Source organism: Haliotis rubra, unplaced genomic scaffold (assembly GCF_003918875.1).
Source record: "Haliotis rubra isolate DU_JTF1 unplaced genomic scaffold, ASM391887v1 Scf51, whole genome shotgun sequence".
Lineage (NCBI taxonomy): Eukaryota > Metazoa > Mollusca > Gastropoda > Lepetellida > Haliotidae > Haliotis > Haliotis rubra.
Window position 1 is genome coordinate 2,979,881 of NW_025767202.1, and position 121,896 is coordinate 3,101,776.

General features: G+C 42.4%; 5 protein-coding genes across 16 annotated transcripts in view; 3 read left to right on the forward strand and 2 right to left on the reverse strand.

Annotated features, from left to right (window-relative positions):
- The window catches only part of LOC124292230 (mucin-5AC-like), a 17,594-nt gene extending 9,545 nt beyond the window's left edge, over positions 1–8,049 (forward strand). The window contains exons 2-7 of the mRNA XM_046729283.1: positions 2,823–2,865; positions 4,494–4,671; positions 5,358–5,578; positions 6,067–6,312; positions 6,807–7,391; positions 7,627–8,049. Of these exons, the coding sequence (XP_046585239.1) occupies positions 2,823–2,865; positions 4,494–4,671; positions 5,358–5,578; positions 6,067–6,312; positions 6,807–7,391; positions 7,627–7,931 (1,578 nt within the window). The 3' untranslated portion in view covers positions 7,932–8,049. The remainder of the gene's footprint in view (positions 1–2,822; positions 2,866–4,493; positions 4,672–5,357; positions 5,579–6,066; positions 6,313–6,806; positions 7,392–7,626) is intronic.
- A 12,985-nt stretch (positions 8,050–21,034) lies between these two features.
- LOC124292205 (mucin-5AC-like) lies at positions 21,035–34,929 on the forward strand. Its single transcript, XM_046729257.1, has 7 exons — positions 21,035–21,064; positions 22,815–22,881; positions 26,187–26,376; positions 26,663–26,874; positions 28,299–28,547; positions 32,080–34,005; positions 34,655–34,929. Exons 1-7 carry the CDS (start codon positions 21,035–21,037, stop codon positions 34,927–34,929), a joined length of 2,949 nt encoding a protein of 982 aa, XP_046585213.1.
- Positions 34,930–39,868: 4,939 nt separating this feature from the next.
- Positions 39,869–53,052, reverse strand: LOC124292246 (glutathione S-transferase theta-1-like). The gene is made up of 4 exons (XM_046729313.1): positions 52,319–53,052; positions 45,964–46,094; positions 45,394–45,513; positions 39,869–40,412 (listed from the first exon to the last, which is right to left on the reverse strand). The coding sequence occupies exons 1-4, from the start codon at positions 52,457–52,459 to the stop codon at positions 40,052–40,054; spliced, it is 753 nt and encodes a 250-aa protein (XP_046585269.1). The 5' UTR covers positions 52,460–53,052; the 3' UTR covers positions 39,869–40,051.
- An 8,715-nt stretch (positions 53,053–61,767) lies between these two features.
- On the reverse strand, positions 61,768–121,099 carry LOC124292169 (melanopsin-like). Of its 12 annotated transcripts, none has more exons than XM_046729215.1 (3): positions 120,699–121,071; positions 89,500–89,561; positions 61,768–63,725 (listed from the first exon to the last, which is right to left on the reverse strand). In XM_046729215.1, exon 3 carries the CDS (start codon positions 63,681–63,683, stop codon positions 62,427–62,429), a length of 1,257 nt encoding a protein of 418 aa, XP_046585171.1. In that variant the 5' UTR covers positions 63,684–63,725; positions 89,500–89,561; positions 120,699–121,071; the 3' UTR covers positions 61,768–62,426. The 12 variants fall into 12 exon arrangements, 10 of the variants coding, with proteins under 10 accessions (XP_046585171.1, XP_046585173.1, XP_046585175.1 ...); XM_046729217.1 differs by lacking the exon at positions 120,699–121,071 and adding an exon at positions 105,761–105,901; XM_046729219.1 differs by lacking the exon at positions 120,699–121,071 and adding an exon at positions 99,874–99,922.
- Positions 102,405–104,020, forward strand: LOC124292206 (leucine-rich repeat extensin-like protein 3). Its single transcript, XM_046729258.1, has 2 exons — positions 102,405–103,199; positions 103,868–104,020. Exons 1-2 carry the CDS (start codon positions 102,405–102,407, stop codon positions 104,018–104,020), a joined length of 948 nt encoding a protein of 315 aa, XP_046585214.1.
- Positions 121,100–121,896: the final 797 nt, after the last annotated feature.

Genomic DNA, 121,896 nt, shown 5'->3' on the forward strand with positions numbered 1-121,896 from the left:
GGACACTGACAGCTGCGCTTTGGTTGTCCCAGTGGTCCTGCCCATATCATCACAGGTCCCACCCCCTCCCACCTAAATACCCATCCCCTTAAATCTATCATGCTGTTGACGTTGCACGACGTCCGTTACGACGCGTCCATGTACTTTACTCGCTGCGCAGTAGACAGTAAACTCAAACATGACCATTCTTGAAAATCATTTCTACTTCCAAGAAAGCTGGAATTCGAATTTCTCGACAAAATTGATAAAGCCAAATAGGCACCAGAGTCAGACCCCCGGTGGCTCCTCAACACATGTAGCTGGTATGGAAAGCTGGAGACGAGGGATTGATTAACATGGAACCATTTACTGTCGTTGTCCCGGCTCATGGTAGACGTATCACGCACGCTATTGACGGATAGTTCAGTTTTACACATTCTATGTAACCACTACAATCTCTGACAACTGGGGAGGGGTCGATCGGGCAAGGGACGAAACGGTCGTTTTGTTGTGTAGCCACTCAATAAAAAACCTAATATGAATTAGAAATACATAGCCATGTTCATTGTTTTAGATGATTCTGAAGTACAAGATTGGGAGCCTTTTAGATTGAGAGACAAGGCTAGTCTGAAAATTCTTGGCTTATTCCGGAATAATCCAGTGCAGTCTGTCGACTGATCCAGGGAGTTAGAACAGGTTCTGGAAGCGTTTCATACACCAAGGAGTCATGCCTCAGTCATCTCACATTTCATTAATTTTCATTTTGCAAGAAGACCGCAAGTTGTTCGAAGGTCACAGTTCGACCACAATCCGCTGTCTTTGTCGATTAGGGAAGTGTGATCGCTGGTGCAGCAAGGTGAATATTGCCATCACTGTATTTATTGCTACAACCACGGCTTTCACGTTCTATTGCCATTGGATTTGTTCTGCCATTAAATTTGTATTGCCACTCGTTTTTGTGCTGCTATTGCAGTTTCATTGTTAACACCTGTATTGATCTATAATTTAAACTTAGTTAAATTCAGAAAACAATTGTTAACTAAATCACATTTCACACGGAATTGTTTTACGAACTGATTTCCAATTAAATTATTTGTTTTATTTGTATTAAACACATAACAACAGGAAGTAGTATTACATCGTTCCGGCATCACTGGCTGGATCTTTCTTCTTGCTGAAGGGACGGTGGAGTAGCTTAGTGGCAAAAGCTCTCGTCCGTCACGCTGAAGACCCGGGTTCGATTCCACACATGGGTACAATGTATGAGGCCATTTCTGGTGTCCACCGCCGTGATATTGCAAGATATTGCTAAAACAGGCTGAAAACCATACTCACTCACTCACTCACTCACTCACTCACTCACTCACTCACTCACTCACTCACTCTTCCTGCTGAAACACTGGTGGTAGTGTTTGATTTATCAATCTTTACTTTTGATGCAATGTCTGGATATAATATTGGAAAATACCGAAATGTAATTATATAACAATGGCGTGTAAACTACAAGTTACAAGGGTGTACTTTAGAAAACATTTATACAATAGAACATTGATATTAGCGTGGATCTATTAAAACGCTGCACTACATATAATGCACTAAGCAGCCAAGATTGATGTGGGAGATATCATTGAATTTCAGCAAAGGTTAGCCCCAAATCCGATTCCTATTGCAACAATTTTGACTAAAATCGGAACTTTCAATACATTCACTGGAAAATATTCATCTTTACATGATTTCAGAAACATGTCGTTATTATTACGACGGAATATAAACTTGTCCACCCCAATCGATATTTGAGTACGGTGGTTCAATGCTCCAAACACAATTAATCGTTTTTGATCAATTTTGCAACTGACATATTGGAGATGTTTTGTTGTATTGTTATCGCTGTCGGTGGGAAGTACAGTCAGTTGTTAATGTGTGACCTTCATCTTCAAACTGCTTCACTGTGTCAACGCATGGTATATGGTCGACTGGGGAACCAGCTCATAGTTATACGTACACTCCGTTGACAAAGACGAATGATAGGTTGAGTTCAAACTTAGTTGGTTACACAAGACATGACATAAACAAGTATACATGGATGAGGTGAGCGGAGTTCCGGCTCAACCCCAAGGCGTTTCCTACTAGCGGCATTATCCTGCTCGTGGTCGTCCCTACACAGACAGTCGGAATACCGGACTCCTTGACAATATAGATGTGAGCATATATAGATGGTCAGGCGACGACTCAACAATGGACAGATAGAGAAACAATAGCTCATCCTTGAACCAGTTGATGTGATGCCAGACAAGGTCAAGGGGGATGACCAATTAAGACTATAAATGTCTCATACAGTACGACTCGTAATTAATGAAAGTGGCAGAATGGTACAGGGTGGCTGCACTGCGGTAGTAACAAGGATTAAGAATGCAGATAAAATACTTCCAATTAAGTCTCACGTGGCTTGGCTACACATGTTTGGGTATTTAGAAATATTTGGACGATGGTTGTCCTGAATTAGACGTTATAACAACTGTTTCAGCAGATTTATCAAAACGTTTGACTAGTATCAGCACTGGTTTTCGGATATGTGTTCGTAATGCTATGGCTGTCGCTACCGTTATGACGTTTGCTCTCGGATGGGTCTGTCAGGAAGGAATAGGAGATGGTTTATCAATGGTTTGGGCATTTTCTGTTGAGAGGCTGTGGCAGTATAAACTGCTCCCACTTTGTGTGACGTCTTTGATGGATGAACCTGCATAGAGTTACGTCCCCTTGATCACGCATGCAGTGTTGCTAACTTCTCACATATATTCTTGTCTATGTTTGTATATTTCAGTAAAGATATGTACGTGTTGCAGATGGTGAGGAACACAATAGCCCTGTTCATATCAGCTGTTGCATGTAAGTAGTCTGTATGATGTAAGTGTGAACGGTTTCACGTGTTAATGTCTATTCAAAACCATTTTATGGGTAGATAGTGGTAATTCATAGTGCGAATTATGTTCTGTTAATGCCATTGTATCGTATCCTGTTAAAATCATGCTCGCTGACAGGTTCATTGCCTGTCATATTTCAAATACCGCAGATCAATGCTCATGATATTAATCATTGGACTTCTGCTCCAGAGGCGATTATTTAGGTGGAATATTGCAATGTGCCGTGTTACACAACAACTATGTATGAAGTTGGGACATGAGCTGGGTTTCATTGTAAACTGTAAAACGACACCCACATCGTCTACAACAAATGAAAGCTGCTTATTCCTGCAGGCAGTACAACTTGGAACACTGTTGGATAGATATCAGTGTCTCTCATTCTGCGGTGCCTCACCAGACAACATACACATCTGCCAAATGGTCTTCTCATTTTTCTACCGAATGCCTTCTGGAACAATGTTGCAACACAGAATTACCCCCATAAATATCATATTCCACAATTATGTCCAATTTGTAACGTTTTGTAGCCCCTAAACGTTTACAAACCACATATTTCATTGTATCCATTTATTTACATAATTGAATCACTAGATTCATGTACATAACATATTACGTTATTGAAACCGTAGATGTGTTCTTTTAAATATTGCGAAACTGACGTTTTTAATCGTGAGAAACACAGGCGAGGATGTTCGTGTTTGACTGCATCCTCTTGCACTGAAACCATCACTACGACCCAACCTCGTGAACATAACGAGGAAACCAATTCCTCGCTGAGCTCCAGATTTGTCGTTTGACAGACAATCTATGAATTTAGCTCAGTTCAGGCATCTATTACACATAACCTTTCAAGTTGTGTTGGTTGGGTGTTTAACACCGCCAGACCAGATCAGACAATCCAGTGATTAATATCATGAGCATCGATCTACGCTATTGGTATACGGTGACATGTGTCAACCAAGTCAGCGAGACTGACCATCCGATATCCCGTCAGTCGCCTCTTACGACAAGCAAGAGTTGTTGAAGACCAGTTCTAAGGAATTGGCTAGTTGTTCGTTGATTACTGAACAATTTTAATTGCCATGGTCCATGGGTTTATGGACAACATATCTCCCGCACCGTTTATCGTGTTGGTACGATTTGACGTCCTGTATTTAAGGTAGATATACTAGATTGCGATGACATTGTGACTGACTTGATTAAGTCTGACTGACTGAGTTTGGTTTTACGCCGCTTTTAGCAATATTCCAGCAATATCACGGCGGGGGACACCAGAAATGGGCTTCACACATTGTACCCATGTGGGGATTCGAACCCGGGTCTTCGGCGTGACGAGCCAAAGCTTTAACCACTAGGCTACCCCACAGCCCCTTGATTAAGTATTTGCATATTCGTATTACTGAGGTGTGTCAGAAAACTATGATCGTGTGTTCGAATCCCGCTTATGTGTCTAGGTTTGTCTATACCACCCCCGTGCTCTTCCTTGGTTACAGCCACGTGGTACAAACCTTCACGTCTATAGTAGGCTGACACGCCTTCACATAAAGTACACAGGGGTTTTAAACCTCACTCACTCACTCATTGGAATTTCAGGGGTGCAGAGCGACAGTCTGATGGGCAAACACTACTACATGTATCAGGACTTTAGGACATGGAACGAAGCACGGACAATATGCGAGGACATTGGAGGACGCCTGGCCCAGATAGACAATCAGCAAACACTGGATGGTCTTCTTGCCTATGCTAAGACTAATCAATGGAAGGACGTCGTGTACGACAATTAACCTATTTTTGATAAACTACATGCACACGACTTCTGGTTATGCTTCCAATTTTTTTAATTGCATCACATAGTATATCATTATTATTAATGCAAACTATCTTATTATCAAAATCTTTGAATGTGAAATACATTAGCGATTAATGCTGATTTCTCTGTTGATAAAGTGTTAACTGTTTGTTCCTTGAATCACAGGGGCTTGTAATGCAAAGATATATATAGTGCCACTGACGGGGTTAAAATACTGTATACAAAGGAATGGTTGTGACGAGGTCTCTTAACAAAGGATCATGTGTTACTTGATTACAGAATAAGAAAAATGGGCACTCTAAGTTAGCATCGGTCGGTACAGTACTCTCTCTCTCTCTCTCTCTCTCTCTCTCTCTCTCTCTCTCTCTCTCTCTCTCTCTCTCTCTCTCTCTCTCTCTCTCTCTCTCTCTCTCTCTCTCTCTCTCTCTCTCTCTCTCTCTCTCTCTCTCTCTCTCTCTCTCTCTCTCTCTCTCTCTCTCTCTCTCTCTCTCTCTCTCTCTCTCTCTCTCTCTCTCTCTCTCTCTCTGTAGTTGTCTAGACAATACTTAATGTGTTCATTTATCCATCCACTAGTGAGGTTAGAGCTATTTATCCCGTGCCATCATATCATGATTGTGTACATTGTGTCTGTTCATCTGTGACTCAAGGCTTGGACATTTCTGGATTGGACTGAACCGAGTGGATCAAGAACAAGGTTACCGCTGGGATCACTGTGAGGGTTTGGATCATCCGTCCTTTACATTCTGGGACGCCTCCAATTCCCAGGACGCCACCAAACATTGTGTGTATGCAGAAAGGGACACCTTGAGGTGGTTCAACGAAGTCTGTGACAGTAGCAGCTACCAGTATCTGTGCCAGAAGGAGGGAGGTAAGTAACCGGAAACCAGGGCTTCACGAAGTAAGGTTGTGACCGTACACTAACATTAACCTTAGATAGTGAGTCGCTGGGCCTCATGACAGGAATCTAATTTACATTAACATGGAATAACTTCGTTAGTTTTTGACATCAGCATATTCTTACATTGTAACGCCAAACCGGTTTACATCAACAGTATCGCCAAATCGCTTTTCATCAGCACTGACTGACACAAAATTACTCTTCATCAGCACAGAGTAACGCCAAATCGCTGTACATCAACACTGAGTAACACAAAACCACTTTTCATCAACACTGACTACCACCAAAACGTTTTAACGTATTTACCTACACTGACTTACCTCGAAACCCCTTGGACCAAGTTTTGATCTTTTACGTATAAACTGCTTCGGTTTGTTCTACGTCATACTGAATACTGAAGCATTTCCTCGTGGTAGCTTAAGAAGCACTTGATGCGCCTTTGTGTTTGTTGGTTCCAGGTCCTTGTACATACACAGAGTTCAGTGGGGCGTGTTTGGGGTCCGGCCATGACGAGACTTCTGTCGTTGCTGATGTTGATGTCGCTCAATGTGAAGACTTGTGTAGTAGCACACTAGAAGATGAGCTAGCATGTTGGATGTACAGCTACGAAAGTCCCAACTGTACGCTGTATTTCGACGACAACCCGTGGGCATGTTCAAAACCGCCAACAAACACTACAGCCAAGACACGGGCCTGCTTCACATGTATGTATCATTGCTCACTTTGCTATCTCCATATCATATACTCGTTGGAGAGTGCTGGGTCTCCCCCTTCTGCTCAATCTGAGATATGTCATGTTTTTGTTTTCTTCACAATTCCGAAACAAACGCTTGATTAGTCTGTGAACATGGTCAGGCACCATTGGCGTTCTTGGCGTTGCCTTCGCCCACCCCCATTGCCTTCTGTGGTACACTGTCTGGGCCACAACCTTCCCCAGACGTCTTGGTTTCAGGCGCTCTGTAAGCACGGATGTTAAATTCGCCTTCCCCATATGATAGGGAATTATCTTGATAATCTTGATCGTTCTGCTTGACCTGTGGCGTCAAGGTCGCCATGCAACCCCACTTGGTTGACGGTACTTGTCTAACAATCGAGAAATTACACTTGTTGAATTTGTTAGTTTGTTGATATCCATGCCTCTATGTTATTACTGTGGTGCACTTCAATATCGTCTGTGTATTCTCGTTTCTGTCGACAGTTCAATCATTGACCTCGTCCTCAAGCGTCAGCGACTCCAACTCTAAACCAAATATCAACTGCGACTTATACACAACCCAAGCTTCAGATACTTCAACATCAAGGACAACCTCACCTCCTACCACAGCAACTAGCCCCACTACCCCGGACACTGCGAGCGTCACCATGGCAACTGATGCCACCGCCAAGGACATTGCAAGCATCACCATGGCAACTGACGCCTCCACTAAGGACACTGCAAGTATCACCAAGGCAATTGATCCCACTATTCCGGACTCTGAAAGCGGCTCCATGGCAACGGATGCCACTACCCTGGACACTGCAAGTACCACCATGGCAACTCTTAACACTACCCTAGACTCTGCAAGCGTTACTATGGCAGCTGATGCTACACCCCAAGACACGTTAAATATCACCGTGGCAACTACACCAGCAAGCACGCCTACCACTGTTATTACCACACAAGCGTCGTTGTCCACAGCAACGCTCATCGCACCCTCCACTACACAAAATGTAACAACTTCATCCACGTCATCTTCACAAACGACCATTCGTTCAACAACTGCCACTACGACTTTCGGTGGAAGTAAGTCGAAATTACATCAGCAGATAATCAATATATTCATGTAAATTATACCTAAAATACTTTCATCTTTACGATAATCTGACATCAGAATTCATGTCCTTCAAACCATAAACATCCAGCATGTAACACAGGGGGCTTTCACAACATTTACTTTTGTCTTTTGAAATCCTTTCTATTTTAGTTCTCAGATATGATGATGTGTAAATAGAAATGTGGTATGATCATATGCTTTCAGATTCCTCTGGAAACAGCGACACTTGTCCCTGTTTGGTCTGCGTTGTGGCAAAAAATACGACAGAGATACAGAATATTGTGGACGCAATTTTACGGCTCCTGAAAATGGACAAGTCGAAGCTGTCAGCCACCAGGAGGAAACTGAATTCAGAACCTGACGACAGACCCTCAGCACAGGCCTTTGGCTACTCGGGAATACTCTTCATCGTCATCACAGTCAGTTTCTTTGTCCTTGTTGATCTGATACGACTCTGTCAGTATATCGCTGACACAAAGGTGGGCAAGACTGATGAAGGACAGCGATGAGTGGAGAGTTAAACCGCAAGCTCAACACTTTGTAGATTGAGAGTCGATGATGAGGTAACTGACTAGATGACGTGCCTCCTGAATTTTTTTGCGTCTGCCCTGCAGGGACGGATCGAACGGTTAGGAAAGTCTGACAATTACCAGACATGAAATCTTACCTCATCCTCAATAATCTCCAGGGTATACGTTCCGATAAATCTCCACTAGTACCCCGATACTTGTATTGGTGTCTCCCCATTAGTTGGACACTTGAAAAACGCCAATTACATGGTCGAGTAGACAAACTTGGAAAGGCTGTTACCCATTGGGGAAAAGGACTTATCCAACTGTTACACCATTAGTCAGACATAATGAGACAATTGAGATTTGAGACCAGTTTAATTATCTTATAGCATCTTTTGTCATTTTCATAATATTTGTTACTTTTGCACAATATCACATGCATATAAGTAAAATTGTCACATTTTCTAGCACTACTGGCACAGTATTGAGTTACAAAGTCAAATTCAGTCAAGCTTCACAAGCTTTCCAACAGCATCCAAATACTGCATTGGAGTCTTGCTTCCTTGCTCCAACTGCTCTCTACATCGGCCAAGTCAGTGGTTGATCTCCCTGTAAACCTTCTTCTGTGGTGGAGGAACTGCACCGAAGTCGATCTGGTCAATCTTCAACTTTGTCGGCCTTCTCTATTTTCTTGAGAATCTCGATCAGTCTGACGAGTCGGGTGACGACTCGAGAGGCTGACATTCAGACGGCTGTTAAATCCCTGAGGGCAGTTGTTGGTCCTCGGGCCGAAGGTCTCATGATGGTTCCACAAGGTCAGTCTGCCTCAACAGAGAATCATCATCCATGGTGAGGAACTGTCTCCAACAGTTGTGCACGTCCCTGTATATGTCTTTACAGTGTACGCAAGTCGTCCTCGTCTTGTTTTTGTGGTATACATAGCGATCAAAGAGCACCTGAATCGTGCCTCTCTGCGATGTGATGAACTCTATTTTCTCTAAACCTGCCATTAATGTGCAGTACAGACATTTTGGGAAACACATATACATTGTCAGGTAAACACATATACATTGTCAGGTAAACACATATACATTGTCAGGTAAACACATATACATTGTCAGGTAAACACATATACATTGTCAAGTAAACACATATACATTGTCAAGTAAACACATATACATTGTCAAGTAAACACATATACATTGTCAGGTAAACACATATACATTGTCAGGTAAACACATATACATTGTCAGGTAAACACATATACATTGTCAAGTAAACACATATACATTGTCAGGTAAACACATATACATTGTCAGGTAAACACATATACATTGTCAGGTAAACACATATACATTGTCAGGTAAACACATATACATTGTCAGGTAAACACATATACATTGTTAGGTAAACACATATACATTGTCAGGTAAACACATCCGACCTGAGTTGAGAAGTCAGTCTCAAGTTGCTTTTTATATGTTCTATTGGTTTAGTCACAATAATAATTAAGCCACACTATTAACTATGCACAAGAAGACTCTTAATATACTGAACATCATTGAAAACGCACCACTTATAAAAGTTCATATTATTAAAAGCACGTGTAAGAAACTGATAGTTTTTGAGTGGATAATAACAGATGGACGACTGACAAAAACAACAACACAGAAAAGACGCTCATTCATTGAAATGTCCCACAGTCAGAAAGGATCAAACACACGTTGGGTCAAATCGAAAAGTCAGTATCACGTGTGACCGCCATTTGCATTGACACATGCAGTTCAACGTCTCCTCATTGAGTCAATAAACGTCCGAATAGAGTTCTTGAGGATGGCCTTCCACTTCTGCAGCAGTGCAGCCTCAAGTTCCCGGATTTTTCGCATCTGTTGTCGCCGCGAAAGACTTTGACCAATTTCGTCCAACAAGTGCTCCATGGGAGATACATCTGGCGACTGTGCTGGCCGATGAATAACCTGGATGTGTTGCTGGGCCAGATATTTCATGGAAAGTCTTGTTATGTGTGCCCGTGCGTTATCCTGTTGAAAAGTAGGGACATCTTGTTGGTGATTGAAGACAGATACGATGTGATTCTGAAGAATCTGCTCACGGTAATAAAGGGCATTAACACTCCCAACAGAGCGTCCTGTGATTTAATTTATTCCACCCCTGACCATGACACTCCCACCACCCAAATGTCTGTCTGAACCACACACTCATCAGCATAACGTTCACCACGTCTACGTCAAACACGTAATCGGCCGTCAGCATTACGTAGATGAAGACGTGACTCGTCAGTGACTACCACACCATGCCATTGTTGTAACCTTTACTGAAAATGCCTGCTAGCCCATTGTATACGCTCATGACGGTGTCTGTCAGTCAGAATTGGTCCAACGTAAGGACGTCGAGCATGGAGCCCTGTGGCGTGTAGACGGCGTCGCATGGAGTCAGCGCTGATGACCCCCACGTCAACCTTGAACTAGTGCAGCAGTCCTGGCAGTCGGTAGTGCTCAATCACTGATATGGCCAAGGTCAATATGGCGATCCTGATGAAGCGTCGTAACACGTTGTTGCCAAGGTCATTGAAGGTCACGGCTGCTGCGTGTCTACTGATGTCGTCTATGAAGCCTAACGGTGGTGGAGTGGCCACATCAAAGTTGTCGAGCAATATCCCTGCTGCTGGTGCCAACCTGAATCATGCCTAGTGCACATGCTCTTTCATCTCTGTCCTCGTTTCACAATCGTTAGTGAAGCAATGAGAATCGGTTCTCATACACCAGCTTTTAATGTCACAGTCAGTATGATTTCAGAATGAAATTCGCGCTTTTTTCATGGCGTGGCTGCATGTTGATGCATTTTGGAATTAAGAGTCATACTGTGGACACGAATTTGTTTCTAAACACTTTTTTTTAACTGGCATGCCCTTCGACTTCATGTTAGTTGTATTCATTTATCATTGTCATGCTGAAATCCATCTTGATGAAAACAAATAAAATTTTAGACTGGTGCGTTTTCAATGATGCTCAGTATATTATATGAGTAAATCAATCAAAAGGGATTAAACTTTAACAGTCAAGACTGACCTATGGTCTTATTGTGCAAGAGATAAGCCACTTAGATAAGGCTTATAATGTCATTATTCAAAGCAAACACTGTGTTATGCTAGTCACTTGATCCTAAAAGACAGGGGATATACTAATTAGGACTAATATATTGTTACTGTAGGGGTGAGCCTTCTCCACCTTCACTCAAGTGTCTGACAACTGGGGTGTCTGACTAATGGGGTATCACTCTTGTAGTACCTCCCTTTGCTGGCTTTTTATCCAATCAGGTGTTTTCGCTGGGAAGTTGAGCGAACCAATCACAAGGCTTATAACTCACTCCCGATTCGTCGGTAAACAGTGATGTTGAGAGGTCGAATGAGTTCTTGCACATATGTGTTTTAAGGTTTCGCACAGCGGTCAAACCTTCTCGGCTGCGGCCGCCATCTTGTTGACACTCGCAAGCTCGGTTGTATCGGCTCATCTGATTGGCTACTGTGAGAAGGCGGAGCCAGCAAATGGAGATAACACAATTATCCTAACGTTACCAATTAACGAGTGATATGGTAGACAGGCAACTTGCAGTACTATAGTCTATTTACAGAGTTGTTTGTTTCTGTGTCTGCGTCTGCGTCTGTGTCTGTGCCTGTGTCTGTGTCTGTGTGTGTGTCTCTCTCTTTCTCTCTCCATTCTTTCTCACCGCCTCCGTGGTGAAATGGTTAGAGCGTCCGCCCAGAGAGCGGATGGTCGCGGGTTCTTTCCCGGGCCGCGTCATACCAAATGACGTTAAGATATGGTACTTGTTGCTCTCTGCCTGGCGCTCGACATTAATGGGTAAAACAAGGACTGGTCGGCTCGGAGTCAGTATAATGTGTCTGAGTGGGGTATTCATGCCTAACTGCGGCATGGTATCTCAGTGAGATAGCACTATACAGCCAGCTTAAGTCTGGGCTAGTACAAGCAGCCGGTATAAGGAGCCACACATACACACGCATGCACGTCGTCAAAATATTCTTAAGTCCGACGTTAAACCACATTTCACCTCATCTCTGTGTCTCTGTCTCTCTCAATAGTCAAATTGTTCATTTATTTTTCCACGAATTCAAAGAGAGTGTTGTATTGTATCTTGTTGCCATTTACAGTTAAGGGAAATGAGTGTAGCTTCTTGTGAGTAAATATACCAAATGTGCTGCAACTCAACACTGATTGGTTCCATCATTGGGCTTATGTTTTTGGCAAGTTATGAGGTCGAAGGTCACATAACCACGTGTTTTTTTTATCATACAGTCTCGAAAGGTAGTGTTTTGTCTTTTGTCATGGTTTGTGTTATCTGTTGAGTATTTTCTTGTTTGGGTAACTCTGAAGTCTAGGAATCCTTTTAGGGTCAGGATAAGATCAGGGTTGATAAGGTAGCCTGATCTGTATTGTATGTGGCAACTACAACTGAGGCAACTGTTCGGTGTAGTTGGAGGCAATGGCATTTTATTCATGGTTCACAAATATTTGCAAACATGTCCAGTGTTTATAGCTGATCCTGAATTCTAATTTACCAGCACATCGAAACCTTTTTGAAGACCTGTTATTTATTAGATGGAATATGCTCTTCATGGATATATGCTAGAGATGGACATCCGTCAGTGGGGACACGTATCAGTCACCACCGATCTGGCATCAACATAAATGTTTCCAAATGTGTCTAACATCATTTCAGTTCTGTAAATCACAATCCTTTAGTATACAAGTGAGGATATTAGAGACGCACCTTCCATCTAATAGGCTTACATGCTCCCAACCTTTCGGGGTGTACAGAGTAAATCATTGGATTCGATTCCTAATTATGTATGTGATGATAGCAAAATGGAAGACTTAGGACGTCTTTCTAAACAAAATCCTTTACGTAATCATAACAAATATCTTCAAAAAGCAGGGTTCACTTTACAATTCTCACTTTATACCATTATGTTATTGTCAATTCAGTAAAAGGAAAACAAATTTTAAATGAGTCAATAACGGTATATTACTACGAAAATGTAAATTCAAATGCAATATCCAATAAATGACTATTATGAACATGTTCGTATTTCAGTTGTTCTTTTTGATGACTTTGAGACAGAATGGCAACGTTAAAGACGTGTTTTCTAATATATATCATGTCCATGGAGCTATTAATTATTGGTTTAACTGTAAAACGTCCCCAACAGACTGGAGTAACAAGCAAAATACCAATGAAAACTATCTCTGGAAATCAGTGATGACGCAAGTGATGACGCAAGTGATGACATGAATCATGAATGACAAGGATGAGACCTGAGGACAATGTTTTGTTTCCAGCAATTTCAGGAATGCTCATCCTTCTAAGAAGGAAACAGTAAACCATGATAAGGCCCTTGGTGAAATTTAGAACGTTACATGAATGAGTGATGACACCAGGTGGCCAAGAACAGGATTAGCATGTCCAGCATACCGACGTAAAGTCCAACTCCTCTGACACACATTTTTCTGTGATTCACATCATCCGCCCCTAATTTTCATTCCGACGTGATATACTGTACAGTTTTCTTTTCTCAGTGCTACAGAAGTTTATGCTCTGATTGCCCTTCCACGCTCATTAGGCACCCGTAAAGAGCCACCTCCTCGTGGTGGGTGCTGGGTAACGCTAAGCGCTTTTCAACCCCACGTTGTGGACCCGGGGGTATATTTGGTCCACCAACCCGTTTGCCGAGGGTTGCGCCTGTGTCGGTGGAGGAAGTTAGTCTGGTGGTTGAGGGCACTGGTTCCAGGAACAGTGTTCCTTTGCCCAACTCACCACTTCGCCCCTTACTTCACCTAGACGGGTAGTTGAATGGGCCCGGTTCAATTAATCGTCTGGTCACGCCAGGCCCTGAGCAGTTTATTTGATTTGCACAAATTTGAAATGTTGTATATGTTTGGGCCTTGGTTGCAAAATCATTTGAAATTAAATACGTTTTGACTAAATGTTAAAAATTATTGATTAGAATTATTTGCCTAGAGTCAATAAAGCACAGAAGGCGGTGGCTCATGGGCCAATTTGGTGGACTGATTAATTTTCACTTAGTCTTCTGCTGGAGTATACCATCTCAGTATCCCCGGTGCTGCCAGTCGGAGACTATAGTCGGTATATAGCATTGTCCTTGTGATACTCCGTGGTGGGTGGGGAGCTGGGATGGTGAACATTCTCTTATCAACTATGGCTCAACCCCCCAAAAAAACGTACATTAGAAGATGAATGCTCATTCTCTGATGAGGACACTACCTTGGACAAATCCCCTGATATTTGGTGCAGATTTCTGGTAATATCGTCTACAGATGGTGGACCACTAAAATTAAATCCATTCGCCATGTCCAAAGCAATTTATGGTATTCCTGGAGACGTTCAAACTGTCAAAAAAGATCAGATCTGGCTTTCTTTTGGTAGAATGTAAAACAGCTAAGCAATCTGCCTCCCTTCTCGCTACAAAACACCTTGTGAATACTGAAGTTTCAGTATAACCACACAAGTCCCTCAACAGCAGTAAAGGTATCATTAGAGATAGGGACCGCTGGCTCTATGACATGAGTGAAACGGAAATAGAAACAGAACTTCAAAGTCAAGGCGTTACAAATGTAAACCGTTTCACATCAAAGAGAAATGGAGAAATTATCAAAACAAATACCTACTTGATTACCTTTTCACAACCCAAACATCCAGATCTATCAAAGCTGGATATTGTATCATCGAAGTGGAACAACACATTCCAAATCCACTTCGGTGTTACAAATGCCAAAAGTTTGGCCATGGTGCCCAGTCGTGCCGGAATCACATGACTTGTTACCGGTGAAGCTGCACATGATGGATCTGATTGCCTCACGTCTCCAAAATGTGTGAATTGCCATGGTGTGACACATGTCTTCATCCAAGTCTTGTCCTGTTTGGAAATGCGAGTTCGAAATAATCATAATTAAAGTTCAAAAGAATATTACACCCTCGTGCACGCGACAGAAGTAAGTCGCCTCGGACTGGGAAAAGTAGATCCCCAGTACTTCCACCATCGACATGAGTCATAACTCTTTAATTCGGTGGAATTGCAGAGGACTAAGGACCAATTTTCATGAAATTCAGTTACTGGTACAGGATTTTAGACCAGCAGCAATATGTCTTCAAGAGACATACCTCAAGCAAACAGATCACTGCAATGTACGTCAGTACTGTTCACATAATTCATATTCTCCCCCGGGTGCTAAAGCCACAGGAGGATCTACTATTTTGGTAAGACATGACGTGATGCACAGTCCTGTATCCCTTGATACTAATCTCCAAGCTGTTGCAGTACGACTTACCCTACACATTGCATTCACTCTGTGCTCTGTGTATATTCCTCCCTCCCCTTTCCCACAGCGATCTGCTTTACAGTCTTTATATACTCAGCTTCCTAAACCTTGCATCATAATGGGTGATTTAAATGGCCAAAACCATCTATTGGGAAGTATCAATATTACTCCTAAAGGGAAGCTTATTGAAGAGTTTATCTCTGATAACGACTTGTGTATTTTCAATGATGGTTCCACCACATATTTACACCCTGCTACTGGGACTTACTCTGCTTTAGATCTGTCGATAACAGAGTCTACTTTATTAAGTGAATTTACATGGTCGGTCCACGATGATTTGTGTGGCAGCGACCATTTCCCTACTATTCTGAGCACAAATAATCCCACTGACGTTCAATCCACATCTCGTTGGAATTTTAGTAAGGCTAACTGGTCACTATTTCAAACCCTCTGTACCAGTAACTTACAACTTGACCTTTTCAGGACCGTCCCTGACCCAACTAAGTTGTTCTCTGAACGACTTAATACCAAAGTCCTCTGCAAACCCACACATTAGAAAGCCATGGTTCGACAATACTTGCAAACAAGCTAGAAAGAACCGGCAAAAGGCTGAAAAAATACTTTCGCCGGAACCCTACTGTTCACAATTTGAATACGGGGTAAAATTACAAATGCTAAAGCTCGGCGAACCTTCAAACAGAATAAACGTAAGACATGGAGACATTATGTCTCAAGGAGAAATTCCCGTACACCAATGTCCCAGGTGTGGAATATGGTTCAAAAGATTAAAGGAAAAGGTTCCAAATCTACTGTACACCACCTTAAGGATGGTGATGATTTACTAACAAATAAATCTGATATCGCAAATAAGCTGGCTGAAACACTCGCCAAACATTCTTCGTCATCTAATTATGTTCCAGAATTTCGAAAATACCAGCAACGAGAAGAAAAGAAACATATTAATTTTCAGTCGGACAATGGTGAAGGTAACAATGAAATATTTTCACTTCATGAGCTGCAAAAAGCCTTTGGCCAGGCCTATGATACTGCAACAGGTGATGATAATATTCATTATCAGCTCCTGAAACATTTACCTCAGTCATGTCTCGAGGCACTTTTAGACATATATGATCAGATTTGGATTTCTGGTAACTTTCCTTCATCTTGGCACAATTCCATTGTTGTCCCTATACCCAAACCTGGACGAGATCATTCTGACCCGTCAAATTATCGACCGATATCATTAACTAGCTGCGTTTGCAAAACGATGGAGCGCATGATCAATAATAGACTGGTTTGGTACTTGGAAAGCAACAATTTGATTACGAATATACAATGTGGCTTTCGAAAAAATAGAAGTACTATTGATCATTTAGTGCCCTTAGAGTCATTAATAAACAACATGCGGTCTCTATCTCTTTCGATCTAGAAAAAGCATATGGCACTACATGGAAACATGGTATTCTAAAAGACTTGCATACTATGGGATTACGAGGCCGTTTGCCTCAATTCATTGCCAACTTTCTAACAAACAGACACTTCCAAGTCCGTGTGGGTTCAACCCTGTCTGATCAATATAACCAAGATCAGGGTGTCCCACAGGGCAGTATTTTGTCTGTGACACTTTTCAGTATTAAGATAAATAGCCTTTCAAAAGTTTTAAGCGATTCTGTAGATGGATCGATTTTTGTGGATGATTTTAATATTTCTTGTCGAGGTAAACAAATGCATACTATTGAAAGGCAACTGCAAAAAATTATGTTTAAATAAAATCCACCAATGGTGTCTTGAAAATGGATTTAAATTCTCGAAATCCAAGACCAATTGTATTCATTTTTGCAGAAAGTATAAACCACACAAAGACCCGGAATTAAATTTAGATGGCACCCCTATCAAAGTTGTGAAAGAAGCCAAGTTTCTGGGTGTCTTTTTTTATCAACATCTGACCTTTTTACCTCATATAAAATGCTTAAAAACTAAATGCCTGAAGGCACTTGACATATTAAATGTTGTTCCCAATGCAGAGTGGGGATGAGATCAGAAAACCCTCCTCCAACTATACAGGGCGCTTATCCGATCTAAACTTGATTACGGCTCCATCATTTATGGTGGGGCTTGTAAACGCAATTTAAAATTACTAGACTGTATTCATCATCAAGGCATCAGGATTTGCCTTGGAGCATTTAGAACTTCGCCGATCCATAGTTTATATGTGGAGGCTGATGTGCCCTCACTTAAACAACGTCGCATTCAATAAGCTTTGCAGTATATTACTAAATTACGTTCTGTGGAATCCAATCCAGCGTATGATTGTGTTTTCCATCCTCTTTATAAACAACTGTACACAAAGAAACCTTCTCTTGTCCCACCCCTTGGAATACGTATACAAAGTGATGTTTCTGCAGCTAACATTAATCTGGACAATATAGCCCCTACTCAACTTCTGTCTTCCCCACCATGGCAGCTTGTAAAACCAGAAATGGATTTAACATTAACTAAACAAACAAAATCAGAAACATATCAACTTATGTATCAGCAAGAATATAACCACCTAAGCAAGCCATATGATACTTACAACGCTATATTTACAGACGGATCCAAGGATGGCGGTGCTGTTGCCAGTGCCACTGTCATTGGGATCCAGGATTCTCTCATCCAGAATACCTGCTCACTGTTCCATTTTTACTGCGGAAGCGTATGCCATTTTAAAATATTTAAAAAAGCCAATCACAGACTAACCAGTATATAATATTTTCTGATTCTCTTTCGTGTCTTCAAGCCATAAATAACATGGCATATGAACATCCACTTTTAACTGCAATTATTGAATTGCATAATGAACTTGTTTCTGGCCAACATGATATCGTCTTCTGTTGGATACCAAGCCATGTTGGAATTCATGGTAACACCATGGCAGATACAGCTGCCAAAGCAGCACTCGACAAATCTGAGACACCACTTCAGATCCCATACAGCGATATGAAACCTATCATAAGGTGCTATATCAGAGATATCATGCAAAAGCAGTGGAACACCCAAGTAGGTATCAATAAATTACATGCAATAAAACCAAATATCGGTTACACCTACTTGGGCTGTCAGTGCAGATTTGATGAGGTCATATTACGACGATGTCGTATTGGCCACAGCAGATATACAAATGAATATTTATTGAAAGGGGAAGATCCTCCGTTTTGTATCCCTTGTGATGAGACAATCACGGTCAAGCACGTTTTGCTTGACTGTGTGGAATTTTCTCTCATAAGGGATACATATTACAAAGTTTCACATCTAAAGGGTCTTTTAACACAATCATTTTTAATTTAATTACAGGTTTGTTTAAAGAGATAAGATTGTTCAGTAGTTTTTGAATGGATATGTTTTATACGGAAGGGTAGTAGGGCAACGGTGAAAAAGATTTTTTGTCTTACTATCTCCTACGTAGGACTTAATATCTCCTACGTAGGACTTAGTATCTCCTACGTAGGACTTACTATCTCCTACGTAGGAGTTAGTATCCGCTAAGTGGGTATCTCCTACGTAGGACTTAGTATGTCCTATGTAGGACTTAGTATCTCCTACGTAGGAGTTAGTATCTCCTAAGTGGGTATCTCCTACGTAGGACTTAGTATATCCTACGTAGTACTTAATATTTCCTGTAGGGGATGATCGATATACGTTTATATCGATAAATCTGAAACGGTCGACTTAAAGCCCCAGACACGCACATAATCTCCTGTTTTACTGTTTCAGTCACTGTAAGAGTCTACAGTCATTCGTTTCATTCACTATTAGAGTCTACAGTTATGTGTTTCATTTACTGTTAGCGTCTACTATCATGTGTTTCAATTTACTATTAGAGTCTACTGTTTCCTTCACTATTAGAGTCATGTGTTCAACTAATTGTTGCGCATTAGTACTGTGTTGGACCGACTGTTATACTTTACTGCCTTGCGTTCAGTTTGCTCTACTATTACGCGTTGCAGTTAGTTCACTGTAAATAAGTTGCACTTTGTTACACTTTACTATTATGCATTAGATATTTCAGAGGTCGTTGCACATGAATCATAATCTGCGTGTACAGACGTGTCTTCGACTATCGGTGGCAATCTATGTGTACGTATCCCCTTATATTTATACAAATAACTATAATGACAATTCTTTGCCTTTTTTAATTTCGTATTGTTTTACGCCGCACTCAACACTTGTCCACCCCAGTCAAGTCAACCTGTAAACAATTACGAATAAAACCGCAAACGAGCGTTGCATCCGATCCAACCTAGCCCAATCAAGACAAGCAACAACTTGCGGAGGTCGTGTTATAACCCGGGTTTCATATCACAACCTCACCCCATATTAAGTCCTACGTAGGAGATAGTAAGTCCTACGTAGGAGATAGTAAGTCCTACGTTGGTGATACTAAGTCCTACGTAGGAGATACTAAGTCCTACGTAGGAGATACTAAGTCCTACGTAGGAGATAGTATGTCCTACGTAGGGGATACTAAGTCCTACGTTGGAGATACTAAGTCCTACGCTGGAGATACTAAGTCCTACGTAGGAGATATTAAGTCCTACGTAGGAGATATTAAGTCCTACGTAGGAGATAGTATGTCCTACGTAGGGGATACTAAGTCCTACGTTGGAGATACTAAGTCCTACGCTGGAGATACTAAGTGCTACGTAGGAGATATTAAGTCCTACGTAGGAGATATTAAGTCCTACGTAGGAGATAGTGACCCCAAAAAATATTTTCACCGTGGCCCTACTACGCTTCCGTAGTTTTAACTGAGGTTGATGTAATCAAAAACTGTTATTATATTGCTCTCTATAGGGGTTGAAGTATCGTAAAAAGATTGTCCCCTTATGATTGCATAATAGTATTACAGTACATTGCAGACAACCGGAATTTTATTGCTTCAGTTGTATTGTTTTAATGTCTGGCTAGCATTGTTTATAACTACCAGTGGCTGAAGTGACGGTGTAAATCCTTTGGTGATTCATGCGGGAAGCTGGAGGACTGTAAGTCCCCATGAACCCCAGTAAGGTGGCCTAGCTTTGGTTGTTGGTGGTCCATAGCCCGTGTTTTAATGTTAATAAATGTCACATCGAGTTGCATTTTTAGAATTGGAAATGATTAGTTTTTATACTTGCATTCTGTGATACGTTGCTAACGTTTTACTGTCCTTCGTGACAGATATTTATCATATATACTAAATTTATTCTCGTCACTATATGGCTGAAATATTGCAGGCGTGACGTTAAATTTTAACTCACTCACTCACTCCACACTCATTAATAAACCCATGTAAGCATCATCGTTCGTGATTTACATTTATTTAAAAATCGTTTCCAAAGCAAAGCGATTCCGTCTATATCATAAAATAATGTGCAGACTATTATCAAGTTATCTATGTTATACAAATTGTTTTAAATACGTTATACGTGAAAAACCATTAGCCGCCTGCTCTCGTGTTGGTGGCGGCTGTTGATGATACACAATATACTGATGGCCGAAGAGTTCTTAGCTGGTTTAATGGCACCTTGTGGTCTTGGACAGTCTCTCGTCTGGTATGCCATTAGGGATTCCGATTCCTCATGCCAGAGTGGCTCACATTGTTATTTAAAGAGACAAATCCCTTTCCGTATTCAAAGGAAGTCTGTCCCCCTGAGGCGGAGTCGAAAGTACGGTTATTATCATCAGCATGTGTCTATGAATCACTATAACATGGTAACGAAAACTGGTGTTCGCAAAAAGGTAAGCGTATCCTGCTCCTGCGAAGATTCGTCAGTTGTTCGTCCCAAACACACAGACATATCTGGGAGTTGAACTGGATTTATATTTATCAGACCTGGCATCAATCGTGTGTCAAAACTCGAAATGTCCTCCACGTGTCTACAACATTTGAGCAATTTCTGTGACGCTCTTTGAAATCTTGCTCAAAAGAAAATACTCGAATACACAGAAACAATGTTGAAACCCAAGGCTGGAGCTGCTGCAATACGCCATATTATATATGTGCTATATGATAATTGAGCGAAGCAATTCAAGCATAAGTTATCAGTAGACTAATCACCGTTATATTTGCATGTCTGTGTGCGTGAATCAGTGCGTGCGTGCGTGCGTGCGTGTAATGGGGTACACAATGCATACACCCCTTAAATGTTCATGGATCCCACCAATTACTGCCAAGTATAAAATGGTTTAACAGGATACTCCACCTTCTACAAATAACAGCACTTCCTGGCAGTGATTGATCAGTGCATGCATTTACCAAATATTGACACATGTTTATGGCAAGAGTTCTGGTTATTTTGTCGTGTATTGTACAACATGTATATTCTGCCGTGGCTTACCAAAGATGAGTAGAACATTCCCTGGGTTGCAAAGATACAGAAGTAGGATTCTAATGAGCCTGGGGTTTTGTTGTTGGTCAACATCATCCTTCTTTACTTTCTTTCACAAACATAAAGTCATGAAACATTCTATGTGAAGATACGTGCAATGCGATTATACAAACAGTTTTGTATTATGGATTTGGTATTGACAATCAAAGTAAATTATTTCCTCCTGCCATGATCATCGATTGGCAGAACAAAGCCGGAATAATACAGTTCGTGTACCTACCAGCCTATATTTGAACATCGTAAGGATGCATTTTCTCGTTAAGTACAAAACATAAACACATTAATTGTTATGATTAGGAGGTAAAAGACACACACTGTTTTTATTCCGAGGACATGATTCCGTGAGACCAAACACTTGGTGACGTAGTTGTTGATGATTGTTTGATAGGCATTCTAGAAGTTGTTGAGTCAACAACAAAGTTATAACTTTATACATATCACTTCTTGTTTAGAACTTAGAACGAAGTTTTGGTGTAGATTCAAATCTTGATAACAGTGTAGGAATCTGCACCGAAACGTCGCTCTCATAAACAAGTTGCAATAAACAAAAAATTGTCACCTGTGACGTTGTAGCCTTGTATGTTGTAGTTGTTGATGTATTCATTTGAACCATGCAGCAGCTATGCAGTGTTTGTTTCTGTCATACAAGCTTTTGTCTTGCATTAATGTCATCTTACTTCAATGATTAGGTTCAATTAATTAACTCATTAGCTTCCCTGTCTGTTGATATTACAGTTATAGTGTATCAATTGCCACCACTACCGAAAACACTGGGTGAAAGCATGACATGATTTGTCGGCCACTCACCATGCGTTCTACAGAAATGCATTGGGTATTTGTCCTGATATTGAGACAAGAGTAATGAACTGATCATGACAAAGGTGTCAACATTGCGGGTTGTACGCCTTCTGACCCTAGAAACACTCCAGGTTCGTGACTGACATCGTTCTGAACCAGACATTGTTGCTGTTGGTGAGCACCTTGTGACAATGGCTGCCTTGGTTTCCCAAGAGACAAGCAACGTCTCCTCTTTCTGAAGTCTACTCTATCAGCTGACAAGTTTATGGTTCCAAATGAATCCTACTTGTGGACTATCTTAGGAAAGAACAATAACGGCCAATCTTCGTGAGCATATGGGGGCATGGCATATCGGGAAACTCACAGAAGGTGTGTTATTCCATCAGGGTGTGTACCTGTGCATAGGTGTCGTTCAAAAGCATACCAACCTTCGTATTCACCAGATTCGGCACCGTCAGATTTCCACCTCTTCCCACATTTGAAGACGAAACTGTCTGGCAAGTATTAAGCAAATGATGACGTAATGAAACAGTGTATACCACCCCGATGAAGCTAGTATCAAGACTTGGGAGTGGGTGCTGTAGAGGAATAAGCAACACTGTAAACGTCGGCCATCGGTTTTGGGATCAGATCTTCTGAGCCACCATCGTATGCTCTCAATCAAACACTTTGATGGAATAGACATCGGCTATGCTTCACATAACGTCAACCTGGACATATAATGCCATCCCAGGTTTGTTGAGTCTATCCCCCATGTTCCTCCGGATCTTCACGGAGATGGCAGCAAGTATTCGCCTCGTAAGACGTTATTTTTGGTCATTGTCATACTTACGCGTAAAATATTGATGTGTTCATCGTTGTATGGAATCAAAGCGTTTTATGAAAATATGAGTTTTTCACCAGGTGACAGGTTTGTTTGCTGGTGGACCCTCAATAGTCATCATAGCTAGTGTTCTGTATTGCGACACAATCACTGCTGCAGCTGAGCAAGTTCATTTCTGTAGTTCGGAACAAAGGGCACGTGTTTTTAGCTTTTACCACTGTGTCAGAATACCACCGTGTATTGATTGGGACGAAAACAAGGACAGGCCATCCCAATCATTGTTGACCTTTATGTGCTGTCTGTTAGTCTGTTGATTCAACTCCCAACTGTAATGGATGCATACAAAGGACCAACTTGCTTTTTCATTCTCTATCGATCAGTAAATGAGAATGCTAAGCTGTACCTTCACATCTATGACTGTACTGACACACTTGTATTTACAGTTAATAGTAAAAGGTTTGTAACTTCATCCCTATCAAAGAGCAGGTTCCCGAAGGTTAAACGTTCTTATTCTATTAAACAAAGAGACATACAATGCGGTGTATAACATTACACACACGAGGCACGCTGTCAAACATAGCATTACAGTCACTGGCATTGTGACCCTTCTCATGGTCTTAGTTCACATTAATACGTGTATTGGAAATCTTTAATGTGGCACTAGTAAAGTTAGTTCCTCGTCTGAAATAGCTTCTTGGCAAGGTGCTACTTCGGGTGGACAGACGTATGTTGCTCCTGGCTGTAGTCGCTGTTCTCTCTGGTGAGTCGTTGGAACTGAAAACTGCAATGTTTCTTTGCCGATTAACTGAAATTGAGGTTAATCCCAACAACAGTGTATGATTATGACGATATATAGATGCTTTGAGATACAATATACCTTGTGATAGTGCTGACAATAGGTACTCCACGAAATAGTGTAATTTTAGATATTGTTACTTCGCGACTGAACATGATCATGAAACTCAAACACTGCTTTTTGAAGTACATGATGTAAATGACTAGAGATTATTCATTCTGCTACTGACGTGCTGGTCATATAATCACTAAGCACTTCCCTATTATCGATAATAACAGCTTTCGTTGTTCCGATGGTCCAAAATATTTTAAGCAGCCTGCTGTCAGTTGTGTTGTCATAGCGTTATCATTCTGGATGTCTTCTAAACGGACATACGGACCCTTTTCCCTTTACACCAAACGTAATTTGATTCTGACGATAGTTAAGACTGTTTTTTCTTTAGCACTAACGTTCTATATGTAAGTCAGTGTGTGAAAGTTTAAACTGAAAAATGAGACACAAATATGCATAACTGTCTTATGCAGTTGTCATCTAAAGTATGGTTATCCTACACCACATTGCTTGTGTTTAAAGAAAATATTTTCATTTTGTGAAAGCATCGCTACGTCAATTTGTTTGAACGTAAGGCAGGATGAAATCATCCCCATGGACACACACTGTCCACCTTTGGTGCTGATCTGTGTCTTTATACATATCTATCGGAATTTCTGCACGGATTGGCAACATCAACACGAACAAATATGGCCAAAACGTTTAACGGAAGCTCAAGGTATATTTAATGACTAGATTCAATAATAGTCAAACATCCTATTCCCGTCCGCTGCTTTACCAACCTGAGCTAGAAAGAATGAAAGAGATTCATGATCATCTGTTTCATACGTGGAACGAAATATATACTGTATAAAGATTTATAGTCACCAAATATTTTCTTATTTGCTCAATGTTTTAGGTACAATCGATTATGTAATTTCTAGGAATATTCGAAAGAGCTTTATACTCTCTGACTTAACAATTTTTTGATCAGGGTTATAACCTTCAAGGACATAGGAAAGCTTTCGTTACAGACACATGGATCGATTAGATGCATCAGCGAATGATGCCCCATGAAATGCCCTATTTTTTTCTTGTATCATAGGGCGGTGGGGTAGCCTAGTGGTTAAAGCGTTGGCTCTTCACGCCGAAGACCCGGGTTCGATTCCCCACATGGGCACAATGTGTTAAGCCCATTTCTGGTGTCCCCCGCCGTGATATTACTGGAATATTGCTAAAAGCGGCGTAAAACTAAACTCAGTCAGTCAGTCTTGTATCATAAATATGGTCTCATGATTTTCAAGGTGAACTGTTGAATTGCCTTGCAGGTTACGCTCTCCTTAGTATCTTAGTATCATGATAAATTGATAGTAAATGATGCTTCTGATATAGTGAGTATCGGACATGAAACTACGGGAGGTTTCTCAGTGGAGATTTCCTAAGGTTGTGGAAATGATTCTGTCGCATGTTTAGCATATGTCAGGGTATGATGATTTATTTGTCTTTTTCCATGCACAGACAAAACACTTTAGCTCACACCTCACTATGGAAGTTGTCAGATGTGTTCATATGAATGAGAAATATTCTTTCTGTACTTCGATAACTAAGTAGGTATATGAAAGCAACAAAACGCTTCCATATTTATAATGGCAGTAAATAGCTCTAACTCCCGCTTCTAGAGATTTCTCAAAGCGATTATCTGAACACGAGCAAGTCTTTGACCTGAGCAGAATACAAAGATACAGTACATGATCAGCTCTGTTACGGATATGTTCATACGTGTCTCGTAAAATCGACCTTTTTCACTTTTTTTAGAAATACTTTGTTTGGTGCCCAACACGGGCTGGTGTAGGAAAGCGGTAGGCAAGGTGTGAGATAGTGTTTGATAATGTTGATAACGTTTCCGTAAAGGTTTGCCATTTAAAGTAAGTATTAAAAGGCATTCTGTGACTTGTTTGAACAGATAATATGTAGATATAACTCGGTCTAATTAAAGTTTGACAACTGTATGGATGTTGTGTCCAGCACCAGGTGCCCGTTCCAGGGGCCTGACGGGCAAGGTGTATTCCATCCACAAGCACAGCAGGACATGGAACGAGGCACGGGCTATCTGTGAGGCCGAAGGAGGCCAGTTGGCCAAGTTTAACAGAAATGCCACATTTGATGCACTAATAGCCTACAGATACTCTGAAGGGGACTTGTGGATGGTCAACGTGTACGTTTTTCTTCATATTTGACTTTCTACAGATTCTAAATCTTCATGTGACATTTAAACCATAGTACCTTTTTCACTGGCCAACAGGTCGACCATATGACCGTAAATATAACGTTTACACTTATGTCCACGAGACTGCATCTTTGTAGTGTTCCTCTAAATGTAATATAGAACTGATGGTGGTGGTGTTGATGATGGTGATGGTGATGGTGGTGTCGGTGTTGATGTTGTTGTTGGTGGTGCTGATGGTGTTGTTGTTGGTGATGATGGTGCCTTTGTTTCCCAGAAAAAAAGATATCTGGGTTGGATTACACTCCCCAGCCGCCAATAACAAATACCGATGGGCCAACTGTGAACCGCTGAGCTCTGATCACTGGACATCCCCCGGGAGGGTGGAATCGGGTTCTGAGCTGTGCGTTGTGGCGCGCAGGGACACGTGCACGTGGGAGCCAGAAATGTGTCGGGAGCGACATCAGTATGTATGTGAGGAGAAAACAGGTAAGACATTCAGCAGACACCTCATCCGGCCAGACTCTAGGTAACTGAAGACCTTCCATGTACTACACAGGCATGATATATCACTGTGCGTTGCATGACTGGCCTTGGTTTTGTGTATGAGTGAGTGAGTGAGTGAGTTAGTTTATTTTTACGCCGCTTTATCAATATTCCAGCAATATCAATATTGACACCAGAAATAGGCTTCACACATTGTACCCATGTGGGGAATCGAGCCCGGGCCTTCGGCGTGACGAGCGAACGCTGTAACCATTAGGCTACCCCACCGCCCCTCGTGTTGTGTATGATGTGATTGCAATTAGGCATTTATAATTTTGCTCTTTACTTTCCACATTGAGTGTTTAAACTCTATAAACCTGTTTTATTTAGCATTTTACAACGTGACAGTGAAGTGATTCAGTTTTGTGTCATCTAAATTAGAAACAGGGCGGTGGGTAAAATGCTTGTCAAAGTGTTAGCTCGTCAAACCCGGACTCGATTCCCCTGCTTTGGTACAATGTGTGAAGCCCATATCTGTTGCCCTGTCGTCGTATTGTGGAATATTTAAATACACCGGCGTGAAACTCTCTCACTGATGTGTGGGAACAGTGTGAACAGGGAGGGGAAAAGTGGTCCCCTACCGATGTGGCGGATGTGACGTGATGCGTCGCGTGGCAAACCGGTGAACTTCCACATACCGTGGCATTCTGTCCAGTCGACTTGCTTTAGAAAATGCATCTATATACTAAGTCTTCCAGTTTTGATAATATTGTGTACGAATTCAGCACGCACACATCTACGGAGGGGCGCGAATACCCATGTGGTCAGGTGGGGAACATCCCTTTGTTCCAGCATTTCACCGGTGTTAACATGACGACCTTGACCTCCGTCACTGCAACAGTTTTCCTGATCCATTTACCTATTCAACAAATAATCAATATAAGCTAACATTGACTTTATGGCATTATATTGACTAAATAGGAAATACAGAGTGGTTTATGTTCATGACAGCGGAATAATGTTTGCCTAATGCTCGATAATACAGCGGGTAATATTATTGCTCTTTGGGTTTTTTTTGTTTGTTTATTTAATTATAATACCATTTTCCCTTTTCGAATCGTCCGAGTATGCACTTGTTTTGTTTTGTTTTGTTTGTTTTGGGGGCGGGGGTTGCTTTTTTTTGTTAGTTTGTTTTCTGTTTTGTTTTATATTTTTTTCTGGTTGTTTTACATTTAATTGTTAAGCAAAGAATCGATGAAGTTAGGATTATTATTGTATACCTACCAATCGCCTTCAATGTAGTGTTGCTTTCAACTGAGATACAAACCACATATAGTTATGAACTTTTTGCCCTCGTCTAAAGTGACTATTTAACGTGTCATATACTATCAAGACACGTGACTGTTTCTGCATCCTTGCTTCTCCAGGACCGTGCAGGTACACCCTGACCAATGGTCACTGTGACGACGGAGCTGAAGCCAAGCGCTTTGTCAAGGTTGAGAACCAATCAGAATGTCAGGAAAGATGCGACAGCGAATACACGACTGGGCTGCCATGTTGGATGTTCGTATACGACAGTTCGGATTGTTTGCTGTACTTCGCCAGCATCCCATGGCAGTGTGGGGCATCCACATCCAATACGTCTGCTGCTGTTGGAATCAGGAGCTGCTTCACGTGTAAGTGATGTTTAATATATATACAAGTCACGGTTGTTGTCTAGACCGTGGCTGCTGTGGTACGTCATGGTTGCTGGGTAGGTCATAGTTGAGTTGATGTATAAGTCATGGTTTGCATGCCAATTTTGTTATGTAGTTCATGATAGACTTGTACACCAATCTTGCTAAGCAGGTCGTGGCTGGTTTTACTCCAAGGTTGTAATGGTTGATTTACGTGTCATGGTTGATATGTAGGTCACGATTGCTGTGAAGGTCACAGACCTTTTACATAAATTTTTTTTAGTAAATGATGAATTGGTCACGTTGGACTCGTGGGTCGCTTTATCTATGTCAATCATGATTGATGTCATTTTATACTTGTAGGTCAAGGTCACTATGTAGGTCAATTTTGTACGTCAGTATTAAGAATCCAGAGAGGTATTCAAGGAAACTGATCCTACGAGTTCTCGTTTTCAATACTTTTTAGCTATTGAGTATTGTACGATGAAAGACACCAGGCGCTACCACATATGCGTATTGCTATGGGGGTAGAATAAATACCATTAACTAAACGTACGTATTGAAATGACGCGACTCTGCTTTGTGTTTGGGCGTAGGGGTGTTTTCACGTCTATTATCAATCCGTTATGAACAATACAATGAATTCGTATGCCACTGTGCTCGTATGACGTTGCAATCGAATTTGATTATGATGGTTGACTGTTGCACTACGTTATTAGGCAGTTGCTGACGATGGATATTTCTCATAAGAGAAGGAATATAAATTACACTGGGTAATGGGTGATTGTGTTCACTGTCAATACTCGTGCCTGGTTCGTATATTTCATGAGTGTGTAGTAGTGTTCGTGGTGAGTTATGCCGTGTGTTTAAAACTCCTCAAAACATAATTCTGATACAGGTACTACTTCGGTCTCGATGGTTAGGAATGAGATTTAAAATGTTTTTGTAGAATTGTCAACTCCCCGCTGTTGTCGATAAGCAAACTGTAAGGTGGTCAGTAAATAGGCAATCTCTCTTAGGATAATATGGAACAAGTTTTTATGGATAACAACTTCTTTATTTCGTGAGTGCGACGTTTCGATACAGATTCTTGTACCGTTGTCAAGCAAGAGTGATACATGAAGTGGAGGAGCTGCATATTTATACTGTGTATAACAATGAAACTACATACATTGCAAATGACAAATGAAACAACATAATTGCCATAATTGGTTAAGCAGTAAGCTGATGAAGCCAGTGAGTTCACAAGGGATAGTGAATAGAAGCCAGAGATGTATAAATACAGGGGTGGTACAATAAAGGGGATGTTTATACAATAGGTGCGATGTTTATACAATAGATTGGGCTTGGATGAGGAGTGAATCATAAGCTGATGGAATGAAGTTTCCTTGGTCACGGTTGATGGTGGGCTTATGGCGTTTGATGTGAATGGATTCGGTGAGCTTGCGTTTAGTGAAGTCCGTTTAGTTGTTGGCGAGAATGGTGAAGTCGGACCATTCTATTTGGTGATTGGGGTTCGCTTTGATGTGGTCAGAGATAGCTGATTTGGTGTCGGAGTTAGCAACAGAGGTGCGATGTTCTTTGACTCGGGTGTTGATTGGTCGGGATGTTTCACCTATGTAGCTTTGTCCACAATCACAGTTTATTTTATAAATAACACATTTCGGGTTGTTGTTGTTGACGGTGGGTTGTTTTCTTCCGTTGGCATTGAGGAGGTTGTTGAGGCTGGAGGACGCTGAGAAGGTTGTGTCTTTGCCTGTCTGTTGTTTCAGGAGTCGGCTGATTTGATGTGATGGTTTACCTATGTAGGGAATGGATATCTTGATGGGGGCTGATTCTGGTTTAGATCTTTTGGCAGGAGGTGAAAGCGTTGCTTCGATGGTTCTGTTGACTATTTCAGGTGTGTCTATGCCTGTCTGTTGTTTCAGGAGTCGGCTGATTTGATGTGATGGTTTACCTATGTAGGGAATGGATATCTTGGTGGGAGCTGATTCTGGTTTAGATCTTTTGGCAGGAGGTGAAAGCGTTGCTTCGATGGTTCTGTTGACTATTTCAGGTGGGTAGTGGTTGCGTTCTACAAAGACTTTCCTTAGGTGTTCAATTTCGTCTTGTAGGTTTGTTGAGCAGATGTTTTTGGCTCTTCTGGTCAATGTAGAGATGACTTTAGGTGGGTGGTTGGAGTTGTAGTGGATGTATTGATCCGTATGGGTAGGTTTTCTGTACACGGAGGTCTGGAGTTGGTTGCAGGAGGTGCGGGATACAAGGACATCAAGGAAAGGTAGTTGGTTGTTCTGCTCTGTTCCTATGGTGAATTTGATGCGGGGATGTTGGTTGTTGAGATGGGCGAGGAGCTGCTTTGGATCTTGCTGAGGTTGGAGGATGACTTCAACTGCATCAACTTTGCGGTACCAGCAGGAGGGTTTGAAGGGTGCAGTTTCTAGGGCCTTATCTTCCAGGTCGGTCATGTAAATTTCTGTTAGGATGGGGGATAGTGGGGAGCCCATGGGAAGTCCGTGGATTTGCTCATAGATGGCATCGCCCCAGGTGAAGTAGGTGGAGTTGATGCAGGCGGTGGTGAGGCTGATGATAGAGTCGGTAGAGAGGCTAGTGTTGAGGGGTTGTTGGAGGTTGTCAATTCTGTGGCGTAGTGCTTGAAGGGCTTCTTCCCGAGGTACATTGGTGAATAGGTCCACAACGTCGTAGCTGATGATGGGACCTGGGTTGGTGATGTCACGGATCTTGCAGCAGAAGTCAGTTGAATCATTGATGAAGGAGTTGGCAGATTTACCTAGCGGGGAGAGTACTTGGGTAAGGTATTGGGCAGTACTGTAGAACACAGTGTCACGGGAACAGACTAGTAGACGAGTTTTAACGGGGTATGATCCACTCCTCCACCAAGCCCAATCTATTGTATAAACATCGCACCTATTGTATAAACATCCCCTTTATTGTACCACCCCTGTATTTATACATCTCTGGCTTCTATTCACTATCCCTTGTGAACTCACTGGCTTCATCAGCTTACTGCTTAACCAATTATGGCAATTATGTTGTTTCATTTGTCATTTGCAATGTATGTAGTTTCATTGTTATACACAGTATAAATATGCAGCTCCTCCACTTCATGTATCACTCTTGCTTGACAACGGTACAAGAATCTGTATCGAAACGTCGCACTCACGAAATAAAGAAGTTGTTATCCATAAAAACTTGTTCCATATTGCACGTCTCAACTTCTAAAATGCCACTCAAACAAGTTCGCTTAGGATACTTTAACATGCTTCTAGTTCTGAAAGTAGACTCCGAACGTTCGAAAAAAATAAAGTAGGTAGCGAGGGTATTCTCTGTCTCGCCCCAACTCTGCATGTCATATTTTCCGAGATCCACTGGAATATCCAAGTTAAGGTTACTGGCGTCACTTGGACCTCACATTCAGGAGTTGTGACGGTCATATTGAAGGGCTTGAATGTCGCTTCCCACCATGTCCCTACTGGAGGTTAGTGACGCTCCTCTGAATATTTCTGATTGACAGTTCGTTTCCATGAATCCACGACAACGATCCCTGACGATGACAGCAACTTTCCCATCACCAGCTGTGACGTGAACTCAACTACAGCCACGCCAACGACTCGATCTGGATTAAATGACACACAAAGCGTCCGTCCTGCAGCAGCAACAACATATTCCAGCACACCAGCCACCTCTCAGGCTACAGAGAATAGTAACGCTCTCGGTAAGGCACAAGGAGACGACCCCGACACCATGCAAACCACTACTCAGCCTGCCACGATAACTTCCACTCAGGCTGCGCAGAATAGTAACTCTCTCTTTAATGCACAAGGAGACGACCCCGACACCACGCAAACCACTACTCAGCCTGCCACAATAACTTCCACTCAGGCTGCGCAGAATAGTAACTCTCTCGGTAAGGCACCAGGAGACGACCCCGACACCATGCAAACCACTACTCAGCCTGCGCCGATAACTTCCACTCAGGCTGCGCAGAATAGTAACTCTCTCGGTAATGCACAAGGAGACGACCCCGACACCATGCAAACCACTATTCAGCCTGCCACGATAACTTCCACTCAGGCTGCGCAGAATAGTAACTCTCTCGGTAAGGCACCAGGAGACGACCCCGACACCATGCAAACCACTACTCAGCCTGCCGCGATAACTTCCTCTCAGGCTGCGCAGAATATTAACTCTCTCGGTAAGGCACAAGGAGACGACCCCGACACCATGCAAACCACTACTCAGCCTGCGCCGATAACTTCCACTCAGGCTGCGCAGAATAGTAACTCTCTCGGTAACGCACAAGGAGACGATCCGACTACCACGCAAACCACTACTCAGCCCGCCACGATAACATCCACTCAGGCTGCGCAGAATAGTAACTCTCTCGGTAACGCACAAGGAGACGATCCGACTACCACGCAAACCACTACTCAGCCTGCCCCGATAACTTCCACTCAGGCTGCGCAGAATAGTAACTCTCTCGGTAACGCAAAAGGAGAGGACCCCGACACCACGCAAACCACTACTCAGCCTGCCCCGATAACTTCCACTCAGGCTGCGCAGAATAGTAACTCTCTCGGTAATGCACAAGGAGACGATCCGACTACCACGCAAACCACTACTCAGCCCGCCACAACAGCGACCCCTCAACCTACCACGACAACAACCTCTCAAGCTACCACAACAACGACAACCCAGCCCACTACGACAACGACCTATCAACCTACCACTTCAACAACTCAACCTACCACGACAACGACCGCTCAACCTACCACGACAACGACCCCTCAACATACCACTACAACAACTCAACCTACTACGACAACGACCCTTCCACCTACCACGACAACGACCCTTCCACCTACCACGACAACGACCGCTTTCCCTACCACAACAATGACCCTTCAACCTACCACAACGACCCCACAACCTACCTCGACAACAACAACTCAACCTACCACGACAATGACAACTCAACCTACTACGACAACGACCCCTCAACCTACTACGACAACGACCCCTCAACATACCACTACAACAACTCAACCTACTACGACAACTACCCTTCCACCTACCACGACAACGACCGCTTTCCCTACCACAACAATGACCCTTCAACCTACCACAACGACCCCACAACCTACCTCGACAACAACTCAACCTGCCACGACAACGACCTCTCAACCTACCACGACAACGACCTCTCAACCTACCACGACAACCACCTCTCAACCTACCACGACAACGACCCTCCCATCAACCACGACAACTCAACCTACCACGACAACGACCACTCCATCTACCACGACAACGACCACTCCATCTACCACGACATCGACCCCTCCATTTACCTTGACAACGACCACGCAGCCAAGTGCACCAACTACCACGCACTCCACCGTTGCGCAAGGACCTGCCGCAGCACCCCAGACAGATGTCGGTGAGTTGAACTGTGTTCTGTAATCAACCCGTCTGTGTATACCTTCTAGCACATTTCTCTTGTGAGTTTTGACAGATATAGTCAGTTTTAAAAAGGGAGAAAATATGATTGCATTAATGAAAGAACTCAGACAAATTATCTGGAACGCATCACAGCAAGAGAGAAAAAGTACGATGACATAATATACTGAAAACAAAGAAAAGAGTTTTGTTTTTTGTTTTGCTTCTGTTGTTTTGTTTGTTTTTTGTTGTATTTTTTGGGGGGGGGTTGTCTTTTGTTGCTTTGTTGGGGGGCTTTTTGGTGGGGATGTTGTTGTTTGTTTGTTTGTTTGTTTTTTACAGAAATGTTAATTTTGATTATTGTAATTTAGCCTTCACTATGTTCTTGAGACATTTTGTGTAAAAAGCAATCTGGGACTTTTCCATTTTGTACAGAAAGAAAGACTGGGCTGACAAATGAATTTACGGCCACATGACACCAAACATGTATGAAACATAGATTTATTGTGTATTAAGCGCAATTAAACTTGTTGATTTATTAAAGATTTCAATCAAATTATATTTATAAAAATAAAACAGTGTAAAAGTATTCTCTGAGTGCTGCCAAAGCGCCAGTACAGTCAATTTTTCTGTTTTTCCTTTACGTTCAGACAACACAACATCTGACAACTGCCCATGTGAAATATGTGTCAAGGTTAAAAATAGCACCGAGATCCAAGGCGTCATTGATGAGCTGCGTGTGTGGCTGAAAGTTGACCAATCAACGCTGTCGGCAGTACGAAGGAAGCGGGTATCCCAGACCGATGATCGACCATCAGCAACTATCATTGGCTACTCTGGGGTTGTGTTTATAACTGCTGTACTGAGTGTGTTTATCATATCCGATACACTGACCCTTTGTCAACAGTTGGCGAAGAAGAAATAAATAAAATAGCTACAATTTGATAAAATTTACTTTTATCACAATATTTGTTCTACGAAAGCATTATCTTTCAGAATGACTTCATTTAAGTGCTCCAAATAAGAAAATAAATTTAGTAACTGTGCTTTATATGAAGTTCAGTAAAAAAATCTGGAATTAAATTCGCTTACTTGATACTGAAGATATCTCGACTTTAAGGCAGTATTCACAGTTTGCACGTGTATGTTGACAATTTGGACGTTTGTTGATAGCACGATACTCTTGTAACCGGTTAATGAAGGTTTTGCTTCTTCGTCATCGCAAGCAAGTCTGGCCAGCAGAGGTTCTGATGTTCAGCAAGCACGACTGTGTAATATCATGCTGATGAGTTACGGTATCATTTGAGCAGCTCTAGTGGTAGTGCAACTGTCGACATGCGTCCAGGACAGCATGGTAATTATGTGTGTATTATTCAGCGTTGTGTGTTGGTAGCAAACAGGATCATAACGTCATGTAGCAGCACGATAATGCTCGCAAACTAGTTGCGTGTGTTTTAACCGATGAGGCAGCATGTCATTGCTGTTCTGCCATGCCAGGCTGTTTCCCAGGAACTCCATAGAGTAATTCTGGGATGAGGTGGAAGGACGCCTACGACAGGATCGGAACCAGCCAGTATCGCCTACTCAGTTTGATCAAAATGACATATGTGAACAGATCCAAGTCTAGCTTCAATCAGCTGATGTCAATGAGTCGCCGCTCATGATATTGGCATTGTTAATTGAGTAATTACATATGGGACTTTTGACAATGATTTTGTACTGAAAAGTATGGATCAAACTAATGACCAACTATTATGATATTTTCACTACCTTTACATGAAGCACAATTGCTTTACCCCGTTACATTGTTACATGATATAGTATTGTTCACCTTGATTTCCATGATATATATTGAGTATTGTGTGTATATTTTATAAGTAACGACAAAGGTGTGGTACGGCCTGATTGAAATAAAGATATGTTGAGTCAAACAGTTTACAAGTCGTTGGTTGCTCTGTGAATCCCGGTCAGAAATATATACCTGGAGCTGTGTGATGAAGTAAACCTGACAGAGTGTTGAACGGACTCGAGACTCGGGACTCAAGATGTGGCAACTACAGTCAATGCTGTGACATATGATTATATTCGGGATATTTTGTCACAGTATTATGCATTTAGCATCCCCAGTCAGACTTTCACTTGCAGAACGTCACGGAGGCAAACTAATAGAAACCTAGTGGGTCCCAAGTTCGACAGAACTGAGAAGAATTTTCACTTGATTGGGGCTTGAAAATTCACGTGGAATCAATCGCAATATTTTGCCTGCAAGCATGAAACATTGAAAACAGTGTTCTCTTATACTTACATACATACATTATTGGCCAGTAATATTGTTTTACAGATTTGTTCCAAAAAGTGGCGTGTACTATCGTTAGAGAAACCAGGCGTCATTACTGATTTTAGGTTCTCATTCTAAGCATAAGTTGCCTGACTAATCGGGTTATTGTCTGATAAGGCATTGTGAACTTACACAAAGTGAAATTGGATTATGTAATACATATATAGATTACTAGCTCAGCAAAAGACGAATTGTCACGTAAGTTTCTGTCGATGGTATCAGATTCCTGTGTCACAATCCTTCCTCGGGCCTCGTTCTGTTCCACGAACAGAAACAAACCTGTATTAAAGGACCTAATTAAGTTAAAGCCAATATCACTGTAACATCAACAGTCTAGTGTGTACATATACTTAATTACATTCCAACCTCAAATAATGAGCCGAACGACTTTTTGACAGAAGCCGGTGTAGGTACACCTCAGCTGCTCATTATCGTATACAGTGAGTAAGTTGGGTTTTCCGTCGCTTTCTGCAGTATATACCAGCAATATCACGACCGGGCCGCAAGGAACCAACTTCGCACATTGTAGCCATGCGGGAAATCAAACCCGGTCTTCGGCGTGACGAGCGAACGTTTTAAGTACTAGGCTACCCCACCACCCCCACAGTCGGGTATAGTCACGTGGCCTGGGTAGTAGATGTGCGTCAAGTTAAGATTCTTTCATGAGTAGATGCTTTATCTACGGGTATTTATCAGATGTTTGTCCAACCTAACATCACAGTAAACTTACAAACTAAGAAGGTGTGATAACTAAATACTTTCTAGGCGATTTATTTAGAGACATTCTAAACATCACATTCACCATACCGCTGTATGTTTTTGTGTAAAACGTAGTGGAACGCTATGGTACAGTACAGGAACGCGAAGACTTTTGCGAGGTCAATATTGTTGGAAAGAAACATTTGGCTTCCAAACCAGCCATTAAATTAGTTTCAACGCTACTTCAAAAACATTTCAAGTTATAGTCACCGATACCTTGATGTATATTGACAATGACAGTATTGCATAACAGAAATGCATTTTCTGTGACGTACTGAACCTTTACGGATGGGTCAATATCTAGATTCTCTGTATTCCAATACCTTCACTGTGTACACATTACCGACATGGTTGTCGTGCACGTTCTGTTTATCCCGACGTTGTCCTTGGTGTTGAACAACACATGTCTTGATCGAAGAGCTGGTAGATCAGCCATGCGGACGAACACTTGTGGTTATCGATAGAGATGGATGCACTAATCATTCCAGGAATATGATCCTGTAGGGGTTTTGCCGATGTCGTTGTGAAAACCGATAGATCTATTGTGTAACATAGGAATGACAAATACGTGAAGACAATAGCTGTAGATGTTCGGCAAACAGTCTGCATCACTCTACATGGAGTAAGTGTCAGTGATGGGAAGGATAGATAGGTGCACTCAGTACTAACGAGCATGCGGGCAGGTTTAACATGTACTGATGCATGTCCGGACGTAAACAAGCGAGTTACAAAACGGTTACAAAACACGCCTTTGTTACACATTTGTATTGATTTGAGCTGTCTCGCTAAGATTAAGTGGACAAAGTTATAAGTGTGTGTACTTTTGTAAGGCGACAATTATGCGAGTGTGAAGGCCGTACTGGGAGTTACTGTGTTATTCTAATTCAACTTATTATGTAACACGAGTGTTCTGAATGACATTATTCCTTCATTAACTCCTATTTCGTTTCCTTGTACTGAATCATTTTCCACTCGTCAATCTTGCGAGAACCCTTGCTTAGATTACGGCGATGTTGTTATCGATTACGATGATATATTGGAAGTGGTATAACCGATCTAAACCTGGTATAGGCTGACGTTCGAATGGCCGATTACCACGTTGTGTGAAGGTCAAGGTTATCTTGACGTCACAAATATTTGCTCTATCGCTTCAAGTTTAAAATTGTTATGTGCAGAAGAATAACACTATGATTTATTCATCGTTGTCAGATTTAGTAAGTGTGCACATAATAAACGTGTTTAGTGTGATTATTTGACTTGCTATTCAGTTTGTTGAAGTATAAAAAGGGAACTACTTTTTCTGGCGATGGAGTAAGTTCAAGGACACACTCCGGCACAGCGATGACTAACATAACATCACTGCCACAGGCTTATTTGCATATCACGTGACCGGACTTTTCTCTTGTTTGTAAACAAACTCGCATATTCATTATAAGAAGACACTGGACTCACGAAAGCTTTTCGGCGCTCTCTTCATATTGTTTTACATTGTTACATATATATTCTTCCACAACTGCGACAGTTAGGTCTATGACAGTACATATTTAGATATCAAACTGGCTGCATCGTTTGCTCTCCATCAGCTTCGATGACAGCACGTGGAGCCGTACAACCTGTGTAAACAAAGAATCGCTACGCAAATCGAAATAGTGTTACATGTTTTGGACATTTTCTCAGTGAAACTAAACCATTCTATTAAAGATGTTTAGTTAGATGTGTAGACTCGTCAAAAATAAAAGAGTAAAAGAAATCTGTACATCATATTGAATGGACATTGCAAGATGTGACGAATCGTCACATCTTTCTGGCCTGTGGCAGAGCTACTATGCTGGCTTGCCGCATGGAATTCTGGGTAGGAGAGTGGTTCAAGGAGTGATAATATTGACCTTTGACCTAGAGGAACTTTTCATGACGTGGTTTAAATAATGAATTACTTTCACACAAAAAACAGCGTAAAACGAGTTGAATTAGAATGGGGATAACTGTACTGTGTTCAGTCATCCCCTAGATACCACTCAGTCTACCGCAGTTAGCCTGCAATACAAGATATTGGGGTGTAAAGATTCTGACACGATTCGTCACAGAAAAAAACCAAATGCAATAACAATCCTGTATGAGCGTTATTTAATAAATATATACACCATCCCTCCAACATTATTTCACTTAGGTAAAGCAAGTATGTACTGTGTCGTTTTTTAAATGCACAAAGCATGGTCGTCACAAAAGGATCCATAAAGGCTGGGGAAGACAGTTCACCATTCTTTGGTCCTTCACAATAATAAACATAGGGTCTCCTCCGAAAAAATTCGTGATACCAAATTCCTTGTTGGAGACAATATAAAACTGTTTTATTACTAAAACCTTACCGTATCTTATAGTTATACCGTAAGCATATTACTGTTCGTTCATTGTTATTCCATCCTTTAATTTCCATCAGTCACTATTAGCGGAATACATATTCAAGGCCTCAGCTGTGAGACAGAAGTTTCTCAATACCTGATGCAAGCGAGACAACTCAAACATATTCCGCTTAACATCTTGTTTATCTACAACTATGGTTTGATTGATTGACTTGTAACCATTACAAATAATTGTGCTCATTCATCAATATATACATATATAATTTGCTATGACTTGATATGCTATTTCTCAGAATTCTGTACCAAACTGCAATGGAGTTAACCCTATCAACTTTTGCATTATTATATTGTCAACCTATGATTATTATTGTTCAATTGTACAATGTAATTACTTTATGCCATTCACGCTCTTATGAAAGAGCCACCAAAACAAAATGCGATGTATTGTTTGTACTCTTGGCCTATGACCCCTATTACCGAAATAAATTGAATCGAATTGAATAATTTTACACTTTCATACTCCTGCGAATGCATGAGCTCCTAGATGTATGGCTTGTGTTCACGGTTTGGTCATCGGATCCTGTGATTCGTCAGTCAAATGTGTACCGATTTCTTTCAAGTTCCTCCAGAAATTCCCGATGTGAAACATGCACTATATCCCAGAATTCCACTTGTTTGACACGTGACAACCACGTGTCCACTTTCGGCCAGATCCGGAACTGGAAGTTGGGCCATTGTAGTTGCAGCAGGACGGTGGCGACGAAGACGTCAGCGACGGTGTACCTGTCGCCTGTCAGGTACTTGTGTTTGGCGAGGTACCTGTTCTCCAGGACCTCCAAGTGCCGAGTGATGTAATGGAGACCCTTCTCCACCAGAACCTCCGTCGCCTCCTCGTTAGGCAGGGCATACTTCTCCAGGAACTGTGGGTACACGTACCCGTACCCAACAACCCTGAAACCAATGTAGAAGTTATATTTAAAGGCAGTGCTACATTGAATGGGGGTGGCGGGGTAGCGATTAAAGTGGAATGGGGATAGTGCTTAAAGCGTTCGCTTGTCACACCGAAGACCCGGGTTCGATTTCCCACATGGACACAATGTATGAAGCCCATTTCTGGTGTGCCCAGCTGTGATATTACTGGAATATTGCTAAAAGCGGCGTAAAACTAAACTCATTTACAAATATGTTCATGGCTTCACATCAACGGTCTGCTGCAGGAGGTCCTGGTCAGATGGAGGGTGGAACCAGGGAGGGAGGGGGAGAAGGGACGGGGCCGAGTAATGTAGTTTACCACCTCAATGAATGCTATGAAAAGATTAGCAGGGAGCTACCTACGATATACGTCATCCAAGTATAATTTACATGTGTATTCAAGTACCATGCACACTACTGCTGCCAATACATATTAACTAAGCAAAACTTAGTTTTAACAGTTCATTGCAGACATTATCAAACTCAACTGTCGTTTTCTTGGTGTTGGCAACAGAGTTAACTTGTAAGGCAATGAGATGTTTAATGTGCCAACTTGGGAGGTTGTGTATTCTTCAGTACCACGTTAGGTGATAGTGAGTAGTTTATCTGCTTGATTCCACATTACAGCATGATGAGGAACTGTTTCATCCACGCTCTGGGCTTGGGTATGCCAGACATTTGTAATTAAATGCAGAAAAGGATTATCTACCTACAATTGTTTTTCAGGTTTTAAGATTTTACTGGGCTTGAAAGTAACTAATCTCGACTTATCTGATTGAGTATGTCGGAGATCGCAGTCAATTCTGCTATGTTATATTACCTGGACTCATTTCTGTCACAGCTGCTCTTCAACCCAAATGTCACAAGCAGAGTATCGATTTAAACGGCAATATTTGTGTATGAATTAAAGTATCAATAGACACTCTAGAAAGCCTCATCTTAAAACCCTTCAGTACACATGGTACTAAGGCACGTGTTTCGGTGTTTCCACGTATATTGGGTTACGCATAGCGACGAGTGTCAGTTATTTTACAACCGCTTCATACATTCTCGAATAATTCTGTGTGCGCGTGAGTGGTTTAATTTGGGTTTGATTTGAGTTTTAAGTGACCTTGAAGGATTTCTGTTTGTACGTTGAATCACACATGTTATTATCACGGCTTGATTTCTAGGTTGTGATAAATATGGAGTATGAACTGGCCCCTGATATTCAAACGTCGAACAGAGGCTTTTGCGCACAAACACCACCCCATGTACTTTCTTGATGGAGTGAGTTTGGTTTTATGCCGCTTTTAGCAATATTCCAGTAATATCACGGCGGGGGACACCAGAAATGGGCGTCACACATTGTACCCATGTGAGGAATCGAACTCGGGTCTTCGGCGTGACGAGCGGACGATTTAACCGCTAAGCTACCCCACCGCCCCTTCTTGTTGGAGTTGAATCATATGTTCCAACTGCTTGCTCTGTAGGTTACACTGTGGATCCAAGAGATGATCCGGACCTTATTCTAGGTTACAAATCTCGAAATCTCAAAATGAACAAACAGTTATACGGATACCATCCTTCCACCCTCGGTGCGCCTGTTTGACAAGTGACCTATCAGTTACGACTGTTCGTGCGCCTGTTTGACAAGTGACCTATCAGTTACGACTGTTTGTGCGCCTGTTTGACAAGTGACCTATCAGTTACGACTGTTCGTGCGCCTGTTTGACAAGTGACCTATCAGTTACGACTGTTCGTGCGCCTGTTTGACAAGTGACCTAAAAGTTACGACTGTTCGTGCGCCTGTTTAACAAGTGACCTATCAGTTACGACTGTTTGTGCGCCTGTTTGACAAGTGACCTATCAGTTACGACTGTTTGTGCGCCTGTTTGACAAGTGACCTAAAAGTTACGACTGTTCGTGCGCCTGTTTAACAAGTGACCTATCAGTTACGACTGTTTGTGCGCCTGTTTGACAAGTGACCTATCAGTTACGACTGTTTGTGCGCCTGTTTGACAAGTGACCTAAAAGTTACGACTGTTCGTGCGCCTGTTTAACAAGTGACCTATCAGTTACGACTGTTCGTGCGCCTGTTTGACAAGTGACCTAAAAGTTACGACTGTTCGTGCGCCTGTTTAACAAGTGACCTAAAAGTTACGACTGTTTGTGCGCCTGTTTGGCAAGTGACCTATCAGTTACGACTGTTTGTGCGCCTGTTTAACAAGTGACCTATCAGTTACGACTGTTTGTGCGCCTGTTTGACAAGTGACCTATCAGTTACGACTGTTCGTGCGCCTGTTTGACAAGTGACCTATCAGTTACGACTGTTCGTGCGCCTGTTTAACAACTGAACTAACAGTTACGACTGTTCGTGCGCCTGTTTGACAAGTGACCTATCAGTTACGACTGTTCGTGCGACTGTTTGACAAGTGACCTAAAAGTTACGACTGTTCGTGCGCCTGTTTAACAAGTGACCTAAAAGTTACGACTGTTTGTGCGCCTGTTTGGCAAGTGACCTAACAGTTACGACTGTTCGTGCGCCTGTTTAACAAGTGACCTATCAGTTGCGACTGTTTGTGCGCCTGTTTGACAAGTGACCTATCAGTTACGACTGTTTGTGCGCCTGTTTGACAAGTGACCTATCAGTTACGACTGTTTGTGCGCCTGTTTGACAAGTGACCTAAAAGTTACGACTGTTCGTGCGCCTGTTTAACAAGTGACCTAAAAGTTACGACTGTTTGTGCGCCTGTTTGACAAGTGACCTATCAGTTACGACTGTTTGTGCGCCTGTTTGACAAGTGACCTAAAAGTTACGACTGTTCGTGCGCCTGTTTAACAAGTGACCTATCAGTTACGACTGTTTGTGCGCCTGTTTGACAAGTGACCTATCAGTTACGACTGTTTGTGCGCCTGTTTGACAAGTGACCTAAAAGTTACGACTGTTCGTGCGCCTGTTTAACAAGTGACCTATCAGTTACGACTGTTCGTGCGCCTGTTTGACAAGTGACCTAAAAGTTACGACTGTTCGTGCGCCTGTTTAACAAGTGACCTAAAAGTTACGACTGTTTGTGCGCCTGTTTGGCAAGTGACCTATCAGTTACGACTGTTTGTGCGCCTGTTTAACAAGTGACCTATCAGTTACGACTGTTTGTGCGCCTGTTTGACAAGTGACCTATCAGTTACGACTGTTCGTGCGCCTGTTTGACAAGTGACCTATCAGTTACGACTGTTCGTGCGCCTGTTTAACAACTGAACTAACAGTTACGACTGTTCGTGCGCCTGTTTGACAAGTGACCTATCAGTTACGACTGTTCGTGCGCCTGTTTGATAGGTGACCTAAAATTTACGACTGTTCGTGCGCCTGTTTGACAAGTGACCTAACAGTTACGACTGTTCGTGCGCCTGTTTAACAAGTGACCTAAAAGTTACGACTGTTCGTGCGCCTGTTTAACAAGTGACCTAAAAGTTACGACTGTTTGTGCGCCTGTTTGGCAAGTGACCTATCAGTTACGACTGTTCGTGCGCCTGTTTAACAACTGAACTAACAGTTACGACTGTTTGTGCGCCTGTTTGACAAGTGACCTATCAGTTACGACTGTTTGTGCGCCTGTTTGACAAGTGACCTATCAGTTACGACTGTTTGTGCGCCTGTTTGACAAGTGACCTATCAGTTACGACTGTTCGTGCGCCTGTTTAACAACTGAACTAACAGTTACGACTGTTTGTGCGCCTGTTTGACAAGTGACCTATCAGTTACGACTGTTTGTGCGCCTGTTTGACAAGTGACCTATCAGTTACGACTGTTTGTGCGCCTGTTTGACAAGTGACCTATCAGTTACGACTGTTCGTGCGCCTGTTTAACAACTGAACTAACAGTTACGACTGTTCGTGCGCCTGTTTGACAAGTGACCTATCAGTTACGACTGTTCGTGCGCCTGTTTAACAAGTGACCTATCAGTTACGACTGTTTGTGCGCCTGTTTGACAAGTGACCTATCAGTTACGACTGTTTGTGCGCCTGTTTGACAAGTGACCTATCAGTTACGACTGTTCGTGCGCCTGTTTAACAACTGAACTAACAGTTACGACTGTTCGTGCGCCTGTTTGACAAGTGACCTATCAGTTACGACTGTTCGTGCGCCTGTTTGACAAGTGACCTAACAGTTACGACTGTTCGTGCGCCTGTTTGACAAGTGACCTAACAGTTACGACTGTTCATGCGCCTGTTTGACAAGTGACCTATCAGTTACGACTGTTCATGCGCCTGTTTGACAAGTGACCTATCAGTTACGACTGTTCGTGCGCCTGTTTGACAAGTGACCTAACAGTTACGACTGTTCGTGCGCCTGTTTGACAAGTGACCTAACAGTTACGACTCCAGTTTGTCGACGTGCTGACATCACACCAAGCAGCTGCAGCTATATGATATCAAGCCCCGACGGTGACCATTGCTCATGCGGTTAACCCCTAGGCTGTACACAAAGGTGAGGTGAGGTGAAATTGGGTTTTCACGTCGCACTTGAGAATATTTCGCTCATATGACGACGTGCATGCGTGTGTATGTGTATGTGCGGCTGCTTGTACTAGCCCAGACTTAAGCTGGTTTTATAGTGGTAGCCCCCTGAGATACCATGCCGCAGTGAAGCATGAATATCCCACTCAGACACATTATACTGACTCCGAGCCGACCAGTCCTTGTTGTACCCATTAATGCCGAGCGCCAGGCAGGGACCAACAAGTACCATATTTTAACGTCTTTTGGTATGACGCGGTCGGGGATCGAACCCGCGACCTTCCGCTCTCCGGGCGGACGCTCTAACCACTACACCACAGAGGCGGTGTACATAAAGGTCGTTGACGAGGGAAGTTCCGTGAGTCGTAACAGTCAGTCGGTCTTTGTGGAATGTAACCCAGATTCTCCAGTGGACCCATACGGACACTCCTTCTCCTTCTATGGTAAACCCAAGAATACTGACCTGTGCAGCTCACTGTTGGCCCAGCTGACCAGAGACTCACTCATCATCCGGGTACTGAGGCTGATCCCGAAACCTGCATGGTCAGCAAACTGGGTGGCGAGATAGTGCAGTATAGCGGGGCTGTGAAGTCAGATTGGTCATGTAAGTAAGTGTACTAAATCATGTGTAGTTTGGCCTGTGATAATATAATGATAAAACATTAAAATGTATTGATGCAATTACGTTAGGCCAGTTCTTACAAAATACCCGTTATACGTCTCCACCGTGGTGGTGTCAAAGTTTGCAATACTTGTTTCTTGTTTAATGCCGCACACAGCAATATGTCAGCTATATGGCGGCGGTCTGTAAATAATCAATTCTGGACAATCCCGTGATCAACAGCATGAATGTCAGTCTACGCAATTGGGAAACGATGACATGTGTCAACCAGCGAACCTGACCACCGGATAGCTGTTGTCAAAGTAATGAGTGGACTCCAGTGGCTGCAAACATGTGCTCGTGTTCACCTACACAAATAGTTTAGAATGAGGAAATGGTTTGTTGTGCTGCCAACCTGTTAGTCAGTATTACCCTTCAAACACGACGATGTCGCCATCAAGAAGAATAGGCACCTCCTGGTGAGGCTGCTTCCGGACAATGTCGGGCAGATTTGTCTCCCCTTGGCTGAAGTCCACGTCAATCAGGACGTGGGGTATCTCGTACTGCAAAACAAACTGCGTTGTAATATTACCTTCCCATGAAATTGTGTTAAAAGACTCCCCCACATATAACGGTGCGAATGTAAGTCAGTACAGGGACAATAACTGAAGAGTTCAGTTAGACAGAGATGCACAACAACATACAGTCGACCATCGTCTACCAAGTTCTACTCATACAGCTAATGTATCTGTCCAATTGAATCGTATATTTTGTACCCGAACAGAAAGGCGTCACTTGCTCTCTCAAGGAAAGCGGGAGTGGCAGTTGGTCGGAAAAAGCATTACTCGAGTGACACATCGATCAATGCCTAGCTGCCTGACACATGTATAAAGGACGTATTGGTGTGTGTCCTTCAAAGGAGAGTCAACATGGCCACTAGCCACTGGCAACGGAAACCCGGACTCAATCTGCACTGAGAAAATACACAATGAATCAAATTGTTTGATCTTGCAAGTAGACATATAATGATTATCGTTATCATATTTGCACGGATAGTGCGTGTATTTTAGCGGTACGGTAACGCAAGTTCTTCTATTAAATACAAGCATGCACGAAGGGCGTGGACAGGACAATATGATCATGTCTGCATGTCCTTCAGTCACTGTATTGAAGTCTGTACATACCGCGCGATCAAGACGCTGATACCAGTTTGTTGGTATATAATACAGTTATAAAGGCAGGATAACATCAACTATTGCTTTATAACAGTCTTGAATATACAAATGTCGTGATCTAGCAGTATATGAAATGACGCTAAAGATTTATATGAAAGAGAGTGCATCAATACGTCCTGTGTTCAAACAGACGGACTGGAAGGGCGAGGGAATAACACGGTCGAGACACGGACACACGCTGTGATCCTGCAACAACATCTAACAGACAACATCTGAACGACAACAGCAACCAACGAGCATCACTTGTGGAACTTCCTCATAACGAGACTGAATGTAACAACATAGAAAGGCGTCAAGTACTTCTGGATGTAAGTTATTGGGAAATGGGGTTGTATTGTTAAAAGGGGTCTACATCCAGTGCAGGAAGTACGATTAGATGTCATGCCACACTGTGAGTGAGTGAAAGAGCCTTTACATCAAGCTTGGAAACAAAACAACATTCATGGTCATACCTTCCCGCAGGCCTCATCATAAGCAGAAATTACATCCTCCTCAAGTAGGAGGCGGCTAGATAAGGTGTCAGCCTCTGATGCTGACGGTTCCGGTTCTACTCCAATATTGGAGCATTCAATACCCAGAACATTCAGAACATTCAGTTCAGGTAATATGTTGAACACGAAAAGGGACATTTCACCTGTTCCTATTCTGTTTAGTTTAAAACACCAAATATGACGTGTTGTACATTACCGTGTCGTTACAACTACACTAGTAATCGTAGTGAGGCCAAGAGTCCACAAGGGAAAACAGAACATGGCATTAATGAGGGCAGTAATATTAGCCCCGTCAAAGGATTAGCTTGCTTTCAAAATACATTGTACTGTACCTGGAGGACACGCCAATACAGATAATACCATACGACATTTTAAAGGTCATGGTAGGTTGAATAATGATTATTTCATGAACATGCCTTAGAGCCTCTCTTCCTTAATAGTGTGGAGGCAGTGGTAACAGTATCCAGAAACATGGAGTAATGTCCAAGCTGCCCCCTGATCATGTTTCAAGGACTGTCATCAGGATACCCCTAAACGTGGGTTTCACCAGTGGAAATATCCCTCGTGTTTCAGGCACAGCTTAAAGCACACTTAACCTACACTCAAGTACTCACACCTAGTCTCCATCAACGCAGGGTAACATGAAATATACATGCTGTGAACGGCCGAGAGATGAACGATCAGCTTTGTCAAATATGTCAGAGATAGAAATGGGTTCGGAACCAAACATTCACACCGCAAGACACCGAACAGTGCACGTGGGCCATCCAATTCCCCCGTGCACGTGGGTTGGTGGTCATCCTCGTCTTTGACTCAGTGAAGGTCGACAAAGCTATTAGTGTTGATAAGTTCATTCTTCACAGAAACACGTTAGCTTTCCCAAATGTTTTAATGCAGTGTTTGTTATCAGAGTGAGAAGTCGGCAACTCGATGAACGCCAAGTCCTTTTAACACGTTGGACCGTCTGTAGAGGCGTGGGTGTATCTGGGGGCGTCCTGTTGAACACTGACGAACCTTCACGAACCCTCACGAACCCTGACAAACCTTAACGTACAGCAGCATGGCAGATTTGGGGGCTGTGTGCCCTGGTATGGCGCGGAATCACATAGCTACCAGAAGACTGTTGTATATTGTATATTACTTCATTCGCCAAGTAATTATTAATACAAGCAGCACAATATCAGGAATCTACCTGTCAGTCTCTGGGATCTACCTGTCAGTCTCTGGAATCTACCTGTCAGTCTCTGGAATCTACCTGTCAGTCTCTGGAATCTACCTGTCTCTGGAATCTACCTGTCAGTCTCTGGGATCTACCTGTCAGTCTCTGGAATCTACCTGTCAGTCTCTGGAATCTACCTGTCAGTCTCTGGAATCTACCTGTCTCTGGAATCTACCTGTCAGTCTCTGGGATCTACCTGTCAGTCTCTGGAATCTACCTGTCAGTCTCTGGAATCTACCTGTCAGTCTCTGGAATCTACCTGTCAGCATTAAACTTTATGATTCTCTGACAACTTTCAAATCTCATTGAAAACTCATTTTCGAGAGCTTGTATTACTGACCCTTGTAAACCCACCATGTAAATTATTGATTTTAAATTATCCTCTCTTTTATTGTCGCGTGTTGATCATGCACACGTTCGTGGATACAGGCGTGCAATGGCTGATAAATTATTATCATTATTATTATTAAGTACTGGACAGTAACCGCCTCCGTGGTGTAGTGGTTAGAGCGTCCGCCCGGAGAGCGGAAGGTCGCAGGTTCGATCCCCGACCGCGTCATACCAAAAAGACGTTAAAATATGGTACTTGTTGGTCCCTGCCTGGCGCTCGGCATTAATGGGTACAACAAGGACTGGACGGCTCGGAGTCAGTATAATGTGTCTGAGTGGGATATTCATGCTTCACTGCCGCATGGTCTCTCAGTGGGCTAGCACTATAAAACCAGCTTAAGTCTGTCTGGGCTAGTACAAGCAGCCGCACATACACATACACATGCATGCACGTCGTCATATGAGCGAAATATTCTCAAACACGACGTAAAACCCAATTTCACCTCACCTCACTGGACACCTGTGATAGAACTGACACAACATACTAATGCCAACAGTTGTGCCATTTGCGCACCATGCAGGTCCAGGGTTGTATTTGCTGATGATAACGCCCGTGCCAACTGTGGACCGTACCCCTAGCAACATATATATAGTATATAGCCAAGGCAAATATGCCACCATTTTGTTTTGCGTCCGGTCGGACACAACACAATAAAGCTGTCCAAGTTACAAAGTTCTTTCATGGTCGACCTACCTCATAGTATCCGAGAGAACTGGAGAGGCAGGCATAAGAACATTCTTCTCTTGTCTCCAACTCACGTGTTCCAGCTCAAAGGTGTATATACTCACAGTAAATAGTTACGCAACACCCTATCCTTATTTGTATAAACGCTGAACGCCCTTTGTCCATTACGAATATATACACATGGATTTGACTTCAAATCTGAGGTAGCACGTGCTTGATGAGACACTGATACTAGTACAATACCAGGATTGCAGTATAGAAAAGAAGCAGAGCACACAGTTGAACAGGCAGAAATGCAACTGATGCCAAGGCGCATTCACTAAACTGACTTCAGTTTCAGTATTTTTATATATGGGTGTTGCGACAGAAACCTGAATATTTCGTTTCGTCAGAAACTACATACACGAAGTGATTTTATTATTTTTATATGATACTTTAACAAATCGTAAGTGCTGCTTAATTATTTTCTAATTATATAACGGATTTCCGAGTACATTAAATGTCTCGAGTGGTGGCCCTTAAGAAGGATCTGAATGACGATGAATATTGATTCAAGTGTAGAGGTTATTGTAAATTGATTGTGTATTGGTTGTATGTTCGAGAGCATTAGAAATGCTGACTTTGTGACGCTATTGATGGAGAGGGTGATGTAACAAGACTACATATGGTGGCTGAGATTAAGGTCATGGTTAAGTATGGTGATAGACCCGAGATACAACCCACTGAGGACATCCCACTATGACAGAGTCAATATAGATCTTACAGATTGGGCCTCTACTGTACGGTCAGTATAACTGTACATCTGTACACTAAACATTGTGTCTTCAGATTCACCAGGCAACAGAGGTGACATATAGATCGGGAACACACAGAGTTGTATCTCCAGGTTTATACATATCTAATAGGTTTATGTACTTGATAGTTCGGGTTACACAAAGAGGTGAAGACAGGATCGGTGGCACAGATGCGTATTGCTTACACAACGCGCCATTAAACATCAGCTTTTTTCAGCTAGTAATGAAACTTTAATATGTCGATATGTATAGGTTAATCTGTTTACAAACCATTGACCTGTAAACTGTCTCAAGTGTACAGACGACTGAAGGTAGCTATTGCAAGTAGGTGAGTGATGAAGAAGATATAACCGATTTACGAGCGCAATGTTACTCTATACATCCCTGCAAGGTGGGGATCTCACCTGTAACATGTGCCACCACAAAACCCTGCAATGTGGGCATCTCACCTGTAACATGTACCACCATATCACCCTACAAGATGGGCATCTCAACTGTAACATGTACCATCATACTACCCTACAAGATGGGCATCTCACCTGTAACATGTACCACCATACTACCCTACAAGACGGGCATCTCACCTGTAACATGTACCATTATACCACCCTACAAGACGGGCATCTCACCTGTAACATTTACCACCATACTACCCTACAAGATGGACATCTCAACTGTAACATGTACCATCATACCACCCTACAAGATGGGCATCTCACCTGTAACATGTACCACCATATCACCCTACAAGACGGGCATCTCACCTGTAACATGCATCACTGGACCCTCCTACAAGACGGGCATCTCACCTGTAACGTACCACAATATCACCCTACAAGACGGGCATCTCACCTGTAACATGTACCATCATATCACCCTACAAGACGGGCATCTCACCTGTAACATGCACCATCATACCACCCTACAAGACGGGCATCTCACCTGTAACATGTACCATCATATCACCCTACAAGACGGGCATCTCACCTGTAACATGCACCATCATACCACCCTACAAGATGGGCATCTCAACTGTAACATGTACCACCATATCACCCTACACGACGGGCATCTCACCTGTAACATGCACCATCATACCACCCTACAAGATGGGCATCTCAACTGTAACATGTACCATCATATCACCCTACAAGACGGGCATCTCACCTGTAACATGTACCACCATATCACCCTACACGACGGGCATCTCACCTGTAACATGTACTACCATATCACCCTACACGACGGGCATCTCACCTGTAACATGCATCACTGGACCCTTCTACAAGACGGGCATCTCACCTGTAACATGTACCACCATATCACCCTACAAGACGGGCATCTCACCTGTAACATGCATCACTGGACCCTTCTACAAGACGGGCATCTCACCTGTAACATGTACCACCATATCACCCTACACGACGGGCATCTCACCTGTAACATGCATCACTGGACCCTTCTACAAGACGGGCATCTCACCTGTAACATGTACCACCATATCACCCTACAAGACGGGCATCTCACCTGTAACATGCATCACTGGACCCTTCTACAAGACGGGCATCTCACCTGTAACATGTACCACCATATCACCCTACAAGACGGGCATCTCACCTGTAACATGCATCACTGGACCCTCCTACAAGACGGGCATCTCACCTGTAACATGTATCACTGGACCCTCCTACAAGACGGGCATCTCACCTGTAACGTACCACAATATCACCCTACAAGACGGGCATCTCACCTGTAACATGTATCACTGGACCCTCCTACAAGACGGGCATCTCACCTGTAACGTACCACGATATCACCCTACAAGACGGGCATCTCACCTGTAACATGTACCATCATACCACCCTACAAGACGGGCATCTCACCTGTAACATGCATCACCATACCACCCAACAAGACGGGCATCTCACCTGTAACATGTACCACCATATCACCATACAAGATGGGCATCTCACCTGTAACATGTACCACCACACAACCCTGCAAGGTGGGGATATCCTGACAAGGTACAGCTCTACGGGTGGGCGGCTGTTCTTCTCCCTCTGCGCGTCTCCGTTCATGGTAGATGTTTGCCCTGGCATCTTGGGTCTGGACATTGTTTACCTTATATACAGGAGTCCGACAATACCGTGTGAAGAAGTCGTGAGATCATGGCTGTCGTCAATCACGGTAGCCTCTCACAATAGCATGTGTAGAGAAAGTGACAACACAAAGGTGACCAAGTCAGATCGGTTCTGATAGTGAACTGTATCTACATTAATAAGGCCCAATAATGACGTCCCACAACTAAGTTCTGGACAAAATGTCAACGTACTCCCGACGACCAGGATTGTTTTAGGACCAACTTTAAACGAGGACACACAAATTATAAACAGTAGCCAAGAATCTTCTACAATTCTTCAATAAACAATCACAGGAATCATTTTTGTACCACGTTTTTTCCTGATCTGAAACCTGTGTCGCTTTCCTGAGCCCTCTGGGTTATTCCATATCGACAGTTATCCTGAACGGCCGGACTTCTGGTTACACTCAAAGCGGGATCATTTCCTAGGCATGTTCTACTTTCCCTGGCACACTGTTGTCCTGGAATTCGATCTAAGATAACTGTTTTAGAACACAACAACACAATATTTGCTCGTCACCGTAACGACACGTTTCAATTTCATACCCCAGCACGCGAGGTGGAGTTGAGATCAGGTACCGCATGACTTGTCAATGTGGTCGTCAACAGGTGGGCCTGACAGGCACCGGTCTGTATTACATGCCCGTCAAGAAACTCGAAACGTATTGTCAACAGAGGTACGACAGTTTTATAAGACTTTTTTAGTCGATACCATGGAACTGTCACCGGCCTCACAACTAGTCTGTAGTCAGCTAAACATGTAAGAGGTCAAAATGGTTAACTTGTAGCCTAAATATATCCCGTACGACAAAGCTCTGCGTTTTAGTGTCGGTTGCAGCACAGCAGGGGGTGGCAACGCTATTGTTGTAGGGGTAAATACAATGTGCTTAGATTTACAAAAGCTGGTATTTAGATCATTGTTGTTCTTACACATGCTTTAAACAGGCAATGGTGCCAATCACTGTTATCGTGTTTATTGTTGGCCATAACGTATTGAGTGTTTCAGGTACATTGCTGATACTCTCCTTGGACTGTCACATGGCGCCTCTTCAGCGTTCCTTCACTTCCCCATATACGAGGCATTTATCATATGCTTACCTAATCTTGTCTTGATTTACTTACTTATCTATCCAGTTATAGATACCTGCGTCCGAACACACATTTAAATATTGGGCAAAATGTGTCTGTGTGTATATGTGCATGTATGTGTGTAAATGTGGGTGTATGTGTGTGTTTGCTCTTTGTTTGTTGTTTACTCGAGGTGCGTGCGTCAGTGTCTGTGTGTGTGTGTGTGTGTGTTAGTATGTGTTAGTGTGTATTATTGAATTGTCTATATACTAGTACTTTTCTACTTATTTAATCATACATTCAATCATCTATTTAGTCATTTACTTAGATATATTCCTGTGAAACATTTTATATTTATTTCTTTATTTATTTATTTATTTATTTATTTATTTATTTATTTATTTATTTATTTATTTATTTATTTATTTATTTATTTATTTATTTATTTATTTATTTATTTATTTATTTATTTATTTATTTATTTATTTATTTATTTATTTATTTATTTATTTATTCCTGTTAACCTGTTTCCTCATTATCACACACTCCACCCCTCTCAACCCGAGCCACATAATACTCCGAGTTGATCAACAGAGTGACTCCAGCCACGTTGTACAGGTACACTCCGATCATCAAGTTACACTGCAAGACCTCGCCCCGATAACATCACCGTGGTATGAAAAGCATAAGTATAATCGTCTTCGCGAGACCAATACAGGTCCATTGACAGGACGCGTGTAGCTCTTGTCCCCGTGTTAAGTCCCTGGTGTTCGAGATGTCTATATTTATACAAGTGAGCAATGGCTCACGATCAGGTGTAGTCAGGTATGCACTTCACTATTGTAGCATAGCTATTGGAGTCCTTTCACTGTGTTTGATTATATGATATTAAATCAGTGTGGATCACAATGACACAATGAGAAACCCCGTGGTGTACGGCGAGTGCTTACCTTGCTCTACAATCGCCTATTCACAGAGAGCAGAGTAACTTTCGCCAAGTTGTTTTTCCAAACACAGCTGTGAACAGTGTCTATTAAAAACCTACACCCTTGATTTTAAGCTGAGCTTAGCTTATGATTTTGTTTAAACCGTGGTTGTTCTCCAAGGGATTTGAAAATCTTCAACTTGAAATATGTATATACCTGTATAATTGTAGGTCGCCCACAAGCAAATATATACTAGGCACATAAAGAAACTGTGCATTGTCAAATTATTATCCCAGTTGATAAGTACGATAACAATGTCAAAGGTACATATAAACTTTAATGGAGGGATCATGAGACCATAACAAGTCGGGAGAATTTCAATTGAAAAGTCAATCACAATGACATCACGAGTCCACAAGCGGGACAGGGGTCAAACGACCATGTCACAAGCTCAATAACGGGTATGTCCACCATCGGCATTGAGAACAGCAGTGCATCGACGACGCATAGAGCCTATTAAACGTGCAAGGAAGGCTTGTGGGATGTCACCCCAGATTCTCTCAAGTTCTGTTGCAAGGTCAAGGACGTTATCTGGCGGATGAGGAAGACATGCTCTATCGGGGAGAGATCCGGTGAATTTGCAGGCCAAGACAGTAAGTCAACGTTGTGGTGTTGCAAGAAATCCATAGCAACCCTTGCCGTATGAGGGCGGGCATCGTCCTGTTGGAATGTTAACCAAGGGCCATGACGTTGCAGAAAAGGAATTGCCACAGGTCGAAGAATCTGATCCCTGTAGCCCACACCAGTTAAGTTGCCCTGAACAATCAGCAAAGGAGTTCTTTGGCGTGCTGTTTTTCCACCCCAAATCATCACGGAATCACCACCAAAGCGATTCCTCTCCAAGACACAGGCCTGTGCATAACGTTCTCCCACGCGTCTATAGGCGTTGACGTCCATCACAATGGGAAATGTTAAACCTGGACTCATCTGTAAAAACAACATTTCTCCACCAAAACAAGGGTCTGCGGACATGATTTCGGCACCATATTCGGCGAGCTTGTCGATGACGTTGTGTCAGGATAGATCGTATGGCGGGACGTCGTGGTCTGATCCCGTGATGACGTAAACGTTGTCGAACTGTGTTGGGATGGATACGGCGAAGTCCTGGGATGGTTCGGGCAGTCATCACTGCAGTCTGAAACCTGTGGCGAAGATGGGTCACCCTTATCCATCTGTCCTGTGTTGGCGTTGTTACACGTGGACGCCCAGAACGTGGCCGATCGATGACGTCATTTGTGTTCTGGTAGCGTCTCAACGGTGCAGAAATGGTGTTCCGGTGGCAGTGGAAATGTGCAGCCACTTGTCGTTGAGACATTCCCCCACGGACCATCCCAATGGCCTCATGACGTTGTGCAGACGTGAGCCTTGGCATGCTATGCGTTTCAATAGCCGTTTAATTGTTTGAACGATCGCAAGGGCAGGAGTTGAGCTTTCCAAAGTGACAGTATTGTGTGGCATTCATTTGCTCTGTTTCTCTTTCCCGGAAAGCACGTGCAACAACGTATTGCACGTCTCAAGGACGAACCCACTGACGTCACGGAACGTGGCACGTGCATGCATGTTGGATACATGTCACTAATCTCTGAGTTTAAATCCTTGTGTGTCTACACAGGTGTGATAAATTTAGATTTTAATTTTTTGTATGCTCAGTTTCTTTATGTGCCTAGTATATATACATTGAATCTTTGACCAAGTGATTGAAACACGTCCTGTGCCGGATATATGCATACGTATAAATGTGCATTTTGGGGATTGCCGTTGCAATTCAAATAGATTATATATGCACAAAGAGCCTAGTTAAGCACCCCCTGACATATCTCACGATTGAATGAGCCCCGATCTTAACCCTTTGAGCATATCTGGGACATGACTGGTCATCGTGTGCAACAAAGGTATCTTCCTGTACAGAACCTGGCCCACTTGAAAGCTGCTTTACACTAGGACTGGCGTAAACTGCCCCTTCAGAGGATCAGGAGGCTGACAGGGAGTATGAGGAGGAGAGTGCTTGCTTTCATACAGTTACATGTAGGTTACACTCGGTATTAACCTCGAATTGTGTAAGACACGCAAAATGACATGTAGAATGTATATTCAACATTACACATTCCAGGGCCATACTTGTACAGACATGGTTTCCTGGTGAAATCAGTGTGTGTGCGTGTGTGCGTGCGTGCGTGCGTGCGTGCGTGCGTGCGTGCGTGCGTGCGTGCGTGTGTGTGTGTGTGTGTGTGTGTGTGCCCTGTTTTTTCACTCCGTTGAACCGGAAGTTGGCAAGGGTAATGGAGGCGAAGAACGATTTGATGTGGCACGAGTGGCGCTTAAAATGTTGAATTAAATATATTGTACGTGAGTTATGATTAAATATGAGGTTGGAAATCTGAGAGCACATCCCTTTGAGGAAATGGGTGTCTACATTTGATGGTGGCGATATTTTATTTTGATATTAAATATATTTTTAAAACCGAAGCGAGGGAAGTACGTTGCCAACCTACGCTCGCTTCGCTTGCATATGGGAAGACTGGTCATTTCTCTTTGTTGTACAACCCTATTTGCGCTACAGTTTGCCTGTGCTTTGTAAATGATGGATTCCAATCAATTTGTCGTTTACTATGAGTGAAAGGATCATACGTGTTAGAAAAAGTCATGTTTTTCCATCGTGGTGACCACGAGAAGTTTCAACCTATCATTTCAAAAGTACAAGGGGCTTAATTACGTTTTGGGGGTATTTTATGTGGACGGTTTGCAACAATAAACTGGACGAATGTCAGCAGGGTGTATGTGTATCTTTACCATTAGCAGGTGCTGACGTATTTCAAGGCAAATTAAGATCTTGTAGCAACGGACTGTGGTAGTTCTTGCTCTGTCGAAAATACTACTTAGATACTCACTTGCTCCTCCCTCCCTCCCCCACTCACTCACTCACTCACTCAAACCCACCCACCCACTCACTCACTCACTCACTCACTCACCTCAAACCCACCCACCCACCCACTCACTCACTCACTCACCTCAAACCCACTCACTCACCCACTCACTCACTCAAACCCACCCACCCACCCACCCACCTACCCACCTCACTCACTCACTGACTCACTCACTCACTCACTCAAACCCACCCACTCACTCACTCACTCACTCCAAACCCACTCACTCACTCACTCCTCCTCACTCCCACCCACTCACCACCACTCACTCACTCAAACCAACCCACCCACCCACCCACCTACCCACTCACTCACTCCTCCTCCACTCAAACCCACCCACTCACTCACACTCACTCACACTCACTCACTCACTCAATCACTCAAACCCACCCACTCACTCACTCACTCACTCAAACCCACTCACTCACTCCTCACTCACTCAAACCCACTCACTCACTCACTCACTCACTCAAACCAACCCACCCACCCACCCACCTACCCACTCACTCACTCACTCACTCACTCACTCAAACCCACCCACTCACTCACTCACTCACTCAAACCCACCCACTCACTCACTCACTCACTCAAACCCACTCACTCACTCACTCACTCACTCACTCACTCAAACCCACCCACCCACCCACCCACCCACCTCACTCACTCCTCACTCACTCACACTCACTCACTCACTCACTCACTGCATGTACTGATACACTGGTTCGCTTTGCCCGTGGTGGGCGATCTACCGATTAACAAACCCAGCAAGAAACCTTTCCAAACTTAATTCGTAACAAAGCGCTCGTATAATATCGGTAGTGCACATTTTGCGCTCGCTTTAACGCAGTTTAATGGACGTCTATGGCCGACAAGTGAGTATGATTGCCAATGGGTTTGGAGAAAATGCCTGCTTACTGTCGAGGAAATGATTTGTAGATGTTGCAATAAGTTTTTAGACCCGTGGAATACCGCTGCCGATCGAATCTAGCCCTACATAGGTGCTGTCAACGTGGCTGGAATTAATAAATGAATTTTTCGCTGTCTTGGGTGATCCATGATTTTGGCTTGGAATTGCGGAGGTAGCTGTTTTCTGTGAGTCGTAGCGTATAACGTTTGAAATAATGATCCGATTGTGACCATTTATAGCTGATTTTGTATGGAAATCATCTCGCTTTCGATCCGTTGGCATCGACGGGCTATATAAATAGTTTACGTGGTGAAATCTAACTTTGATTGAGGAGGGGGTGGTTCCGTCGTTACATCCCTTTCCTTTTATATAGTACTAGGGTATGGTCTATAAACCTTTATGTCTTTCTAACGTTGTTTCTAAGCGTGACACGCCCCTGTGCCAGCATGTACGTTCTGAGCAACAACTGTACACACCATGCAGGACAACCATACATCGGCCAGCTGCTGTAGCTGTTTATACAATCTGCTGCTGGGCTGCGTCGGCATAGGGCTACTGGGCAGGACCGGCTAGTTGAGAGACTGTAGTCGTGTTCACCTGTAGTATAATCTGCTGCTATCAGGGGATCCTTGCATCCAATACCTCCATTAAGAATTCAAGTGTATCTATTCCCAACATACTCACTTTAATTATGCTCACCATTTAGGACGAGAATTTAAAAAATACCCTCGCCTGAAATGTGAGACTACCATTATCTTTCGTAACGAGTTTATATCATGAATATAGATAGGTTGAGCTGACAATCACGTAGTATGTTGTTACGACATGTTTCACATCGGTTACACCTTCATTTGTTCCGGCGAAGTAGGTGAGTGATGGTACAACGCCATTGTCTCTCCGTCAAACATGTGAAGTATAAGGTTCAACCATTTCCTTGACAGAAAAGGTGAAGATGTTAATCACAGTCCCCTGACCAGGAGCTGGTTGTTATAATTCCTACCTACACAATCATTTGAATAAAATATATTCAATCACAACAAAAAAGGGTATAATCTATGTGTGTGTGTGTGTGTGTGTCTCTCTCTCTCTCTCTGCTGATAGTTTCGCCTGGATAAGGCGGCATCGCAGTCACACCATCCCCCCCGTAGAATAATACATTGTCAGGTCTAATCAAGGGGAAGCTTATATTGTCCCACATGTCTCTAATGTCATTCGATAAAAGGAAATTAAAATTTCCCATAGCCTTTCATGCAGTTATTTCAAAGAATATCACAGGAACCCAACAACCTTTAGGCGTTCAGTGGATGAGGTTTGATGAATGGGATGGACACAGAAATCGATGGTGAAAAAGGGCAAGCGAGAAATAAGCACCTGGTCACTACAATAGCCCCGGGTACATGAAAGGAGATAAACCCTCTGGACACTATTCCTGCAACTGGCCTTTGTCGGGCGATTCACACAAACAACAGCACCATCTGTCTGGACACAAGGCATAATCAAAATCGTCAACAGCCCATTGTTTATAGCATGTCATGTGTTTGAGAGGTCATATGTAACAAAATAGCATTTTCCGAAATGTTATATTAATATTAAAGAAACCTTGTAGTGACATGAAAAGTGATACAGCTTTTCAAGTTTAATTAATGGTCGTCTAGATGTCAGAGGGCACTAAATGACTGCAACTGAGGGAATGTATACAGACACGGCACAAGGTAAGATATGGAGGCACAGACTACACACACAGTCTCTACATTCTGATGGAATGTGTCCAGTTCAGGGAACACACCATTTAAGACCAGAACAAACAAATATAGTGAGTGAGTGAGTTAGTTTTACGCCGCACTCAGCAATATTCCACCTTTTTGGCGGCGGTCTGTACATAATCGAGTCTGGACCAGACAATCCAGGGATCAACATCATGAGCATCCAACTACGCAATTGGGATACAATGACATGTGTCAACCAAGTCAGCGAGCCTGACTACCCGATCCCTTTAGTCGCCTCTTACGACAAGCATGGGTCGCTGAAGATCAATTCTAACCCGGATCTTCATGGGTACAAACAAATATAAGGGTTATCTATAATAAGAAGAAACAATGATGGTCATTTATCTCTAACAATGGCTGCTTCACCTCCAACAAGGCCTCCCCTAGTGTTGGTGTCGGGTGTCCCGGTAGGGCAGGACATGCTTCAGATTTAAACACAGGAGCTGAAGTTTGCTAAATAGTTTGGCATAACTGTTTTCAAACAGAACTATGTTTTCTTCAGTACGCAGACCGAAGCTGAATGGCCATAACGGCGGACAACTGTTTATGATTTTGTGCGTCTATAACTAACTCTTAACTTGTATGCCCTTCAATTACACCATGACGGCGTTCTATAGAGCACTCCGGCTTCACATGGAGTTGCCTGTCCCGAACTGTGTTCTACGTCAGACTACGTGAGGTTAACGCGTCGTTCGGCATTCCGTGTTTTTCCACCGTGTTTTTCGTTCACGCTTGTGATCAACTCACTCACTCACTATAACGTCTCTGTCACTGCTGTGATACCGTGGACACCGCTGTGATATTGCTGTGCTTTAATACTTCTGTGATATTGCTGTGCTTTAATACTTCTGTGATATTGCTGTGCTTTAATACTTCTGTGATATTGCTGTGCTTTAATACTTCTGTTATATTGCTGTGCTTTAATACTTCTGTGATATTGCTGTGCTTTAATACTTCTGTTATATTGCTGTGCTTTAATACTTCTGTGATATTGCTGTGCTTTAATACTTCTGTTATATTGCTGTGCTTTAATACTACTGTGATATTGCTGTGCTTTAATATTTCTGTGATATTGCTGTGCTTTAATACTTCTGTGATATTGCTGTGCTTTAATACTTCTGTTATATTGCTGTGCTTTAATACTTCTGTTATATTGCTGTGCTTTAATATTTCTGTGATATTGCTGTGCTTTAATACTTCTGTGATATTGCTGTGCTTTAATACTTCTGTTATATTGCTGTGCTTTAATACTTCTGTGATATTGCTGTGCTTTAATATTTCTGTTATATTGCTGTGCTTTAATACTTCTGTTATATTGCTGTGCTTTAATACTTCTGTGATATTGCTGTGCTTTAATACTTCTGTGATATTGGTGTGCTTTAATACTTCTGTGATATTGCTGTGCTTTAATATTTCTGTGATATTGCTGTGCTTTAATACTTCTGTTATATTGCTGTGCTTTAATACTTCTGTGATATTGCTGTGCTTTAATACTTCTGTGATATTGCTGTGACAGAGTTTTGATATCGTTGTCAACTGCGTAAACCAATAGTCTGAGCTGCCACACTCCATATATTGAAGCAACAGCTATAGATGTTCATATTGTGACATAAATGACAAGTAACAAAACATGAAACAAGAGATTTTATATGAAGCTGACACGTGATAGAAAACACATGTAAAATGAAAATATGTGTGTTGGTCATCCTGGAAGGACGTAATGTATGCCAGCATACTGGATGTGACCGACGGTCCGCCGTGTTATCGTCAGTCTGAATATAACCATCGGATCAACATACCGCCAGTGTGAGCTGCTGACAAATAGCTAACATTCTAACCAATCATATCGTACCTCTTAGACATGGTGAGGAATGTGTTTCAAACATTTAAGCATCCATGTTCAAAGAAAGAGAAAATATTTAAAATTGAAAAATTAACTTCAACACATGTAAACACTGGGAACGGTTTTGATAAAAGACATGTGAGATATTGTGTCATTAGATATTTCATAGGCTAATAGAAAAACAAATATTTGTGCGCCTCCTACTTCCCCGAGGTCGCAATGTTACCTTTGGCTTAGCTCATTGAATAGGGATTCGTTAAATTCCCCGGCACACCTTTAAATGGTGGATATTATTTTCAGATGTCACTTTAACACAGCGAATGAACACACAGAGAATCGTCCCCTTTGTTTGGAGATGAGGGAAGAAGGCAACAACTGGCTTTGGTCTTGTCCACTGTAGAAAAATACATATAGAAGGCTGCATATCACTTAAGTCACATATGGAGTTCAAGAGTACGATTGTTTATCAGTTCCAGGAATGTTGATCTTTCCAAACACAATCTGATCATTTGAGACTGACTTAAGTCCAAATGACGAGCCCGACTGTGAGCGAGAGTGTTTCAGTTTGAGCTGCCCGGCTTGTTCCTGGCTATTTAGTGAGTTGAACAAAATCTTCTTTTTCGCTTCAGACGTTCGCCCGGCACGTTTAAAGATCTGGGCAATCTCCCGCCTGAATCGAGCCGAGGATATACTGTATATTAGAGGGTTTATAGCACAACTCGCCAATGGCGCAAGTTTGGCAATGTCGGCGAAAGCTTTCGTCAACGATGTCAACTGATGCTTGTAATCATCTATGAGGAATACTGCAATGCTGATATAATAGGGGAAGTAACTCACAAAGAATGCCACAGTTATGATAAAGAATAGCTTAGCTGTAGTCTTTTGAGATCTGTAGTAGTTTCCGTTTTTGGTCATGCCGATGGAAGACCTGTGGCACCCAAGGGATTCCCGCCTCTGTAGATGAACCCGAAGTGCTCTCCAGATCGAAAAGTACAGAGTCGACATGGCAACCATGATGACCATGAACACGGCACCTAGCACCCCAACATAGGCGTACACCAGGGTAGTGCCTAGTTTCTCGTCCGAGAAGAAACACCATGTGATGTTGAATAACCTACCGTCCTCGCTATAACGAGTACGTTTACTTCCAAACGTGAAGACACCAGGCACAGACACTATTAGTCCAATCGCTAGTGCGATCACCACCAGCTGACGTGTAGTGGATTCACGAATCTCATGCTTTAGTGGTCTGTGGATCTTCCTGTTTCTGTCAAAGGCAACTATTGTCAGGACCACAGCTGACGACACGGCGTTGGACATTGCTATAAACGATGTCGTCTTACACAGCGGGGCGAACGCCGAATGGCTGCCGTCTACTGTCATCACAAAAAACATCGGCACTGATACAACACAGTTGAAGAAGTCTATGGCCGCCAAGACCTTGATGAAGAAGGTAAAGTTGGAGCGTCTCCACCGGATGTGGTAGATGTACAATACGAGGCCATTTCCCACCGTACCCACCAGGAATATTATTACAAGGAAGAGTATCTCTGAGCCGTGCCATTTGAATAGTGCATGGCCGTCGTGCTTGTAGTCGTAGTCGCTGGATGAGGTGTTGTCTGACGGCAATGAGGTGGCACCGAGAGAGTCTGGAGTACTGGTGTTCATCGTCATGAATGTTTCCATTTCAATGGCAGGAATCATGATGTCCGGCTGTTCTCCAAACACGTGGTGTTATCGCATGGCCTGAAACACAAAAAAGGTGTTAAACAGACATCGTTGGTTGTATTCATACATTGCTTTTCCAGTGACACATACTGAGTGTATTGAGAGGAAATGATCACTTGTGCCATGAAACACACTCGAAGCCTATTACGTTTGACTTTAGGAAGTGTAACTGTACGTTAAGTACATAGGCTGTATATCACAGACTCAGGCCAAATATTGACAGTTATTAATTCCTCAGTAATAGGTAGATACGTCAAGGATAGGGTAATCACACGTATACACGTGGGTATGACCGAAGCGTATATATGTTCACGTCACCAGAATACTATTTATATACATATCCTGTGAAAACTATTGTACCGGACGTGTGGGCTCGTGTCTATATAGGCACCTTAACACGTATATATCAGACGCATGCACCTCGATACCAAGTTGTCGGACTCCCCGTTGTTCTTATTGCCTAAGGTTTGGTACCTCCCAGTCTCAATTAACACTGGGAGAGTCTCGGGGTGTGGGCTCCAATCCCGAATGGCATTCAACCCAACAATAATACTAGAATCTGTACTATACTGAGAATGTGTAATCCCAAATATAACATATGTAACGCAGTTTTTGATGTATTCATCCATTTTAATCTGATATTATTTAATAATTGTCCCGGTAATAGATTCATGATCATTTTATATCCTACAATGAGATTTTAAATGAACATATGTTTCTCTTAACGAGTGACTGATTATAAATTCAAGTTAGCATCATAGATTGATCACATAGCAACCACGCCAACGCAGATAGAATGCATATATGCAAAGTGCATGTGCATTCGCGCAGCACGTGTGTTAATCGTAGTCTAGTGGTTAATGCAATAATGACTCAGTTTAGGGGAAGTGAGGCTCACTCACTCACTCACTCTCACTCACTCACTCACTCAGCTGGCGACAGGTACCTTTTCACATGTACCAGTTATGTTTATAAAAGATGTAATCTTGCACGTTCATCCCAAAAAGTCTAGACAGTTCTGATATACATAGTGCGAGTTTCTTCTTTTAACAAGTAGCCAGTCCTACGTTGTCATGACAATATTGACATGCTGTGTATATCTGTGGCTGGGATTGTCCGACATACCTGGGGTAACACCTGTCACCGCTATCAACAGGACACTACCTGCAACTGGCTACCTGTGTTATATTTAGAGGTCAGCCTCCGGGAAGTGATAGACAATCGCTATAAATGAGGAAAAGAGCGATATGGCCATCAACACACGTGTTCAATACAGATGTGTCGTGTGCCATTATAACAATATCTATTACAGGTGACACGTTACTCCTCATCCCCTTTCCCCAAAGCTATCTTCACCCCAACACCAAACTTTAAAATTGCATCAGTGATGGTAATATCCTGAGGTTACTAACGACGGGACTTGATCTGCCGCCACTCCCCTATCTTCTGTACACTGTAACCACGAATCTACCTTAGATCGTTTATTACTGTTTGTGTTTTTCAGGGAGATTATACAGATACATCTCCAAGTATGAAGCACAGAGCGGGTTACTTAAGCTCAAACAGTTCGGTCCTTTTCACACATTCGACACCACTGTGGGTCATTGAAAGGATGTTATACGGACATGAAATTCAGACCTGAATACTGAATACTTTCAACGTGAGGCTTGTTTTCTAAATATAATTAAACATGATTTCACTGTCTATACAGTTTCCCTTACCTGTCTAGGTTATGCATATACCGCCGTGATACCGTCATACCTGTGGGTATTATCGTACATTCCTGCGCGTGTATACTACACGGGGTATTTGCCTGACTGAATGAACGGCTGTAGATAACGTAGCTTGCGACACCGTCACGTGACCAGTGTCGGGGACACCCGGTGATGTCAGTCATGCAGCGTGACGTCAGAATTAAACTTGGAAACAACCTCAGCATTAGTGAATGAGTTATCGCTGCGGTGGGCGACTCTAGACGACCAATCCCTAAAATTACTTTGTGTGCATATGACACCTTTAATGATCGGGTGATAAATTGACCTTTCACGGTGAACATGCTATTTCGACAAAACGTGAACAGGCAAGAAGACTTACACGGTCACGCTGACATCCTTAAATATTTCGAAGTAGGGTGGGGGGAGGTGTAAAACAAATTAGCATTATTGAAAGCACATATGATGTTCAGGGAAAATACATTTATTAGATTTGAGACCGACACAAGATCGACAAAATGTCGACAAGCGTACATCGCAGAACAAACAGAACTCGAAAATGAAAGTCTAACAGACATTGCCAAGCACACACCCATTTCAACTGGATGTAAAGTACATTTTTACGACATACGTTCCCGTTGACACGTTATGACATCGCACATGTTCTCTCTACTTATATATGCGGTGGGGTAGACAAGTGGTTAAAGCGTTCGCTCGTTACGGTGAATATCCCGGTTATATTCCCCGCATGGGTACAGTGTGTTAAGGCTATTTCTCGTGTCCCCCGCCGTGATACTGCTGGAATATTGCTAAACGCGACCTCAAACTACACTCACTCACTCACTCCTTATCGTATTGAAAATATTGAAATGACAAAATCTATCCAACTGTACCGTCTCTTATATGTGGAAAACAGTTCAACTTGTAAGATTTGGCAAGAGATTATACTGGAGTGTCTCATCATCGTTAATACGAAACAGGGTATTCGTCAGAACAAGTACCTGCTTCAGTCCCACCTGTTTATACAAGCTAGATCATATGAACTGCACATTGCACACGACTGTCCAGCGTGACGTGCTGTGACCCGGATACGATTATCTGTGTGTCATGGTTGTGTACAGCTGACTTTTGTATGAAACTGATACATCATGTCCTGTATCGCTTCCTAACAGCGGCAGGTCAAGACCTATATATTGTTGCACCACCAAACAGTTGGGTGGGGTTGGGTAAGTGCGGATGTGGGGGTGACATATTTGTGTCACTGTGCCTGTTTGACAGTAATCATGGTGACACAAGCTGACAGGTACTGACCACAACCACAATGTTTGACAGCAGCCAGGGGATACATAAGCTGACTGGTACTGACCACAACCACGATGTTTGACAGTAACCAGGGGATACACGAGCTGACTGGTACTGACCACAACCACGATGTTTGACAGTAACCAGGGGATACACAAGCTGACTGGTACTGACCACAACCACGATGTTTGACAGTAACCAGGGGATACACAAGCTGACTGGTACTGGCCACAACCACAATGTTTGACAGTAACCATGGTGACACAAGCTGACTGGTACTGACCATTCCACGATGTTTGACAGCAGCCAGGGGATACACAAGCTGACTGGTACTGACCACAACCACGATATTTGACAGTAACCAGGGGATACACAAGCTGACTGGTACTGACCACAACCACGATGTTTGACAGTAACCAGGGTATACACGAGCTGACTGGTACTGACCACAACCACGATGTTTGACAGTAACCAGGGGATACACAAGCTGACTGGTACTGACCACAACCACGATGTTTGACAGCAACCAGGGTATACACGAGCTGACTGGTACTGACCACAACCACGATGTTTGACAGTAACCAGGGGATACACAAGCTGACTGGTACTGACCACAACCACGATGTTTGACAGTAACCAGGGGATACACGAGCTGACTGGTACTGACCACAACCACGATGTTTGACAGTAACCAGGGCATACACGAGCTGACTGGTACTGACCACAACCACGACGTTTCATATAGCGTTTCCTTAAACGTTTTGTACCCATCTGAAGATCTGCAGATGTACATGGACTCGTAATTCACCATACACACATCACTTTATGTTACACATCACTGTATGTTACACATCACTTTACGTTACACATCACTGTATGTTACACATCACTTTATTTTACACATCACAGTATGTTACACATCACTTTATTTTACACATTACTTTACGTTGCACATCACTGTATGTTACACTGGTCACTTTACGTTACAAATCACTGTATGTTACACTGGTCACTTTACGTTACACATCACTGTATGTTACACTGGTCACTTACGTTACACATCACTGTATGTTACAGTGGTCACTTTACGTTACACATCACTGTATGTTACAGTCACTTTGTTCACTTGTATGTTACACATCACTGTATGTTACACTGGTCACTTTACGTTACACATCACTGTATGTTACACTGGTCACTTTACGTTACACATCACTGTATGTTACACTGGTCACTTTACGTTACACATCACTGTATGTTACACTGGTCACTTTACGTTACACATCATTGTATGTTACACTGGTCACTTTACGTTACACATCATTGTATGTTACACTGGTCACTTTACGTTACACATCACTGTATGTTACACTGGTCACTTTACGTTACACATCACTGTATGTTACACTGGTCACTTTACGTTACACATCACTGTATGTTACACTGGTCACTTTACGTTACACATCACTGTATGTTACACTGGTGTTACACATCACTGTATGTTACACTGGTCACTTTACGTTACACATCATTGTATGTTACACTGGTCACTTTACGTTACACATCATTGTATGTTACACTGGTCACTTTACGTTACACATCACTCTATGTTACACTGGTCACTTACGTTACACATCATTGTATGTTACACTGGTCATTTTATGTTACACATCACTGTATGTTACACTGGTCACTTTACGTTACACATCATTGTATGTTACACTGGTCACTTTACGTTACACATCACTGTATGTTACACTGGTCACTTTACGTTACACATCACTGTATGTTACACTGGTCACTTGACGTTACACATCACTGTATGTTACAGTGGTCACTTTACGTTACACATCACTGTATGTAACACTGGTCACTTTACGTTACACATCACTGTATGTTACACTGTATGTTACACTGGTCACTTTACGTTACACATCACTGTATATTACACTGGTCACTTTACGTTACACATCATTGTATGTTACACTGATCACTTTACGTTACACATCATTGTATGTTACACTGGTCACTTTACGTTACACATCACTGTATGTTACACTGGTCACTTTACGTTACACATCACTCTATGTTACACTGGTCACCTTACGTTACACATCATTGTATGTTACACACAGCACTTTGTGTTACACATATCACTTTAAGTCACACAGTCATCATATATAACACACCTTGATTGTTGTTGTACACATCACGCTATGTTACAGAGATCACTCTACGTTATATAGACAATATTATGTTACAAGTTTACTTTACGTAAAACATACCACTCTGTGCCACACACATCGTCTATACGCCTCATCACCATTCTCATCGGTTCCCAATTGCGCAGATAGATGCTCATGCTGTTGATCACTTGATTGTCTGGTCCAGACTCGATTATTTACAGATCGCCGCCAAAAAGCTGGAATATTGCAGAGTGCGAAAACTAAACTCACTAACTCACTCACTCAACACCATTCTATAGCTGACAGCTGGCAACGCATCACACTGTCACAAACACATGCAAAGGCTTGTAAATTGGTCGCACTAAACACGCAGGAAAATAGATAAGAGTCACAATATGGAATTCAAATGGACATGTTCTGGTCAGGAAAATCTAGAAACGCCCCTAACATGTCTACCAAACATCCTTTGTCTCCATCTTCCAAGTACTTGCCATATTGGGGATTAGATGGTCAGTAATAGTATCAGACAATATTTCCGTATGTCGTGTGTATTCGAAGACAGTGTATACTAAGTCCAGAGCTCCTGGATCGCTAAATCACTTACCCTGGTCACACGGAGACACATATCTCACACACGCTGACACCTTGTTACCTGATTCATAATCATCATAAAAGGACACAACCTTATACCTAACCCTTACATGCACACACAGCGAGATCGACCTGATCACAGTGACTTCAATGGGTACCGTTATGACGACAAGCCAGACGCACCCCAACTGCAAGACATCTACAATGCTCAAGGCAGTCAGCACACTGTTAACAGATCACTTCAACAAAGGCGACACACAACTCTCTTTAACTGCTTACTTGTATTCAAGAGTTGCATAATTGCACGTCCGAAGACCCTTGAGACATTCCTGCGGTACGTGTTTGTGGCTAAGCCTGAGGTGAAGCGGTCGCGGTAAGCGGATCCCAGACACACGTAATAGATTTAACGACTGGCAAATATACAAGCTATTTTTGTAGTTACACACTTTGAGTTTATGATTTACAAGATGCTGGACACTCTTGTTTCCACACGTTGCCATGACATCACTCACTGTGCACGAGATGTATTCCATTCTTTGAGAGCGACAGCAGTCAACTTCCTTTCAAGCATACGTCCAGGGTGATTCATGCGTGTCGTCAGTATATACACACAGCCAGCTGAGATAACAAGCATTGTAGGTGACATAAGCATGTTGAATATATCTTGCGTCAGGTGATTCATACCTCGCAGTAGCCACTGGGTAAATCTTTAATGCACGATCTGCTGAATAATAGGACAATGTCACTTGTCTTGTGGTACTTGGATACACGTCGTTCTCTCGTGAGTCCCATGGGAGATAAAGCAATAGGGTTATTCGGAAGAGGGGCGTGTCTCGTGTAAACATCTCAAGGTATATACATTTTGAATAGACAACAGCCCCACACATTAACAAACCCGAGTCTGAAAAACAAATATATTGCTTCTCATTTGATTATCTCACATATACTTCCAAGAATGGGTGCTTGTATTGCTAGATTTAATAAATAAATACAAAAAGGTCGGTTGTATGATTCCTTGTGTATCAAACATAAACATGTGTTTATGAATTAATGTAAACAAAGGCAACTGTCATCAGTCAATTTCACCCAAGACAGTCTGCATCAAATACCATGTTCGGATGTCCTACAGGTTACGGCATCGGCCTACTACGTACTGGCACGGTAATCTGGACACATCGTACGTCAGTCACAACGCTTTCTGGTAACACCAAAAACATCTCACAGATCTGTGTCGTCAATTATACACAAACACATTTAAACGTGTTGATTATATACACATAGTATTTACCTTTACTAAATGGGGACAGAGCTGTAAACACCTGACACCATGGATCCCAGACAGACCAACTCCAAGTCGCAAGTACGTGTGTCAAGCATAAACTCGCTTCGCGTGCACAAGCCAGGCGCTACATCCGGGTCACGTGGTCACAGTGAATGGTCTCTATTCTCTAATACCTTCCAATACAGGATCCGGGCATGTTTCTGTCACGTGTGTAGATATTTACATATTTCCTGTACATCCTGTTATCTAACCACGAATTATGTGAAAGTTGGAAACATTATACCCGCAAGCCGGATTCATTTCGACAGATAATGTTGTTTATAAAGTTTGACCAATTCGATAATGTTTCAGGTAATTGTTTGGGGGGTTTTTTATCTTCGTCCTCTCTCCTCGTCTTCGAAGTGGCATGTTCCATCTTACATATTTCTAAAGTGACGAATATGTGAAGGTCAAGCAGTTCTGCAGGAGAGATGAAATTAGCAACCAAGATTCCTCCAGTCTCAACCTAACACCCTTAACATCTAACACCTTTAACATCTAACACCTTTAACATCTAACACCTTTAACATCTAACACCTTTAACATCGACTCTGGTTCATGTTTGTTTGTTCATTCATTCGTTGTTTGTTGAACGCCACACACGACGGTGGATCTGACAATCTGACAACCTGACAATCTGACAACCTGACAACCCGCAGGCTGACATCATGAGCACGGATCCACGAGGACATGCAATCCCCACAGAGCCTGACTACTCGATGCATGTAGTGGCCGTTCGAGGGTTGGTTTGCTGGGGGCTGTGCTTACCGCTAAACCTGTTTGTACAATAGGGAGTTAGTTTGTTGTGCTAAATGATTAGAGTAAGCCAGTGCGGTTTTAGGAGTCTCGAAGTAGCACGTTATAACAGTGATATGACGGCGTCGTAGCGACATGTATGTAGACAGCTCGAAGTAGAGTTTATATTTAGATTAGAAACCTGCGAGTAGGAAATGTGAAACCCACGAGTAGGGATGTGAAACCCACGATTAGGGATGTGAAGCCCACGATAAGGGATGTGAAGCCCATGATTAGGGGGATCTGAAATCCACGAATGGGGGATGTGAAACTTACGATTAGGGGGATGTGAAACCCACGAGTGTGTGTGTGTGTGAAGAGGGGTGAAACCCACGATTAGGGATGTGAAAACCTCGAGTTGGGGGGATGTGAAGCCCACGAGTAGGAGATGTGAAATCCACGATTAGGGATGTGAAGCCCACGATTGGGGATGTGAAACCCACGATTTGGGATGTAAAACCCACGATTGGGATGTGAAACCCACGATTAGGGATGTAAAACCCACGATAAGGGGATGTGAAACCAACGATTAGGATGTTTAGCCCACGATTAGGATGTGAAACCCACGATAAGGGACGTAAAACCCACGATTAGGATGTGAAACCCACGATTAGGGATGTAAAACCAACGATAAGGGGATGTGAAACCCACGATAAGGGGTAGTTAAGCCCACGATTGGGGAATGTGAAACCCACGATTAGGGGATGTGAAACCCACGATTAGGGATGTGAAGCCCACGATAAGGGGATGTGAAGCCCACGATTAGGGGGGTGTGAAACCCGCGAGTGGGGGATGTGAAACCCACGATTGGGGATGTGAAACCCACGATGAGGGATGTGAAACCCATGAGTAGGGGATGTGAAGTCAACGATTAGGGAATGTGAAACCTACGATCAGGGAGATGTGAAACCCACGATTAGGGGATGTGAAACCCACGATTAGGGGATGTTAAACCCACGATTGGGGGGTGTGAAACCCACGATCAGGGGGATGTGAAACCCATGAGTGGGGGATGAAAACCCACGATTAGGGGATGTTAAACCCCTGATTAGGGGATGTGAAACCCACGATTAGGGGATGTGAAACCCACGATTAGGAGATGGGAATTCGGTCTAAAGATGTTGGAAATTTGGTGAAACTCGACCTAGAAACACGGCCACAACCTACGTAACGGTGACGTCGGTGGGCCGCCACTGCCGTGGCTCCTGTCTACCTGTACGAGTTGACAAACGCACCTACAGGGTGTACCACAAGTTTGTATCATTCTTATCACATTGGCTAACAGCACCTGACCAACAACGGAACTAGTATAACCTGGTGATACCAATATATTGTTACTTATCACATCGGCAGTCTGTGTAGGCACTGCGAAAACTTCGTTCCAGTTGTTATTACAGGAACTGATAGAAAGGGAATAAACCGAAATGTATTGATTTATTAATTAGCACTTGTCAGTTGTTACAGTCCACAACAAGTTGTTATTTGTGATCGCTGAGCCAACAACCTACTCATTACACAGTCATATTAAGCATGTGCCCATATTCCCAGGACGCCAGTGACACGCGAAGTCAGCTGATACACCGTGTTGTATGGACCAATTATAGTCCAGTCATTCTACGACCTAAAAGGCTGAACCTTAAATAAATTGCAACAAATGCAAACTTTTTGGGGTTTTTTTACTCTAGAAAGGTTGCTTAAGAACATACAAAAAGTATAGAAAAGTGTAATGAACAGAAGTCCGCAGTCTAAACTACCAGTTGTCCGACTCCCATTGTTTTTTTGTGGAAGCCGCGGTGGCTGAGCGGCTCAGGCGGCTGACTTTGTGTGCTGGCTATTAGGTGCCTGACTCTGAGGGTGTGGGTACGAATCCCGGATTGGACTCAACCCAACAAAAGTACTAGACTTTGTACTTTACTAGGAAAGTGTAATCCCAAATATAACTTTTGTTCGTTATAGGTGAAGACATGGACCTGGTGGGACATTGTATCACAGCGGGGCGGTGTGTGTGGCTCATGCTATCGCCCATTGGTACAACAGGCAAAGACACGTCTGTTTACATGCATATCGGGATCTTTGGGGTTTCAAAGGGATAATCTTCTTGCATCTGAATCATTTTGGGATGTACTTCCACATTTAACTCGTGATATAATTGAAATATTGTTCAGAGGGACGTCAAACACAACTCACTAAGAACTTTCAGCGGTGACTCACATGTAGCGTTGACCCACATGTAGGTCAAAGTCAGTATGAGGAATACCATCAGCTGTTCTCGAGCAACAACATCCAAACACTAAGGATTTGAAGGTACCAAATATCAACCTTCTAACAACGGTAATACATTGTCGCCAGGCTGTTTGGATGGCATACAGGATTAGTATATTTGTACTCGTGTACAACAAATGGTGGTTTTATTTCACTAATTAGCTGACATGTTGTGTTGAAAGTGTGGGTATTTACCTACAGCGAGCTGCCCCACACAGCACACGTATCTGGTACACTCGCCGGTACAGGGATGAGGTTACACTCGCCGGTACAGGGATGAGGTGGGGGGCACTTAGTTATCAGTTATACGAAGGAACGCTGGAAGATCATTATCAAGTCTGCTTTATTAGCTAATAGGTATATGATTATGATTGATGAGCGTACAAAGTGGGTATGAAAGTGGGTGAAGATGCCTTTCCTATTGGACACTACGGACTGAGGTCGATGTACAAGGGTTGACGGGGGATGTGGGGTTATTGAGGGAGGGTTTTTTATCGTCATTACCAATGGAACCAACGAAAGCACAGAAGGTGCTGCATGTTGCAATTAGAATTATAAAAGTCCAGATATTGCATTATCGTGTGTGTAATTGGCATGCAATGATGGGCGTGTTTGCAAAACACAAGCATAATTGTATATTAATATAGGGTGAATTTACAAATTGGGAAGTTATTAGCAATTATGAAAATCGGTGCAAACATATTTCATGAACACCGTAGATGACAGAGGAAATATACTTACATATACTTCCTGATACACCTGGTATATATGTCATGAAATTATATCCTTGCTCAAACGTGTCAAGTCACAGGATGTCGCAGATATATGCAAACTAGCTAGATATTAGCCCGTTCACGAAGCGCACACGTGTAAACGGATATCACAGATAGGCGTAGCCTAGGTTCGTATTGCCTGTTCACACAACTCACACAGGTCACACGTGTCAAGTCCAAGGATGTCACAGACATACCTGGACTCAAGACGTATTTCCTGGTTACTCAAGATGTATGAAATTATAGCTTGGAAAAGACACATGTTTAGATATAAGCGAAGAGAGATCATATCACTTCACGATAACATGGTCATGAGTTCATAAAGAGGATGTAAGTTTTAGACGCCACTCACATTACCTCAAGCATGTATAAACACTGACATGAACATGTCTCTAATCACATAGGGAAGGTTCGTGGGTGTACCTGAACCATGGTGTACACACGTAACTACAGGTACACAATAGGATGACGCACAATTAAATGATTTTTCTTTCCATCCGAATCTAATTTGCTCATACTTTGTGTAGAAGCCACTTACCCGTGTAGTCCGGCTACAGTCGTGGTTCAGTCCTCCACCGTCAGATACATATGATGGTTCTGTAATTCCGTCAGATCCCACTGACGATATAGCGTCATATTCACCATTAGGACATCGCTGCCCAGCGTGTTAGCACAGAGCCATTAGCTACCGTCACAAGGGTGTTATTGAATAACGGCAAACAGTGGGAATACCGTGTTATTCACATCAGTCGTGTTCTACAGATTACCTTCAATTAAAGCTCATCTGTGATGTTCTATCACATGAAAAGGTCACTTGTTGTGATGTGTTCCAGGGACTTTTATAAATGATGAATCCAAAGCTACTTAAGTGTCCAGCGATTAGACTTTTATAGTCTAAATGAGGGGCTAAAAATGGCTCGTTGAAAATCAGTAACTGTTGTATTAAAGGTTTAGCTTCACTGTCCTCAGACAATCTGGTAACACTTAACAGACAAGCTTCAAGCCCCACAAGCGGCCGTTATCCTCACGAACGTAGGAAACTGTATGCACCATTGATGCCATGGGAAGGTGTTATCGTCGCCTCGGAAGCCAGAATGGTCAAGTCCAAAATATTCGACTGCAGCACATCTCAGGTCTCAGACTCAGCAGCCACCTTACAGTACCGGCAGCCCGGCACCATCATCACCAACCCATGGATCATATAGTAGTGTACCAAACCAGGCTACACAAGATGACTACAGAACAAGGCTTACAATCACGTACAGCCCCACACAATCACGTTCCTCTCGCAGGACCTATGAAACATGCAGGGCTTATGAGCTGAACTTTAAGGAGGAGCTGGAGTACAGAGGCGGGTGATGTGTAGATTTAAATGACTCCTATGATGAATGACCCTTTAACTGGATCAGGCCTCACAGATTTATTATCCAACCCACGTTTGAGGACCTTCAGACTTGTAAGTGTTCAAATCACTGGTCACGATGTGGAGTAATCCCTTCATCCGCCGATGCTACAGGGCGGTGTTTATGGCGGCCACATACTTCACATACTCGCACTACAAACCTAATAATACAGTGTCGTGGGGAGAGTACGTCACTTAATGAATGCATCGTCCCAATCAGAACTAACATCACTGGGTAGTTTGTGGGATGTTGAAAGACAACATCGTGTCCCTGAACGTGTGTGGGTGAAGGGTTGTGGGGTGTATTGATTCCGTGTGGGAGAACAAAGGCTGCTTCAAGGTACCACATCTGGAGGTGTTCACTACGAGTAGCATTACCACACACACACATTGTGTTGTTGTCGGAATATTGCTAAAAGTGCAGTAAAACAACACTCATTGACTCATATGGCATGTACCATGTACCACTACATGTCGTAGAGTACATTGGCAGGTACCCCTACATGTCGAACAGTACAATGTCATGTACCATGTACCACTACATGTCGTAGAGTACATTGGCAGGTACCCCTACATGTCGTACAGTACAATGTCATGTACCATGTACCACTACATGTCGTACAGTACAATGTCATGTACCATATTCCACTACATGTTGTACAGTACAATGTCAGGTACCACTATATGTCGTACAGTACAATGTCATGTAACACTACATGTCGTACAGTACAATGGCATGTACCATGTACCACTATATGTCATAGGGTACAATGTCATGTACCACTACATGTCGTACAGTACATTGGCAGGTACCATGTACCACTACATGTCGTACAGTACAATGTCATGTACCACTACATGTCGTACAGTACAAAGTCATGTACCATGTACCACTATATGTCATACAGTACAATGTCATGTACCACTACTTGTCGTACAGTACAATGTCATGTACCACTCAGAGGCCCAGATAAGCTGCGTATCCGGGTAAAATACGCATAGAAAATTTCCAATTACGCATTGAAAAATAATTGCTGCGCACCAATTACGCACTGTTAGATACGCAAAGAGTTTAAAACAAATGCGTACGGAATATACTTATAAAAATCGCTTGCGTAATGAAAAAGACATCGATTGCTATCAATTTGTACTGTTAGTATAGGACAAGTGTTGTACTGTCAGTATAGGATAACTGATTTTTTATGAAATCATTTCCATTATATTTAAGTTGGGTTTGAGTAGGTATCACATAAGGCAGAACATACCTGCTTAGTAAACTTACTCAATGACACAATACTTAGGTGTGTAAAATGACTGAAATACGCACATATTTGAAAGCAGTGGGTAACGGAAAATGAAATACTCACTCAACATTCATAATATCCACTCCAAAAAAATACAGTGGGTACAGTACCCACATTAGCTATATCTTATCTGGAGCTCTGGAGCTCTGTACCACTACATGTCGTACAGTACAATGTCATGTACCATGTACCACTACATGTCATACAGTACAATATCATGTACCACTACATGTCGTACAGTACATTGGCAGGTACCATGTACCACTACATGTCGTACAGTACAATCTCATGTACCACTAAATGTCGAACATAACCGTCATGTACTACTAGTTGTAGTAGTAGTGGTAGTAATAGTAGCAGCAGCAGCAGCAGTAGCAGTAGCAGTAGTAGTAGTAGTGGCGGTGGTAGTAGTAGTAGAATAGTAGTAGTTGTAGTAGAAACGTGTTGACTGTGTTTTGTGGATAGTTTTGAGTATTCAAGTAGAATATTCTACAGTCCATGACGTCAATTCCATCCTCAGTGGCAGCATCAAGTTAGAGTGTCCCGGTATTACTGGGGACGTGGATAAACATTCCGTAATGTGGGCAGCAGTCACACAACGCAGGTGACCTACGCTGGATTACCACCAAATAAATCTCCACGTGAACAGCTTGTAACACAATCTATGGTATAACGGTTTTTATCACCAGTCTGCCCCAGGCGACGCAATCCAATATGGGTGAAGTATGTAGGATGTTGTTAAACAAAATGATTTTATCGGAACTTTATAATGAAACACAAGTGAAAAACACTTTTTGTCCGAATGTAAATCACCACACACACTGGTTCATGTTGCGTGTAATTCAGAGATAAGCTGTGGGCCAGAGAACATTGGATTGCAGTAATACAATAACGTAGGTGGTGGGAAATGTGGACAGTATCACCCACGACATTACATTTCACCTGACGCACAAAATGAAAAGACGAATACACTGCGATGACATCATATGAAGTATGACATCACTTGGGGCAAAGGAACTGAAAGAGTATTCTGATTATTTTTACTCCAAAACTGTACACGATAAGATGTCTCCACATATAATGTACTATCAAAATGCACTTGCCAGAATATTATATCAACTACATAACGTTTGTATACTGGTACATCATAGACACAAATTAACAGAAATGTAGATTAAGTCACCGTTACTGTACCCATGTTCACATAACACGTAGACAGGCAGGTGTTAAAGATTAATATATCGCTCTCGTCAACTTGTAATACCTCCACTTGTACAAAGGTATACATACCCCCTTGCCTGTATCTACCTAAATATATCTACATGCATTATGTCGATGTTGTTGATATTATCTTGTTTGTTGTTTTACGCCGCAAGTTTTCAGTGTAGGGATCGCAGATTTGGAGTTGATGCGATCACATTATCTGTGTTTGACTGTTCGGGAGTCTGATAGTGTGAAACAACTTCGTTTCGGTATATTCCAACCACGGTCCCAAAAGACTGACTCACTTTAACGATTATACAGTAAATATACTGTGCATTGTTTTTATCGAACGTTGTAAACTAATATATTATATATCAAAAGGAAAACAGAAGAATTATGTCGTTATGTATTATTCATCTTTATGAAAAGATTTGCATACAAAATGGCACACATCGTTTGTAGCTCTTGTTCGAGCGTGTTTCAATCCTAACTACATGTAGTAGTTATTGCAAAAGTCAATTGACCTTGACCTGCAGCTCTGTGGCAGCTGGTGGAGAAGGTTGAATAATTTGTTGATTGAAAATTCCTTGTAATCAGGTCATCAGAAATAGTTCCCCCCCCCCCCTCTCTCTCCACGTCGTTAGTGTATAATGTACGGCAGACGCCCAGCGGCGCTTGTAATCCTATCTTACTTAATTGAATCTATGTCCTATAGTGGAACTGTGACGTCACATATACAGCAACAGATGATTGTGGACGTGGTTATAAACTCCAACTACACTATAACTGTGTTTTATGCAAACACTTCCTATTCATGTAGACGTTTCTGCGATAGATGTCAAACTAGTGGCGTCACTATGTGCCCTTTCTGCTGAACCAAACCGACTGGATCACCTTCAGACCGCCGTCATTCAGCTGGAATATTGGCGAGTGCGCGTTATACATCAAATAGCACCATACGTAGCCCCATAGTTGATGTGAATACTTGCATGTTGTTTTAAGGCACAGTAAGTAATATCCAAACAGTATGACGACGTCCTGGACATTTGGTGTAACAAACGAATTGTTTCACCACGTCGTTCTGTTAAGTTGACACCAACAACGTCACCGAGCCTAACAACCCCATGTATATCAGCTGACGACCGTTTAACTGACTGACTGAGTTTGGTTTTACGCCGCTTTTAGCAATACTCCAGCAATATCACTGCGGGGGACTCCAGAAATGGGCTTCACTCATTGTACCCATGTGGGGATTCGAACCCGGGTCTTCGGCTACTAGACTACCCCACCGCCCCGGGGACAGCTTAACACTGGGGCTTCCAACGGCGGTTGATGAGGATGTGATGTTCTAATCAAACTCCGGATATGAAATAAATCATGACGTCAGCCACTATGTTCGAAAGTCAGTTTAGTTGTTGACAATCAAGTTAACTATCATGCACATATTCACTGCTGACAATTTTCAACATTTTCGACCTCCTTAGAAATCATTTGTATATCTCCACCAGGGCTATGTCGAGAGAGATTTAAAGCAAGTAGACTACTTTCATTTTGTGTGGCACATCATCAATATAAAAATCAATTTCCCTCATCAATGATGAAGGCTTCCAACACATGAATGATCCAGGTGTAATGTAATACGCCATTATCGGACGTCGTTGAGCGTCGGCTCAACTCACGTTTCTGCCGGCCTCGTCCCCAAAGTGGTCATCATTAACTTGACAGCAAAAGTCACGTGAACAATCATAAAAAAGACGATTCTTTAAACACTCTACATCAATACATTATTCATTGCGTGGGACATTAGATACATCGACACTCTCGTTCGTTAGGCCTTCATAATGGTTAGTTCATTAATGATCTATCACATCTGAGAGGGATTCATATTTCAGCGTTGCATTGTCACTTTGTCGTTTGCTGATCGACATCTCGATAATTCGCCTTTGAATACTTGACGCAAGCATTGCTCATAACACTACCTGATTGACACTAACGCTGTCTATTTCTGTGTTTAAAACACATCGATGTCTTTCAAGGCCGCCATTTGCTCGTGATGAAAGGTCTGAACGGATAGGTGTGGCTACAGTATCGAACATTTCATCGTGCTTGAGAATAAATTGCTGACAAATACTACCTAGAACATCCTGGTTACTAATGGCTTACTAAGGGCAGCATGCTTCGGTACTCACACTGTCGTTCATCATCATCATCATCATCATCATCATCATCATCATCATCATCACCACCATCACCATCACTTTTCACAATATCACATAATACGTTCTGCATAGGCTTTGTTTGCATTCCCAAACCAAGCCCCTCCCCTGTGCTGAACTTTGAAGTCTCTGAAGCTCACCTGCCCTCTGTGTAATGACTGTTATCTTCACGCCGATCTATCGTCAGTTTGACAACAGCTGACCAGTTAGGTGTTAGATTCCAGATGCCATGTGTTCATTTAGTAAGGGAGCATGGTAGGAAGTACAATGATGTATAACAGCTCAGTGACGTTAGATAAAGATGTTACAGGCCACAACACCAAAACACGAGATATAAAGACTAATCTATAAAACGGTTAGATTGTAAACACTGGCCAGTGACAGTAAAGGCAGGATAGCTTTATGTGGCATTTGACAGCGGTATAAGTGTGTATCACAACAGAATGATACAATTGTCATCCATGACAATATGTTGCCTTAATTGTTGCCTACTGAATAGGTCCAGAATGATCAGACTTCAGCAGAATTGCAACCGACTGTCTACATTAGCCATTTTGACAGTATACGTGGGGACCGACTGGGTGTTGCTGTTTGTCGATATATGTACCCCTAGTATTTATTTGTATGCAAACATACATTGTGGCGTGACCCTGTTGACCAGTGCATGGCCAGTGAGAGACAAAGCCTGGCTGCGGCCACATAAAACTCCGTCCTTCAGTTACATCGATCCAATATGAAGTCTACAAACACAATCAAACAGTGACTCTGTCCCTCCATTCAAGGTACCAACCATGTGTACACATCTTCCATCACAAGTATGACTTTGATGTCGACGCAGTCAAGTTGATTTATCGACGACGACAACGTTTCAAAGTGCTCGTGTGATTGGTTTACTTCATTGCCTCAGCAACACCACTTGTACTTGTAAGTGTCACCGCAAATCCCGCCTCGACAAGAACTGGTGATTGATGAACACTTTACTCCATCTTTAAGTGGCAAAAAGTCACATACACTAAAGACCAAGGGAGAATTCATTTATCTGGCGTGTACTGGACGTTGATATAACCCAACAGCTACCATTCCTCCATGACCTTCTCCCGTCTACATAGATGTCTTGGTTAACTGTCGTCGTTGTCGTCGTCTTAATGTCTAATAGTCTTTAATGTCTAATAGAGATGATAGCATAGTCGTCCACGTCGATATCTTATAGAGATGTGAAAACTTCGGCGTCAACATGAATGTCTTGTACAGGTGTTAACCCCTTCGTTGTCCGCGTCCATGTATTGTAACGATGTGATCATTGACGTCGCCTACGTTTAGTCATTGGGATGTTACAGTTGCCGTCATCTACGGGGATGCCTTGTAAAGATGGACGCAGCTCTGCACAGCAATGACTTAGACGACTAGGTTAAATCCCATGTGAACTTATCAAACAGACAATTACTTCAATCATGTATGCCGGCCGGGGATTATATTACAATTAAGTTACGTTATCATTACATCCCAAATTTATCATCCAAAACTGTGTTCCACAGTAGATATCGCTTGTGTGAGATCAGACGATATCTCCTAGGAGATATTGTTCTGACAGTAGATTTTGTACAATGCCCTGACAATGCTATGACGTCATGAACTTGTTGGCGTCACAATGTTATTACATCGCTGCACTGCAAATCTATTGGCAGTTCTGTGTTCAGAGACGTACATTTTTCATTGAAAACTAATGAAGAGTGATTTTTGATGATGAATAGAATCTCACCCTCGTGTCTTCTGATATCAAATATATCAACACTAGTAGATAAAAGTAAAAATATCCTCGGCAAGCCTTCGATATTTGTTACTTTATCAACTCGTGGTGATATATTTGATATCAAAAGACACTCGGGTGAGATTCTCTATATGTCATATATGAAGATATGAGATCATTCCTAACGCTTAGGATGACACATGAACGATAGTACTCACGTTCTGAAGATGCCACACCCCTCCAGTACAAGTGCGTCTAATCAAACCATAATCCTCAATCATATTCCCCCAACCCCCATCGCTGTCTACCCCACCCTCCAGTTACCACCCCCCCGACAACCACCGCCGTCTACTCAATCTAAGAAACCTAGAATAAAAGCGTAGGCGATCTAGAACTACGTTTACATCAACTTTATGCATGCTAAGGAATTATCAATGTTATTATCCGTGACAGGAATGACATTAATCGTACAAGAAAGTTATGCAGTGCCGCGTCTTATGGTTCTAGTAAACAAAGGTGAAGCTGACAATCTGATAACCGCCTTGCACTGATGTCTGTCCAGACTGACATCCTCGTGAATCCCAGCATTCAGCCCAGCTGGGAGATCCTTTGATGTCTTAGATCAAGGCCATCTTTATGCATGACAATGTTCATCTGCCTCCGATAGTCTGCGACTGGATAATTGAACTGGAGGCTTGCCTCTATGTTGACCAACATGTTGTGCTATGCCGGAACATGGTACAGGCAAACCATCGAAGAGGGAGAAAGAATTCATTAATGTTATATGACGAAAACTAGCGCTCATGTCCACACCATGTACACCTCACAGCCGTCATGCAACACTCCAGCAGCGAAACTGCCGTCCCTTGAGCCCATGACATACCCACTTCCAGCTTTAGCTAAAGCTTGTGCAATGATCAAAGCAGTATAGATTAGTGGTGGTCCGATTAATTGAAATAATCGAAGATTGGTCGCAGTGACTAAACGACCAAGCAATCGATCATGTTTTCTCATAATCGAACACAAACACTTGTTTTCATTAACAGTATTTTTCACTAGGTTGGTTTTGTCTGTTACATTTCATAAGCACTACAAGCTCGTTCCAAGTCATGATTGAATTTATCTTCAAGACTCTAAGAAATTAATGTTCCTCCATACTAGTCATCCTTTAAAGATGTGAAATTTTGCCAAACCCCAAAGAACTACATGTGTTTTTCCATATTTTTTTGTGCATTAACAAATTTCATAAATGACGCTAACCAATTATTTTCGATGATTGATCGGTTGTAATGAACCAATCATCAATTATGAGATTTTAACCAATTCCCAACACTAGTATAGATGTCATCTTAATCAACAGTGTGGACATTTCGAGTCTTTTTCTCCTTTTTTGTCAGGTAAACGAAATGTCAAGGTATAGCACAGGACATTCAACAAAAATGAAGTTGAAATCTATATGGTGTTGTTTCTCCATGACCGACCGACATCCAGATGCCAAGGAAAGTATCTCCGGATGAAGTAAGGTCAGACATTACCACAGAGCCGCTAGGGGCTGCCAACATGGTGGCGACATTTAAAGAAACACCTGTAACATGTCTGAAGCTTGGACAGAACACCTTGACATGGATGTATTTGTCTTTCCATGTTTTATCAATAAAGCTCTCTCCCCAACACTGAATGCCACAAGGCAGTTAGGGTCTCTACCTTACGTTACCCTCCATGTGTAATATCCTACCTACCCGTGGGGCTGTGGTACCATGGCGCAGGGACAGATGCGTTGGACATTCATCTCCTGATACAACAAACCGTCTTTTTGTGACAAGATCAAACAGATTTAGCATGACACCCCGTCCTACTGCAATACACGTCTCAAAGACGTAAAAGGACAATTTCCTACAGCAAAGAAGATAATGATTAGAAGGTTTGCGTTTGAATCACCATTCAAATAGTTCACAAGGAACACTTTTGATGTGTGACAAAGACGCTAAGGATGATGGCCAACGAAACCTCTCCTTCTACCATCCATCCCCTTCCACCCACCGGGGTACAAGTGTCGGTAGCGGAAACCAATCACTATGTTTAACAAGAAATTTAGCATTTAATCTTGATTCCCACGGTGCGTCTGACTCAACACCGTGTGTGTTCACAAGCATCGCTTTGATGTGTGGAGTGTCTGACATGAAGTGGCGTGTCTTCCTACTACCTCGTCCAGTAGACCTTAGTCCTTCAGACATAACATGATCACAAGTCGGGAGTGACAACACTGGGTCTGATTCAGCTCACATGTAAGTCTCTCAACAAGATGTCACGTTATTTCAGAGTGAATGAGTATGGTTTTACGCCGCTTTTAGCAATATTCCAACAATATCACGACGGGGGACACCAGAAATGGGCTTCATTCATTGTACCCATGTCGGCAATCCAACCCGGGTCTTCAATGCTTTAACCGCTGGGCTACCACACCGCTCCTGCTATTTCAGAAGGGTGTGGTAATATGCTACATCCTGTAATGTGAACCAGGGATCTCGTTTAATTACTATATTGATCTTTGAGGACTCGAGCTACACAAGACGAAAAGAGATTTTAAAGTTTTATCAGTGACTCCAACCCGGACATCCGCGAGTACACCAACTACTGGATTTACCAACACCGCCCACTGTGGTGAGACTAGTGTTATCAGTCCTGTGTCATTTACCACATGCGGACACCAGTATCTTACAAACCTCCCCACACAAGTCGTCCATCGTTAAATAGTTTAATGTCCCTACCGCCATATCAGATAAACATTCCGTGCACAATACCCGGACTTCTTAATCATGTCAGCTATCGATGTCCATCATAAGCCGACATCCGTCGATATACAGCAGAGAAAGTGTTCGAGTAGAGCCAGATTTGATTACCCCCTTGCCTGCCTCCCATCACAGAAGTGTTACAGGTCCTGGGGGGGTTCTGAGACAATTATCGCACTGCCACGGGGACGTAGTGAGTCTTTGGTGTCGTCGCAGACGTTGCGGACACGACCCGACTATTTCTGGAAATCCCACCTATCCCCAGAGGGATGTTGGTAATCTCTGCTGCCAGGTCTGCAGATAGCCCAACATTCGCGGTGCATTGTTTCTGGAATGAAACGGAGCTGTCACTAATCCATCTATTCCTGGATACAGTGACAGACTACTTCGGCAACAAACCCATTCCGTCTTTTTAAATGTAATAATGATGTACACTACAAGTATGAGCGCTTGTACACGTGGAGATATTTGAAGATGAGATATAAAGGATTTAATCTCCGTAATAAAGCAGCAACAAGTTGCAGTGACATGTTACCTACATTACATAAGATGTTAGTTATGTGCAGGTCTTCACTAGGAAATATAAGCTGGTCCGGTATATGGAGAATACTACACTCGGTCTCATTACATACGAATTATACGAAACGAGTGTCCTTCCTATGGTATCTGACCGAGCGAAAGCGAGGTCAGATAACATAGGAAGGTTACGAGTTTCGTATAATTCGTATGTAATGAGACCGAGTGTGGTATTTTATTTATTACCCACGTCTTACATGCATTAAAATGACAAAATAGCGTATTTTTGTTAATATTTTGGTTTCAAACAGAAACCGGTTTCATAAAGAGGTTGCGGAAGAGTTTTGTACTGTAGTACAATATTTGCATGACCTCACACTGTAATGACGTCACTGCCTTGGTAACCGACGTCCCGATGCATTTCAGTTGTCATCGCCCCGTACAACCTCCTACAGTAAACTGCTCCGTAGCACCCCGTTTCTTGGTTTGCAGTTGCTTCATTTGGCTAACATCACTGGTGGAAACATTGCGTTTATGTTTTTCGACGGATGTAATGTCTCAGTTCGACTCACAATTAAACAGCGACACGGCAACGTTTGCGATGTTTACATTCCCACAATGCATTTAAGTTGAAGAATGAATGAATTCACGTGTTTGTTATGAATGAAAAAAATAGTTACGTCAGAATGTGACCTAATTGAGAGGTCAACGGTTATCCAATCAAATCGTTAGAATCTCAGGTCATGTCATTACGACACAGGTCAACGCGATACGACACTCGTGTGACGTACGAGATTAGTATGCAACTACCCATACGTTGACCACGTGGGTAATAAACCTGTATATTATGTGTAGGAGCAGGTCTTCACTAGGAAATATAAGCTGGTCCGGTATACCTGTATATTATGTGTAGGAGCAGGTCTTCACTAGGAAATATAAGCTGGTCCGGTATACCTATATATTATGTGTATTATGTGTAGGAGCAGGTCTTCACTAGGAAATATAAGCTGGTCCGGTATACCTATATATTATGTGTAGGAGCAGGTCTTCTCTAGGAAATATAAGCTGGTCCGGTATACCTGTATATTATGTGTAGGAGCAGGTCTTCACTAGGAAATATAAGCTGGTCCGGTATACCTGTATATTATGTGTAGGAGCAGGTCTTCACTAGGAAATATAAGCTGGTCCGGTATACCTGTATATTATGTGTAGGCAGGCTAGGAAATATCTGTCCGGTCTAGGAAATATAAGCTGGTCCGGTATACCTGTATATTATGTGTAGAGCAGGTATAGGAAATATAATGTCCGGTATATTATGAGCAGGTCTTCACTAGGAAATATAAGCTGGTCCGGTATACCTGTATATTATGTGTAGGAGCAGGTCTTCACTAGGAAATATAAGCTGGTCCGGTATACCTGTATATTATGTGTAGGAGCAGGTCTTCACTAGGAAATATATAATACCTGTATATTATTATGTAGGAGCAGGTCCGGAAATATAGCTGGTCCGGTATGTATATTATTATGTGTAGGTCTTCACTAGGAAATATAAGCTGGTCAGGTCTTCACTAGGAAATATAAGCTGGTCCGGTATACCTGTATATTATGTAGGTCTTCCTAGGAAATATAAGCTGGTCCGGTATGTATATTAGGCAGGCAGCAGGTCTTCACTAGGAAATATAAGCTGGTCCGGTATACCTGGTGTATATTATGTGTAGGAGCAGGCAGGAAATATCTTCACCTAGGAGCAGGTCTTCACTAGGAAATATAAGGAAATATAAGCTGGTCCGGTATACCTGGTGTATATTATGTGTAGGAGCAGGTCTTCACTAGGAAATATAAGCTGGTCCGGTATACCTGTATATTATACCTAGGAAATATAATGGTCCGGTATACCTGTATATTATGTGTAGGAGCAGGTCTTCACTAGGAAATATAATCTGGTCCGGTATACCTGTATATTATGTGTAGGAGCAGGTCTTCACTAGGAAATATAATCCGGTCCGGTATACCTATATATTATGTGTAGGAGCAGGTCTTCTCTAGGAAATATAAGCTGGTCCGGTATACCTGTATAAGGAGCACAACAAGGACTGGTCGGCTCGGAGTCAGTATAATGTGTCTGAGTGGGGTATTCATGCTTCACTGCGGCATGGTATCGCAGTGGACTAGCACTATAAAACCAGCTTCAGTCTGGGCTAGTACAAGCAGCCGCACCTACACATAACCACGCATGCATGTCGTCATCTGAGCCAAATATTCTCCAGCGCGATGTTAAACCCAACTTCACCTCACCTCACCTATGCGTCAGTAACGTGCATCCTAAACCGCTGTCTACTAGCTAGACCCATGCCATGTGGACAGACCGTTGTAAAGCGGATAGACCGTGGTCTAGTGGGTAGAGCGTCTGTTTGGAAAGTGGGGGATCGGTGGTACGATCACCGGCCAGACGTCTAAAGATGGAACTTATTGTTACTCTGTCTGGTGCTAGGGCTTTAGGGTGATAAACAGGGACAAGTTGACCCAGTATACAATGTCTGAATGACTTATCCATAACACACAGCGTGGTATCTAGCTCAATAAGTTCTAAAACAGTAACAAGCGACGATGTGTTTCATCCGGGTGTCATGTATTGCTGTGTTTCCGATCTCTAGTTTGCAGTGTTCGGCAGTTATGTTCACCTCAGTAACGTTTGCAATGTCCACGGTTTGTGGATCCACGGCCCAACAGTAACTCAGCAATTTCCAGTGCGTGGATACAGGTTTTATTCCACCAAGTGTTGTAACTGTGTGTTCAAATGTAAAAGTTTAACTTTCAATTAGGCTATCAGAGCATCGTGCATTGTTTATGTTGTTTTCAAATTCCTCTACTAAAAGTTCAAGGACAGACTCTCTCGCGCCGTGTTTGGAAGTGTGCCCTTGAGAACGCTAATTATATGAATTTGCATCCCCTTCCCCACAAGCCATCCGAAGCCGTGAATACATGAATACAGCGTACACATGGTGTAGGACTACGGCGCGACCCCCGGGGTAATGTGTGTGTGTGTGTGCGTGTGCGTGCGTGCGTGCGTGCGTGCGTGCGTGCGTGTGTGTGTGTGTGTGTGTGTGTGTGTGTGTGTGTGTGTGTGTGTGTGTGTGTGTGTGTGTGTGTGTGTGTTACTCTCAACCGTCTCCGAGATCGTGGCTGATATGTACAACATATGTGCTTTCGTGTGATGTTTTATTAACTCAAGCATAATTAATTCTTTCACTGTTACCTACTTTGACTTCTTCTATCTATCCGAGGTTACTTACTTCCAGTGTGTATGCGTGCGTGCGTGCGTACGTGAGTGCGTGAGTGCGTGAGTGCGTGCGTGCGTATGGGTGTCACGAAGCACCCTATTCTTTCAGATCACTGTAGTTAATCGGCCATGGCATGAAAGATTAACTATAGTCACCGGGTGTTCTTAACCTCTAAGTAGTATAGATTGCGGTTAGTACAAAGCTTTTGATAAATTATGCTGTAAGACAGCAAATTGACAAAAACTAAACAACAATAACTGTTTGATAAAAACAGGGACAGTACAGACTTGTTGTACACCGTGTTTCCATATTGGGAATGGGACTGGGTGTCCGTCGTGACTAACACCTTGACCACTCCACTACCCCATCCCACCCACACACAGCTCACTTACCGCCTCATTGCTGTCTGATGGGCCAGGACTGCCGATACCCAGGTGGAAATATCCCAGGGAACCTGCAACACATAATACATATTCATGGAAGCTGGCGTGGCGTGCGTGTTTAATATATTTAAGTATTTTAATTGGGTTTTTGACACAACAGCGGAACTATGTCTCTTCAATATCTGTGCAGTTAAACAGCTGACGGTATCGACAGCCCGTCCTACGTCTGTGTATTTCCTCTCTAATCGACAATTCAAAACATATGATGTTATCGTGTTAATTGACTGGGTATTGGAGACAAGCCGGTAGACATGTGAACTGTACGGTAGACATGTAAACTGTATGGTAGACATGTAAACTGTACGGTAGACATGGGAACTGTACGGTAGACACGTATACTCTACGGTAGACATGTAAACTGTACGGTAGACATGGAAACTGTACGGTAGACATTGGAACTGTACGGTAGACATGTGAACTGTACGGTAGACATGTGAACTGTATGGTAGACATGGGAACTGTACGGTAGACATGGGAACTGTACGGTAGACATGGGAACTGTACGGTAGACATGTAAACTGTACGGTAGACATGGGAACTGTATGGTGGACATGTGAACTGTACGGTAGACATGTAAACTGTATGGTAGACATGGGAACTGTACGGTAGACATGTGAACTCTACGGTAGACATGGGAACTGTACGGTAGACATGGAAACTGTACGGTAGACATGGAAACTGTACGGTAGACATGGGGACTGTACGGTAGGCATGTGAACTGTACGGTAGACATGGAAACTGTACGGTAGACATGGGAACTGTACGGTAGACATGTGAACTGTACGGTAGACATGTGAACTGTATGGTAGACATGGGAACTGTACGGTAGACATGGGAACTGTACGGTAGACATGGGAACTGTACGGTAGACATGTAAACTGTACGGTAGACATGGGAACTGTATGGTGGACATGTGAACTGTACGGTAGACATGTAAACTGTATGGTAGACATGGAAACTGTACGGTAGACATGTGAACTCTACGGTAGACATGGGAACTGTACGGTAGACATGGAAACTGTACGGTAGACATGGAAACTGTACGGTAGACATGGGGACTGTACGGTAGGCATGTGAACTGTACGGTAGATATGGGGACTGTACGGTAGACATGGGAACTGTACGGTAGACATGGGGACTGTACGGTAGGCATGTGAACTGTACGGTAGGCATGTGAACTGTACGGTAGACATGGGGACTGTACGGTAGACATGGGAACTGTACGGTACACATAGGAACTGTACGGTAGACATGGGGACTGTACGGTAGACATGGGGACTGTACGGTAGACATGTGAACTATACGGTAGACATGTGAACTGTACGGTAGACATGTAAACTGTACGGTAGACATTGGGACTGTACGGTAGACATTGGGACATTGGGACTGTACGGTAGACATGTGAACTGTACGGTAGACATGGAACTCTACGGTAGACATGTAAACTGTACGGTAGACATTGGGACTGTACGGTAGACATGGGAACTCTACGGTAGACATATAAAAAGAGTGTGTATGTCAGGTGAAGCGCTACAACACTGAGGAAAGCAATGAGACACTGTGACATTTACAGACTTCACCTATGTCTGCATGCTTCATGGATTGGATGCAGATGGAGATCCCGGTCGATATGGAAATGTGAAAAACCCTGACATTTCTGTCAGAAATACAAGTCAAATACAATGATCTGTCAAAAGCGACAGACCAGACATACTGACAATTCAAATTTCAGTTCCGGTTTCAAAGACACACAATCAAACGCACGTGTTAACCATAAACACACTTAGACTTACATAGGTGGTTTTAGTGCCAATCAAAGTTCCACTGTGACTTGCCAATCTACATCTTACCCGTACAGTTGTTCCACCATTTGGTAATATCAGAATGCATTCTCTTCATCTCGAAGATTATATACACGGCATGGCGGTTGATAACAATAGTTCTTTGAGAAGATTCCTAGCACCACTACCGCCAACGCGGACTAGACACCTGGGTCCGATGACTCAGGTAACAATGAGATTATTTCAGCTGATGACGTCATGGCTGTTCTTGGTGCCAGCTCATGGATTATTCAACGCCTGTGTGTATACACGTTGTACCTGACTAGAACATCTCGCGATGGGACTTTTATCTGTCAGTAGCACACAGTTGTAATGACCACTAATCCAGTGTTTGTTCTGGCCGCTAGGTAGGTGCCCCGAGTTGCATGGTATCGATACGAACCCAATTACATGTTGTTGCGGGGCAAATATTATCAAACAGCACATTATTTGGACGACAGGATCTTTCCGAATGACATACTAGTGACAGTTATCACACTGTCTCCACATACCTTCAGGCCTTGTATGGGTTAAGACTGAATAAGATTACCCTAGCGGTTATTTCACACTATCAACCTACAGCAAATTGATATTACGGACATATGCAGAGATGGCTCTAGACATGAATGAGTGAGTGAGTTTTGTTTTACGCCGCATCGTACTGTATTCCAGCGCTATTACGGCGCGGGCGCATGAAGCATGGGGAACATTGACCGCTTTGTTGACGTCACGTGATGTCCACAGAGATCTCAGAATCTTAGTTTGAATGTTTTACAAGTAATAGTTAATCTGAAATTAAATAAATTACATGAATAAACCGTCTCTTCTGTTCCAGGGAAATATTCATTCTTAGGAAATTATAAAGGTTATGCTTGTCAAACGTAAGTCACTGTGTTACCTTATTACTACTATAGGTCTGTGTGACATGATATAGCCTTCACTTGTATATCTCCAGTATTGCTGACAGTGTTGTATAAAAGATACGTTTGTTACCTTTTTCTCTTTCAGGCTGGCTGTTCAGTTGTTAATTTTTGTTGTTGTTGTTGTTGATTTTTGTTTGTTTGTTGTTGTTTTGTTTTTTAGTTTGGTTGGTTGTTGTTTTGTTTTGTTGTTTTTTTTGGAGGGTGGGGGGGAATTGTTGTTTTGTAACGTCTCCCCCAGCAGTATTCCAGCAGCCAGTAAGTAATCTAGACAGTATAGTGTCTGATACATTCCCACAACCATCCATGGGATGACGCTCAGTCAAGCTAGTTGCTGTAAGTTACCATGGCCAACCAACTACAAACTCGTGCGACAATTATTGGTTGCTGGGGAACACTTTTATCACTGAATCCCTACAGGATTAATCAAAATGACAACTTTATGGACATATTTGCTGTTTGTCTCAGTCTCATACCCTTCTTGTTTGATACATGTTTGCAGTGCAGCTAACATTACACATGTTATATAAGAATAATTCAACAATAACCAGAGTTCGTTCATCTGCAAACTTTATCGCTGCCTAATGGGGCATCGGGCCTAGCTCGGCAGTAGAAGTAATTACTGGAGGAAAATCCCCTCGAGTAATGTACCATCTTTATTACTCAGTTCACGTTTGAGAAGTGCAGATAAATTAGAAGACAATAGATATAATGATTAGATATCGTTAATGTAATATAGGAAACCTTGCAACGTCATTAGTGTATTGGGAGAAGAGATTGTGTATATGCGGGTATTTATGGTATAATTCACACTTCGAATAGCATTATAAACTGGGCTTAAAACCTTTACACTTCAACTTGGATCTGCGCAACAATTCTAAACGTTATCCAAAAGTTACCTGACTGATCAAAGTTCCCGAAACAAACCTACATAAACATAAACAAAACGGAGCATAACAAAATATGAACATAATTCCAAACTCAAATATGATACCTATATCACCATTCCATGTATATTGCATTCTTTACTCACCATCAGGTGGGGATACCTTTTCACTCAATCCAGGTTATCTACTCTAACGGAAATACTGGTCACAGACCATCACTCTATGTATGTCCTTACATCAGAGCTGGAACACTGGTATTGTGATATAGCGATGTCGTCACTTCCGTCACGACCAACGAATGTACTCTGGACTGAAATGGTTGATAATTTTTAACTTTGCCTTTCGGGACCAGATTGACGTGAACACCTATTAGCATCGTTTCAAATGTAGGGATTATTGAGTGACAATTTGATGTGTATCATTTCAGGCAGATGGCTTGCTATCGTATTGCTTATACTTCCGGCAACACCTGTCGTCGTCGGTGTAGGTGTGGACGTCGTGGGTGGTTGTCTGTTTCCATAATCGTTGAACGTTATGTGTTTAAGCTGTGACATCGATACGACTTCAGCGACATTATATGAACGTGGTGAAATTTACGCGTAATTTCCAGCAGACAAGTGTCCCATTTCATCCTTCAGCTACTTCCTGAAAGGTGAGCTGAGGCAAGTGATGTTGTGATTGTTGTCCTGTCATCATCATCAACACCTGACGGACACCGCTCTGGGATTCAGCTGTACTGAATTCGACAAACATCAAACCTGCACAGCAGTAAATCACCGTCTATCGTGACAGTTGCATTTTAATCTCTTTTCATTTCCAATAAACATAGAAATCATTCTCCTTAAAGACTACTAATATACAATTATAATGGGTGTATTTAACTCGGGTTTACATACTTCTGCTGCCTAGCCGGAATGTATATTCTAGGTCTCAGGTACCGCCCACAAACTGACGTTTACGTGCTGGAATAAATCGATTTTATCTTCATGAATATTTGCAACGCTTGCTACTCTTAGTCGCGACTGACGATATCAAAGTTAGTTCTTGCAGAATTTCGAGATCGCGATCACAGTGTTGCGCAGATCCAAGTTCAAGTGTACACGTTGTAAGCCCAGTTTATAATGCTATTCGAAGTGTGAATTATACCTTAAATACCCGCATATACACAATCTCTTCTCCCAATACACTAATGACGTTGCAAGGTTTCCTATATTACATTAACGATATCTAATCATTATATCTATTGTCTTCTAATTTATCTGCACTTCTCAAACGTGAACTGAGCAATAAAGATGGTACATTACTCGAGGGGATTTTCCTCCAGTAATTACTTCTACTGCCGAGCTAGGCCCGATGCCCCATTAGGCAGCGATAAAGTTTGCAGATAAACGAACTCTGGTTATACTGAACACATCGTATCTTGGACAACATTTTGGGATTGTCGAAATAAATTAAGTCGTGCACGACACCACTAATAATGTTGTCCCAGGTAGCGGGCGTGGTCGGCCACGTAAACGCCTGTTTGTAAATTAGTTTGAGACAGAATACTTTGTTTGCTCCCTTGCTCTGCATAATGGCAGATGACTGCACTGTGATTGCACTGTGATTGCACTGTGATTACACAGTGATTGCACTGTGATTGCATAGTGATTGCAGTCGGTGTGTAATTGCTCTGTTTTCAGCATTCTGTTGCACATTGTCAGAACATTGACGTGAATTATGTTGCTGGCGTAATAGTTTACACGTCATCAGCCCCACCCATTCTGTGACAAAGGATTTAAAGACGTTATTGCTTCCGTTAGCATATTCTAGTTCTTGAGTCCTGGAGAGACCACTGAAATACCTCCCGGAAGAACGTCCGGATGTGGGCGGCAATGTGACAGGCCTATTGTTCCTCAACTATCTCAATCTCATCTCAATCAATATTTCATTCTTATCTGAGAAAACGACTTCTCGATGACTCTCACCTCCTTTCAGTCAAACAGGTCGCCATTGATTTACCTTGGCGTTTACATTCCGCCTGATCCTGGCTGGGCTGGGAGTCCTGAACCACTAGCTGGCGATGTCCTCGTTAATGCGCTGGTGTTGTGATTGTGTTGACGTTTAACACAGCATGTGTAAATACCATATTGTAAAACGGGTGATTAAGAAGTAATGTAAAGTAAGGTTGTAAAGCAGGAGTTTGTGTAGATGGAATTATAAGATATTTACATGGAAAATGTTGGATTCTTTAACTTTGATACTTGGAATAACAGGAAGTGGCATCTTGGTATATATGTATATGATGCATACTGACTTATCTATACTGCTTGGTGTGAACTGTCTGGTGTATACTAATCTTATATACACTGGCTGGTGTATACTGTCTGTTGTGAACTGTCTGGTGTATACTGATCTTATATACACTGGCTGGTGTATACTGTCTTATGTGAACTGTGTGGTGTATACTGTCTGGTGTATACTGATCTTATATACACTGGCTGGTGTATACTGTCTTATGTGAACTGTGTGGTGTATACTGGCTGGTGTATACTGTCTGGTGTGAACTGTCTGGTGTATACTGATCTTATATACACTGGCTGGTGTATACTGTCTTATGTGAACTGTGTGGTGTATACTGTCTGGTGTGAACTGTCTAGTGTATACTGATCGTATATACACTGGCTGGTGTATACTGTCTGGTGTATACTGGCTGGTGTGAACTGTCTGGTGTATACTGTCTGGTGTATACTGATCGTATATACACTTGCTGGTGTATACTGTCTGTTGTATACTGGTTGGTGTGAACTGTCTGATGTTGACTGTCTGGTGTATACTGGCTGGTGTTTACTGTCTGGTGTGAACTGTGTGGTGTATACTGTCTGGTGTGAACTGTCTGGTGTATAAAGCCTTATGTGAACGTTCAGGTGTATACTGTCTTGTGTGCACTGTGCGGCGTATACTGCCTGATGTGAACTGTCTGGTGTGAACTGTCTGATGTGAACTGTCTGGTGTTAACTGTCTGATGTGAACTGTCTGGTGTGAACTGTCTGATGTGAACTGTCTGGTGTGAACTGTCTGGTGTATACTGTCTGATGTGAAATGTCTGATGTGAACTGTCTGGTGTGAACTGTCTGATGTGAACTGTCTGGTGTATACTGTCTGGTGTGAACTGTCTTGTGTATACTGATCTTATATACACTGTCTGGAGTATACTGTCTGGTGTGAACTGTCTGGTGTATACTGTCTTATGTGCACTGTCTGGTGTATACTGTCTGATGTGAACTGTCTGGTGTGAACTGTCTGATGTGAACTGTCTGGTGTATACTGTCTGATGTGAACTGTCTGGTGTGAACTGTCTGGTGTATACTGTCTGATGTGTACTGGCTGATGTATACTGACGTACCGGTGTTATACTCTATCAGACAGCTAAGATTCACGCCCCACGTCTTGACATCAACTATGTGAGATCGATGTTGACGTATTAACCCCCGCCTGAACTTAGTTATTGTTTCCTCAATCCGGGAAAGTGGTACTTGACATTTCCCGCGGGGAGCCTTAATCAATGGAACAATAGACTCTTGCCGAGCGCATATCATCCAGATGGACTGGCGTGTTATGTAAGCCACAGACAAGAAATCGTTAATACTGCACGTATATAGACACACAGAAACCGCACTCAAAAAACAGTATCACGTACTCATTGCTTTTTGTTTAAGCCAGATGTACTGGTGCTGTTGTCATCGTGGTTCATTTTAGTATGGTGGCATGAGGCCAATACTGTGATGACCATGATGACACGTGAGAAGGACAGAGAAAACCCCTTGTATTTGTCAAAAAAGTAAACCTTCAGTACTATGAGAGTGTCGGAGCAATGTGCATGTTGGAGATGAAAATAGATATTGAGAGTGTGAACACACGTCCGTTGTACTGCGACGGAATATTAGCCCTAAAGAAAGGAACACAAAGAACAAACCAAGTATTTATGGCTCGTCACACCGCAATCAAACACGGCTGTATTGGTTGTCATTACAGTGATTCTCCCTATGACAATCATCCTACTCCTCAGAGTAAACAAGGTACCCCATCCTGCAGTGAGGACAAAACCTGTGTAGCCCAACCCGAGTCACACGACTTTACAAGCAAAACACGCAAAAAAGTCGCATGAGTGTGCCAACCCGACTCCCACGACTTTACAAGCAAAACACGCATGTGTGTGCCATTCTTGGTCTGCGCATGTCTGTAGTCTCTGTAGTTCAGTGCCAACAATAATTTCGTATAAGGAATGTCTACTGAACTAAAGGATTGTACTGAAACTCAAGTTGATATACGCCAATGGGATTTCTCATTGGATTTCCCTGTAACTTGGGTTGCGTTATAATTATGAGAAAAGGGTATATGTTGTTCATGTGACGTTTCTCCATTGGACGAGAGGCTGGTCACATAACACGGAAAACTTAATTTGTATATGAACAGCGTATTTTGACATGCATTCATTTTCATGAAACTTAATTCTTCAAATAACATGAATATTGAATATCGTTCACGAAACAAACAAAGCAAAGAATTACACAAGTAAACAGGATGTTGCGAAGGCGAAACTAGGGCATTCATATGATTATGTCCACACAGTGTTTGAGGAAGTATTTCATAGCTGCTTGTTGTTGAATGGTTGTCAGTGTAAACACGAAGTATATGCAATTTTGTATACATCCTTGGAGACATACATTGGTGATAAGGGTCAGTGGATAGTGTCGTAACTGTAGACACCCTGTGAATGTCAGTGGATAGTGTCGTAACTGTAGACACCCTGTGAATGTAAGTGGATAGTGTTGTAAGTGTTGACTTTCTGTGAAGGGAGGGAGATACCAGATACTACACAGCACTACAGCCACCCACGGGTCCCTTGGAGACCATACATGTTTCACGACGTGGTGTGGGTGGGCGGAGGTGACGTCTTTGGCAATTAAAAAAAACCCACAAATGCACCCCCACGGAGAGCACGTGTATATGCCCCCTACACACATAGGTAATATGGACCAAAGCTTTTGATCCCGGTGAGGCCTTTAAAAAAGGATATATTGATTGATGTGTGCGTAATTGTCCGGTTTTCGATCATGCCACCGTATTTCTGTGATGAACCTTTACATATTATATAGTAGGGGGTGTTGATACTAAACCGGGGCCTAGTTTATCGATTTTCTGACCCGCAGTGGGGGCATGTGGGCGTCACGCTGCACGGAAACTTTTACAATTTCTTATGAAATATCAAATCATTGCATTGTATCTGTTTTTAATTTCCCATTTCTTGCTACGATACTCTTTCCATGCATATTCTAAAGATATTGGGCAATTGCAGGCAATGAATAGACGGCTGAAAGTCGGAAAATTTCAGAAAATGCTGCGTAGTGTAAAATCGGAATTTTTCTTTCTTTACAAGAGCAGCCTTTCGAGCACAGCGTTCGTTTGGACTTTTCACACCCACTATCTTTCGTTTCATGTTATCACGACTGTTGATATTGGTGACAAAGACCATTTGTAATTTGATTCTAAAATGTATGGGGAATTCAGTGATGCATTTGTCGCAGCTTAATATGATAATACGTGATGTCATTGGCGACTCAATTCCGGCCTACGCGAAACGTGATGTTGTAAACACTATAGATTCTATGACGGAAAGCGCACTTCGGGTTCGTGTAAGTGTTTTTCAGAATTATCATTAGTGATTTCATGAAAACCTGATATCAGTGATCATTAATATGCTATTTTTGAAATTCAATACTTCTGAATAGTAATTATCCGATTTGAACATTTCAAAACATACACCAAATAACGCTGTGAATCGTGATTTTGTAATGTGTCAAAAATGGCGACATTTATGATGAAGCCTATTTTGAAAGTCCATGTTATTTCTCCACCAGGATCCATCGGTAAAGTTGGGATTTCTCGGTTTTCTTTAGCTTTCCATGATTACGGCTGCAAGGGATGTACCACGAAGTTGTTTCGCACCTTTTACCGGTGGTTTAAAAACGTTCGAAAATCTAAAAATAGCACACTGCGCCTCGACGTAAATCCGTTAAGTCGGGCGTAGTAACGCCTAGGCTTAACCGACGTTGTAATGACGTGTAAGAGGAGGGCGCTGCTAAGCCCGACGTAGTGTGTTACGCCTGACGTTAGCTACGCCCGACATGTGCATACGGCCACTGTACACTTTGTACACAAAGACAATTCCCTTAATCATATAAAAACGAAATGTAAACACATTGTTTGTTATGTACGAATCAGTAGATAATAGAGATTAGTTCGTTCCTATAGCATACTTGGTAATTCCAGTTGCATAGATTTCTTTCCTATAACAAACAGTTTTGTTTTTGTTTAAAAAATAAAATTGACATAGTTATATATTTTAGAAAGTTGGGAGAAACAAATTATAATTGTTATTCATGACATTTGAAATAATTTACAAAGCTCACACTGTGTTGTTTTTATAGAATATTTCACTATAGGAACCTTTCACTATAAAAAACTACCCATACTTAAAAAGTCAGAAGTCAAAACAAGTATAACGACAAAAATTTAGGAAAATACACTTTCGGATATCATATAATGTTTAATGCATATTAATTACCATTAAGCTCTGCTTTTATGCATTTTGCAATTCTGAATGTTTAAAGATTGATTTTAAGTTGAAAAGAAGTGAAATGTCATATTTCTTACTTTATCTGTTCAAAATGTCTGCAGGGTCGGTGGGGTAGCCAAGTGGTTAAGGCGTTCGCTCGTAACGCGGAAGACCCGGGTTCGATTCCCCACATGGACACATAGTGTGAAGCTATTTTCTGGTGTCCCCCGCCGTGATATTGCTGGAATATTGCTAAAAGCGGCGTCAAACTAAACTCACTGACTCACTGCAGATTTTGAGAATGACTCATAAACCAAGGTGCAGCTCATGGCGTGACAAGGGTCTTAACATTTATATCTCCATGAACACAAACATATATATATATATATTGACGTCATGTTTTTAATAGCAAAGATAACCACATGGCCTTCGCAGACTGCCTAAACATGAACACACTAAAGCTGTAAACAACAATCTGAAAAAGTGACATCTTCAACAATGCACCCCAAGCCCCGCCCATCCAGCTATCAGCCAATCAGGCAGCAGTAGTCCGCTTGTGGGTGTGGTCTGACACTGGTTGCATGAGAACAGCAATGACATAACTGTATCAGGCCATGACCATGGTAGGAATCACTTCAACCGTCCGAACATTACCAGGCCTAAAGTCAGCACACATTAGATATGAGATTGAACACTATAGTAGCTGGAACACATTTTGATATCTGAATCTATCTCCATTATTAACGCAACCATTCATTTCATCCTTCCAAAATGCTAAAAAAAATTCAGTTTTACAAGATCACAATGTAATAAATAAATACTGGTTCCATGCGAGTCGTGGGTTCCTACAGAACATGACATTATCACGTTACCATCATAGTAATATTAATGTCTTTTAAACAACGTAAAGATAAGCGTTTATTGTATCTCTTACACAAACGACGACCGTTATAGGAGTTAGTGAGAGAGTGGATGAGTGAGTGGGTGAGTGAGTGAGTGAGTGAGAGAGTGGGTGAGTGAGTGAGAGAGTGGGTGAGTGAGTGAGAGAGAGAGTGGGTGAGTGAGTGAGAGAGTGGGTGAGTGAGTGAGAGAGTGGGTGAGTATGGTTGTATGTCGCTTGAGCAATACTCCAACAATATCACAGAGGGGTGCACGCGAAATGGAGAAGAATCGACCCCGGGTTATCGACGTAACAAACCAACGTTATAACCAATTGGCTACCCCACCACAATTGTTTATTTTGGACGTCACTCTATCGTTTAATCTACTGTCTGTATCAATTTATGCTATATCAATTTATGCTTTATATAACCACCGATAAGTTGTATAACTTATCGTAAATAAAGAGTTGAATTGAAGTTTCTAACGAATGGACAGATAGGAGTCAGTTAAGAACGCACTTTCCGGAAGATACATTAAAACATTTCCATAATTATTAAAAGCTCAGATCAAATATGTCTAATGCTGTATGACATTTTACCCTAATGATGTTTGTTCATGCTAAAGTGAACGTTCACCATCAGGAAGGGCGACTTACACGGCATATACACAGACTACTAAGTGCTTCATTATTATAATAGTTGCCAACATTGTTTCGTCAACGTCTAAAGGCAGGGATGTATTTACAATTTATGGATTCAGGATGTGCTGCAAGTAAAGTTCTAATAGCTGGCCATTATTCACGACACAGCAGTCGGGAGTATGTTCTTAAATACAAGTGTGTTGTACAGTACAACAAACCAGCTAATACAGTAGCCCTTCATCAGCGTGGTAGGAATGTTTATTGTGTTTCCAGATATAATTAGGAAGTGTATAATGTGTCTTCCATTAGCGTTATCTTGTTGATGATAATAGTGGCCTATCTTTGTACTCCTTCTATTTACATGATTCAGTGTGGGTTGACAGAGCGGAAACGTTCACTCAAAGTAATTAAATCTTGCCCTTGGTTAAACTGGGTTGTTTGGCCCAGTAATCACATGCTGACAGAGCACGTGATCACTTAACGCAAACTCTTTCTCATTCACCTGTATGCATTTAAAACATTGCCAGTTAAATAATCTGTTGTAAAGTGCAGCTTTTCAACCACTTTGTGAAGTAAGTAGGTTATTTATTTTTTAGTTTCGTGAAATGTCTGTCATACAATACTCTCCATAAACAGTATGGACATGAAATAGAAAATGAACAAGGCAACTTCAAGGACTGCGCTTAAACATTCAGTCATTAGAGTTTATTCAACACCTCTCTTTGAGGACAGTTTGGGGTTTGTATTGTACAACCTTTGTGAAAATAACGCGCTCTTTTGTTCCGGGCCAACGCATGCGCACGCACACACATACAAACAGAATATCAACCGGTTTGTTCTTAAGCCCCGAAAAATGAACATCGGTGACGTCATAGGCTGATGTCAAAGACACAGATGTCGTTGATGACCTGTGTAAATGTTGACCAACTTGTGTACTAACGCACGCGATCGGGAGACCGCCCTTTGTCTCTGCAGTTCACTTCTTCCTGGGTTTACGCTTGGTGGACCATGGTTTATTTTATACATTTGTAAATGTGTTTTTGTATCGAAGACAGTAAGGTATATAAAACAAAGTAAGTCCTGACCTTCAGTTCACCGAAAGTCGACATGTATCAGATATTTTCGCTGCTGATGCAGCCTGGACCCTTTTGCCGCCATAGCTTTGTGTTGGAAGTGAAGAGCAGAACCTTCACACCCACCATCTCCAGGGATCATCATCACCACCCACCATCACCACCCTGCATCACCACCCATCATCACCACCCACCATCACCAGCCTCCATCACTACCCATAATCACCACCCACCATCACCACCCATCATCACCACCCATCATCTCCAGGGATCATCATCACCACCCACCATCACCACCCACCATCACCACCCACCATCACCAGCCTCAATCACCACCCATCATCAGCAGCCTCTATCACCACCCATCATCACCAGCCTCCATCACCACCCATCATCACCAGCCTCTATCACCACCCATCATCACCACCCATCATCACCACCCATCATCACCACCCTCCATCACCACCCACCATCACCACCCTCCATCACCACCCATCATCACCAGCCTCCATCACCACCCATCATCACCACCCATCATCACCACCCACCATCACTACCCATCATCACCAGCCTCCATCACCACCCATCATCACCACCCACCATCATCACCCACCATCACCAGCCTCCATCACCACCCATCATCACCACCCATCATCACCATCCACCATCACCACCCACCATCACCAGCCTCCATCACCACCCATCACCACCACCCATCATCACCACCCACCATCACCAGCCTCCATCCCCACCCATCATCACCACCCATCATCACCACCCACCATCACCAGCCTCCATCACCACCCATCATCACCACCCACCATCACCAGCCTCCATCACCACCCATCATCACCACCCACCATCACCACCCACCATCACCACCACATCACAACGGACACATCACCAACATCACCGTCAATCACTACCTCCTACGTCCGTGTCCACCCCGCCCCCTGTCTACCCCGCCTACCTCTACCCTATACCCACCCTCGTCCCTGTGTCCCATTCAACACAACACGATATCAAACCTTGTCATGTGTTGAGCCATAATCGTGCTCACTGCCTAGAGGACACGCACAGTCAACAAACAACCAGAACGTCGTAACAGCATGTTACGGAAAAGCCGTGAAATCAATTCATACTCGTGAATATATTTACAATTCTGAAATGAAATTTCCGGCGTTTCCTGCGCTTACTTTACCTAGCTACATGCCTCCACATCTGTACACACACAGATCCCCTGTCCTGTTTACCATCAACATGTACATCGTAGTTCTGGCTAATTGAAGCCCTTCATGCTGATATCCGTGCAACTGATGAACTCCACCTGGGATGCGGTATTGGAAGTATTGCGTGTATGAAGTAGTCGGTCGGTCATTATTGACACATGATCGTTTAATGTATTGTTTCTAGTCATCAGGGAGCTATCACATTTCCTGTTTCATCAGATAACAGTAGCGACATGGTATGTGTTCCACTTGACCCAATTATTACTAGCTGCATCACAGTTACGTCCAGGATGGCACAGGCAGTTTCCAGGATTTCCCCAAACCAGTAACCTTCAACTACCTGCTTCATGGTCCTACCTGTCACAGACCGTCATATGAGGACCAAACTGATGGATGCGACCACCAGAGCTGCCTCGAGTGAGTGAGTTTAGTTTTACGCCGCTTTTAGCAATATTCCAGCAATACCACGGCAGGGGACACCAGAAATAGGTTTCACGCATTGTGCCCATTGGGAATTGAACCAAGGTCTTCGGCGTGACAAGCGAACGCTTTAACCACTAGGCTACCAAACCGTCATTGTAGTACAGTGATAGAAAATGGTTGACCTTGAATGGTCGCGAACTAGAGTGACAGATACAGAGTGGCAGCACCAAATGTCAGCGCTATAACTGGATGTAGATGTACCGTGGTTCTCAGTTATTGTTTCACGTCCATCTAGGAAATTGGGCAATCCACCTGGAAATCAACACGATACATCGTGACAAGTATTTCCTCTGTGCACACATTAAAACATTCATCACTTGAAACCCGATCTCCAACACACTTGCAGTACAGAGCGCGCAGAGTGGCTGTCACAGCGACCCAGGGATCTGAGTCACGCCCAACAGGAACAATGCATTTCAAACATGTAACACCCCGAGCCCCGGTCAAGGTCGAGTCAGTGGTGGGGTTGTTTGTTGTGTCAAAGGAATGAAACTCAACTCCAGATAACATTGATATACCATCGGATAACACTGATATACCATCGGATAACACTGATATACCATCGGATAACACTGATATACCATCGGATAACATTGATATACCATCGGATTACACTGATATACCATCGGATAACACTGATATACCATCGGATGACACTGCTAAAGTATCATATAACATTGATATACCATCGGATAGCACTGATATACCATCGGATAACACTGATATACCATCGGATAACATTGATAGACCATCGGATAACACTGATATACCATCGGATAACATTGATATACTATCGGATAACACTGATATAGTATCATATAACATTGATAGACTGTTGGATAACACTGATATACCATCGGATAACACTAATATACTACCAGATAACATTGATATATTATCAGATAACATTGATATACTATCAGATAACATTGATATACTATCAGATAACATTGATATACTACCAGATAACATTGATATATTATCAGATAACATTGATATACTACCAGATAACATTGATATATTATCAGATAACATTGACATACTACCAAATAACATTGATATATTATCAGATAACATTGATATACTATCAGATAACATTGATATACTACCAGAAAACATTGATATATTATCAGATAACATTGATATACTATCAGATAACATTGATATACTATCAGATAACATTGATATACTACCAGATAACATTGATATATTATCAGATAACATTGATATACTACCAGATAACATTGATATATTATCAGATAACATTGATATACTATCAGATAACATTGATATACTATCAGATAACATTGATATACTACCAGATAACATTGATATATTATCAGATAACATTGACATACTACCAGATAACATTGATATATTATCAGATAACATTGATATACTATCAGATAACATTGATATACTACCAGATAACATTGATATATTATCAGATAACATTGACATACTACCAGATAACATTGATATACTACCAGATAACATTTATATACTACCAGGTAACATTGATATATTATCAGATAACATTGATATACTACCAGATAACATTGATATACTACCAGATAGCATTGATATGCTATCAGATAGCTTTGATATACTAAATCACAAATGATATTGATCCAACTGGCATGTGATATTCTTGCAGATAACATGTGAATTTCTTTACCTGCAATTTACCTCCTCCAAGTTACCTCCATTTTCTTCAATTTACACATTGTTTCTTTATCTTTACTGCCAATGCACACGGAGTTCAATTCTCATCAAGTATTACGTCAACAATAACTTCAAAGGGTGTTCTATGCTCACACACGAAACTTCCTATACGTGAACGAAAGAGTGACATCGTTCAGCGGTATATAATGCAATATAAGCCTTGTCCGTTCTTGTATCAGCCAATCAGAATACAGATAGTAGGCGTGGTCTTATGTTGATGTTTAGAAAAACACCAACACAGGAATAGCTGTCAGCTAAATCAAATACATTGAATTGCAGTATATCATTTTCGGATAACGTGATTGATACACTTCCAGATGCCATATGTTTGTAAATATCACAAGAACTATGTGGTATATTTCAAGATATCGTTGACATACTTCGATGTTACTTTGGTATACTTTGGTATACTTTGGTATTCTTCCACATAGCATGTGCTATACTTCCAGAACACTGTGACATGTTTCCAGATAACCATGTGAAACATCAGTGTCATTTCGGAGCAAACTGATTTCCACAAACAACATGTGACTTGTGTATGCAGTCTGCTTAAACTTCATCGCTCAGTAATAATGACGTCATAGGTCACAGATAACAGAGTATACTATTCCATTCCGTCTGAACGTCAACAAGTTGTTTTGGGACAAACCCTTTAAAATACAATTTCCTCATGTAAGTTTGAGATGTAGATAAAATTCCTTCAAATAACCCAATGCTCTTCAAGTAATATATCAGGGATGTAAAAACATGACATTACGTCATTAGACGAGCTGTCCAGAGAGGAGGCTCAGAGAGGCGTCACGTGACAACTGCTTACGTGGGTAACATTCCACCAGCTCTCGCCTTTTGTCCACACTGCACGACTTTTGAGATATGATCGTCCATGTTCTTTCAGCTAAGTACGTATGGCTCTTGCTGAAGCCTTGTGTATCAGGGTTACAACATCCAGAGTCTCGGTCAAGTTTTTATGAAAGTTTATCTGAATGACAATTTCAAACTGACGAATTTGTGAAAAAAGTATGTCCGACACAATTCCCTATGTTGACTTGTACTATATGATCCCATGATTGAATAATTGATTTGCCTTTGCATGTGTTTGTGACGGGTTGGTCAGGAGACGCTACCCGTTTCACGAACGGCTAGTGTCTCCACTATTCGATCGTAGTTGACTATATGGTCAATCGTATTCAGCGATTCTGACCTGCGATATGACCGTGGCATTGCTGTGTCCCCATCTCGTGTAGCCCGTTGGCCATTCTGTCCGGCAGTCATTAAAACAAGGAGAGAGTCTATGAGGCTCATTACTGTCACCCAGAACACGACAGTCGTGTGGTAAATTGGGTACAAATTAAGTTCATCGTGCATATTGGTGAAGTTATCATTATCACGCTTCTTCACAGATGTCTTTGTGTTTATTATTTTCCATTATTATCCGGAATAATACCTTTGACAAGCCGACCACCCCTGTTTCTAGTCCCTTGTTTCAGAACGCCAGGTAAGGTATAAACAAGGACTATGTTTTATCTTCTGATGGTTCCACACTGCCAGCGGATGGAACCACAGATATTTTGTTCTCCGGACAGACTCTCTATTATTTAGTAGTAGCAGGAGTGAGTGAGTGAGTGAGTTAAGGTTTTAAGTCACATCGGCAATATTTCAGCCATATAGTGACTACAAACAAGTTATAATTTTACAAATGAATAAAGGTAAATGATAAAAACTGTCAGCAAAGGACAGTAAAACAACTAGTATATCACACATGTCAATCTAAAACTAGTAATTAATACTAAAATACTTTAACTATAGATGACAACACAATATAAAACGGGCTATGTTTTGCCAACAACTGAAGTTAGATCACCATGCCAGGGACCGTGGGGACTTACAGTACTCTTGCTACCTGCACGGACCCTAGCTGGATTTACACCATCCCTTCAGCCGTTAGCAATTTAGATAAATCTAGCCACAGATTAAAATAACACATATACTACGATTAAAAAATAAGAGTAGGTTTAAATTTGCTGGGAATGCATTGGGACTTATGTACCCTCTCAGGAGGACAATAATTTTACAATACTTCAACCCCTTTGAGAGTACAGCCACTAACAATCTAAGTTACTAATCTAAACTACCAATCATTAAAATACATCTATCTACAGAACATGTTAATCAGAATTCATCAAGGAAGTCAATTTCTTTTTAAAACCAAGAATTAAATGAGAATGAACAGTAGTAAAAGATCCTTAACTGTTTTCACACTGAAATATTTATCCCTTATGATGGAGAATTCAACACAGTCAAGCAGGATATGCTTGACCGTAACTCTCTCATCACAAGGGATACAAAACGGAGGATCTTCACCATTTAGCAAGTATTTATGAGTATAACGCGTATGGCCAATGCGACATCGTCGCAGAATGACCTCTTGAAATCTGGACTGGCAACCCAAGTAGGTGTAACCGATGGTTGGTTTAATTGCATGTAACTTATTTATACCTACTTGGGTGTCCCACTTCTTCTGCATCAGATCACGGATGTAAGTTCTAATGCTAGCTTTGTAATCAGAGTATGGAATAAGAAGTGGAGTCACAGATTTGTTGAGTGCTGCCTTAGCTGCAAGATCGGCCATTGTGTTACCAGAAATGCCAACGTGGCTTGGTAACCAACAAAAAACGATGTCGCATTGACCAGTTGCAAGTTCATTATATAACTCAATAATTTCTATTAAAAGTGGATGTTTACACGATAAGTTTTAATAGCCTGAAGACAAGAAAGAGAGTCTGAAAAGATTATATATTCTTTATATTTAGGGTGTTTATTAATATATTTTAAGGCTGTTAATATGGCGTTTGCTTCTGCAGTGAAAATAGAGCTGTTACCAGGCAATCGAGAAGATATTGTTCTGGATCCAATGACAGTGGCACAAGCTACTGCGCCACCATCCTTGGACCCATCTGTAAATAAAGATTTATATGCATTATAAACTCTGTCAAAAAAGAAACGCAACCCCTGTATTTTAGAGATTTTGATCTGAAGTTTTAAGACGACACAGCATTTTTATTATTTAAGACAGAAGTCTGAAATTTGGCAGAATAATAACCAAGATGGGCATGTTTAAAATTGTCATTTCAAAAGTCATCTCACAGACACCAGTTTGTCACCAGGGGGGCGTCTTTCTCAGTATCTCGTATGAGCACCACGAGCTGCAATCACTGCACGGCATCTCCTTGGACAAGAACGGATAAGACGCCGGATTCTTTCCTGGGGAATGGCTCTCCACTCCTCCTGCAGTGCAACGCCGAGCTGTTGCAGCATCTGTGGCGGCGGCTGACGTTGACGTACGCGTCGACCCAGAGTATCCTACAGGTGTTCAATAGGGTTGAGGTCTGGTGATTTAGAGGGCTATGGCAAGACATTGACGTTGGAATTCTGCAGAAAGTTCATTGTTGCACGTGCAGTATGAGGCCGGGCGTTGTCTGGTTGAAAAATCTGTGTCTGTTGGTCAATAATCGGGAGAAGGTGAGGCTGTAATACGTGGTTGATGTAACGTTGGCTGTCAGGTTCCCTTCAACGATCACCAAGTCTGATTTCTGGTTGTATGAGATGGATCCCCAAACCATAACGCTTTCTCCGCCAAATCTGTCCCTCTGTCGGACGCAGATGGGCGCAAAACGTTCATGACGTCTCCTATACACACGTTTTCTTCCGTCGTGATGTTGCAAAAGAAAACGGATTCATCAGAAAACCAGATGCGCCTCCAGTTTTGTAAAGTCCATATCCTTACGTTGTTGCACCACCTGAGTCGTCGGCGGAGATGTAGGGGCGTAGTACAGGTCCAACAACTGGTCTACAGGCACGTAAACCCGCTTCTTTCAGACGGTTCCTAATCGTTTGAGCTGACACTCTCCTCAAACCTGGTATTTGTGTGGCAGTCACGGTTGGTAGGGCATGCCGATTACGCAGGTGATGGACCCGGATGTACCGATCTTGAAGGGGGTCGTGATTCTTGGCCTTCCACTTCTCGGGCGATCGTTGGTCAAATTGAAGTTGTTGTAGCGGCTCCAAAGTCGGGATATCGTTGTTTTGTGAACATTTAGGTGCCGTGCAACAGTTCCAAAACTTTCTCCGGCTTGAACACGACCAATGGCGATATTTCGGTCGGCAGCACTCAATCGTGGCATTTTAACACAGCTTTCGGCGACAAATGAATGAATATAATACGAAAGCACATGGGCTTTTTATACACCCCTACATTAACTGCCATTTCAATGATTTGCATGTGTTTTTTTGTGCGAAGTCACCATGAGGGTCATTTCATGCGTTGTGACGGAATAAGCAATAAAATACACTTATGCGTACAAATGCAGTTGTTTGGATGGTAATCTTCATTAATTACGTGTATAATTTCAATACATTCGAATAAAATTTAGTTTGAAGCAATAACTTCATTCAAACGAATTTTTCATATCTGAGGACAGGGGTTGCGTTTCTTTTTGACAGAGTTTATTTATTTCTTAATTGACTAAATTCTTGTTTATATTGTAATTCGTTAGTTTCTGACTTTTAAAAGTTGTTAGTGTTAAGTCAACCTGTGGTCTCACAAATTGCCAAGGAGGAGAAGAAAGAAGACGGGAAGGAGCTATGTTCTCTAGCTCAATGCCAGCAGCAGAAAGGAAAGGTTTCGCTCTTATGCCAAGGGGTGGAACAAGAGAAGACTTCTTGTTATACAGATCCTCATAGAGGGGAGTAAAGATAAAGTTATATGCAGGGTTTGACTTGTTGGAATATAGTTTTGTTATGTACTGTAAAGTTAATTTTATACGGCGTTGATTAAGAGATGGCTCATCAGCCTCGACATAGAGACTGTGAACAGGAGAAGTTCTGAAGGACCCAAGACAAAGTCTTAGCCCTTGGTGGTGGACAGAATCTAATAGTTGTAAGTTGCTTTTGCAGGCTCCACCATATACGATGGAGCCATAATCAATCTTCGAACGGACCAGTGATCTATATAGATGTAGGAGGGTAGCTTGATCCCCTCCCCACTTTGAATTAGAGACGACTTTCAATAAATCTAGTGCCTTCAGGCATTTAGTTTTGAGGGATTTGATATGTGGAAGAAAAGTTAAATGGGAGTCAAAAATTAGACCCAAGAAGTAGTAGCAGTAGCAGCAACAGTAGAAGTAGTAGCAGCAGTAGCAGCAGCCGTAGCAGTAGCAGTAATAGTAGTATAAGTAGTAGTAGCAGTAGTAGTAGTAGTAGTAGTAGTAGGAATTGTAGCAGTAGTAGCAGTAATAGTAGTATAAGTAGTAGTAGCAGTAGCAGCAGTAGTAGTAGTAGGAGTTGTAGCCGTAGCAGTAGCAGCAGCAGTAGTAGCGGTGACCGCAATGAAAGTAGTTAGTGAGTGAGTGAGTGAGTATGGTTTTGCGCCGCTTTTAGCAACATTCCAGCAACATCACGGCTGAGGACACCAGAAATGGGCTTCGCACATTGTACCCATGTGGGGAATCGAACCCGTGTCTTCGGCGTGGAAGTGGTTACTAGTAGCAGCTACTATGTAATAAGATGGGTCTACATTGATATCTACTAGATGTACACTATATCGTTCAAGGCGTCTAACCCGCATCTACATTACCTACAGCGTGTGTGTATGTGTGACTCCGGTAAGAAATTGTAGGTCTCCAGGGAGCTTGGTTAACGAAGCATATCTCAAGTATTCTATTCAGTGTGACATATGAAGTAAGAACGAGATGGATGTACTAAAGGGGCCATTAGACCCGGTATGGACTGACACCTGTCTGGCACGATATGGACACATGCTGGTGTTAAGTAATTACATGCATCACAGACCCTCTTCTCGCCAAGCTCTTAAACATTGGTGGAGGTCCTGGAATGCTCTATCATATAAACGACTGTCTGGAGTTTGACAGACTCGACAACCACCCATATTTTGTCATTTATATATTACCATATTTCGTCCCTGATACGATCAACGTTGTGGGTCCCGCTGGGTTAGCTTACCGTGCCTAGTACATAATCGCTGAATTGGTTAATGTGTTGTAATGAGACGGGATCTGTCTGTTAATGTGTCTCGGAAAGCCATGCTATATGAGTGTTATTAACCACGTGGGACAGTAGTTTAAGTAACGTGTGCTTATGGTAACACCCGTTACTTATACTACTGGGACAAAGGTAGAATGTAGAGGGCGTGAGTTGTTGTGGAGCATATTGTGGCCCCACGTTTCAGAGCATAGGGCAAACGTACGATCGGAAGATCGGAAAGGACTGTACAACTCCAGGATTGTCACGTATTTTTACTGTATCGTTGTGCAGTCCGGTATGTGACGGAAGGTCAACACAAGCTCTGACTGGAGGTCAGCACAGGCTCTGATTGGAGGTCAGCACAGGTTCTGATTGGAGGTCAGCACAGGTTCTGATTGGAGGTCTGCACAGGCTCTGATTGGGAGATCAGCACAGGTGGGAGTCAGGTTCTGATCGGAGGTCAGCACAGGCTCTGATTGGAGGTCTGCACAGGCTCTAATTGGAGGTCAGCACAGGTTCTGATTGGAGGTCAGCACAGGTCCTGATGCAGTGTGCCACCAGACGCAGGCGAATGGTCCTTGGCGATTTATCCTGTTGACACCAGGAACTCTTCGGGCTGTCAGTGAGGCTAGTTCGAATCCAACGATCGTTGCGTGGTGTGGGTACACCGTACAGGTGGACGGCCTCTTCGGGGACGGTCTGCCACGACGGCGTTTTGTTGATAACGTCTCCACAAGCGGCATGTGATGATCCTGTGCATGTTAAACTGCTGCGCTGGGGTGTTCCGGTTTCAAGCATCCCAATGGCCCGCCATCTTTCATTTTCAGTTAGCCGTGGCATAGAGAAATGCAACCGGATTCTTCCAAATTTGTATTTTTCGGACCTGTCTATGTCGAAACAATGATACGAGGTTTAAAGCCTCACTTTTTAAAGGGCACATTAAATGCATTTTTTCCACCAAATTCTTGAACACACGAAAAACGTATGCAAAACAAAAAACTAAAGTCATTGCCTTGTTTGGGTTATTGAAAATGTGTTGATCACACTAACTTTTGCCTTTGAGTATACTACAAGTTATCTGGATTAATACCGGTTTTTGATTCGGGAAACCGGATATTGTATGACGTCCGACTTGATCAGTACATAACTTGTCATATTTAGAACGCTGTGGTTGACTTGGTTCCGTGCTGACTGAAGTTCACATACACGGGAAATACAAACCACTTTCCCCGGAACCCGCCACTCGGCGACAAGGTCATCAAAGAACCACAGCACGTGATGTGTGCTGTACTTAAAGTTGTGTAACAATGTGTTATCTTGTGTTGTGAATATGTTATAAAATGAATCTCACAGTATGGTGGTTTAGTGGAGTTTGAACGCTTTGAACCGTGCAAGTTAAAATCGTGTTTGCAAACGCCACTTTCTGGAGTGTTTCCAAAAATAAACGGGTCATGTAATCGCCAAATGAACCAATATAATCAACGGAAATTCCCTAAACATGGAAATATGAATTTTCTGAATACGTCTTGTTAATATGTGTCGTTTTTGAAATGTTGAAATGAGGCTATGCGAGCCTGACCACCCGGTCCCGTTAGTCGACAAGCATGGGTTCTTGAATAACCCGGATCTGGACGGGTACGATGGTGGTGTAGTTGATACCGGTATCATGGTCGTGTTTTGGGCCTAAATACGCTCAGGTTTGGCAGTTTATAGCCGTGTAAGGTGTTATTGTTTGGCCAAACACAATTGTCTAATGTAGACTTTCTTTCACTCAGTAGTGTACGTGTTTTATTCTATGCATTAATCTTCACATTTGTAAATAACATGTGTGTTTTACCTGGACCATTGTAAATAACATGTGTGTTTTACCTGGACCGTTGTAAATAACATGTGTGTTTTACCTGGACCGCTGTAAATAACATGTGTGTTTTACCTGGACCCTTGTAAATAATATGTGTGTTTTACCTGGACCGTTGTAAATACTTGTTGTAAATTTATGCTGTTTTTTCAAATTTGTGTCTTGTTTGGGGAACAGATTGTATTGACAGTAGAGCATTGGTCACGTCTGTGAGCAACAAACTGGCCCGTACGTCCAATGTCGTTGAGTTGGAGGAGTGTGGGAAGATACCCTGTGAGGGGCGGGGCATACCCTGGGTTTTTAAAAAACATGTCTGACAGCGAGCGATACCAGGGGCCGAGTGAAATAACACAATGCAGAATTATGTCATCCTGGAAAGTGTAAGCGTCATACAATAATTTAAACAAACACATGAACGTTATGGAAATGTCGGCGACATTCTGGCTGCACATTCTCCCACGTACGGCTGACATGCTGTACAAGACAAAGCTGGGGTTGCTTTAAGATCATTCACCACTGCGGGGGCACGTACGTTACGTCAGTATCGACTGGGTGTGTCGTGTCATACTAGTGTACAACGCCAGAGCACATACACATGGATCCTACATTATCATTGCACAGACATGTGTGTGTCCACATTCTCATACATCTACATGTGAAAAGCAACGTTTTTTGTCCGTAATGCCGTCGGTATTTCCTTAACAAGACAACAGCAGCCGAGGCGTCATCAGCCACTGAACAACTGACTGAATGAAATGGCGCTTGGAATGCAATGACCAACCAAGCCTGTACAGTGATTTATTACCATGAAAAAGTATTTATCAGTGCCGCACACCGCGTTGGTTTGTAAGCTTGATAAAGAAGGACACAGTTTGAAGCACAGATTATAGATATTGATCACAGGTACAGCGACATAGGGTGTGGTGCAAAATCCTGAGTGACGATACGGGGTGCTTGCATGTGTGTCACCGTGTGTCAACCGTTATCAAGGATAGGCCGGGGTGTCCCAATAAAGTACCTGCTTAGGTTTAAACAAACAAAGGTTGGGAAGTTGAAGTATTATTAATGACGAATGTTGCACGCGATATTACTACAACCACTGAGATTATTGAGGTACTTACGTTCTGTGTGTTTGTTTGTTAAGCCCTGTATTCGTTAATATTCCAACTACATGACATCTGTAAATACGTGAGTCTTGCTCACATAATCCAATGGATGAAATCATGACCATCGGTCTACACAACAGATAATCAATGACATGCGTGAGCCAGCGAGTCTGATCACCTGGTCACGTTAGTGGCCTCTCACCACAACCACTGGCTACTGATGGCCTATTCTTACCTGGGTTTTCACGGGTCTCTGTTGTAATTGTCTACCCTGGCACAGCAGGCGTAATACATACAATTGCAATGAACACCAAACACACCGATAATGGAGGTATATCACGCAGTGTTGTCCCGTCTAGTGATTGATATCACGAGCAACGCCCCATCTAGTCAGCAAAGTCACAGAGGCGGACACACGATCCATTATGTCGTCTCCGACACAACCTAGTCTGAGCCCATGTACAATGGGCATTGAGGGGCAGCCTGACTTCCCGGACTTTTGTTCGTTAATTTACGCCGTACTCGGCAATATTGCAATCTTATATGTGCTACAGCAGTGTGACCAGCCAAATCTACAGGAAACACATCCCCGGCCATGATATTGCAGGAATATTGCTAAGCGGGGTAAAACTTAACTCACTCACTCACTCACTCACTACCTATTGTCCACCGACCTTCCATCCAACGTAGTCTGGGTAGGGGGCTGAGCCTCTCTTATCTGGTAGCACTGCAGGGGTTTTAATGTTCCACCACATAGGGTGACGTCTCTTGAGGTGTTCCTTCATAACACAGTTTCTGTGACTGCATCAGGGAGGTACTACGTGATTAGTGATTCATAATCTCAACTTGTGAAATAGACGAAATTTACCAAGGATATTTTTTATTTCTAGGAATGGTCTTGTCGATTTCCTGAACGCTAAACGACAACTTCCTTGGTCGGTGCGCGCTAAGGGTCACGTGGTTTACACATGGGAGTGTCCCCGCACTGTTGACATAGTCTGACCACAAAGTCCTGTAATGAGATAAAACATCTCTTGTACACCCTGGTGACACGGGCAGTGCGTGGCTGGTAACATGGCCATTACAACTCTAGCACTTTACACCGTCACCCACTCACTACGCTGTGATAGACAGCCCGAGCTATACATGTCCAAGGTGGGTGTGCTACCGTATTGGTTTAGTGAAGCACTTCTCCCTCCCTTAGTTATAATACGGGTCCGCCGTGACCAGTGCAGTAATTACCCCACGATAAACACACACTGGCGATAGATGAAGTACCAATTGTATGATGGACAGTGTAATGTTGGTGTCAAATCCAAACGATCTTTCACAGGAGACAAATCCAAAGCAGAAAATAAATTATATTTGTTCAACATCAGCCCCCTGTTTCGTGCTCCCTATAGTAATGGCCACATGCATGGGCGTACAACCACAGCCGGATAACGTTAGGTTTCTATTTAAAACAACATTTTAATAACTATGAACTCGTTAAGTGTTTGGACTCTTTACCCTGTAAATTAGACCTTTCAAGGGTGATATATAATCGTCTTCTTTCATAATATACTAATATCCTTTAATACTATACATTGTATTGTGCTCTGTGTAGATCAATCAATCAATATAAAAGGTAGGGCAGAGAGTTCAAATTTCAGCGCGGAATGTCAGATTCATGTTGAAGTAAAATCCCATCCCTGCCCTGCCCTGCCCTGCCCTGCCCTGCCCTGCCCTGCCCTGCCCTGTCTGTCTGTCTGTCATTCTGTCTGTCTATTATAGACGTCACTCATCTGTTTAAGACTGTAGTCCTTGGTTCACTGAAATGTAAGGAATCCCGCACCATCCTGATCATCTATATCAGCTACAAATGACAGATTTAACTGCCAGATATCTATACTTGGTCAATCTCATTCTCACACCTCACATATTAAACATATATATGATGAACCTGAGTTTACCAAATCAGAGGACAGTGGATCTCACCAACCTTCAACTTTGATCCCGTTTGTCTAAACCAGTAAAACTTGGTGTTACATCTGCAGGTTACAGCTAATCTTCATCTTTGATCCCTTTTGTCTGAACCAGTACAACTTGGAGTTACATCTGCAGGTTACAGCTAATCTTCAACTTTGGTTCCCGTTTGTCTGAACCAGTAAAGCTTGGAGTTACATCTGCAGGTTACAGCTAATGTTCAACTTGGTTCCCGTTTCTCTGAACCAGTAAAGCTTGGAGTTACATCTGCAGGTTACAGCTAATATTCAACTTTGATCCCGATTGTCTGACATCTGCAGGTTACAGCTAATGTTCAACTTGGAGTTGAACACTTGGAGTTACTGCAGGTTACAGCTAATGTTCAACTTTGATGATTGTTGAACTAGTACAACTTGGAGTTACATCTGCAGGTTACAGCTTTCTCTGAACCAGTCTAAAGCTTGGAGTTACATCTGCAGGTTACAGCTAATATTCAACTTTGATCCCGTAAAGCTTGGAGTTACATCTGCAGGACCTAGTTCAACTTGGAGTTACATCTGCAGGTTACAGCTAATGTTCAACTTGGTTCCCGTTTCTCTGAACCAGTAAAGCTTGGAGTTACATCTGCAGGTTACAGCTAATATTCAACTTTGATCCCGATTGTCTGAACTAGTACAACTTGGAGTTACATCTGCAGGTTACAGCTAATGTTCAACTTTGAACTTTGAACCAGTAAAGCTTGTCTGGTTACAGCTAATATTCAACTTTGATCCCGATTGTCTGAACCAGTAAAACTTGGAGTTACATCTGCAGGTTACAGCTAATCTTCAACTTTGATCCCGATTGTCTGAACCAGGCAAACTTGGAGTTACATCTGCAGGATACAGCTAATATTCAACTTTGATCCCGATTGTTTTGTCTGAACCAGGTTAAAACTTTGGAGTTACACCTGCACCTGCAGGTTACAGCTAATCTTCAACTTTGATCCCTCTTGGAGTTACATCTCTGAACGATTGTCAGTACAACTTGGAGTTACATACAACAACTTTGGAGTTACAACTTGGAGTTACATCTGCAGGTTACAGCTAATCTTCAACTTTGATCCCTTTTGTCTGACCAGTAAAACTTGGAGTCTGACCTAGTACAACTTGGAGTTACATCTGCAGGATACAGCTAATCTTCAACTTTGATCCCTTTTGTCTGAACCACTACAACTTGGAGTTACACCTGCAGGTTACAGCTCATCAGTTTGCTCTAGTTTAATGGCACTACTGATGGTTTGGTGAAACACCTGAACAAATCAAAAAGACTTTAAAACAGAAAGACTTATGTGACTTAATAACAAAGTAATAAGCACCACATTCAGGGAAAGAAAACGCACAACAACATTCAAACAAAACGTCCTATTTTGCAGCTTTGTTTGTTATAACGCCGCACTAAGCAGTATTTCAGCTAATAGCTAAACAAGTCTTCAGTTTGGTAGACAAAACTAGGATACGATGACATTCACCAACAACGCCTGACCTCCCGACCCTCTCGCGACAAGATGCGTTTCTTATTCCACATTTGTGAAATTCCGTAAGGGTAAGATAACTTCGTCCGACACTACTGATGTTCGGCTGGACTTACGCAATATCCACAGAATGAACAAGCCGAGCAGGTTATATCCCTGGCACGACTTGTTCCATTGTTTGGAAATCATTTGTTTGGAATAATACTAGTTGTGACAGCCGCACTTGTGTTCAAGACAAAGCCGTTCATTCTTGTATTACAACGTACTGTAGTCATCAAGTTACCACATCGCAAACAGCAATCGTTTAAAAGGGTTTTTGCGTTTAATTTAAGGTGCGTTCCCAAAACAAAACACTGAATGACAAATTGAATGACAAGGAGATAACACTACAGGTATAAAATAGCACATTTCAAACCAAAAATGGATTTTTTTTACAAATGTATCAGAAGTTAAATAGAAATCACGTTACAAAGCCAAGAGCTAGAGTCTATTTATAAAGTGACTACACGTTTAATCATTTATATAGAAAATAGACAAATATTCGAATCGAGCTCCGCAAAGGTTCAAGGCCAGGCGTGGTAACGGCTGATAGCGTGTCTCTGTGCCCAGTCGGGCTGGATTGCTGCACGCGTTTTCGATCACTCGATTGTCTGGTTCAAACTATATGTTTTACCTACCCCCGTCAAATAGGTGCAATATTTGAGTGAGGCGTAAAACGGCAAGCAAACAAGTGAACACGAAACAGGTCATAATGTTTGTCAGTGCCTAACGAACACGACGCTTGTAATGGAAGGTTTGGGGTATCAATACTCGGCGACACTATTACAAATAGTTTAAAAAGAAGTATTCAAAATTAATAAATAAAGATAAATATGCAGTGGCTCATTTTCCAACAGACGTTGGTGTTCTTGTGTGTGTCACACGGACAGTGACGGAAACTTGTAAAAGAAAAAAAATAGTTCGATTTTTAATCTTGAGAAAAACTTTTATCCTTTTCACTTCCTACATCCACAAGTATGATATTTGGTTTGACAAGGGGTCAAGGAAGGAAACACTTTCCGCCCGTAGCCCCTGCTTCACATATAGACCCTGCTTCACATATAGTCCCTGCTTCACATATAGACCCTGATTCACATTTAGCCCTGCTTCACATAATGATAGCCCCTGCTTCAAATTTAGCCCCTGCTTCACATTTAGCCCCTGCTTCACATTCAGCCCCTGCTTCACATTCAGCCCCTGATTCACATTTAGCCCCTGATTCACATATAGCCCCTGCTTCACATTTAGCCCCTGCTTCACATTTAGCCCTGCTTCACATATAGCCCCTGCTTCACATTATACTTCACCCCTGCTTCACATTTAGCCCCTGCTTCACATTTAGCTTCACATAATTATAGCCCCTGCTTCACATAATATAGCCCCTGTTTCACATTTAGCCCCTGCTTCACATAATATAGCCCCTGCTTCTTCACATTTCAGCCCCTGCTTCACATTTTAGCCCTGCTTCACATATAGCCCCTGCTTCACATATAGCCCCTGATTCACATTTATCCCCCCACATTTATTCACATAATTATAGCTTCCCCTGCTTCACATTTAGCCCCTGACTTGAGCCCTACTTCACATATGGTTTTACTGCTTCACATTTATCCCCTATTCCAGCAATATAGCCCCGGCTTCACTTTTTAGCCCTACTTCACAGAATTATAGGCTTCACTCATTATAGCCCATGCTTCACATAATTATAGCCCCTGCTTCTTCCTGCGTGACGATGATAACGCTTTAACCACTAGGCTGCTCCAGCCCCGCTTCCCCTGCTTCATATAGAGCCCTTGCTTCACAGAGCATCCTAACCCAAACCATGGTCATCAACAATAGTCCAACATAAATACACTGTTTCTAAAATACGTTGAGTTTCCGGTCTTGACATTTTCTTATTTCCAGGCAGGGATGCCGGCGGACGTTTTACCGTAAAGAGATATATGCAGTTCAAACTAACCAATAAATTCCAGTAGCTATGAAATACATTTTATATCAAACCCTCGTGAGCTTCATGCCCCAGTAACTGAAGTGACACAGATTCATGTCAGTGTAGATAAAGACCAGCCAAGCATAATAAAATCGTTTTAAATAATAATTGTGTGTGAAAACCGTACAATCAATAGCGAGCATTTCCTCACGCAAAAACTACTTGTAAAAAATATATTTACGAATCGTCTTGCCTGGTTACATTTCAAAGTATTTATCGTCAGCTATGAGATGCTTAGTCGCGAATGCCAACGTATATGAGATCAATGCTGAATGTGCAGCTTATTATACCGAGCCCTTTAAACAACCATTTCTGTTAAGCATGTTATATGTAAACGTTACAACTATAGCAAGATAACAAGGTATCTTACAAATGACTCACCTAAAAGCTGGCTGTTTGCAGTGGTGTCTTAAATCTAGAGCAACGGTTTAAGAGAGTGATTCTCCCGACGTTGAGGTCGACAGTGATGAGGTGTCTGCAGTGATAGAATCCGGGATAGATCCAGTTAAGAGGTAATACAAAACTGAAACTGTCACTGGTGTTCAACACAAAATCACTGAACAACTTGACGAGAAGTAGCTGCCCCGCTCCCAGCTGCCGAGAAAATACACAGACGCTTGCATAGTAGACAGCATCAGCGGCTGCACTCATTCATGAATGACACGCGGTTGCAGCCCGCGGCCTTTCTACTACACACGCCAGCTCGTAGTTCGCCACCCAAACACCTGGCAGGTCGGGCGTGGTGACTAGACGCACATTCCAATGTGGTATGGAGAAGGGAGGTAACTGCTTTCAGGGCGCGTCACTGAGCGTGGGAGGAGGCATGGCCCCGTTTACTGAAGGCGTATAATAAAGACCACGAAACGTGTTGCACGAATTATTTACCGTCGATTTATAGAGATTTGTGGGCATTCTTACTCAACTGTGATGCAGGATTGATCACATCTACAGATGTCGTTCACCTGCCTTAACAAGGAACACGGGCCACATGAAAGCGAGCAGAGAAGAGACAACCACTTACATGGCCTTTTAAGACATTATGTGTGGCAAACTGTACATACTTGTTTGTCAACACTGAAATATGTACACAAATACACACATGCCCCATCATATACACTCATACACATGCCCTATAGTATATACTCACACACGTGCCCCATAGTATACAATCACACACGTGCCCCATCGTATACAATCACACACGTGCCCCATCACATACACTCATACACATGCCCCATCGTATACGCCCATACGCACGTGCCCCATAGTATACACTCATACACGCGCCCAAACATATTATCTCATACACGTGCCCTATCATCTACACTCACACACATACGTACCCTATCACATACACTCATACACATGCCCCATCATATACACTCATAAACGTGCCCTATCATGTACACTCACACACGTGCCCTAACATCTACACTCACACACGTGCCCCATCATATACACTCACACACGTGCCCTATCATCTACACTCATACACACACGTGCCCCATCGTATACACTCACACACGTGCCCTATCATCTACACTCATACACGTGCCCTAACATCTACACTCACACACGT

Excerpts from the sequence above, each read along its gene's own strand:
- LOC124292205 (XM_046729257.1), top strand. The coding sequence starts at position 21,035 with ATGGTAACGAAAACTGGTGTTCGCAAAAAG. Across the intron at positions 26,875-28,298 it reads TGTATGTGAGGAGAAAACAG|GACCGTGCAGGTACACCCTG; the intron begins GTAAGACATTCA and ends TTGCTTCTCCAG. Across the intron at positions 28,548-32,079 it reads AATCAGGAGCTGCTTCACGT|TTCGTTTCCATGAATCCACG; the intron begins GTAAGTGATGTT and ends TCTGATTGACAG.
- LOC124292246 (XM_046729313.1), bottom strand. The coding sequence starts at position 52,459 with ATGTCCAGACCCAAGATGCCAGGGCAAACATCTACCATGAACGGAGAC. Across the intron at positions 45,514-45,963 it reads GACATCGTCGTGTTTGAAGG|CCCCGCTATACTGCACTATC; the intron begins GTAATACTGACT and ends CTGACTTCACAG. Across the intron at positions 40,413-45,393 it reads GCCAACAGTGAGCTGCACAG|GGTTGTTGGGTACGGGTACG; the intron begins GTCAGTATTCTT and ends CATTGGTTTCAG.
- LOC124292169 (XM_046729221.1), bottom strand. The coding sequence starts at position 63,683 with ATGATTCCTGCCATTGAAATGGAAACATTCATGACGATGAACACCAGT.
- LOC124292206 (XM_046729258.1), top strand. The coding sequence starts at position 102,405 with ATGTATCAGATATTTTCGCTGCTGATGCAGCCTGGACCCTTTTGCCGC. Across the intron at positions 103,200-103,867 it reads ATCACCACCCACCATCACCA|CTGCATCACAGTTACGTCCA; the intron begins GCCTCCATCACC and ends AATTATTACTAG.